The 140,637-nt window shown below is 47.5% G+C and overlaps 6 protein-coding genes across 9 annotated transcripts; 3 read left to right on the top strand and 3 right to left on the bottom strand.

The window, feature by feature from the left end:
* Window positions 1–19,881: 19,881 nt before the first annotated feature.
* Window positions 19,882–43,968, bottom strand: PNP (purine nucleoside phosphorylase). The gene is made up of 6 exons (XM_081885310.1): window positions 43,810–43,968; window positions 26,522–26,691; window positions 26,241–26,344; window positions 25,231–25,406; window positions 24,375–24,565; window positions 19,882–23,401 (listed from the first exon to the last, which is right to left on the bottom strand). Exons 1-6 carry the CDS (start codon window positions 43,830–43,832, stop codon window positions 23,184–23,186), a joined length of 882 nt encoding a protein of 293 aa, XP_081741436.1. The 5' UTR covers window positions 43,833–43,968; the 3' UTR covers window positions 19,882–23,183.
* A 13,167-nt stretch (window positions 43,969–57,135) lies between these two features.
* PIP4P1 (phosphatidylinositol-4,5-bisphosphate 4-phosphatase 1) lies at window positions 57,136–67,851 on the top strand. The gene is made up of 7 exons (XM_081883679.1): window positions 57,136–57,364; window positions 58,141–58,343; window positions 62,881–62,987; window positions 64,129–64,234; window positions 65,017–65,069; window positions 65,607–65,697; window positions 66,640–67,851. The coding sequence occupies exons 1-7, from the start codon at window positions 57,220–57,222 to the stop codon at window positions 66,781–66,783; spliced, it is 849 nt and encodes a 282-aa protein (XP_081739805.1). The 5' UTR covers window positions 57,136–57,219; the 3' UTR covers window positions 66,784–67,851.
* A 2,599-nt stretch (window positions 67,852–70,450) lies between these two features.
* Window positions 70,451–78,130, bottom strand: APEX1 (apurinic/apyrimidinic endodeoxyribonuclease 1). 2 transcript variants are annotated; one of them, XM_081883670.1, is made up of 5 exons: window positions 78,026–78,130; window positions 76,937–77,084; window positions 75,257–75,438; window positions 72,748–72,940; window positions 70,451–71,846 (listed from the first exon to the last, which is right to left on the bottom strand). In XM_081883670.1, exons 2-5 carry the CDS (start codon window positions 76,998–77,000, stop codon window positions 71,332–71,334), a joined length of 954 nt encoding a protein of 317 aa, XP_081739796.1. In that variant the 5' UTR covers window positions 77,001–77,084; window positions 78,026–78,130; the 3' UTR covers window positions 70,451–71,331. The 2 variants fall into 2 exon arrangements, with proteins under 2 accessions (XP_081739796.1, XP_081739795.1); XM_081883669.1 differs by lacking the exon at window positions 78,026–78,130 and adding an exon at window positions 77,685–77,997.
* Window positions 78,131–78,824: 694 nt separating this feature from the next.
* OSGEP (O-sialoglycoprotein endopeptidase) lies at window positions 78,825–89,911 on the top strand. Of its 2 annotated transcripts, none has more exons than XM_081883666.1 (12): window positions 78,825–79,033; window positions 81,281–81,401; window positions 82,050–82,169; window positions 82,579–82,754; window positions 83,516–83,611; window positions 84,705–84,754; window positions 86,115–86,193; window positions 86,423–86,488; window positions 87,500–87,590; window positions 88,691–88,766; window positions 89,326–89,424; window positions 89,714–89,911. In XM_081883666.1, the coding sequence occupies exons 2-12, from the start codon at window positions 81,287–81,289 to the stop codon at window positions 89,751–89,753; spliced, it is 1,008 nt and encodes a 335-aa protein (XP_081739792.1). In that variant the 5' UTR covers window positions 78,825–79,033; window positions 81,281–81,286; the 3' UTR covers window positions 89,754–89,911. The 2 variants fall into 2 exon arrangements, with proteins under 2 accessions (XP_081739792.1, XP_081739791.1); XM_081883665.1 differs by lacking the exon at window positions 78,825–79,033 and adding an exon at window positions 80,239–80,382.
* Window positions 89,912–90,980: 1,069 nt separating this feature from the next.
* On the bottom strand, window positions 90,981–125,313 carry LOC309353958 (solute carrier family 12 member 3-like). Its single transcript, XM_081883603.1, has 27 exons — window positions 125,022–125,313; window positions 117,410–117,720; window positions 116,160–116,261; window positions 115,064–115,139; window positions 110,859–110,954; window positions 109,316–109,455; window positions 108,504–108,614; window positions 108,111–108,222; window positions 107,305–107,435; window positions 106,631–106,715; window positions 105,287–105,450; window positions 105,036–105,143; window positions 103,934–104,057; window positions 102,719–102,820; window positions 101,416–101,571; window positions 100,436–100,535; window positions 99,567–99,678; window positions 99,315–99,443; window positions 97,988–98,094; window positions 97,151–97,233; window positions 96,775–96,828; window positions 96,177–96,281; window positions 95,317–95,428; window positions 95,029–95,115; window positions 93,438–93,573; window positions 93,061–93,128; window positions 90,981–91,439 (listed from the first exon to the last, which is right to left on the bottom strand). Exons 2-27 carry the CDS (start codon window positions 117,692–117,694, stop codon window positions 91,298–91,300), a joined length of 3,027 nt encoding a protein of 1,008 aa, XP_081739729.1. The 5' UTR covers window positions 117,695–117,720; window positions 125,022–125,313; the 3' UTR covers window positions 90,981–91,297.
* Window positions 125,314–132,235: 6,922 nt separating this feature from the next.
* KLHL33 (kelch like family member 33) lies at window positions 132,236–139,833 on the top strand. 2 transcript variants are annotated; one of them, XM_081885184.1, is made up of 5 exons: window positions 132,236–132,259; window positions 135,234–135,782; window positions 135,944–136,892; window positions 137,689–137,859; window positions 138,504–139,833. In XM_081885184.1, the coding sequence occupies exons 2-5, from the start codon at window positions 135,257–135,259 to the stop codon at window positions 139,105–139,107; spliced, it is 2,250 nt and encodes a 749-aa protein (XP_081741310.1). In that variant the 5' UTR covers window positions 132,236–132,259; window positions 135,234–135,256; the 3' UTR covers window positions 139,108–139,833. The 2 variants fall into 2 exon arrangements, with proteins under 2 accessions (XP_081741310.1, XP_081741311.1); XM_081885185.1 differs by lacking the exon at window positions 132,236–132,259 and adding an exon at window positions 134,229–134,323.
* The last annotated feature ends 804 nt before the right edge of the window (window positions 139,834–140,637 follow it).

Here is a 140,637-nt window from a genome sequence, read left to right as displayed (position 1 = left end):
GATAGTACTTCAAAAAAACAGGGCTCGTCCGGGATTTGAACCCGGGACCTCTCGCACCCTAAGCGAGAATCATACCCCTAGACCAACGAGCCGACCACTTGCCGAAAACTCTGAAGGTGTCTTTTTCTGTTTTGGTGCCTCCTAGTGGCAACAGCAGTGTTTTCCTTCCTGCTCTGCGAGTTTGCTGCCAACTTTTTGCTGTCGTCGCTTTTAAAAAGCAACCTATTGCTAGATTAAAAACTTTCTTCCGCTCCGTGATCTGCATGGGCCAAGAGATAATTATTTAGGAATGAGATTGAACTGGATATTCTCCTCCACCGTTGTAGAAAAGCAAGACGCCTATTTTGGGTAGGGGAAATGCAGGAAAAAAATACAATGAACCCTGGGAATCCTGAGTTTAAACTCCCGGGGGTGTTTTGAATCATAACACTGACTCACCCTAGGACTTTTTAAAATAAAAAATGGGTTTTTCTGAACATGTACAGAATGCCTCCCCCACCGCACTAGGAGACCATGAAGAGGTTCCTGCCCCACCTATTCCTTTTATATTTTTAATGGTTTAACGGGGCAAACCTATCCGGCGGTGCATATTTACACGGAAGTAAATCCTTTTAAAGTCCCTCGGACTTCACCAGGGCTTACTCCTGAACTCAGTGATCCTTACTTCTGAGTAAAACATGCATAGGCGTTGCACCGGGTCAAGAGGGCTGACTCTTGAACTCAGCGATCCTCCTTACTTGTGAGTAGACATGCACACTACTTAACACTGTTAGTCGTCCTCCAGTTCCTTTTGCAGAGCACACAGAATTATCAACTTCTCTTGCGTGATATTAGTGCTCAGGATCTAATTTCCCTTCCAAACACACATCCCCAAAATAAAGATGTAGGAGGACTGCGATATAAATCGTGAAAAAAACAAAAACCCAGTCTTACCATCCAGCTGCCTTGTCACAGGACTGTGGGAAATGAAGTTACTATATGCCCTTTTAAAAGACCGTCAGATTAGAGCCCATTTAGCCAGATTCAAAAGACTGGAAGCGACGACGAATATAGCAGCAGCACAACAATTTGGATTATATATAGATATGGCTGGAGACTTTACGAAGTTTATTGCTGGTGCAAGCATAACAAAGGCCCCAGCGAGATTTGAACTCGCGACCCCTGGTTTACAAGACCAGTGCTCTAACCCCTGAGCTATGGAGCCTTGTACACAAAGGCTGTTTAGTCCAATGCTCTTAGAAAGGTTGGAGTCTAGAGGTTTCCGGGTTTTGCGGGACAGAAGGAAGTCTTCCAAATATTTTTCTGGCACATTTTTTTTATCACTTGGATGATAGATCCCGCGACACACAGTTGCTCCCCAGGGAGGCTGGCAATACAACTTTTAAAACCACAACACAAAAATAACTTAATTAAAACTGAGTTAAAACTTATTAGATAAACAGCAGCGCAGAGAGGAGGGGGATTGAATCGGGAAGGGGATGCTAATAAAAACTAATTGGTAAAAGCAAAAACACACCAGAGCCGAGACCCTATCTTCTACAATATCACACACAATTATAATATACTCAGTCATGTATATAAGTATTGCTTAGTACAGAACTTGCCTTAAAAACATGTAAAAATACTCAGATCTGTGGGCTAATATTGCTTTCAGCGCAATTCTATGCAGGCTTACTCGGAAGGAAGTGCCACTTCGTTCAAGAGTTTGCTCCCTTGTACGTGAGTTTAAAATTGCAATTATTTTATTTTTCTTTAAACTCTCTTTCAACTCCATACCCACCTCTGTAGAGAACAGGGAGAAAACACCCATTCTGTTCACCGTCCATAACCAGTGATTTTATACTATTTCCCCCAGCCAGCATGTCAAAGTGATTTGTAAATGTAAGCAAAAAACTTGGGCTCGTCCGGGATTTGAACCCGGGACCTCTCGCACCCAAAGCGAGAATCATACCCCTAGACCAACGAGCCAGCTGACGAGTATGTTCCGCACCCTTTATTTAAAGTTGGAAAATTGGTTGCGTTCCACGTGTACGTTCCTGTTCTTTTGAGAACTGAACTACAACGCCGCCTACTGGTGGGAATTTGGAGCTCAACTAGAAGAGCGGACAGAGAAGAGCTCATTTGAAGAGCTCAATTAGCTCTACCTCTGTAAATCGGCCTGGCATGTAAAGATTGTCCAGCAGAAATCAAACTCATGAGGATGTCTTGCAAAATCAAGACCGTCCTTGGATAAATCTGTAAGATAAAGAGGCAGTGGGGTTGTAGCCAACACTCGTCCTTCTCAGAGTAGAGCCATTGAAAGTCAGGAGTCAACGTTTGCCATGCCCATTAACTTCAGTGGGTCTGCTTTCAGTAGGATTAGCATTGGATATGGCTAATTGATGTATGGAAGTGAGAGCTGGACCATAAGGAAGGCTGATCGCCGAAGAATTGATGCTTTTGAATTATGGTGCTGGAGGAGACTCTTGAGAGTCCCATGGACGGCAAGAAGATCAAACCTATCCATTCTGAAGGAAATCAGCCCTGAGTGCTCACTGGAAGGACAGATCCTGAAGCTGAGGCTCCAATACTTTGGCCACCTCAGGAGAAGAGAAGACTCCCTGGAAAAGACCCTGATGTTGGGAAAGATTGAGGGCACAAAGAGAAGGGGATGACAGAGGATGAGATGGCTGGACGGTGTTCTTGAAGCTACCAGCATGAGTTTGACCAAACTGCGGGAGGCAGTGGAAGACAGAAGTGCCTGGCGTGCTCTGGTCCATGGGGTCACGAAGAGTCGGACACGACTAAATGACTAAACAACAACAACAACAACAACATGGCTAATTGACAAAGAGGGGTCTTGCTTTTTCAGATTTTTACAGATATTTCTTTTCACAGATATATATATTTGTATACACACACACAGTCATACCTCATGTTACGTCTGCTTCATGTTATGTTCTTTCAGGTTACATCCCATGCCAACCCGGAAGTACCGGAAAGGCTTACTTCCAGGTTTCGCCGTTCACGCATGCGCAGAAGCGCAAAATGACATCACCTGCATGCGCAGAAGCAGCAAATCGCAACCCACACATGCACAAACGCACCGCTGCAGGTTGCGCTCTTTTCATGTTGCGAACGGGCCTCCGGAACAGATCCCGTTCGCAACCAGAGGTACCACTGTATACACACATGCACACATCATTCAGCCCTGCACAAATGGAGCAAAAAAATTTGTAGAAATTGGGGTTCATGGAAACCAATCTTCCCATTGGACATGGGATAGTTTGAATTGAATTTCCTATAGATACTAAATGGTACCTGCAATTATCTGTCCGTTCTCCATATCAATGAATGACCCAACTGGCTTCTGGTGCCCTCAGCCAGATATCACTCTGTCTACAAATTCCTGGTGGGTCTTCCACAATATCAGGGGTAGGCAAACTAAGGCCCGGGGGCCGGATCAGGCCCAATCGCCTTCTCAATCCGGCCCACGGACGGCCTGGGAATCAGTGTGTTTTTACATGAGTAGAATGTGTCCTTTTATTTAAAATGCATCTCTGGATTATTTGTGGGGCATATGAATTCATTCATTCCCCCCCCAAAAAAAAATATATAGTCCGGCCGCCCACATGGTCTGAGGGACGGTGGACTGGCCCACGACTGAAAAAGGTTGCTGACCCCTGCTCAATATCCTACACAGCCACACAAATAGTAGCAGCTCACAGCAGCTTACAGAGACAGTTGACATCAGCACATCAGGAGATCACTGTGTTATCAGGTCAGTAACTGTTATGGCTAAAATCTGGGTGCAGGGCTACACTGCCACCCAGCTCGTCAGACTAAGTGTCCGCGGGTCCCTGCGGAAGAAAATGAGCTCAGCCGGACAGGAGCAAAATGCGGAGATCCAAGGTTTATTGCGCAACAGGTTCAAGACGAGATTGAACAGCGAGAAAGGGGTGACATGAACTTTTGAAACTCCCTCCATGTCCCAGAATACAGTGCAAAATACATCCCAGTTACATCATGAATACATTAAGGAAAGGTTGGGTTACACAGATTACATCATGAATACATTAAGGAGAGGTTGGGTTACACCGGATTAACATATGGAGGAGGGAGGGGGGAATATGCAGAGCTGGAGATATGCGCAGATAAGCGCTTCCTGAGTGCCAGTGATGGGAAGACAATGGTCCATGTATTCATAGTCTGTCACCTGGCATTGCCCGGAGGAAAGGTTTGGCAGAGTGATTTTGACAGGATTAGGGTCTTGACACCTTACTTGAGGGATTATGGAGGACAGGGGAGATGTCATGGAGTCCTAGAGAAATTGAGCAAATATATTGTAGCGAAGAAGGTGAAGAAGACATGCCCCCCCTTCCGTAACAGCAACCCATCTGGTTCAGCATCTTGTCTCAGTGGCCAGCCAGAAGTCCACAAGCAGACACTGTTTCCATCAACTGGTATTCTGGGCTATCCTGCGGCAGCCTAATTTAGGTGGGGAAAGTCCGTCTGTTGTGGCCGTTGCTGTTGTTAAGCAAACTGGGAGTCAGAACCCTGTTGTCTTTACTGCAAACCACTAAAAGATCCCGATCTACTTCGTTTCCCCCAACTCAGGCCTGTAAAAGGGTAATTAAGAATTGTGTGTCTGGGGACGTGCAGAGCGCAACTCCCTCACCCATGTGTGAATCACCAGCATGAAGGGTGCCAACTTGAATGAAATATTTCGGGGGCCCAGGTAAGCCCCTCCCACATAACTGATCACATGACATGTGGCACATGCACACTATTTGAATGGCGATGCCCATCAGCTTTAGGGGGGTGGCTGACTCCAACTCCCATCACCCAACATGGTCCATTTTTGATGGGAGTTGTAGTATAAGATGCCATGGGGGTCCTCTGCTCATGATTTACAATATATTATTCCCTGTTGTTGTTAGTGAATCATTTTGAATTGGTGCCGTTTTTTGTCATGTAAACTTTTTTCTGGTGTTGAGCTACTTCTCAGCACAGCTTACCCTGGAAAAGTGATGATGTTCTTGATGATGAAATGCTACACTGTGTGCAGCTGAGTCAGGAATAACCACAGGTCTCCCCACTCCTGAGCAACATTTAGGTTTTCCTTGTAATTGCTAGTGAATCACCTTGAAAAGACGCTGGCTTTTGTTATGTAAACTTCCTGGGATGTTGAGGCATTTATCAACCACAGCTTACCACAGAATTAGCACGAGAATAAACCAATGCTGATGACATGCTATAGGCTGAGTGGTGCCTTAGAATTGTTTTATTATACTCTGTTTCTCAAATTCTGTTTGTTCCCAGATCTGAATATTATAGTCTGATATTCTTTCAATTCAAAATACTTTGGGAAATAAACATTTATCCTTTGTATGCTTATGGATGTGTTTACATGTCATCTGTTTGAACTATATAATAAAAGCCTAGGTGTCGTATTTACGGGGGGGGGGGGGGGAGAGAGAATTGTAGAATTGGAAGGGACCCTGAGGATCAGGAATAAGCAGCTGTCCCGTATGGAGATCGAATCTGCAACCTTGGGGTGTGCATATGCTGATGGTAGAAATGATGTGTCTCTTCCCCCAACTTGTGGTTCTAGGGAAGGGGGACGAAACTCAAAGAATGAAAGCTCTAGCAGTTCACACTAGCAACATTTCAATGAGGCCTCCATAAAGGGGCAAGAGAGGGAATAATGATGTACACAGTGATCAGAGAATTAGGATTATCTCTGATAAATAGGGAGAGTTGGTTATATATGGGCCATTACACAGTTTGGACAGACACATTAAACCAGGGGTTGCCCAGGGACCCACCCCCAAATGATTTTCTATGGATCATTGTAAATTTGGCATTGGCATCCAAACATTTAAAGCACACACACACACACACACAAATAATGCTAGGAACTATTTGCTAAGGGTGCTGGGAATTGTACTTCTGGGGGTGGATGGGAGGAATAAATATACGGTAGTTCACAGGATTCATTGGTGGAAGCCCTGTTATGCTTACATATATGGTGTGGGAGTGTTATGTACTGAGCTTGGATCCTAGAACAATAGACAAGTAGGATCCTAGAAAGCAGCAACTTGATTGGTCTGCAGGAGCTGCCCAATCCGGCTCCAGGAGGAAGTGAATCAGCAACGCAATTGGCCTGCAGGAGCAGCCCAATCAGGCTCCAGGAGGGGAGTTGAATCAGCCAATCACAAGGGACCCATTGTCTAAATAACGTATATATAGCCAGAGGTTTTGGGGGGAAAGGACTCACTGTTTACCATGAGCTGAAATAAAGAACATGAAATCAACACTCAACTCTGAGTATATTTCAGGGAGCGAGATTTCATTAGTTGGGGGAAAGGCTTATTTATATCTGGGCCAGGACCAAGTGATTAGGCTTGTGTTTTCATTGACTAAAATGGGGGGGGGGAGGGTTGGGGGGGGGAATCATTTTCCATCGTGGAAAATTGTCCTGAAATGGTCACTCTGGAACCACTCTGGAATGTGGGTGCAAATCCCACATATTCTCAGCACTGTCTTTTGGTACACATGGACATGACTGGGGTGACCACTCTATCATCGCACTTGTTCATCTACTGTGGCCCTCAGGCTGTAAAGGGTTAGGGAAATCTGCTAATCTGTGGTCCATAGCAGGGCAATGATGCACATACAGAAAACTCCCTTGGTTCAATCTGCAGTGAAAGACTCTAAATAACCCAATCTGGGAATGATATCTCCTTGATGAGATGGATCCAGGGAAACATTTGCATTTAAAACACATTTAAAACACGCTGCTCCCCCTCCCAATCCTGAGAATTGTAGTTTACCCCCTCACAGTGCTACAGTTCCCAACATATTTTACCAAACTAGGGTTCCCAGGATTCTTTGGGGGAAGTCATGTGTGTTAAATGTTTGGGGTGGATGTGACGCAGGTTTGAGAGGGGCCTTTGGCAAAGTGGCCTTGCTCCATCAGCGGATCCCCTCTGCCTTACTTGGAGGTAGATGCATCAGGGTCCAGAAACTACCATTTGCATTTCCCACAATTCCTCCCAGTGTAGCATCACACGGGGGCATTGTGGGCAATTTAAATGGCAGCTCCCAAGCCCAGCCACTTTCCCCACAAGAATTGCCCATGGTTGCTGGGCTGTAGCTCAGCGATAGAGCATCTTGCTTTGCATGCCAGAAGGGTGTCAGGTTCAACCCCTGGCAGGTAGTGCTGGGAGACACACACACACACCCCGGTGTGGATCCCTGAAGAGTTTCTGCCAGTCCGTGCAGGCAGTACAAATGTACATGGACCATATGTCCTTGAGAACCACTGCCCATTGGAGTGGTCAAAGTATTGGTCTAGGCAGGCCAATTCTGTTAAAGTCACCTTTCTATAATCCTATAATGAATGTTCATGGCATCCCAATTCTTGCTTGTAGTTGAGTTGTGTATGTGTGTTTGTTTTAACCTCAGCAGTCAGCTCACACACCTCAAGGGAGGCGCAGTTATGTAGCTAACAATCTAGCCAGTATCCTCCTCAATTCCCCTAATTCCCAATGGAAACAAACAGGCCGCATGGCTTTAATCACACCCCGGAGTGCACCAAGGAGAGATAATTGGTACTCTTGTGAATCGCGTCCCCCCAGGGATACCAGACCCTCAATCATTGTTCCCTCTTCCAAACAGGTGCTTTGATGCCAGCCCAGGGACCTCATTAAATCTTGCAAAAGTTTGTCAGGAAACTTTGTCGCAACTGGGGATATTCTGAGGAGGAGGGGGTGACTTTTGCTCTTTCTCACTGAGCTCTGATCACATGCTCTGGGCTCCAGGGGAAATACTGGCGATGAGCCCAGCTTTAATGACATGTGTGAGATGGGGAAATAAGAATCTATAGTACTGCAAAGGAGGAGGAATTCCTTCGGTCAACTGATTTCTGGGCAGGGTTGCCAACTTTTCTGACCGCTTTCAGTGCCTGTGCCTTTGACAACAACTTGGTCTACGGTCATAAGGTGGTCGTCTCCCTACTCAGAGGAGCCTCATAGGAAGCTGTGGTTAAAGGCACAAGAGCCTGCTCAGCTTTTTATTTTGGAGCTAGCTGGCAATCTTGTTTATGGCTTACCCAAATTAAGAGAGAGTGTGTTGTTTTTTTTTAAAGCCCCTAATGGTATTCTTCAGTTTTCCAGGATGTTCTTAATTTCAGCTGAGGGTGTTCTGCATAAACTTTGTGCAGTGTAATATTTCCAGCAAAAAGTTGTCATGTTAGCCCAAGCGGGGGAAGGGATGCAAAGTCCGTATTAGGACAATATCTTTGTTAAGCTAACAAAAACATCATAAAATACTAGTGTTAAAGCTTTTGTCTTCCCCATAATTCTTCAGCAGGATAGATGACAGACTCTGATGCTTCACCACCCCTTCCCCTCCCTCCCCCCTTCTACTTTTTTGCAATCTATGCTGATGAAGAATTCTGGAAAATTCAAAAGCTTGCACACTGTTTTGTGACATTTTGGCCTCATGAGCCATTGTCCTAATTTAATATAGATTTTGATTCAGCAAAAATAAATTATTATTTATTGAATTAGTTGGTGTTCTTGTTTCTGTTCCAGTAAAGCCATTTCCGTGTTAACCTGGCCAGAAAAAAGGGGGCAGGTGCCAGCTTCAGCCTTCTCTTTATAAGAGATTAGCAGTGCCAGGATTACAGAGTTGGAGGGGAACTCAAAGGTCATCAAGACCAACCCCAACTCCCCAGCCAATGAGGGACATGAAGCCAGTGTGAGAAGATATGTTACTACCCGCAAATGGGCAGCGCATCAAATCGCTTTTAGCCGCATAACATTGTTCAAAACTTTGTTCAAAACATTGTTCAGGGCATTGTTCAAAACTTGGCAACCCTCTGTGCCCTTTGACTACATCTAGAATATCTATAGGCCACTTTTCCTTTAACAATAAACAGCAACAAATGTGGCTTTTAAACCTGCCGAGGCTATCAGTCAGCCTCAGATAAAATCCATTTTTAATAAAAGCCTTTAAAAAAGAAAACAAATTCTTGGTGCAGTTCATCTGTCTTCTAAAGTTTTTGTTTTTCCACTACTGGTCAGGGAAGATTGTCCCAAGGTAACCCGAAATGACTTACAAACAGACAGGCAGACAATAAACCCCACATAGGTACATTAAAACCAAGAGAAAATACATTTTAAAACATCTCACCCACTTCTAAAAGGCCACAGTTAGTTAAAGGCCAAAGGCTTGGTTATAAAGGAAAGTTTTTGCTTGGCACCTAAAGATATGTATAATGGTAGTGCCAGGCAAGCCTCCCCAGGGAGAGCATTCCACAAATGGGAAGCCACCAAAGAAAAGGTCCTGTTCTCATGCTGCCACCCTCCGGACCTCTCGTGGAGTGGGAACACAAATAAGGGTCTCAGAGGGTGATCACAGGATCAAGATCAGTTCATGTGGGGAGAGGCGCTCCCTGAGGTATTGCAGTCCTGAGCAGTTTAAGGCTTTATAGGTGAAAACCAGCATTTTGAATTGGGCCCAGAAACTAATTGGCAGACAGTGCAATCTGTCTATCGAGAATAGATGATAGATAGATAGATGATAGATAGATGGATAGATAGATAGAAAGATAGATAGATAGATAGATAGATAGATGATAGATAGATAGATAGATAGATAGATAGATAGATAGATAGATAGATGATAGATAGATGATAGATAGCTAGATAGCTAGATGATAGATATAGATAGATAGATAGATAGATAGATAGATAGATAGATAGATAGATAGATGATAGATAGATGATAGATAGATAGATAGATAGATAGATAGATAGATAGATAGATAGATAGATAGATAGATGATAGATAGATAGATGATAGATAGATAGATGATAGATAGATGGATAGATAGATGATAGATAGATAGATAGATAGATAGATAGATAGATAGATAGATAGATAGATAGATGATAGATGATAGATAGATAGATAGATAGATAGATAGATAGATAGATAGATAGATAGATGATAGATAGATGATAGATAGATGATAGATAGATGATAGATAGATAGATAGATAGATAGATAGATAGATAGATAGATAGATAGATGATAGATAGATAGATGATAGATAGATGGATAGATAGATAGATGATAGATAGATAGATGATAGATAGATAGATGATAGATAGATAGATATAGATAGATAGATGATAGATAGATAGATAGATGATAGATAGATAGATGATAGATAGATAGATAGATAGATAGATAGATAGATAGATAGATAGATAGATAGATGATAGATAGAGATAGATAGATAGATGATAGATAGATAGATAGATAGATTAGATAGATAGATAGATAGATAGATAGATAGATAGATAGATAGATAGATAGATAGATAGATAGATGATAGATAGATAGATAGATGATAGATAGATAGATATAGATAGATAGATGATAGATAACGATAGATAGATAGATAGATAGATAGATAGATAGATAGATAGATAGATAGATACTCTGCCAGCATGATCAATAGAGACAAGGATGATAAGGGTTGTAGTACCAGAACATCTGGACTGCCAAAGTGCCCCCTTCTGGTTTAAAGGCTTGACATGTGCCAGCAATAACTAGTGAGAATGTTTTGTCAACATGCCCTCAGGTGCTGATTTCTAAGCTGCAGTTAAAAGCACAAGAACAGGCCAGGCTGATTTGTCCTGATAGTATTATTATTATTATTATTATTATTATTATTATTATTATTATTCATATACCACCCTTCATCATAAGATATCAGGGTGGTTCCCAGAATAAAATACAGGATAAAAACAAATACATAATTAAAACAAAAAAGCAGAACAATAATTGCCCCCCCCTTCCCACAGACACATATAAAAGACTGTGGAGTATTAATCAGCCCTGGTTGTAGAGGGACGTTTTCACAAGGTACCTAAAAATATATAATGAAGGCAACTTTGCCCTTGTTTGGCAAAAAATATTTCTAGGTGGTTAAAACGCAGTGCTCCCATCTCACCCACCCAGTCTTGGTTTTTCAGTACTTTTTTTACAGTTGGTTCAGCCAGTTACGGCACATTTGTAAAAAAATCATTTCTTTTCTCTGTTTATATCCCACCAGCAGGGAACTCAAGGTGGGGTGCACACGCTTCTGTCCCTCCCAGTTTTATCCTCACAACAGCCCTAAGAGGTAGGTTAGACTGAGAGCTGCTGGTTAGCGCAAGGTCACTCAGTGAGCTGCCAGTGTGAAGAACTTTTGGCCTTCCAAATGTTGCTGTACTACGACTCCCATCATCCTTGGCCATTGGGTATGTTTGCTGGGGTTGATGGGAGTTGTAGTTCAGGAACATCTGGAGGGCTAGAGGTTCCCTGCAACCCACTCTACACTATAGAGCAGGCATAGGCAAACTCCGGCCCTCCAGATGTTCCTGAACTACAACTCCCATCATCCCTGACCACTGGTCCTGCTAGCTAGGGATGATGGGAATTGTAGTCCCAAACATCTGGAGGGCCGGAGTTTGCCTATGCCTGCTATAGAGTTTGGTCAGCTTTACTGCAGGATTGTATTTTGTTTCATTTCATTTAATTTGTATTATAGCAGTTTAACTATCTGGCCTCCCCACTCCCAAGGAATCCTGGGAATCTTCATAGCCTAGCAAAGGTGGTGAGAATTTCTCTGTTAGAGAGCCTCGAATTTCTCACTGAGCTCCAGTTCCCACGACTCTCTGGGGAGAGGAAGTGAATATGATTACAGACAATTGGGACTGTGTGCTGCAATTGTAGCTGCTCCTGCTGTCGTCTGTTACCTGGATACGAGCTGGAGTGCACCTGGGGCTGGATGATGCTAGCATGACAACAGCGCAAAAACAAAAGAGAAAAGCTGTTTTTTATTTTGTTTTAAATTGTCTGTAAAAACCTCCCTCCCTCCCCCCTGCCTGTCCCTGGTTCAGATGCTTGTTCAGCCTTAAAGTTCTTCTTGGGCTACACAGCTAACTTTCAGCCTGATTCAATCATGGAACTGAAATGTGAATTTCAAAAGTTGATGTCCAATGTTAGCCGCATCCACAGTAGACCCATTGGAAATAATGGACTTTTTTGTCCATTTATTTCAATGTGTCTAATATTAGATAATCCCTCATGTTTGCGGCTCAGAGCAGATCAATACAATCCACTTAAAGCATATTATTTTCACCCAAACAATCCTGGGAACTGTAGTTTGTTAAGGATGCTGGGAATTGAAACTTGTGAGGGGGGAAACTACAGTTCCCATGGTTCTTTAGGAGAAGTCATGTGATTTAAATGAGTGCCAGTTGTCCTTTAAATGTATGGTGCGGACCTTCTGTCGGCTGCAAACATTTCATTTTAGTTTTTATTTATATTTGCAGGAATGCACTGCAAGCCCAAATGCAAGCCACGATCACACATTTTAAAACACTTTTATTGTTTTTATTTGTGGGGGACATGTTCAATGCCCATGACTGAGTAATTGTGATCAGAGCCATGTGTGCCAGCATAGATCAGGCATCCCCAACCTGCTGCCCTCCAGATGTTTTGGCCTACAACTCCCATGATCCCTAGCTAACAGGACCAGTGGTCAGGGATGATGGGAATTGTAGTCCAAAACATCTGGAGGGCCGAGTTTGCCTGTGCCTGGCATAGATGATGCCCTTTCGCACAGACAGAACCAAGGAAGTTTTGCTCAAATTCCTTTCTCATTAACAGAAAGTTGGGGTTAATGAGTTCACTGAACTGACAGTTCGTCTAGCCTGTCTGGCAAGACGAAAACAGCGACATTTCTCCTTCCACCTGCGGCAAAGGAGCTAAATAAAGCCCAGGGGCCGCTAATTGAATGGGCAGGCCTGGGCAAGCAAACTGCAAATGCTCAACAGACATTACCCACAACTGCGGGCCAGTTGTTTAGCGGCAGAGACTGTGGCGCAAGCAGATGGCTCTGCCACTGTGGTTCTGCCCTCTGCCACCTCTCCGTCCCACAGGATCTGTAATTGGGCTAATGGCAGGGCTGAGGAACAATTGAATTGTTCAGCTGGTGGACAGAGAAGGGGAGGAGAAAGTCTCCCCAGGAAACCATGGAAGTCTCCCACAGCAAAAGCCAATCGCAGCACAACAGTGACAACACTACAGCAGCCCCCAGTGGGATTTGAACACATGGCCTCGTGTTTACGAGATTAGTGTGCAAATCCCTTGAGCTGCAGGAAGACATCCTTGCAACAATTTCTAGTTGGTTGTCTTTCAAACAGGATAGCTGGCATTAAAAAAAATAATAATAATCCTAGGCCTTGCAGCTTGGAAATGTAACCTATGAAGCTTTCCTTGCCCTGAAATAAAGTGGTGGTTAAAACATCACCTGGGTAATATCAGGCTGTTGGTCAAGGAGCAGGAACAGAGCCAGTGGAAATTGCATGTCGCTAGACTACAACACCCATCATTCCTGGCCATCAGCTCACACTGGTTGGAAGCTGAAAGTTCAACAACAGCAGAAGGACCACAGGCTGCCCATCCCACACCCTCCAACATGTTGAGTCCAAAAAACAATGTTTTAGGAATTCTAAGGTCTTATATGTAAAAAATAAATGTTCATAAATGTACAAGGCAAACACATACGTGAGTATATAAACCACGTGCCTGAAATAATACAGGAGAACAATCCTGAAGTGATTTTGACTCAAATATTTCTCTGCAAGGAGGAAGGAAATTGGAAAAGCTTTCCAGTTGTCTTTGGGCTGTAGTGGCTTACACTGGGTAAATACAGTCTGGCAAGTATCTATTAAGTCAGGCATGCCCAAAGTCCGTTTTGGGGGCCTAATCTGGTCCACCAGTCGGTTTAATCTGGCCCCTTGGGTAAAATCCTTTAAAAAGTCAAACAACTTTGGTTGGCCTTTCACTTCATAAAATCTGGCCCTCTTTGGAAAAAGTTTGGACACCACTGTAAGCGGAGCACACTATCAATATGAGTAAAAGATTCAGGAACTATATTTACCATCTCGAAGGAATGGCCAGGCTACCCAGAAAAGGCAGGCAGGTAAGGCGTTATCAGGTATCCTGGAAGACAGGAGAGAAGCAACACACTCAATTTTTTGCTGGGGACCACCTCCTTCTGTGATGTATGTATGATGTTTTGGGGGGTGGTCACTGGCTACAGGGCGAGCAACTTCAAAAGTCTATACCAGGGGTCAGCAACCTAAGGCCAATGGGCCACAAGCGGCCCACGGGAGTCATTTAACTGGCCCACAAGCCTCCCACGAACTGAGCCGCCTATTTGGTGAGCCCCCACACAGTGCGGCACGGAGATTCGCTTTTGCGGGGCCAGAAATCGTGTCTGCACATGTGCAGATGCCAAAAGTCGCAGGTGCGCACGCTCATGCGCACACGATCCAGCCCACAGAGGGAGTGAACCGGCCCAGGCGAGGTAAACCTTGCCAACCCTTGGTCTATACAATATAAGGGCTTGCGCACCATTGTTCTGGGTTCCTCTCCTCCCTCCTGCGTGTGGTGAGTGGGGACCCTGTTGCAACAGTTTAGTAAAGATCATGCTTACTAGCTGCTTTGCTTCTTAGTATCCTCTAGTTGGCCTCTGTTATTTTCTCCTACCTACATAAGGACTCTATATGGGCTCTAGGATACCCATAAGGGATAAAGGAGCAGTTTTTTCTTATAACACCAGGACGCATGATTTCCCAGCTGTGTTCCTGCACAAGTCACTTGACCCAGGCGAGATCACAGTGCCCAAAAGACACACTTGGGGGGGGCACACTCTCACACATAAGCACAGCATCTGAAAATGCTTGTTTTGGGGCACCGTGCAAGATCGCGGCACCCCAAAAAGTTTCTTTTCGGGACAAGATCTCAGTGCAAAATCATGTGAAATCACAGTGATCGCTGTGCTCTCGCGTGAGAAAACAGTATGTCCTGGTTTTCCGAGGACATTGGGGGTGGGGAGGTAATGCCATCCCCGCCCCAAGTATTGGTTCATTGGGTGTGGTGTTTAATAAACTGAAGGGGCAATGATCACACTGGGATTTCTCCAGAGGGTGATAATGGAATGGGTTTTAGCCAAGTGGTGCCGGAACTGCACACAAAACGGCTTGATGCCCCAGCTGAGAAGCACCAATAATAGCCTCATGGGTGATCAAAAATATTACAATAAATCATTTCATTTCTCATTTCATTTCCATTATATATCATGAACTGATATATAATGAATGGAAAAAGATGTTCAAAATAACTTTTATAAAAAAACAAAACAAAAATCAGAAGCTTTTCTTTTGGGAATTATAGGGTCAGAGCTACCTAAATTGTATAGAATTTTATTTATGTATGCTACAACAGCAGCAAGAATGGTACTTGCCCCAAAATGGAAAGAAGCAGAAGTCTAAGCAAAGGAAGAATGGATACAAAATCTTATGGAATATGCAGAAATAGTGAAACTTACCGGAAGAATAAGAAATCAATATAGCAAACACTTTATAAAAGAATGGAAATGGCTTATTGAATATTTGCAGATAAATTGTGGACGGATAAAAACATTAGCAGGATTATTGTAATAACCTGCAGTTTTATAAGAGTATATATTTGCAGTCAATAACCAAATGGGTAAATTAAATGAATTTGGATACGCATAAGATATGAAAAAATAAATTTAAGGAACTGGAGAAAGAGGGGAAAGGAAGTCAAATTTTGAAATGTTAAATGGATTGTAAAATTAATTAAATGTATAAATTTGAAAAGTATAAGTAAAAAACTTGATGATAATAATAATAATACAATAAAACTAAAGAATTGACTGCTTGCTGCCTTTGAATGGGATCTTAAACATTGCGTGTTTGCAGGTCACCTCACACAACCTCATGGTAGGACCAGATCTGGTAGAGATGACAGTTCCCACCAGACACACATAGGGCCAGTGGTACCTCAGGTTAAGAACTTAATTTGTTCTGGAGGTCCGTTCTTAACCTGAAACTGTTCTTAACCTGAAGCACCACTTTAGCTAATGGGGGCCTCCTGCTGCCACTGCGCCACCGGAGCATGATTTCTGTTCTCATCCTGAAGCAAAGTTCTTAACCCAAGGTATTATTTCTGGGTTAGTGGAGTCTGTAACCTGAAGCGTATGTAACCTGAGGTACCACTGTACTTAGCTTCCTTTGACGGTTGCCAGGACCCACTGCTGTTGCCCCCCAATCAATTATTTAAATTGGGGGTGCAAGGGAAGGAGAGAGGGTTAAACCATTGAATGGAGAACCTATAGCCCTCTAGAGCAGGGGCCATGGGCCAGATCACTCCCTCAGAGATTGTCTGTGGGCCGGACTGGCGCAGCGCAATGCCAAAAATCGTGTCTGCGCACATCCGTGGCACCAGAAATCACTTCTGCGCATGCCCCTACGCCAAAAATTGCGCCTGCACAGAAGCAATTTTCGGTGTCAGGACATATGCAGACGCGATTTCCGGCGCCACTCAGCTAGTCCCCACGCTGCGCTACTTTAGCGCAGTGCGCAGGGGACTTGCCAAGCGGGTGGCTCGGTTTGCGGACGGCTTGTGGGCCGGTAAAACGGTCTTCGTGGGCCATATCCTGCCAATGGGCCGCACGTTGCCGAATCCCTGCTGTAGAGGTTGCTAGCCTCCAGCTTCCCTGGCTGCGCTAGCTGAGGCTATTGGAAGTTTCAATGGAATGGACTCCCTTGGAAGGTTGTGGAACCTCCTTCCTTGGAGGATTCCAAGCAGAGGTTGGATGGCCATCTGCCATGGATGCTTTAGCTGAGATTCCTGCATTGCAGGGGGTCGGACTAGATGACCCTCGGGTCTCTTCCAGCTCCCCAACTCCAAGATTCTATCTGGGGGGCCAAACACTACTGAGCCCAGAGTTAAACCCTGACACTCACAGTACCGCACCTCCAAGAGGATCAACCTTCTCCTCTTCCACCACAAAAGCATGTCTGGTGTAGGCTAATAATAACAATAATAATAATCAATGTATGAATAGCCACAGGAAGCTCATTTTTAAAAGTCCTTCAGAAAAGGGTCTGCCCACCCTCCCACTCCATAACTGATGTGCAGGAAGGGAGAGGCTTGAAGAAGAGTCATCATGTGTTTGTTATTGCTTAAAAAAAAAGGCTGAGAAATTTGGACTGTCTGAAAATAACGTTTTTAAGGAAATAAAATAAATGCCCAGTGTTTTGTGTGTGTGTGTGTGTTTAGAAGATACATGGTTCTAAATTAATGCCATAATGTATGGATGCCGATTTTAATAACACTTTTAAGAAATGGAGGATTGGTTGAGTTGCAATATATGCAGAATTCTCTGTGTGTTTATTTTTTAATTTTTTTAAAGGGGTCATAACTTCCGATCTTTTCATCCTTGATGTGTTTCACATGGTTGGGTAGGAAAACACTCTGCACATGCTTTGCGGGGTGCTTCTTTTATTATTTTTCACACGCATTGGTGCTGTGTTTAAGAACTGAAAAGCAAGTTGGTGGGCGGTCACAACTCAGGTGGGGATTTTTAATAACAGTTGAAGTCAGGAACATTTTGTTTTATTTTTATTAATGCTGTTAATATGCATTCATTTGTTCCACCCATGATATTCTGAAAACAGCATTCAAGTGCAATCCAGACACATCTATTTAGATGTTCAATGGGACTTGCCACCAGGAAAATGTTACAGAATTACAGAAATTCAGAATACAGACCACAGATTTTTTTTTGCCCAGGATCAATCTTTGTTTTTTAAGGAATTTTCATAGTACGCAACTTTCTTCTTAGGAGAAAAGAGATAAAACCCGACACTATAGGAACGTTCACTCATGGTTTAGTATTGTAATAAATACAGGGCTCGTCCGGGATTTGAACCCGGGACCTCTCGCACCCTAAGCGAGAATCATACCCCTAGACCAACGAGCCAGCTGTGATCATTGGGTGCGTAAAAAGTTTATCTAGCAACCTCTGTCACTATGTGCCACGTGGAATTGTAGGACATTGAGCATCTTGTTGGCTTCTATGACTGATCAGCGCCATCTAGCGGTAGAGGACTATTACTTTCTATATTCGGAATAATTGTTGAATTGTTTTTAAGTACGTTGTACTGTATAAAAAGTGCAGACTATATAGTTCACAACTTTTTCGCCTCAAGCCCGCACCTTTCCCATACATATTGATCCTGCACTTAAGAGAAAGACTTCGTTTTTTCCTGTAATGCTTATTTTATCTTATTTTCTTAATCTAGGAAGACACCAGTACAGTATATAGCTACACTTGGCCAAAGCCTCCACCAACCTCACTTTGTGATTCTTACCGCCCCGATGTGCCTTTTCAAATGAGAAAAGCTACCCTTTGCTTGTGAAAGGTCTCCTTGAAGAGATGCGTGCAGCAAACAGGCTGAAATCCAACCGGTGGTGTTTCCCTCCTAGTAAGCTGGTGCAGCGACAGGATTTGCACCAGGATCAGAGACTGAATGCCCTGGAAATCTAGCTGCTGAGAAATGCAACTGGGGAATGTGCTGTTGCTCTCAGGTCTTGCTTTCAGGTTTGGCCACTTTGAGAAACAGGATGCTGGACTGAATGGGCTTTTACTTTTTTATTCTGAATATTTCATTTCATTTCGAGATTCAAAATTACACTTTGTCACTCAACATTTATAATCCCATATCCAATACACAAAACTTAAAAATGTTTTTAATTGCCTACTCAGCGGTGCACCCAATAGATAAATCTGTTAAGGGCAAAACTGCCATAGTTTCATAGCTGTGAGGTTTGTGGGTGGGGAAGAAATGGAACTTTCAAATTCTGGTATGTTAAGGCTAGACTGAGCATGAAGCTCTTAACCTGTACTTCTCCTGAACCTCACAGACATAGAGAGATGATCTCATATCCACCATAAAGCAGAGGGGAATAAATCTAGGGAGAAAACCTAGAAAACCAAGATCTACCAGGATGAGATGATCCAGTGGATCTCCAGCTGAGCCAAGAGGTTCCTGGCACACAGCTGGGCGTATCCTGGCTGAACTTGGATCCAGCTGGCAGAGCCAAGGCTGGTGGATTTTAAACTGGATGTGGCACGGAGGACTTAGACCAGATCCTACGCCTATTTAGCATGGTCATGTGACTTGTTGCCATGGTGCAAGGTAAGCTGGGAAAAAGGGTGGCCTAACTCAAACTCAGCAGGTGGCGCTGTGGGTTAAACCACAGAGCCTAGGACTTGCCAATCAGAAGGTTGGCGGTTCAAATCCCCACGACTGGGTGAGCTCCCGTCGCTCGGTCCCTGCTCCTGCCAACCTAGCAGTTCGAAAGCACATCAAAGTGCAAATAGATAAATAGGTACTGCTCCGGCGGGAAGGTAAATGGCGTTTCTGTGCGCTGCTCTGGTTCACCAGAAGCGGCTTAGTCATGCTGGCCACATGACCCGGAAGCTGTACGCCGGCTCCCTCGGCCAGTAAAGCGAGATGAGCGCCACAACCCCAGAGTCAGTCACGACAGGACCTAATGGTCAGGGGTCCCTTTACCTTTAACTGAAACTCTTGTTTGCCCTCTGCCAGGCTTAGGCCAGCTCAGCCAGCATTATTATTAATTATTATTATTATTATTATTATTATTATTATTATTATTATTATTAATATACCAACCTAGACCCGGGGGTCTCAGGGCAGTATATAAAACCACAAGATACCTAATAAAAATAAAACAATAGCCCTGTCTCCTGAATGGAGTACTTTACGCCAGCTTCACATTTGGCCAACTTTTTGTGTATAAGATTCCCTATTCCTCAAGGTAGGGGAGTCAATTTGTGAAAACTTGGTGCGAGATTCTCCTTCCGTCCGTCTTACGGGCTGCCCACAGTGAATTGATCCAACAAAAAAAACCCACAAAGCCAAGCACGTCAGATCTGTTCATTCCAGCTTTTATTATTTACTCACGTCGTTTTAATAATTAAAACAGGGAGGCCCATTCATTCATTTAAATAAAACAAAGAAAGTGCAGAATGCTCTACAAAAATATATAGATATATTTATATATCATTTCCAATCCTTCAGAGCCGCTGAACGGATATAAATCATTGTGTCCTTCATACCAGAGTTCCTCTTTGCCTCAACAAGCATCTACAGGGTTTAGGGGGGGCAGTTTTGTGGTCCGTGGACTGATATTGCTAATAAAATAATTAAAAAGAGAGAGACAAGGAAGAGGCCTTTCAAGCAGAAACCAGGGAGGAAGTATTGAGCGCAGTCAGCAAAGCAGGACAGCAGCTGTACCTGAGTTCATGTGTCGCTTTATGTGGAAATCAAGCCCATCTGGGATTGGACAGCTCCCAGATTAACACAGGGCCAGTAAAACCAACTTTCAAAGCAGCCCACATGCAGAGATGTAAGATATCGAAAGCTCATCTGTGCCAGCTTCTGCCCTGCAGGACCGAGAGCTGTGGGCAACTTTTCATCCGGGCCTTAAAACAGGAATTTGACGTGAGATGGGAGGGTTGGGATCTGGCATTAGTCCTACTCAGAGTAGACCCACTGGAAATAAAGGACAGGACAAAGTGAGGCCCGACAAGTCATCCAAACTGGATGACAGGTTTTAAGTTCCATGCTGCAAAAATTCTGTGGTGTCGAGTAAAGCTTACCAAAACCAGGCATATGGGAACCTATGGCCCTCCAGATGTTGTCAAACACCAGTTCCTCCCCACCCAGTCCTGGTTCAAATGGTCAGGGATGATGGGAGTTGTAGTCCAAGAGCATCTGGAGGCCGACAGATTCCCCACACCATGTATGCAAATTTACTTTTTGCAAACTACAAATCCCATCAGCCTACGCTGGCCAGGGATGATGGGAGTTGTAGTCCAAAACATCTGGAGTACACCAGGCTGGTGCAAGCAACACAGGAAAGCAATTGACGTCTGCTACGGAACAACTCTCTCTCAAACCAGAAACAGCAGCTGGGGTGTTCGCTACTGCGCCAAGACAGCAAAGCCATTGCCAAAAGGGCCCTGGGCAAGTCTTGGCAGGGGCGGAAAGAGTAAGTGATTTATTTTGGCCTCTGTGGTGTTAGCACTAAGCCTTTGTTTGTTCGCTCGCTCACACACACCCCTCACGAGGCGCTCTGAGGCCCTCTAGTCATCCGCTCCAGTTTAAAAACTGCTCTGGTGTCACTGAGATGTGAATAACAGCAGGCCCGAAAGGAGGAGCACTCCAGGCAAAAGGAGAGCTAAAGGGATCGCCTTCTCTAACACCAAGCTGCCGCAAATCTGTGTGGCAAGGCACAAGCGAAGCTCTGAATGCAGCCAAATTCAGACTTACTACGGGGCTACAGTATACATTCACAAGTACTCGGATTCCTTAGCATGGAGGCTGCCACCGACCAGGAGGATCCTTGATCCCAGCACCAAAAGAACATGTGCGTGTGTGTGTGTGTGTGTCACATTGTCACCCTCTAGATTAGAAGCTGGTGTGTCTCAAAGGCCAAGATGTCCAGCATTCGGAGACTGGCCTCAGAACCCCATCGCTTGCAGCAGGGTTGCAATGGTCCAACCATGTTCTCCACCACAAAATGATTTTTTTTTTGGGGGGGGGAATATCCATGGGTCAATCCCATGTGTCATGGCAGGAAATCGATCATCCATTCCCACACTACCACTGGCCACTTCCAGTGGAAATCCAGATGGGAATGTCTGTTGGGTTTTGGAGGCCAAAAAAAAGGAGTTGACAGAGAAGCGCATACAATGTTGCTCCTTTGGTTCCTATAGGAGTGGCAACATAAAACCAACTTCATTCACTTAATAATATTTTCGTTTAAATAAGGCTGGAGATGGGCACAGAGACAGCAGGACCTTGGGAGTAATTTGTCACAAAGGGGTAGGGGTGGCAAAGCTGTTTCAGGCTTCCATTGCTGAATGCTTCTCTGTGCAAACAAATAAAAAATATTGTTGCATATAGAAAACTAGCAGGTCAGGATTCTAGGCCAGCTAGCTCCATGATGAGCTAGCTTTCCACATGCAGGGATTGTTTATGCATGGAGGGGCATTCTGTCGTGTCAGCTGCGCACCTGCTGTTTGAAGCTGATCCAAACACAAGCTTGCTACCCCACAATCTGCTGCTCTTTGTGAGATTGAGGCCTTGGTGGTCTATTGTGCGCAGATGAACCCAGATTCTGAGTAATTCATTGGATATTTAGAGTCCAAACGTTAGCCACCTTTGGGGCTGATATGTTGGGGACAGAGCAAGACCCTTAATGTGTTCCAAGTGAACAAAAGTTCCTTACCGTCTCCATCCATAAAGCCCTTCTAGAGGAAGCCGAGAAGAGGCAACTGTTATGGAGAGGCAAAGAGTCTTCAAACAGATGAACAAGGGGACTAAATGAAGACACACACACACAAACACACACACATATCCTGGAAGGAGAAATGGCCATTGCTTGATCTGAGGGGAAGTACTGATCTCTGAGGGGGACAAAGAAGCTATTTCCTAGCAAACTTAAGAGCATAAAAAGAGCCTGCTGGCCCATCAAGTTCAACCAGAGATCCTACAAAGGACGCCTCAAGGCAAAGTGAGCATCCTGACATCCAAGGGACTGAAATCCTGGCCTTCACGATCAAGCGAGCAGCACAGTATTCTACCTGAGGAACCTGCTGACGAGAAAGTGGCCATTTTGAAACAGAAGCTTTCAGGGTTTCAGAAGCCCGCTCTCTGTAGCTCAACCTTTAAAAAACGAAGTGCCATGAAAGAGGTAAATTAGTAAGAGGCCCGTAAGATCGAAGACAACCGGAACTGGCAACCTTATTCCCGCCCTGGCAGGGATTACGAGGAGGGAAACCTAAGAGCTGTACACGAAATCCTGAAATACGAGGGGAGAGACAAGAGAAAGACTCACACGCAAACACACAAAGATGGACCGGCACCATCTCAGAGGCTAGAGATCAGAAACACAAACAGGGGCGCAGCCCTTGGGCGGCCAGAGACGGTCAAGGTACTGCAGCGGAACAACGTTTCCAACTACCGTCTGGACAGTAGAGGACTCAGCAGCAGGATTCGACAAAGGAAGAATATTTCGGGGGGCAGGGAGGACGGGGCAGTCGCCATGCTCTCCCCGCCTGGTCCGCGCACGATCCTCCGTCACAAGACGGCAAGCAGGGTGTGGTCTCCCACTTGGCAAGACGTTGCTGGCGAGAGATCGGCAGGGGGCCGGCACAAACTGTGCCACTAGGCCAAATTGTTGTTGCGCTCGATGCGCTGCACCATCAGGGAGACCAGTTTCTCGAGGGTGCGGGCGCTCTGGCGGCTGGCCTCCAGCACTTCGGCGTGGTTGGCCTTCTCCGTGCTCTCGTAGTCGAGGACGGCCTTGTTCGTGATGAGGGAGAAACCGAAGACGCGCATGCCGGAATGGCGGGCAACGATCACCTCGGGGACGGTGCTCATGCCTGAGGGGAAAATAAAGCGGGGGGTTGAGAAGTTAGAGCAGGGGCAGAAAAAAAAATTCAGCCAGAGGGCCGCAACTGCACCTGGGCAAAGTTCTGAGGGCCACATTGAGAGGCCTGAGGGCCGCGTATGGCTCCCAGGCCTGAGGTTATCCACCCCTGAGTTGGAGCGAAAAAACTCAGGGGTCTTGCATCAGAGGCGGGCACCCAGTGGCCCTCCTGATGTTATTGGATTCCAGCTCCCATCAGCCCCCTGGCAGGTTGGTCAGGGATGATGGGAACTGTAGTCCAACAACACCTGCGGGGATTTAAATATGTGGGTGCATTAGGTCATGCCAGCGCACCCAAACTTGCACTCTGCACAGCCCCACCCTAGAGAGGGCTTTCCCCCACCATTTGCTGCAGCTCCAAGTAAAACTGCACCTGTTTAATTGCTGCCTGTTTCATGGGTAAGGGGGTCATAGAAATGGTTGCCCACGGCAAACACAAGTATAGGCTCTGCTACCCCATGGGACATGGGTGGCGCTGTGGGTTAAACCACAGAGCCTAGGACTTGCCAATCAGAAGGTCAGTGGTTCGAATCCCCACGACGGGGTGAGCTCCTGTTGCTTGGTCCCTGCTCCTGCCAACCTAGCAGTTCGAAAGCACATCAAAGTGCAAGTAGATAAATAGATACCGCTCCGGCAGGAAGGTAAACGGCGTTTCCGTGTGCTGCTCTGGTTTGTCAGAAGTGGCTTAGTCATGCTGTCCACATGACCTGGAAGCTGTACGCCGGCTCCCTCGGCCAATAAAGCGAGATGAGCGCCACAACCCTAGAGTCGGTCACGACTGGACCTAATGGTCAGGAGTCCCTTTACCTTTACCCCATGTTAGAGGCAGCCAACAGCATGGGGTGGCAGAGAATGCCTCCTTTCAAAATGGCACAACGTACCTCTTCCCCCCCCCCCAAGCCCCCTTTGCTCTGCCCCCAACTGACCCACGGCATCAGCACCCAGGCGCTGAAGGAAGCGGCACTCAGCGATGGTCTCGTAGTTGGGACCCCCCAAGGCGCAATAGACTCCCTCGCGCACCGACCCGGAGCAGCCCATCTCCGACGCGACCGTGTGGGCCAATTTCCTCAAGTCTTCGTTGTAGGCATCCGACATGGCCGGGAAACGTACCCCAAACCTGTGGGCGAGGGGAGGGAGGAGAAGGAACATTAACAAAATAACTAGAGCCTGCTGAATCAAGCCAATGGCCCATCTGGTCCACCATCTTGTTGTCACAGCGGCCAACCACTGTGCGCAGCAGCCGGGGACTGAGCCTAGAATCTCCTGCACACAAAGCATGAGCTCTACCCATTGGGCTATGCTACCTCCAAAACAGCCTGACTTGTGAGCGGGAGCAACGCTGGGTGAGTTAAAAGCCCATCCTCTGGGAGGGAAGCTCAAACAGATGGAATTGGAGGACCACCCCCCCCATGTTCCTATAAAGGCAAGGGTGGGCAATCTGCAAGGCTCCAGATATTGCTGGACTTCAGCTCCCATGATCCCTGGCCATGGGCCATGCTGGTTGGAGGCTGCTGGGAGTTGGAGTCCAGCAGCATTGGGAGGCTCTCAAGTTCTCCACAACCACCATAATAGAGGGAAAGGGAGCCTCTAGAGCAGTTTTCCCCAACCTTGGGTCTTTGGAATACAACTCCCATCATCCCTAGCTAGCAAGACCAGTGTCAGGAATGATGGGAATTGTAGTCCGAAATCAGCTGGAGAACCAACGTTGGGAAACACTGCTCTAGAGTCTACTGGGGCCAACCTGTTGCATCTCACGGAGGAAGGACGAGAGCCCCGCCTTACCTGTCATCATTCGGCCCCACCAGGGGGTTCTGCCCAGCAAAGCCCGGCATGTTGATGTGGTCGCGGATCACCATGATGTCCCCCACTTTGTATTCGGGGTTGAGCCCCCCAGCTGCGTTGGTGACAATGAGGGTCTCCACGCCGAGCAGACGGAAGATCCGGACCGGGAAGGTCACCTGGGAGGGAGGGACAGAAGCGGCACTCAGGAGAGGTAGAAGGGCGCTTTGGGACCAGCCATGGTTGGTGCCCATTGGAGCCCATAGAGTAGGTGGAGCTGGAGTCAGTGACGGGTGGGAGCCAACAAATTCTAGCAACTTATGTAGGGACTGCATATAGACACAGACTTTCTTTGGATAAATGTGATATTTGGAACAACCTTACACAGAATATATTAGGTTATTGATAAAGATATTTGTACTAGGATAATTATACATATCTGTATATTAATGTATAGAAATGGTATTGAGCATTTTCCTTTTATTTCTATTTTCATTCACACTTTTCTTTTTTATCATTCTTTCTTTTTATAAATGAAATTCTAATAAAGCATTAAAATATATACACACACAAAAATTATAGCTTCATCCGCATCCTCCAGCCCTCCTGCATTCAATGCAATCCTCACACAACAGCCCTGCAAGGTTGGCTAGGATGAGGCCATCACTGGCTCAAAGTCACCCAGCTGAGCAGGGATTTGAAATCGGACCTCACGCCCAGTCCTAAGCCAAAGCTCTTCCCCTTCAGCTCTCAGGTCCCCCTGCACTCTGCACATGCCCAAGGAACCATGAAACAGGGATTGATAAGGCTAAATTTTGGCTGAATTTTGTGGAACCATCTTCACCCGTCATCCCATTCCCAGATGTGTTAGGCCAGTGAAGATGAAGAGGAACTTTGCATAGGCTCAGAGGCACTATCTTCTTTATCATTGTCTGTTACTATTGACCATCCCACTCCTGGAATTGTAATCAGCTGGACAACTCTTGAGTTTCAAAAGGTTTGGAGCGACTCACCTTCCAGAGCGGGTACCCTTCGTACATGTGGAAGCGGCCTTGCATCACCACGCTTGGAGTTCCACTGAGGCTCCCAAACACCAACCTTCCGGCATGACCGACAACTGGAATGAGGCAAGCAAAGTGTTAAAGGACTCGCTGCTGCCCCCTATTGGCCACTGTGCTGTACAGGAGCACCTCCTCCGGCTGCTGCTTACCAGCACCCCCTAGTGGCTGCCATACAGTACATCTGATCCCATCCCTGGTTCCTCCTGGTTCTGTGGTTTTGTGGCTTTTTTTACCTGTGCTCTCGGGGAAGTTGGGAATTTTGCCATACTCAAAGGCCACTTGGTCCTTCAGGAGGTCAGCCAGCCCTCCGAGGCCCGAACCACAGATGATGGCGACCCTGGGCCGGAGCTTGGTGTGGGACAGCAGCCAGTCGGCCGTCCGCTTGCAGTCTTCGTACGTGTACCTGAGAAAAAGAGATGAACATATACACATGGTTGGCAGGGCTGGGGTTTGCAGGGCAGACTTCGTGCCACTAGGGGGCAGCAACCAAACACACACACCAAGTGAGAAACAGATTAATCCTGAAACTTTGTTAAATACAAACATCAGCCATGCAGCTTGCCGGGTCACCTTGGGCCAGTCACTAACTCTCAGTCTGCCCTACCTTTGCAGGGTTGTTGTGAGGATAAGGTGGAATGGGTCAGGAGGGAAAGGATGTACACGCTGCACTAAGCTCTTGTGGGGAAAGCAGGGCCGGATTTAGGTTTGATGAGGCCCTAAGCTACTGAAGGTAATGGGGCCCTTGATATGTCCAGCTGTCCTTAGCCAACAACAAATTGTCGCTGTTTTTTGTGTTGAATATATGCTATAAGGTAATTTATGGACCTAATAGGTATCTAAAGCCATTTGCACATAACAAAATATGAGCCTACACAACACAAAACACTGTTGCTGTATATAGGTTTTATTTTATTTGTTTTTTACCTTATATTTTGGAAATGTACATCCAGGTTTTTTTCCTTTAATTTTTTTGGGGGGCCCCAGGGGGGTGGTGCCCTAAGTTATAGCCTGTTTAGTTTATACGTAAAGCCAGCACTGGGGGAAAGAGATAAAGTGAAGTAAAATAAATTAACTGGGGCCCCCTTCAAAACTATTCCTTTTCCATGGGAGAAACACAAAACAAACCATTCCTATTGTTAATTATTAATCTGCATTTGCATTAATTCATAATCCATTTGCATACTGCATGCTTGAGGCACCTCGCCTACACATCTCTAGGGATCCTTCCAATAGTAGGTAGAGCAATATTTATCACCACATGCAAAACACCTGGAGGGCACCAAGTTGGGCAGGGCTACAGACCAAATTTTTTTTATGGATTGACATACTATGTTTACATCCCATCCTTCGTCAGAGGAGGACAGAATGACACAACTGGCCAGATAGATAGATAGATAGATCACACACATACTGCACAACAGCCCTATGAGGTAGGCTATGCTGAGAAAATATCAACTCGGGTCTCCCCAGCCCTCCTCATTCAAAAGTCGTAACCACTACATTGTTCCAGCTCTCGTGTTGGTGTGAGATTTGAACTTGAAACACCGTGGCTCCCAGTTCCAGCCACCAGACCACCTTGGCTTTCAAAAATGAAAAACGCTGTTGATCAATTTACTTGCAAGTTTACCTTTTCCTTTCAGATATCCTTTTCACAAAGTTTTCTACGACTGTCCTCCCAAACTCCATTTCAAAAAAACCCCCAAACAACTCTCAAGAATGCCCAGTGCTTCTATCGTTCCTCATGTTCCCATTGTGAATTTGGCGAATTTGGTGGTGCCCTTGGCAATACCCACCAAATAGTCCCCACTTTTTGGAGAATGTACAGTTCCTTCCTCTGATCCAAATGCAGATCTTAGGCTGCCATACCATAATCTAAAGGGAGTTCCATTTTAGCTGGCAGTGCCAGCCTCTTCCAAATATGCCAATGAAACTCCACGCAAATCACATCTTCCTCTGCCGACGCCAACGCCCTTCCCCTCAGGCCATTCCTGCAAATTAAGCCTCGCCATTCCTGCAAATTAAGCCTCGCCACAATAGCTTTGAAAAAATTCCAGTTGGCGAACCGGCCAGGTTGCAATTTCCTTTGTAGCTTTCCATTGCAGGAGACAACCTGCAAACAGAACTCTCCGAAGATAAACCTTCCCTGAATTTTAACCTCCGGGGGAACATTTTGGCTGCATCGGCTAATGTTTCCCAGGGAGAAGTGGGGCTGCGTGCTTGTGACACCCTAATTCTTAGCAGAGACAATGAACCTGCGGCCCTCCCTGCCCGATGGTCAAGCTAGCTGGAGTTGATGGAAGCTGGAGTCTAACAATTTCTGGAGGGCCACAGGTTCAAATCACACAAACAACAGTTTGGGCACTCTCTTCAGAGCAGTTACAGCCTTTTGCAGCAAAAAAAGCACCTTGTGGCACCTAACAGACTAACCATTTTAATTATGGCATAAGATTTCAGGACCACAGTTCTGAACCACTGATTTTCCCTTCTAGGGATCCTGAACATCTGCATATGAAAAAAGGTGATGGAAAAGGTCTGTGGCGGTACATTACTCCCTTCTCCACAACACAGGAAACATACTAGGATTCTCTCTGGGCCCAATCCTGGCAACCTGAGCCTAAGGCCACGGGAAGAGACCTGGGTTTCTACCTCCAGCCCCTGGCAGCAGCTGGGCCAGGAAGCCACTTAAACAGAACCAAAAATGAGGAAAGACCCTCTTGAAACCTACAAGGGACCTAAGAGCTGTATCAAAGGACCAGGGAGCCTGGGCAAAAGGGTTTTCAAAGACATGTGAAAATCCACGTGCCTTGCTCCTTGACGTCACCTCCTAATCTGCTTGCTTAAACCTATTTAAATGCCTTTTTGGTGCTGGCAGGACTTCTCAGCGCCACCCGCCAAGCCTTAGGACAAAGCCACAGCAAGAACACACACAGCTGCTTCAGAAGAATGGTGTCTCCAGGGAAAGATGCCGAGGGGGCAATAACATCCTTGGGCCAGAAAATGCAATAAATAAATAAATATAATACATACCACCTATCAAACTAAAAATGGCAGGTGCCCCGCTCACTTTTCACTATAAGCTTCAACACTCTTTTGGGATCCCTCTTGGCTTGGGAAATCTGCATCCCCAACCCGTAGGATGCCATCTAGCTGCCATTTTAAGGGTTCACCCCCCAATTAAAAACCTTTACTGAGCTAACAGGGTACAACACCGAAGAGAGAGACAGAGAGAGGAGACAAGGTGACTGATTCTTTGAGCATCGTATGAAAGGACTAAGCAAACAAAAAGGTTTCTCTTAACAACTCCCAGCGCCAGACTTGCCCTAGGACGCTGTTACGCCTTTTATACAGTAATATGTTTTTCTGTCTGCTCAGCGGGTTAATACACTATTGGGGCAGAAACACTTTGCAGGTTGGCAAGCCACCTTCCGTGGCTATCCTCTGGCTTCTCCCGAGATCTTGTATAAATCTTTCGCCCTTCGCGGATGCCCAATAAAGTGGGAAGCCTAAGAGATGGCAGAATATCCTTTCTCTGAAGAGGCAGCTTTCCATGGGGCTCCTGCCAAAGACTAACTGCGTCATCATCTACACACACAATGGTGCCGCTCATTTATGAACCAGTTTTGTTTTGTTTGTTTTTAAAGGCACACATTGGCCCCAGTGCAGATCTTGGAAAGACTCTGCTTCTTTCTTCCACCTGTGCATTTACTATGTGACTGAAGTTTTTCCTTCACACCATCCTATGAGGTATCCTCAAGGCAGGCGAGGGGCATCTCACAGCACAGGCAGCCATCCTCCTAAGGGTGCGGGAGGAGAATCCCACAGGCAAGAGAGAGCCTCTGAAATTTGAAAGACCAAAGTCACTTCTCCTAAAAGGACCAGCAAGCTTCGTCTCCTCTTCTCTTCTCCTCAAAGTCTCTCTGCTCTGGGTGGTCACTGCAAGAATGCTGGTCATTAAGAAACAGTGCCTGGAGTTTTGGTTTTTTTCCTTTTTCCTCCCCAACCCTTTCCTTTTTGTGTCAGGTCTCAGGTTGTATCTACAGATAACTCAAGAGCACCACTTCTCTAATGGCTAAACACACTCAAAATATTTTATTTTGTTGCCTCTTATTACCTGCTATATATATATATATATATACACAAACCGCAGCCAAAACCGCAGCCAAAACTTCCCACTGACACTCAGCAAAGAAAAACCAGTACTTGAGGCCTAATGAACCGTAATGATAATTTATTTGTTTTTTTAATTATCTGGGGCCCCATCTGCACTACAGTGGTACCTCAGGCTACATACGCTTCAGGTTACATATGCTTCAGGTTACAGAAATAACTCTTTCTCTAACCCAGAAATAGTACCTCGGGTTAAGAACTTTGCTTTAGGATGAGAACAGAAATCGTGCTCTGGGGGTGCAGCGGCAGCAAGAGGCCCCATTAGCTAAAGTGGTGCTTCAGGTTAAGAACAGTTTCAGGTTAAGAACGGACCGAATTAAGTACTTAACCTGAGGTACCACTGTGCACATTTAAAGTAGCATCGCACCACTTTGCATAATCATGGATCCCACCAAAATAATCCTGGGAACTGTAGTTTGCAAAGGGTGCTGAGAGCTGTTAGAAGATCCCTTGTTCTTCTCAGAGAGAGACAATTCCCAGAGTTCCCTGGGAAGGAGGTTTGGCTGCTAAACCACGCTGGGGAAGGAAGGACCCAGGAATCCTGCCTGCCTGCCTGATCCAAAACTTGGAATCCTCAGCATTCCCAAGGCATCTCAAGGAAGAAGCAGGTTCAGGCTGGGACACAACCCCAAAACAGACAGGAGTGCTCCAAACAAGATTTCATCAGGCAAGGTCAGACACAGGCCACATTCCCGGGCAGATTTCTCAGGAGAACTCTCCTCCCCGGCGTGTTCCTTCTCGTTACTATTAAAGGCACAGAAACCAGACAGAAAAATTGGCAACCCAACAGAACATCCGTGGCAGGGGCTCCTGGAAGCCACACTGAGTGTGTGGTGAAGAGACAATGACTAAGTGTGGGTCAGAGATATTTCCCCCTTCCTTTACAATTTAATAAGAACAATGCGTCCCAGGAGGCCACGATGATGCTCTGCCCGTGGTGGAAAACAGATCTTCTCGCATGTCCCTGCAAAGCCGCATGGGATTTAGGGGCCATCTAAGCTGCTCTGTACACACATATCCATTTCGATGTATTCAAACGGGGTTTAAATTACAAGCCGGCCTTATTGTCCCACTTAGAAAGGCAAGCAACGCAGGAACACCTGCCTCATACAGTGACATTTAGCCCCAAAATAAGCAGAACTGAACCCTGATGATGATAATAATAATAATAATAATAATAATAATAATAATAATAATAATAATAATTTATTATTTATACCCCACCCATCTGGCTGAGTTTCCCCAGCCACTCTGGGTGATCCACACACATGCAGCAAAATAAGACTATTGAGGATGGGCCAAACCATTTTAGGTCACACCGTATATTTCAACCACATTTATAGCAATTTAACAGTCACGGCTTCCCCCAAAGAATCCTGGGAGCTGTAGTTTAACCCCTCACAGAGTTCCAGTTCCCAGCACCCTTAACGAAATACAGTTCCCAGGATCCTTTGAGGGGGAGCTATGACTGTTAAAGTGGTACGATAGTGTTTTAAATGTACGGTGTGGCCTTGGACTGCAGGTGACACCTGATGAGAGGGGCAGAGCTAGACCCTTTATTTGTAGAAAGTGTCCCCCCACCCTTTTAACCTTTCAGGGAACACTTCTGCAATTCCGGGAATGTCCCAGGAAAAGCAGGACCCTTCAGGGGTATGCCATTCTTCCATCTGATTCCCCTGTATTATTTAGATGGGCTCCCTTTCTTCTCCTCTGGAGTTGGCTGGTGGAGTTGCATGAAAGGAGCCCAATCAGAATGGACTCTACATGCAGAAAGTCACGTAGAACCATTGTCAGGGACACCCAAAGGGTGTCATCCAAGTCCAACCCACTGCTGTGGAGGAATCACAGCTAGAGAATCCCTGGCGGGCAGCCACCCAAAAACTTCCAGCGAAGGAAAAGTCCAGCACCTTCAACTCAGCTGACTCATAGGTTTGTACAGTCCAGCACCTTCAACTCAGCTGACTCATAGGTTTGTACAGTAACAACAACAACGACAAGCCCTTCTCGGCAATCAGAAACGGAAAAGTGATTTGCAGCACGGCTTTCATGTAGAAACCTGGGGAAGGAGGAGTGCAACAGGAAGTGATTGCCAACCGCGGGTTACATTTCCCCCCACCGCTCTCATGTCTGTCCCCAACACAGTCATAAACAGTTCTCGAAAAGGATGTCTGCAATGTTTTCACGATACGTCACATGCAGGAGCAGCGCTGGGCTTTTGCAAAAGGAAATCCGGTGGGCCGGGGTGTAAGTTGTGCTCATCATGTCTTGCTACTGACGTCTTCCCCCTGCTAAGGGCAGAACATTTTCCCACCCGTTTAAACAGCTGACACACCACAGAGTATTGGGGGGGGGGGGGAGAGAGAGACTTGTGCCGGGAACCTGTAAAGATCCTGTGTGTCTGTTGGTTCCACCCTCCTTGTCATTTTGACTTACAAACTGACCGGTGGGAGGAGAACAAGAAAGTCTGTACTGTCCTTGTACCTTTCAGGGCAGTTTGATCTGCAGAGAAATCAGCACCGGACATATTTCAGGGCAGGGAGCTAAGTATTATCACCTGCTTAGGATCTGCCACACTGTGCAAAGCAGGAGAGCAGAGGCACTGACTGGGAGAATTTCTCCAACATTTTAGGCAAGGGAATAATTTTCCCATCCTTTTGCAGAAATGAACGGCCCGCTGTCAGCCACCTTGCTGCAGTCAGGTATGCATAAGGACAGCAGGCTCTCGCCGAATAGCCGTGTCCAATCATCACAGCCGTGTAATGAGATCAGGGTAATATAGGGCAGCCTTGAGGATAAAGGCAGATTAAAGCAAACACAGAAAAAGGAAGAAGGATAAATGCTTGATCTGGCCGTGACAGTTTCTAACTCTGGTTTATTGCCTTCCTCATAGGACTGCCAATCTGTTTTATTTTCTGGCAGGGTTTCAGCTAAATAATGGGAAATGGCACAGTCAAACCAAAAAAAGCTTCACCTGCTGAACACCTGCCAGAAACACAGGTGCCCTGCTTGAGGGTAGAGGGAGGAACTGGCCGTCCTTCTTGCTTGAATAAGTAAGCTGGGGGTGGGGAGGGATTTACTTGGCAGCCAGCTTTCCAAATCATACATTTCCTTGGGTTTCTGAGCATGTGCAAAGTGTCTCTGATTAGCAGAGCGACTCCTGCGGGGAGAGAACAGGGCTAGCCTTGCAGAGCAGCAGCACGTAGCAGAGGGATATTCACTGCCATGGGATGTGGCGATGGGCTTAGGGCTGTAGAAAGGGAAAGAGTGGTGGCTCAGTGGTAGAGCATCTGCTCCACATGCATAAGGTCACAGGTTCGATCCCCAGCATCTCCAAGCAGGGATAGGAAAGTCCTTAAGTCTGAAACTCAGCATAGCCCTTGCCAGTCTGTATGTAGACAGTGCAAGATGGACCAATGTTTTGAAGGCAGCTTCCTATGGTCCTAACCTGCTTCAGGCACCACCAAGGGGAAGAGATGAACAAAAGCAGGAGCTGGTGTCCAAATGGACCAGAAGGTTTTTTAAATGTCAACCCTACTTAAGGTATGTTAGTTAATGCCTTGGGCCAGCACTGAAGGGGAGATCTAGGGGGCGATGGGAGTGCTGCCTTTGTCTCCAGGGACTTCTGCATCCACCCTTAGGCGTAGCTGATTCCCCATTGACCTCAGGGCTCGTCCAACACAGAGACCTGCTCATCACTCAACTTCCCTCCCCAGTGTCTTTCCAGATTAATGACTGACAGAAGCTGGCTGCCAGCCGTGACTGATCCGCCCCTTTTGCGCACAAACTTGAAGCCCGGACACTCTGCTCCACACTGCAGGGTCATTGCCTCCTCTTTGGAAGGGAGTCAGAAGCAGGTGACGTGCTGCGTGGCCAGAATGAATCCAAACTACTCCAGAGAGCCTAAAGGGCTCCCCAGAAAACCCCGGGGTCTGTTAGATCTCAAAGTACACAACCAAACGAAAGCACACAAATGTGCATTCCTGGTCATGCAGTGAGGAAGTCAGGTGGACCCACCGAAACATGCTGGAAACACCTGACCCACACGTCCACAGCAACAGTCAATATCCCTTTGTCTCTTACACAATACAGAAAGCTCTCCTTCACCTGCTTGTTTACAACAGCCTGTTCCTGGACTTTGGGGGCAAGGGCAACAGCAAACCAAACAGGCTCTGCACCTTACCAATCAGCTGCAAATCCAGTCAGGAACATTTTATGTCTGATTCTCAGCACATGCTCTATAAACATACGGCCCAGTCTCATCGCGCTGAAGCTAAGTAGGTCTGGGGTCTGGTCAGTACCTGGATGGAAGAGCACGAAGGAGATCCTTTGTGTGCTGCCAATCACAATGGCAGAAAGGAAGGCTGTGTTAGAACAGGGCTCTTGTTCAACCAGAGGGCTGGATTACCTGAGTGGAAAGCTGTCAAGGGCTGCTCACGCACTCTTTCTTTCTTTCTTTCTTTCTTTCTTTCTTTCTTTCTTTCTTTCTTTCTTTCTCAATGTAGCCTACTTTACAGGGTTGTTGTGAGGTTAAAAGAGGAGAGAGAGCCACATAAGGCCCCCCAACCTCTTTGGAGGAAGGGGGGGGCAACCAATAGATTTCTGGTGAGGGAGCGGAAAAGAAGCAAGCATGCTGGGAACATTTTTTCCCCAAAAAGGCATTCCCGAAATCTCTCCACAAAGGCACAGAACCATAGCAAGAGTCAGATCAATGGCCCGTGTAGCTCAGTTTGTTGGCATTGCAAGGCAGAAGGAAGAGAGCATTTCACTGCGGGCAGGTAATACAAAACAGGGGCTGTCTCTATGGAATGGGGGGAAACGGGAATATCCATGCCTGGCTGGTTACAGAACAAGCCTCGAGAGCACTGGAAAGAAAGGAGGCGGCAGTGGGTTCAGACTGAGGGCATCAAAAGGGGGGGGAATGTGGGGTCAGAGAACAAAAAAAGAATTGCAGGAAGTTACAGTATGTCTTCACATCAGGACTCAGTGCCTTTGCATCATCATTTCGCCTTGGAAGGGAGGGGGAGGAAAGGGGTTGCGGCAGTATATCTGGCTTCTGATTGGCCTCTCCGCAGGAGGGGTGTGTGAGCCAGGGAAGCTCCTCGTTGGCCGCCTGCCTGTGATGCAATTGAAAGGGGAGGGGGAAGCCAGAGAGCCCAGCAGGAAATTGTGCCATTGCACAGCAGAGAGAGGATGCGAATGCCCAGATCGGGAAGCTTCCCGTGCTTGCTCAATGGAGCAAAGCAGTCCTTCGCCATGACTGTAACTGCAATGCCACCCTTGCCCAGGACATTCGTCATGCTCCGGTTTCAAGTTGAGCAGGAAGGAGCAGGAACGTGGGGTATTGTTCCTGCTCCAACGGGGCTGGCGTTACACGCTGTATCTCTGCGTCAGCACCACTCCTGCTGCCCTCATTGTCTGCTTTGGATAGTTGGAGGGCAGTGAGAGAATGCTGAGCATGGATGGACCTTTGGTCTAATCCAGCAAGCCTGTTCTTAGCAAGAAGAGATGAACGCCAGGAGGACCCAGTTTATGAGCAAATAATAGCCATTGTTCCCTCCAATAGCAAACCCAGGTCATGGAGAACCCAGAGGGAGGTAGCATCAGCGTGCAAGCCCAAGATATGCAGAAGTGAACAACATGGTTGAGCCACAGAATATTGAATTTGTCATTTGGGAAACAGGAACTGGGGAGGAGGGAAGATTGAAGTGGCCTACTTGGGTGTCTTACAGCTTATGGAATCCTGAGAAGGGAATGGATGGCACCCTGAAGAGTGTTAAGAATGTACTGCAGAATTTTGTTGCAGGTCCCACTGGTAAAGATCGTAAGAGCTAGAGCAAACCAGAGGGGCGTTAGCGTGGCCAATGGTCAGGGGTGATGGGAGGTATTGTTCAATAGCATCTGGAGGGCTTCAGGTTGGGAGAAGGCTGTTCTCCTTTGCCTGCTAATGAAAACACAGTGTTCTTGTGCCCACAGTGGGCAGTGGGCACCCCAGGGAATCATAAGAACACAAGAACTGTTTTGCTGAATCCAGTCAGAACTGCACCTAGCAGGTCACACCCACCCACCAATACGGCTTTTCAGGCCTATGGGCTACACACATGCAACTTCCTACACCATACGTGATTGACTCTGCAATGATGGAGGTGAGGCGGAAGCAAGACTGCAGCTGACGCAATCCACCGGAAAGACTGATGGGCACAAGTTCCAGCTCTTATCAGATGCAATGGAGCCAATCGTTATCTTCAGCCTCTAATTTTACAATGCATAAAATGAGCGTGCAGTAAGAATCTGCTACCGTACAGGGTTACTATGAACGTGGTTGCAATCAGAGCAATGGGTTAGTCAGTCAACAGCTACGAGGAACAAGGAAGTGGCACACTCAAGGTTGAATGTACACGCACCATTTCCTAACTGCAACCTGTCAAACAGAAAGGAATTGGTTCCAGGTGGAGAAGGCTGGAGAAATAATTGTTTTCATTTCTTCTCTCTCTCTCTCTCGGCAAGTTTCTAGTCCTCAAGACTAATTGGCAAGAGAGGTGAAATCTCAGAAGCTGGGAGGGGAAGGTGGACAGGGATCTGAGCAGGATTCTGTGGAAAAGGGAGTGGTGTTTCCATGACCTGCATAATTCTTTGCCCCTCCCATATGACAACAAGAAGTAGCATTTATCATGAGAAGGCAGCAAATATATTCAGAAGCCTTCAAATGTGTAAATGAGTCATATTTCAGAATTCTATATTTGCAGGGACAATGTTACTGCCTTTCAAAATTATCTGGAATATATACATATATAACCTTGCCTGATTTGTGCTGCAGAAGCGCCAGAGAGATAATGAGCAATACATTGCCCACATTGTGTTTACACAGCATTAACAGCTGTCAAAACAGGTTTCCGCTTTAATGACTGTAACAACTACCGCGGGATCTCCCTGCTGAATACTGTGGGGGAAGCCTGTGCCTGCGTAGTTCTCAACAGAGTGCAGTCACCTCCTGGCAGAGTCTACCTACGATGAAGATTTAGAGCTCAGAGGTCCACAGTTGGCAGGATTTTCTCACTGCGTCAGCTGCAGGAGAAATGCCCAGGGGCAGAGGCACCACTTGTGCATCGCTTTTGTGGACCCTGACAAAGGCATTTGACCTCATCAGCCAAAAAGGACCCTTACACTGCTCCACAAGATAGGATGCCCACCGAAGGTCCACAAGAGGATTGCGTCCTTTCAAGAGGACAAGCACAGCACCGTTCGGTATGACTTATGATCCTTAGACGCCTTCCCTATAAACAGCAGCGTTGTGAAACAGGACTGTGTTCTTGCCCCGACTCTCTTTGGCATATTCCTCTCCCCAAGGCCCTCATATGCCTTCAGCTCGACAGAAGATGGTGTGAACATTCATTCAAGGAGCAATGGGGCTCTGTTCAACCAGGCAAGCCTCCAAGATTGAGATCTAATAGGCTTGCATGTTGATCATGTTGCTTTATGGAAGACAGTTGTAAGTAACTTAAAACTGTCAAGGAGCAACACCTCAACGCCCTCCACATGCACCGTGTCAAGATATTCTCCCCCAAGCTCACATTCCCATGTCCACACTCCTATCCAAGTGACAACTATGCTGACTTGGTCATGTCCACAGAATGGAAGATGACAGGATGTGCCCCAAATATGTGCTTTAGTGGGGGCTGGCTTTGGGCACTGGGGCCTATAGGCAGATCAGCTGTGTGTTACAAAGATGTCTGCAAACCAGACGAGAAGGATGGAGATATCAACCTCACCATGTGGGAATCCCTTGCAGACAACCACGGGGCCTGGAGGCAGACAGTCAGATCATGTATCCACAGAGGAAAAATGACTGCTGGGAGCAGCACAGAAAGAAGGATCATCATGGTACATCTGCAGCAACACAACCAGATGCCTTCATCTGCCCCAGCTGCAACAAAACTTGTCTCTCCTGCATTTTTCTCTACAGCTGTAGGCACTGCAACTCTCCAACTGATTTGACTTCACCCACAAAGGCACACTCCTCCGTTGTCTTGCAGACGGATGCCAACCAACAACAACAATTACTGCTGTCGAAACAGGTTTCCACTTTAATGACTACTGCACAGACCTCCTGCACAATCATAAATTCCATTATGCTGTTTCTCAAAAAAATAAGAACTGGTAGAAGCATTTTGAAGAATATACCACAGGAAAGGCTATGGGGAAAGGGCACATCCAGATACTGAGGCCAAATTCTTTTTACTGAACCCCTCTATTTTCCCCATGTGTGCCATCCCTGATCAAGCTTACAATAACATAAACTCTACAAAACATCACCCCTGGAAAGGACTCACACCCCACCTTCCAGTCCCTCAGATCAGCAGTTTCCAGCAGTTTCCATCACCTTCGCCCTACCAAGCAGAGTCCAAAGAAAACTGGTTTCTTATTCAGCGATTATGACTAACAGGGTAGAAAACCTGTTAATCCATAAATAACGGTACATTCACCCAGCACTCCACCCTCACTCACTGAAGACATTCTGGAAGTGAATTGTGCAAAAGAAAAAAGAGGTTTCCTTATTTATTAACAATGACTGGTAGAGAAGAAAACTAAACTTGTTGCCCCAAAGGGTGACAGAGCATCCAATAATCTGTTTCCTTGTAGGACAATAACAGCCCTTATTGATACAGATAGGTAGGCGTGTTGGTCTGCCATAGTCAAAACAAAAAAAATTCCTTCCAGTAGCACCTTAAAGACCAACTAAGTTAGTTCTTGGTATGAGCTTTCGTGTGCATGCGAAAGAAGAAGTGTGCATGCACACGAAAGCTCATACCAAGAACTAACTTAGTTGGTCTTTAAGGTGCTACTGGAAGGAATAGCCCTTATTGAGTCAGCAATATGTTGTTCTCCAATGGAAGAACTTCACATTTATTATTTATCTAATGGTTGCTTGTAAAATATTGCAAGCTTACAGATCATGCAAGACTCTTCAGCCATGGATTATTGGGTTTGTTTCTGGCACAGATTGTTGAACTTAGTATCCCTTCAAATCAGGACTCTTAATCATGACTAGCTTCCTCCACTAATTTCAGTGGAACTGTGTCAGCTCATCTTAAGTAAGCCAGCTTGTGAAATCCAGATAATATTTTACACTGACACTGTACAACTTTCTGTCGCATCCTCTGGCCCCAACACTAAATGACGCAAATTGTACGTTTTGCATACGATCCAGGCAATATTAGTCACACTTTGGTTCCATGCAAATGACAACGTACTTGTCCCCCTGGGACTGAAGTGTGCCTCTCCTCATGGCGCAATTCTATACATGCCTGTAGGGGAGTTCATTTCCCGTCAGTTCAGTGGGGACCAATTCCCAGGTCAATGGGTTCCTAAGGAAATGTCTTAGGAGGAAATTTCCTGGGAGAAAAGGTTGCAGCCTTGGGGGGCTTCTTAGTTTAGAGAAAATGCTAGCAAAAGGCAACATGATACGACGTTTATAAAATTATACGTGGCATGGAGAAAGTGAAAGGAAAAGATGTGTCCTGCCTCTCTCATAACACCAGAACCTGCAATGACGCTGAAGGCTGGAAGATTCAGGACAGATGAAACACAGTGGTACCTCAGGTTACATACGCTTCAGGTTACAGACTCCACTAACCTAGAAATAGTACCTCAGGTTAAGAACTTTGCTTCAGGATGAGAACAGAAATCGTGCTCTGGTGGCGCGGCAGCAGCAGGAGGCCCCATTAGCTAAAGTGGTGCTTCAGGTTAAGAACGGACTTCCGGAACGAATTAAGTACTTAACCTGAGGCACCACTGTAAAGTACTTCTTCACACATTTAAACTATGAAACTCACTTCTAAAAGTGGCAGTGATGGCCACCAATTTGAAAGGCCTTGAAGGAGGATTAGAGCCATGGGGAGGCAAACTAAGGCCCGGGGGGCCGGATCCAGCCCAATCACCTTCGAAATCTGGCCCGCGGGCAGTCCGGGAATCAGTGTGTTTTTACATGAGTAGAATGTGTCCTTTTATTCAAAATGCATCTCTGCATTTGTGGGGCATAGGAATTTGTTCATTTCCCCCCTTCAAAATATAGTCTGGCCCACCACAAAGTCTGAGGGACCTTGGACTGGCCCCCTGCTGAAAAAGTCTGCTGACCTCTGGATTAGACAAATGCATGCATAAGGCTATCGATGGCCACTCAGCTATGATGGCTTTGCTCTGCCTCCATAGTTGGAGACATTAATACTTCTGAAACCAATGGCGGGAGGGAAGGGGGTCCTGCTTGCAGGTTTCCCACTGGGGCATCTGGTTAGCCACTGAGAGAACAGGAAACTGGACTGGATTGGGCCACTGACTTAACCCACCACAGCTGTTCTTACATTCTTAGCGCTGCGGTCTTTATCTAGATCAGTTGGCTGCCCGTCAAACATTCATAGAATCATAGAGTTGGAAGAGACCACAAGGGCCATTGAGTCCAACCCCCCCTGCCAAGCAGGAAACACCATCAGAGCACTCCTGACATATGGTTAAACATTGTTAGGCTACAACTCCCATCAGCCCCAGTCAGTGGCCAGGGGCAATGAGATCTATAGCCCTGGAACATTTGAAGAACCTGTTTCCTCATCCCTGGTTCAAAAGAACAGCTGGAAGCTGAGTTGCCATATTGCAACCCAGATATATCCTCTCCCTCTCTTTAGCAGCTCTGCTACCAAAGAAATGGAGCTGTATCAGCTGTTTCTCCCCCCCCCCCGGTCACACCACCCACCTACCCAAAAAAGAAGTTGCTGTTGCTAGATTTCAGTGGATTTCATCGTAATGAAATGAGAAATGAGAAACGCAATGAGATGTTTCCATACTAAGCAGCATATATACAGTACATAGGGCAGCAGCCAAAGTCTGCACCTGATATTTTTTTTCATGTCTTGCAGCAGGGGTTGCCAAGGTGGTGCCCTCCAGCTGTTTTGGACTACAACCCTTTATCAGCCTCTGCCAGCATGGTCAGTGGTCAGTGATGATGGGTTATTTTTTTTTTGTCTGTGACACATGTTGGCTACCTCTGCCCTAGAGAGTGATCTGAATTAGCCTATTTGTTTTACTTTCATTTGGGTAAACCAAGTTAAACAGTATGGAAACCACCAGGCTTGCCTAATATTGAATTTGCCATTGGTGTACTTTCCTAATGAACTTATGAAACAGAAAATAAATGGTCGTTCTTGACAACCATTCAGTGCATACGTTCTGCTTCTGAAAGAAAAAGTGGAAGGCGTTTAAGGAAACTGGTGTGGCTGCGTAAGGAACTTACAGATGAGCTGAGATGTAAGAGAAATGGAAGTAATGAGAAATCAAGAGGTTGCCAACAGTTGCAGGGAGAAGGTCATATGCCCTAACCCATAATGCCAATTTCTCACCTGCTTCTCTCTCTGAACCTCTGCCCCCACCCCAAGACACCACTGCAAGATTTGTCTTGCAGAGGTTGGGACAACCAGAGTCTGATTTGAATCAAACTTCACCTGGGCTTTGGCTATAAGAATCGGCTTTCCCATAGCAAAGCCCAGCCCTGGAATGTGGGGGAAGCAGTGCTTTAGAGCTCATGCAGAGTGCTGCCCCTCAACCACAAGGGCGAAGGCAGTCTCCACGCTTCTAAACCACAGGGGGTGAGATGAGACAGCATTTGAAGTGCAGGTGGCTGGAGAAACATGAGTCATGACGGAAACTAGGCTGTAAAGTATTTCATCTTCAAGTGGTGTTATGTCTAGGTCTTTCCCAAGTTAGATCTGACGTTTCATAAACCCACACCTGACTTTTACAGATGCAGTGTCTATAAAAAAGCCACTTCCTTTCCTCTTCAGAAAGGCCCTAGTGTTCTTGATCATGACCTGCTCACCCTTCCCTCTAGTTATTAATAGTGTAAAGTACGAAGATGCCGCTCAATCATTCCTGAGCCTTGAAATCAGCGGAATTAAGTAAACTGAGCGCTATCTCAGCCCTTCTTTCCCTCATTCACCAGAAATCTGGAGGGAAATCATTCTAAAGGGTTGTTGTCGAGCATTGGACGCAGACCAGGGACGGCCAGGTTCAAATCCTCCCACTCAGCCACAAAGCTCACAGGTGGGAAGGGTTACCTTGAGCTCAGTCACTATCTCTCAGCCTAACCTACCTGTCAGGGTTGTTGTGAAAACAGAAGTGGGAAGAGGAGACCTACCCGAGAAGCTTGTAGGCTGGGTGGGGCAAAGAGTGTGAATACGTGTGTGAGAGAGAGGGAGTACTTTTTTTGAAGTGAGGGAAAACTGGGCAAATCTCCCTAAGCATTCCTATTAAAACACTATGTAAACTATCAGCTCCCACTTCATCCCATTGCTCAGTACAATCCCCTATTCCAGACCCCCAACTGGACCCTACTCCTCCAGGCTCTCCCTCGTGCATACACAAAAGACCCAATCCCCATCCCCTTCAGCTCTTCTGTCCCAAGAGCTTCAGGCCACAACATCCTTGGGATCCAGGTGTCCCAAATGCCATAACCATAGTCTGTGCTTTGGTCTTCTCCGTAAGACCCCCACCCCACCCTGCCAACTCCTAGGGACCGAGGTCCCTTTGCCCCCCCTAAAATATTTGAGGGGTCCACCCACCCTTCAAGTTGATGGGCACTGCTGCCCTTAAAATGGTGTGTGTGTGTGTGTGTGTGTGTGTGTGTGCTGTGTCTTGTTATTGATTATATGTGGTGGGGCTTGCTTGCCACCCCAAAATTTTCTTCAAGTTGGCACCCCTGCACCCACCACCACAGACAGTGGGGGCATCATAAGAACCCACAACCCTAAATGCCAGGAGAGGAAGGAAAAATCTGGAAAGACCCCCAAAGCGGATTGGGGGGAGTGGAGGGAGAAAGGGGGATGCAACGCAACCTCCAGTTGACCGCTAGGAGACACGAGGCTGGCAGATCAGGGACCCCCCCCCCGCTTCGTCGTTACCCGTCTTGAAAGAGCCCCTCAGCTTATTTCGACAATATGGGACGGGGGGATAACACTAAAACCGCCCTACCTTTCGGGGCCGTCGCTAAGAGATTAGGACCCTGGGGGGGGGGGGGTGAGAGAGAGAGAAAATGAAAAGCCCTACACATAAAGATGCGAGGTAGAAAACGCGGCATAGTATTAAATTTCCGGCTTCAGAGGGGGGCAGGGTGCTGAAAAGATGGGGCATCGCGCCCCACCTCGCCTGACCCTTTGCAAAGCAACCGATCCAAGGAGAGCCACGTGCAGGCGCGATCTCCCCGGTTTTACTCCATAATCCACATATTATATATATTGCAATATATATATGTGTGTGTGTGTGCATATATGTGTATTCAGTAATACACATATAGCGCAACCGGGATCATTCTGACCTTTCATCTCCGCTTCTCTCCATGTCGGATTCTGACTGATGGGGGATTCGGTGCTTTCCTCGTCCGGACCCTCCGCTCTTTCTTCTCCCGGGAGAACTGCGCTTCTCCCTGCAGGAGGCGGCCGTTTTACCGGCCTCCGGGGAGAGCGACGGTGTCGTCACGGGCACGCCGGCCAATGGGACGCCAGCCTCTGCCGAGGGCCCGCCCGCTCGCGCGCCCGCCGGCCGGCCACAAAGGTTGCCCCTGGCAACGCCGGGGCTCCGGCGCCCGTCACGGCCCTGGACCGCTCTCGCCCTGCCCACCCGAGGAGGCAGCATCAGCACCAGCATCCTCCTCCCCGGCCGGCTTCCTCTCCAGGACGGAGGAGGAGGAAGGGGCAGGCGGGGCGAAGGCGGCTCCTGGGGCCCCCGGGGGCATTGGGTGGGGGTGGCGATCGGGAGACCAGGGAGAGGAGGAAGCTGCTTCCACCGACAAAGCTTCTGGTGACACGCGGGTCACGAGGGTGCTGGATGCACACAAAGCAGAAGGAATACACGCGTACACCTGACCCTGAACGTTAGGAGGACTCGTCGCGGGGGAATTCCCCTGGCAACGTGTTTCATTCCCCTTGCTAGGTTGTTGTGGTTGTTAGTACTGTAATTAGCGCTTTCTTCTAAAAAAAATGTTTAGGGGGTCCTCTCAATTTGACTCAAGAAAATCACCATTTTATAGTTCAACTCGGGGAAAATAAATACAGTAAATGGACAAAAGTACAAAGATTCAGAAAATGTTTAGGGGTATGCGTACCCCTGCGTCGTCGTCCCCCAGAAAAAGCACTTATTATTATTCAGCTATCTTTTCTCTTGTTCCATGCTTGGGTCCACCTCAGGTGCCCAAATATCTTGGGCCTGCCCTGCTAGTACCCACTGATAGCTCTCTCCTCCATTTATGCCCCAGCTTTCCTCCAAGAAGATCAAGGTGGCATGCATGGTTCTTCCTCTCTCTCTCTCTCTTTATTATCCTCACGACAATCCTGTGAGGTATGTTAGGCTAACTGACTGTTCCAAGGTCACCCAGTGACCTTCACAGCAGAACAGGAATTTGCATCGTCTCCCAAACTGTGATTTTAGGGGGGGGGGGTGTGAACTTTCTTTTTGCTGTCCAAGTTATTGCGATTGGCTGTGGTTTTTCAGTAATTGTTTGTGTAAAGTGTACAGACAATTTGGTTGGATGTGTGGTATACATATAAGAATATTATTACTATTTATTATACAAACTGGAGGAATAATAGATGTTAACAAGAGTTTGGATCCACCCAGACTTCATATTCCTCAGACTTCAAACAAACTTTCTGTTGCTATTTTCCTCCTGTTTCTCCTCTGTTCTATCACATTCAAACCTTCCATCACTTAAAAATTTCCACTCAGATTTCATTAAGATCAAAAGCGCTGATAATTTGTGTATACAAATATTTTCAAGTCGCCCATGGAGGCTGGAACCTTGGCAAACTTCCAGCCTTGGTTTTCTTGAAACGGATAAATATTTCTCCATCCTCTTAGGAATGTATATTCGGAAAAACCAATTTGTACATGTCCCTTTTCTATTTTGATACTCAAAACTGAAACATTTCTAGTAACCCTCTTTTCATTTGTAACGTGTTCAGCCTAATCACTGAGATGTTTGTGGCTCTTATTCATACATAGTTTCTGTTTCCTGTGGCAGAAAAATAACTGGAGGTTTCTGGACTTGGGGGAAATACAGTTTTATTTACACAAACACACACACATATATACAAGCTGAGCCTAAGCTTGGGGTTCACTAACTTTATATACTACAAATTATAACTAAAACTACAAGTACTGATTAGTTCAACACATTAATGAACATTTCACAATGTTCCCAACAAGATGTGTGGATTTGTATTTACTTGCACTTTATTTACACCAGCATGTGATAAAAACACTCAGTTTTGTAAGACTGTGCCCTCTCTCTTTTGGTCAATTTGACCATGCAAACTATATCCCATGCTATAGTTGGGCAGATGTCCAGTGTTGGAGTCTTTATCTGCCACTCAGTTATAACAAATAGTTATTCGTCAATGAATGTTGAATCATTCCTCTAACATCTGTCAGTAGTACCAAATCTTGAACTGTGGAACAACCTCCACAGAAAAGTTCAGTGTGGTGTAGTGGTTAAGAGCGGTAGACTCGTAATCTGGTGAAACGGGTTCGCGTCTCCGCTCCTCCACATCCACCTGCTGGGTGACCTTGGGCTAGTCACACTTCTTTGAAGTCTCTCAGCCCCACTCATCTCACAGAGTGTTTGTTGTGGGGGAGGAAGGAAAAGGAGATTGTTAGCCACTTTGAGACTCCCTAGGGTAGTGATAAAGTGGGATATCAAATCCAAACTACTACTCTTCTTCTTCTTCTTCTTCTTCTTCTTCTTCTTCTTCTTCTTCTTCTTCTCACGGTGCTGTCTTTATGGTATTTTCAGTGCCAGGCGAAACACTTGATATAGTGCTATCCAGAGCATTATAGAAAATTTAAATGGATGCTCAGAGTCTCGGCTGTCCAATTTGAAAGGCCCAGGGTACTGGGCCTCAGCTGACCTAGGATGCTAGGTGCTTAAAAAATAAAAGTTACAAATAGAGCAGTTAGAGTGAAAGGGTCACCTCTTAGCGCTGCTTTAGGCATGGAGAGTCCAAGATGACTAGAACGATGCATGATCCTATTTTCTCTTTTACCTCTGTATATGTCCAAGAGTATAAGGGACACGGGTGGCACTGTGGTCTAATCCACTGAGCCTCTTGGGCTTGCTGATCAGAAGGTCGGCAATTCGAATCCCCATGACTGGGTGAGCTCCTGTTGCTCGGTCTCATCTCCTGCCAACCTAGCAGTTGGAAAGCATGCCAGTGCAAGTAGATAAATAGGTACTGCTCTGGCAGGAAGGTAAACGGCGTTTCCATGCGCTGCTCTGGTTTTGGTGTTGCATTGCGCTAGAAGCAGCTTAGTCATACTGGCCACATGACCCAGAAAAACTCTGCGGACAGACGCTGGCTCCCTTGGCCTGTAAAGCAAGCTGAGCACCGCAACCCCAAAGTCGTCTGCAACTGGACTTAACTGTCAGGGGTCCTTTACCTTTATGTCCAGAGTAGAGAATTACAGGAGGCAATCCAACAGGCTGTGTGTGTCCCCACCCCCTTCATAACTAGGAACAGTTTCCTGGGAAGCAAATTAGTTTAAATGCATCATGAACCTCCGACAGCTCAATGAAAAGTCAACCCTCCTACTGCCCCGGACAAGGCCTGTTCCACGTGCATTCAGTTTCTGTCTTCCTCTTTGTACTTTGCTGCGTGTAATTAGATGAGAAGATAGCCTGAAGGCTTCAAACAAATTGGTGGCTGATGGGATCATCTGGGCCCATATTAGACCAAAAATTCCCCTCCAAAATCAAAGGCTTGCAGAATCATGTCAGGTGATTCATTCTTGTAATGAGAATTTGTGGTTTCATCAGGTGTTTGGCTCCTGGAATAGACAGGATATTGGAATGGGATGACTGATCCTGCCCAGCATGGATGACAGTGGCTGTTCCTTCCCTCAGAAGCTGTTTGCTAACCTGTGTGCTTGCCACGTCCTTATAGCCCTGCTCAATGAGTCTATACTAAATGCTTTTTTGTCACACTATAGTCTCTGAAGGTCCTCCTTTGATCAGAGATCCTCCAGCCTCTCTACACCATGGGTCAGAGAACTGGGCTTTCCCTTTGGGAAGCTGAGAAACCCACCCAAGATGGCCCTGCTTTGTGTGATATAGAAATGTCTGCTCTCTCCAGACAAGGAGACATAGAGGCGCCTCGAGAAAAAGGTAGGGGGAGGGGCAACAGGAATTGCACAGAAGGCCAAACTGGGGTGAAGAAGGCCTGGGAGAGTGGCATGAAGGGAATGAGAGATGGTGAGAGAGAGAGAAGGCAAATAACATCTTGGGAATGCAAGTCTGTATACACACCATACATTTAAAGCACATGACTTTCTGCAAAGAGTCCTAGGAACTGTGGTTAAGGGTGCTGCTCTGTGTGAGGGTAAACTATTGTTCCCAGGATTATTGGGAAGAGTGAGTCATGTATTTTAAATGTGGTTTAAATGTATAGCGTGTATGCAATCTAAGAGGATTGATGGGTATAGTGGGACATAGCTGGGCAACAGGACTGGGGCCGCTCTACCTCAGGTGGCAGATGCTGTTGGGTGACAAACAGTGGAGAGCTATTGGAGGGCTGATCTGTGTGTGCCACGCAGTCTGCTTGCGTCTCCTTACACTACCCTGATGTGGTGGGGAATGCTGTCCCATTGGCTGTGTTCCAGTGAGGTGCACCTGCCAGTTCTGTTGGCCTCTGTGGGTGGAATGGGTGTGTGTGTGCACCATTTGTCCTTTGCCTCGAGCAGCAAAATATTTTGGGCCTTTTCCTGCACAGGATTGTCCACTCAAACCTTCTTGGGGCTGTTTCTTATTTTAGAGCCAGTTCTCAAACCGTGGGGCACAGTGCCCCCGCATGGTGACTTGAGAAGCTTGGAACCAATGGACATATAGGATCACAGCCATTTTGTCCATCATCACATAGCACCAGATTGAGGGTGGCCAGTTCCCCCCGCACAGGGTGCTGAGCCAAGGGGGCAGAAAATTGAGAAGATCCATAATTGAGAAGATCCAGCAGAGGGAGAGCTGAGGCAAGACAGCCCACTCCACCTGCTCCATTGGTTGAATTGAAAGAGCAGTTCCCATTGGGGTCCTCTCATCTCTGAATTGTCTGTTCATGCTGTTCATTGTGAGAGCATCTATGCTTTGTCATCATCTATGGCCTGGGGATTAATAGCCAATTTTCCTCTCAGTTTCCTCTATCCCTGCTTTACTAAAATCTCTCTGTCGTTTCGAACCACCACTTTCCCCCTCTCGGTGTCTCTCATTTCTGGTTCCCATTTCATGGCTACTGCTGTTGTGCAACAGGCCTTTATTATTGCTCGCGGATTTAAAAGCCCAGAGGGTGTTGCCATTTGTTCCTTTGACTACATGCACATTAGTCAAACATCATTGTTTGGGAAAGGGTTATTGTCAACAGTTCACAGCAGACCTCAGCGTATGAGAAGGCAGGCGCCTGCATGTGCATTACAGACGTAGGAATTTGAAGCCATGATACATTTCCCTCTCCCACTCTCCTCGCTCTGGGATTTAACTTCCTGGACAGCCTGTGAACCCTGAGGAAGGGCAACTCTAGTTCTCCACACTGATAATTTTAACAAGGTTTCCCTTCCAAAATAAAACACCAAAGATGTGTGAGAAAGAGGAGCAATGGAAACTTGGAAAACAGGAACAAATTGTGAAAGTTGGAATATATGGATCACAATATGGCTTTGAAGATGCCCTATGGTTTCTACACAGCTACCCATTTTGGATACACTGCAGATTGCTCCTTTTCATATAAGGAGCAATCTGCTCATTCAGGGGGTGGGGAGAACCTCAGGCCCATAGAAAACATGGACCCTCCAGATGTCTCTGTGTAGCCTTCAGGACTCTCCCTAGATCACAACCCCATCCCATAGTCCACATCCTCCTTGGGTGCTTTAACCCAGCTGGAATGTTTACCTGAACTGTAGTAATGCCTTTTGTTTGCCTGGGAGGAGGAGACAGGTGTGTGCGGAAATCTCTGTCTTTTGCAAGGCAGAAACGTAACCTACTGTACAAAGGTACAGGTCACATCTATTGCTCTGCACACTTTGCCTCTGGCTGGCACACAGCCCCTGGCTGGTTGCTGACACAGGAATGTGGTCCTCAGGCGGCGGCGGGGGGGGGGTTGAGTTTCCTCCAACTGTTTGCTAATTAATGGGCCATGGCAGGTCAATGGGAGACACACTTTGCATGAAGAAGCCTCTCTCCAGCGAAAGATCTTAGAAAGACTTCTCCAGGAGCTTCCGGCTCCAGGCGTGACGAGGCCCTTGGCAAGTTGCCCTCTGGCAGGCTGCTGTGGATGCCGTCCTGTTTCCTTGGAGGCAGGGCCTGATATTTCCCACAATGCTGCTCCCAGAATAGCATAACTCAGAGGCATTCTGGGAAATTTAAATGGCAGATTCTGGACTTTGCTGCTGTGTCAAAGGAAGATGCAGGACAGGCATCAACATAGGTTTTTTTCTATCCATCCTTCTGCCCACCTTTAAACCATCTGCTTTTCTTTTCCAAACTGAATGCAGCACATCAACCCTTCTTACTTGAACAAGCGCTTTTGACAGTGAAGTATAAGCATGCATTCATATTATCAAGGGTCACTTTTACACCATTACACTCCCTACCCTGAGGCACTGTAGTTTAAACCACTGAGCCTCTTGGGCTTGCTGATTGGAAGGTCAGCGGTTGAAATCCCCACGACAGGGTGAGCTCCCATTGCTCTGTCCTAGCTTCTGTCAACCTAGCAGTTCGAAATCATACCAGTGCAAATAGATAAATAGACACCACTGCAGTGGGAAGGTAAATGGCGTTTCCATGCGCTCTGGCACTCGTCACAGTCCTCCGTGCGCCAGTAGCGGTTTAGTCATGCTGGCCACATGACCTGGGAAGCTGTGCGTGGACAAACGCTGGCTCCCTCAGCCTGAAAAGCGAGATAAGCGCCTCACCCCATTGTTGCCTTTGACTGGACTTAACTGTCCAGGGTTTTTTTTACCTTTTTACCTTCACACTTAGGCATTTATTTTTAAAGTCTACTGTCCTATGGGACGTATTTTCCTATCTTACACCACTTGAAAGCCTTCCAAATTAAATCTCAGGTCCTTCTGTACTCTGGTGTAGCAAGATACACAGCTAGGTTTGCAACTTCTCTGTGCCACCAAGACATTTGTTAACTGAAATAGTGCTACTGACCAGGCCAGAATTCAATGTTGCACCTATACCATACCTACATTATGAAGGGGAACCAGGTCGGCCAAAAATTGACCTCACATCTAACTTTTTAATAGAGCTGGAGGTTATGGAAGCAAGATTGGGTGATTATGGGAAGAATGCATATTCCGATTTAGCCAAGAGAAAGTTAAGAAAACATGATCCTAATCTGCATTTTCAGGAAAAGTTCGACGACCCCCTTATCATGCAGCACACTGCCAGCGAGATTGTGCTCTCGTGTTATTTATTCAGCCTTATATAATATCTTGCTTGCTAAACTGAGGAAACCTAAGTCAACAAAGATAGTGGATCACGATATGGGTGGGCAATTTGTTTTACAAAAGAAGACATTAACATTAAAGGGAGGGAAATGCCTTTCACAAGAGCAAACAAAACTGCCCTGTCATTAAATTGCGTCCACAGTGTCCCTGAGCTGGAATTGCAGTGGGACGGAGCCAGTGGTGCCAGATGTGCCAAGCCAATAGCCATGTGCCATGGCGGCCAAAGGGAGGGCAGGCAAGGGGCTGGGCTCAGTGGCATGGATGTGATAGGGCAGCCAGGTGTTAGAAGTGATGTGGGCAAAAGTCCACCTGAGGTCCGGGCACAGCCAAGTCACTTCGTTCCAGCAACGATGAGAGACCAGAAAGCACATCTTTCAAATGGACGTAGAATCAGATTTTAATATCAAGCTGCAGACAAGAAAGATGACAGTGAGACAAGCTATCAGAAAAGCTTGTTCAGAGCTGCATCACAAGTTGGGGTTTTCTGAACCCCTTTTATACAGGCATGTAAACAATAAAATGTTCTCACAATAGCCAACCATTTCCTATAGGTAAAGGGACCCCTGACCATTAGGTCCAGTTGTGGCCGACTCTGGGGTTGCGGCGCTCATCTCGCTTTATTGGCCGAGGGAGCCGGTGTACAGTTTCCGGGTCATGTGGCCAGCATGACTAAGCCACTTCTGACGAACCAGAGCAGCGCACGGAAACACCGTTTACCTTCCCGCCGGAGTGGTACCTATTTATCTACTTGCACTTTGACGTGCTTGTGAACTGCTAGGAGGGCAGGAGCTGGGACCGAGCAACGGGAGCTCACCCCGTGGTGGGGATTCGAACTGCCGACCTTCTGATCGGCAAGTCCTAGGGATTCAAACCGCCGACCTTCTGATCAGCAAGTCCGACGTCCCAGCATAGACTTCTTAATACGTAAATGTATGCTTAACCATCCTATAGAAGCAACAGCATAGCAAAGCAAAGCACCTCTCTTATTGGCTTGCCTGTGGCTCAGAAAGTTTCTAGCAAGCATTGTATAACTTAAATCAAGCAAATCAAAGTGGAGTCAGTCTTGCATCTGTCTACAGTGGTACCTTGGTTCTCAAACTTAATCCATTCCGGAAGTCTGTTCCAAAACCAAAGTGTTCCAAAACTTTCCCATGGAAAGTAATGCAAAATGGATTAATCCGTTCCAGACTTTTAAAAACAACCCTTGAAACAGCAATTTAACATGAATTTTACTATCTAAGAAGACCATTGATCCATAAAATGAAAGCAATAATCAATGTACTGTACTATTAAATAAATAAATCAGTGGTACCTCTGGTTACGCACTTAATTCGTTCCGGAGGTCTGTACTTAACCTGAAACTGTTCTTAACCTGAAGCACCACTTTAGCTAATGGGGCCTCCTGCTGCCGCCGCGCCACCGGAACACGATTTCTGTTCTCATCCTGAAGCAAAGTTCTTAACCTGAGGTACTATTTCTGGGTTAGCGGAGTATGTAACCTGAAGCGTATGTAACCTGAGGTACCACTGTATTTTTTAAAAAATTTTTACCTGCACTGATGATAGTCATTGTTTGGATGGGGGGCTTTTATCCATTTCCGCAGTCACATAGTCAACCAATCAGTAGCTGAACTGGCTTCCACAGAGTCAAGAAAACAAATTAACTGAAAAATCCACAAAAATAAATAGCAAAATAAATAGCAAAAACAAAGGCGCCAAACTTAATCCGTTCCAGAAGTCCGTTTGACTTCTGAAATGTTTGAAAACCCAAGTGCAGCTTCTGATTGGTGCAAGCGCCCCGGAAACAATAGTTGACAGCCGCATTGGACATTCGGCTTCCAAAAAACATTTGAAAACCGGAACACTTACTTCTAGGTTTTTGGCGTTTGGGAACCAAGGCGTTTGAGAACCAAGTTACCACTGTATATGGAAAGGGATCTTGCATTTTCCATCTCAGAAAGAATTATGCTCTGCAAATAGGCTTTAAATTACAGTTGCAAATTTCTTAGTGACCATTTTATTGTTTTATCTTCTGCTTTATATTTTTTGTAAAACACTTTCTGTAAAGAAGTTTTTTTCTACAATCAAGCAGTATATAAATTTCATGAAATAAATAAATAGTATAAAGAGCAAAGCTATCGGTTACAGTAGCTTGTTCAGTTTAAGTTCAGTTGATGGATTTCGTACATATATGGGTGTTTGTTTGTTAACAAAATAGCTCTCCTAAATTAATACAGTACTGTGAACCTGGAACTTCACGTTGAAGAGAATACGTGGTTCCTGGAGTGAAATGTATTGTGGAAAGATGCAATGGAATATGAGGCAGCAGAGAAGTTTAAAACAGACTTAATTTTCCCTTTCAGTGTCTCTACCTTCTTCCTGTACTCAAAGAAAGACAGAAGTTTGAGGAAAGCTAATGGAGGGACACTGAGACAAACATTGTTGTTTTAAGCAACAGCAGAGGTTTGAGTAAAGCAGGCTTGGAACTCACTCAGCTACATTGGCAAAAAAAAGTGCTTTATACAGTATGTGTTGTGTACTGTATTCATTATAACACTGGTGGCACCAGATGCCGCTGTGGAGTTCCATTTTTTCCAACCCGATTATTCATACAAAGTTTACAACGCGTTTAACTGAAACGCTTCTTTGATGTGTTTAGATCCAGCCTTGGAAGGATGGTGAGGTTTTTTTAAAATAAATAAATAAATAAAAAAGCAAACCAATCTCAACAAGGAGAAATAGCGGAGATGTGTGCAGCACAGAAGCTAACACAAAACAAGCTTACACAACAGAGTTTGAAACTGTCTCTTTCCCTCCTCTCTTTCCTTCCTTTGCGCGTCAATCAAACCTCTGTTGTTATTTAAAACCACCGCTTCCCACTGTATCCTTCTGCCACTCTATTTCCTTTATCACGCTGGCCACACACAGTTACTGTGTTGATAGTTCTCCTAAATTTTCATGGAAAAATTCAGACATGGTCTCTGAACAAGAGGCCCTGTTGAAGGTTAGGATGGTTCCATGTGAACTGTACAGTAAGTGATGTGCATGTGTGTGTGAATTGCATTTCCTAATGCTTTAAATTAATTATACCCTGCTGGAATTAAAGCATCCTGTTCCTCTCACGCGACTTATTTTCTGCAGCAATGCTGATAGGCTGATTGCTATCTCCATTTCATCATATGATCACAGGAAGGCTGTGGCATAAGGTCAGCCATGAGTTCGTTTTCCCTTCTTTTTTGATTGGGGAACACAGAGCACTTCCAGACTGTCCCTGTTTTGGGGTGAGATTCCAATTGCATGCCAGGGAATTCTGGTTGCACATTTAACATTTATTTGGCAGTCTTCCATAACAAAGCCTCTGTCCCTTACCCCAATCAACCAGATGGAAATGCTTTGGAAAGTGTGGAGTAACTATTGCTTTGATGCAGAGTCCTGTAACTTCCCCACAAACAAATCAGAAAGGCTGTTCAGTAAGCAGCTGATGTTGACTATCCTCCTGGCAAAAATGGTGTAAATGAATCAGGATGTGTGCTCAATAAAGAGGTCACCTGGAAGCAATCGTAAGACAATTACCGGAAGCTATTAGCTGACATGCCACTGACTGAGATGATACTGGAACTGAACCCAGTGACTTGCACTCTGTGCTCCCCCACACTTAACCTTTTGCCTTGTGCTTTCTAGGCACAGGAGCACGTATAACTACTTGATGCCTGAGTTGTTCTTCTTCTTTGCCCCACCGCTTTCCCCAGGAAAACCCACTCTTTAATGCTGAATCGGAACAAACGGCAATTCAGATTTTTTGCTGATTTCCATTTGCTCCATTTCAGCTGTAAAGAGCAGTTTTTTTGCAGGGAAAGTGCCAGCAAAAAAAAAAAGTGCTCAGACACAGAAGTGGAAAGTCCAGACCTGTGCCTAGAAATGCAGAGCAAAGTTAAGTATGGATGAGCCCTGGTGTATATGGGAGACCAGTGGCGTAGCGTGGGGGGTGCAGGGGGGCCCGGCCGCACCGAGCGCAACATCTGGGGGGGCCGCTCTCGCACTCGCAGCTCTCTGCCCCTACCTGGCTCACTCACTCTCTCTCACGGGTTAGAGGGCGCAAATTACTTGCCTTGCTGGCAACCCACGCTATGCCACTGTGGGAGACACATGGTCAATATGACCTGGGAATTCATGACTGGCCACAGCTTCTTGGGAAACGGCCAGTATATAGATCCATGAACTCATCCTGAAACTTTTGCAGTTATAGTCGTACCTTGGAAGTCTAACAGAATCTGAAACGTTCGACTTCCAAAGCATGGCTTCTGATTGGCTGCAGGAAGCTCCTGGGTGTTTAGGAGCCGATATGTACGAGTTCTGGGGCATTTGAGAACCGAGGTATGACTGTATTTAATGCGTTTGCACCCTGCAGACCCTCTTGGTATTCAGAATGTGGCTGAATGAATGAAATTTGGAAGCACTATTAAAGCCTAGGGGCCCATCCTGTTTCCAGCCAGCATTGCTGTGACATGGAAAGTCGCAAAACTGCTGCTGGAACAACCCCTCTCCAGAAGACTGTGGACTTTTTTTTCAGCCAGAACTCACTGGAACTCAGTTCTGGCACCTCTCAGATGGGTGCCATTGCCATTATAAGAGAACAAGAGAGGTGTTCATTGTGAGTTCTGGCACCTCTTTTTCTGGAAAAATAGCACTGTGGATAAGTATGCCACCATCGATAGCTACACCCTGCCTCACTGTGTCTGGCAAGTATATATAGCCTAGCAAAAGCTATGCAAACAAGATACACAAGTGCAGCGTACACATAATTCAACAAAGATAATATTTAATGCTTAACATTTGGCATCAACAGAACATGGTGATAAGTAGCTTCCTTGTTTCACATCTTAACAAAGTTGCAGTTTCGTTGGTTGGCTTTAGCTCATTGTTTTTTTCTTGTTTAACTCAGATCCACACCTGAAATTTTGGTTACATTTTGATTTGCATAATTAAAATAAATTATGCATTTTAATAGGTAGGGTGTATATTTGGACTTCTGCGTAGCTTTCAGGCTTTCTCCTTTTAGTTTTTAGTAGAACATGAGAAAGGGGGTTGAATTTTTTTAATTGGGTCAGTATCTCTTGGTATTAAAACGTGCAAGATTTTTGATCGCAATGAATTCCTCAATAGGCATTCTGTATAACTCTGCCTTTGCTCCCTACCTTTGCCATGAGAAACTGACCTGAATATAGTATCACCCCGTACCTAATGAACTTCAGAAGGGACTGGCTGGATCATGCCCATCTAGTACAACATCCTGTTCCATAGCAGCCAACCACACGCCTAAGTACAAACCTTTTATTTTTAAACGTAGTACGCATTTATATTTCAATAAAATGTGTTTTGCATTTAAATGAAAATATCCTGATTTAACTTATAATTCTGTAACCTCAGCATCTGCACTACTGGTCCTCCCAGTTTGGACTCCTAGGATGTGTAACAAAGATTTGCATATATTTGCATATATGCAAGTTGACATTTGTGCTCATATGCTTCCGCCGCCCCCCCCCCCCCCGCGCGCTTTCAAATGGCCTGGGACGTCAATCATTGCCTGAGCGGCTTAGCAATACGGAGATACTATAAGAGGCGGGGCAAACTTCAGAGAACATCCTGAGTGAAGGACAGGGGTGAGCTTGAGTCTATCCAATGGGAGAACAGAGTTTTCACCACGTGAAAAATAAGGCCCTGTCTCGGCCAATACACGCAGAGACGTGGGATCATACTATGGAACAGCGACAGGTCTCAGCCAATGAAAACACTCGGCTTGCTTGTCACGTGGGTCAACCGTTCCTCAGTTCGCACCGCTCTGACAGCCGTGTTGTTAATCAGCGGAGCGCCGGGAGGAAATGACTCAGGGGACAAGAGGGAGCGGGCTGCAGGAGCAGCCAATGAAAAGGCCAGAAGAGAGTCACGGGATGAGGGTGACATGAGGGGCAAGTGTATGCTGTGGGCGGGCACGTTTCCTGCCCAATCATGGCGCGCAGGAGCTGCACGGGCTCGGCCACGAGTGCCCAATCAGTAAACGAGTTCCCTAGCTCTCTTCACGTGACGAAGCTCTCTGCAGTCAACAGGAACAGGATGTCTTTCGTCACGTGACTAGGGTAGCGCGGGTGGGGGGGAGAGAGAGCAAGGGGCGGGGTCGCGCGCTACGGAAGCCGAGAGGGACGCAGAGCAGGGCGGTTGCAGGAGCAACAGTAGCAGCGATGGCTGCGGACGGCGAGCGCTCCCCGCTACTACCAGCCGAGCCCGGGGATGGGGGCGGCCTCGGCGCTGGAGGGCTGGTCGGGCCCGCAGGGCTGGTCTCGGCCTCCGCCTCGAACCCGCCGGGGAAGCCGAACCCGCCTCAGGGTGAGCCACGCCCCCTCATTAATATGCATGAGATTCCAATTGAGTGGGGGGGAGCAATGGAGGGGCGTTGGGGGGAGAAGGCGAGGGAAGCCTCCTAAGCAGAAAAAGCGGAGTTAAAGCATCATGGGCGGGGTCTTTAGCTGCGTGGGCGTGGCTACTTCGAATGAGGGCGTGGCCATGTGCTGCAGGGGCTGGGCTGCAGGCAATGGGGTTCTAGGCGCCCCTGCCCAGCAATTAGTGAGGCAGTAAGTGGAGAAGTTCAGGGTTGGTCTGGGAAGGTTTTTTTGTAGGGTGCTGGGGGGCAGGTAGATAAGAAAAAGGGACAGGTGAGGGCATGATTGGCTTCACAGTAGTCTGATGGGCAACATGTTCGAAAGGTGGATCACCCTGTGGAGGGGTTCCCCCAAGGCTGAGTTTGAGCATTTACAGGAGGCAATAATATGTTGGCTGACACTTGGAGATCCGATTGCAAAAATAAACAAATGAATAGCATCTTTGTCTTTTTCTGATCCACCCGGTGGGGCGCAGTGGGTGAAGAGTTAAGCCAAGTGCCTGCAGATATTGGAGTCTCGTGGGATGAATTTGGGCAGAGCCGAGGACAGATTATTATTTTTTTAAAGGGATTGTTGAAGCATTTGTGAAAAGCGATGTGTGTTGTTTTGGGAAAAGGCAGCTGAGATGCAGCTCTGGTTGAAGCAGAGTGAAGAGGGGCTGGGACACTGAAGCAATAGTCCATGCTCCCTTTCCACAGACACTTCTTTCTTTCCTCTTGAAAGGGTTTCCTTCCTTCAGTGGGGTCAACGATGGGGGCCAGGCAGCTGTGCTTCCCGGAGAGGACCCCCCGCCCTACTCGCCTATGGCGTCTCCAGAGAGCGGCAGTGCTCCCATGATCACTTGCCGGGTTTGCCAGAGCCCCATCAATGTTGAGGGCAAGATGCATCAGCATGTCGTGAAATGCAGCGTCTGCAACGAGGCCACGGTGAGCACTGTTGGAAGGGCGGGTGGTGTGATGGCAGTGGGGCTGAGGTAACAGTGAAGAGGAGGAGATGTGTGGCAGGAGATCCTTGGCTCTGATCTTGTCTTATCGAAGCTCTAGGCTTATTTCATCTTTAGCTCAACAGCCATTATTTCTCACCCTCAGCTGCTACCCACAACATCACTTCTAATAGCCAAGTTGTAGCTCAGGTGGCGTATTAGGTACACATAAATATAGTTGTGGGGTCTTTTTTTTCTGTAGCAGGACTGTTTATTTAACCATGAGACTGGAGCTCAGGCAAAAGATGCACAACTGATCTAGCTTGGTGTTAAAATACCTGCATCGCATCCATTCTAAAAGATGTGATGTTCCAACTTTGGCATATCCAGGTGGATCTGGGAAAGGCTTCCAGCCTGAAACTCAGGAGAGCCTCAGCTAGTCGGTGTACTGAGCCAGGTGAACAAGTGGCCTGACGTGGGATACATCAGTTTTGTCTTTAAGCTTTTGGTTTGCCAGGTAACTGTTGAGTCAGCCTTTGGCAAGCTGTTTCCAACTACAGCTGATGGGAGTTGTAATCCAAAACATCTCAGGGCACCAGCTTGCTGGTGGCTGTGCTAGCCTGATGGAAAGCAACCAGCTGACTTCATTTTAACTTGGGACATAAAGAAAAAAGAATAAAATGGGTAGGAACTTTTCTCTCTCCTCTCTCATAATATTAGATCCTAGGGTCACACATTGAAAACCGACTGACATTCAGGATAACCAAGAGGACATACCAGTTCCTGTTCACACCCCTACATAATTAACCATTGACACCAGACAGGGTGTTGGGTCAATAGCTTAGGTAGGTTTAAAAGTTGCTTACGCAGACACATGGAGGAGGAGAGATTTCTAAATTGTCAGTGGTGACTGTGGAATCTCCAGCTACAGAGGCAACGTACCTCTGAATTAAAATCTGCTCAGCAAGGAGAAGGCAGTCACTTGCACTTGGTTAGTAAATGTTGGGGAACAGGCATTTTTGTCTCATCTAGCAGCGTTCATCTTCTTATATGGGAAATGGAGATCTTGGATCCACTCCAGGATCCTTTTGAAGTTTTTTATTTTTAAAAAATATACCCTGCCTTTTGAGGAGCTTCCTCCACAAATGTTGACTTGGATTGAAGAAAGAAGTTAAAAAAAAAAATCAGAATAAAGGTGGCAATGAATTTGGATGAGATGAATCACTTCTTTCTGCAATCCCAGTCAACATTCACCAATCAACCAAACCTCTGATACAGGTATTCCCAACCTCTTTGGAGTTTAGGGATACACCTGGGAATTATAAGAAACGTACTCATTTTACAGATGAAAAGTTGGTGATGGTCAGAAACACACTTAAAAAGCAAGTGAAACTGCAGAAAAACAACCTCAAAATACAGTACAGACCAAAAAAGTGCAACAGCAAACACCCTTCCCAAAAAGAAGGGTATCTCCTCCCAACCTCCCAAATGCCTTACAATAAATAGATATTAGAGGGGAACTTAGGGAGCCCTAGTCCCAACAGTTTTAATGGAAGGAAAATGGAAGGTGAAAGATGTGCATCCTTGACTCAGTCCCTCATCCCTTGTTCCCAATATATAGCACGAGGAAAAACTTATCCTGCACTTATGTTGTTACTGAAGGATTCGGGGATGGTTCCTTTCCACAACAGAATTAGTGGGGATTTCCTTTTTCTTCAAGGACGCCTAGGTCCTTGTAGGTCTGAGCTTCTGGAGGTAATAATACTCTGACTTACTGGGTTCTTGGAAGCACTACTAAGATAATGTGCATGGACCACTTTGAACACACAGGGTGCCTGGCTGGTGCAAAGTCTTGCTATGAGGACAGTTCCGCAGAGCTTCCTTTCTTGGCCTTGCTTCTCCCCATTCTTCCCTTTGCACTGCTGCTTTGTTTAGAATATTCTTTGTTAACTTGAGAGAGAGGGTAATACGCCAAAATTTCACTAAAGCCTAGTCCGGCATACGAACATAAATCTTGAAGCTGAAATTGCAGCTCAGCAGTGGCCTTGATGCTTGGACAAGCAGATTCCACAGAGTTGGTGTGATGTGATGCACTGCTGTCTGGGCACCCTCCAAAGTTTTAAATCAGAGCTACAGATCTCTATTCTGTTGTTTCATGTATTTCCCAGAATAATTACCTGGAGTTAACCTGACTTTTTTTTAATCTCCTGGAGAAACCTGTCTGACCATAGTTAGCTCAGCTTCTCATCCAATAAGTGAAATCTTATTTATGGATGCTGACAAACACAGAAGTGTGGTCCAAGAGGGATAGTCTGTTGGACTTTGGAGCTAGGTTTATACAGGTTTGCTGTGCTGCTGCCACATTCCTGTTGCGCTTTCTGCCTCTGGAATCTCAAATTAACAATAACACAGCATCTGTGGGGTAGAGGTACAGTGCAAAGCTTTTCAGACAGTTATTATATTGAAGAAAGAATTCATGTTTCAAGATCGTGAAATGCACAAGCTTATCTAGTTGTTTTAATATGGTACTTTATCATTAAATGGGAATACACTATAAATACCAGCAGCTTAGGGTCAGCTATAAAGATTAAACAAGTCAGCTTTAAGGAAATAATTGCTCTGTTGAAACCCTTTAGTCAGATTGTCCTTTTGCGCTCTCCAATTAAGCCTTTCCAGCTTAATTGGAGGCCACCACTGGAAGCCTCTTCTATCAGTCCTCTGCTGACCTATTGGCATTCAGATCTATCTTTCTGTGGTTCCCTGGAAGTCTTCTCTCCGGCACTCCTAACCGCCAGCAGAGCTCAACACTCCGAGCTGCTTCTCTCTCCTTCCCTCGGGGCTGCAGGCAGATTCTCCACTTTACTCACTGAGCCAAGTGATTCGGTGATCTTCAACAAAACCAGATCTCTGGCTTCTTGGACTGTCTGTCTTCTTCCCCAGCCTTCCTTTATTTTGCTGTCCATTTCTTCTGACCAACTCCTCCTTCCAGCTCCCAGACCCCTCCTTTTACTGCACACCAGACCATATATATACAGTGGTACCTCACAAGACGAATGCCTCGTATGACGAAAAACTCGCAAGACGAAAGAGTTTTTCGAGTTGCTTCGCAAGACAAATTTCCCTATGTGCTTGCTTCGCAAGACGAAAACGTCTTGCAAGTTTGATTTTCAATGCATTCCTATGGGAATCCGTGCTTCGCAAGACGAAAAATTCGCAAGACGAAAAAACTCGCAGAACAAATTAATTTCGTCTTGCGAGGTACCACTGTACTACTACTAACCCCCACTAGTGCAGCCCCAGCCAATCGCACTGCCCAAATGAAAATTCTAAGCCTCCATACACGAATCAAAATATGCATATCTTCCATCCCTGTTTTGCATACTGTGAATTTCACCACCAGCCCTTCCTCAGAGCTGTCTGTTATCGCCCCAGTGACAATTAAATCACTGAAGCAGAGTGAAGACTTCCAACATAATCATCACATAATCCAATACACATTCAAACCTCATTCACATGTTGATTTCTTCACGTGTTGAAACATTCCTTAATATCGGGCTTCCCCAGCCTGGTGCCCTCCAGATGTTTTGGACTACAACGTCAGCAGGGATAATCAAGAGTTGTAATTTAGCAGCGGAGGGAGGTTTGTGTACCTTAACCCAAAGTGAGGAACTTGCAGTCCTCCAGATGTTCCTGGATTTCAACTCCCATCCTTCCTTGCCATTGTCCATGCCTGTGGCAGGGTTGACAAGAACAACACTGTAAGTCTACAGCCCTCATTCCTCTTCTAACCCTTCACAACAGATTATAGGCATATTCACTGGAGTCCAGTGTGACTTAGTTCATTGTGATTTTCATACATTCTCTTCTGCAGTGTAAGTTGAACTAGTATTCCTTCTGCCCTCCTTTGCACGCTCTGCTTAAATTGGGTGGTGTGGGTATTGTTGCATTCCGTACTAGAGTTTAAAGCACTTCACAATACTTATCTCCACTTCTGCATCGGGAGAAGGGATGTGGCTGCAAGTTTAATGATTTATCTATGACCAGCTACAAAGTCTTATGGCTAAAAGAGACTCCCAGGTCCAGTATACTTGCTCTGAACCCTTGCTTAGCACTGACTGTTGCTTGTCACATAATACACAGTTCAAGATACTTGGGACCAAAAATGGAATAAAAAATTGACCTGGGGTGGAAATCGACCTGCAAATTTCTGTGCCTTTCTCCTCCTTTTGCCTAAAGTCCCATCTCTTCTGCTGCAATGAATACCCCTTTTTCTCAAGCCTTACCTTGCTATTCTGGGTCCTGAGTGAGAATTTCACCTAGCCCCTGCTTCTCACCCTGCTGCCACTGAGCCATCCTCACAGTCCCATCTCTGTGCATTTTCCTTCCGCAGCCCCACCCCATAAATTACAGAAACCCTGCAAGATCTTTCCCTAGCGAAATAGACCTTTCACGTCCCTAACATCATCCTCCCCTCACTCTTTAAACCAGGACGTGTGTTTGCTTCTTACGGATTGTGTCCTTTTGCCTTCTTTCTGCTACAGCCTATCAAAAATGCCCCGCCTGGTAAGAAGTACGTGAGATGTCCCTGCAACTGCCTCCTGATCTGCAAAGTGACATCGCAGCGCATTGCCTGTCCTCGGATATACTGGTAATGGAATGGGCTGGGAGAGGTGCTGAGAAAGGGGCCCGGCGGCTTTGCTGCAATTCCATTGGGGTGTTTTGGGATGGGACCCCCAGTTCTGCAACCCAGATGAAAGAAGTTTGGTTTCTGAACTTGGGATATGCTTGTGGGGGGAAGGGTACCCTAGAAATCCACCCCACTATGCTCCATGGAGTGGTGGCTTACAGGATCTGGCCAGCCAGCCGGGTCCTAAATTTCCCACACATCTGTGGGCCACTGTGACAGTTGGGTAGTCCCTCTCACCTGTCAATCACCTGACACCATTGTTTCAGGTGACTTAACATCAAAGGAAAGAATCGGCCAGAATTTTCTTTTTGTTAAGGCAGTCAGAAACTTTTGCTTATCTATTGCAAGTTTATTGCCAGAGATCTGTTGATCCTGACTTCCCTTTTGCCCTCCTGCACCCCGACCTAGATACCATCAGAGAGCTGTTTACTGACTCCTTTTTCCCAGGGGTATTTCCTTATCTAGGAGGCACCTGTAAATGAGTTGTTATATAAGCTCTGAGTTGGTTAGTTTCTGGTGACTTAGTTCTTTTTTTAAAAAAACTGTTATTATATTGTGTGCACAGTCTTGAGGACCAACCAACTGACTGGATATAAATGGCTTTAATTTCACTTGAAGCCTTAATCTGAAACCCCTCTCACCCCTGAACAGGATGCAGCCAGGAGCCTGGTGCTGTTTGAAATAAAAATTAAGAATCCTTGTATCCTGGGGAGAAAAACGTCTTTACTAGGAAACGTTTGCTGCATTGTGTGATCAGATTGTTGTGTGAGGGAACTGTGAAAACAATGTCACAAAAGCAGGGGGCCATAGATGCTTGTTTTAGGAGGTGAGGAATGGAGAGATGGAGCACTTCTTTTTACTTGCCGTGATCAATCGTTGTATTGCTGGGGGACTGAATTTAGCTGGGCAAGCTGGATCTGTTGGGAGGACAGACCTAGCTGCATGTTGGGACAATATTGGCAACAAGCAGGGAATAAAGGAGTAATGTTGGGATTGGGAAGTGGGTGGTGTGCCATTTTCCAGGCTGTACCACTGGTACAGGCATGGAAAAGCAGAGCAGTCCTCTAATTTAATTCTTCTTCTTTCCCCCCCTTGCTCCCAGTAAAAGGATCATTAACCTGGGCCCAGTGCATCCAGGACCCCTGAGTCCTGAGCCACAGCCGGTCGGTGTGCGCGTCAACTGCGGACATTGCAAAAATAACTTCCTGGTAAGGAGTGCTTGGAAGTGAGGCCAGGGTCATTGGGGGTGTAGCGGGTTGGAAAGAGAGAAGGCTAGGACTTAGGATCTTCCCACTGTCTCCAGCTTTTGGAAATGAAACAGTAGCTTGTTATTTTACCTAAAATACCTCTTCTCCAGAATATTGGTGGGATGAAGCCAGCAACTGAACCAGTGGGGTATGTAATGGACAGAGCGGAGGTTGTCAGCGTGGGGCTTTCCAGTTATGGTCGGACTACAGCTCAGATCAGCCCCAGTGTGGCCAATTGTCAGGGGTGGTGGAAGTTGCAGTCTCAAAACATGTGGAGGGAACTGGGTTGGCTGCCTGTCTTTGGCCTGGGAAGCCCATGATCAAATGTCAGCCTCAAATATCACCTCTGGGTGGCCTCTGGGCATCGGGATCTCTTGGCTGAATGTCCCTTGCAGGAATACACAGAAAAATTGGTGGGGGAGCAACGTCCACTGCTCTGGGCTCCCGGGCAGAAAGGCAGGGTAAAAGTGTAATTCACAAATCAGTGTGCTAACAGTTAAGGAGTGTCTTGTTCTGCTTTTGGGATTTCTTTTGGGATGGGTGGCAAGGGATAATCTTGCCCCCTCTGTTGTGGCACCTTGGCAGACCCGCTTGAATAGCTAGTGCTTGGGAGCTGGGTGAGCAGGTGGTGTGCTTGACAGGTGGGCACCTCTGGAGTTAGAGCAGTCAGTTTTTTCTTCAGATTTGGTTGACTAGCTTTACTTCATGTTTTCTTTTTGTTTGTTTTTTCTTCCTCCCTTCAGTGGACAGAGTTCACGGACCGCACATTAGCACGATGTCCTCACTGCCGTAAAGTGTGAGTTAACTCCACTCTTCCTTAACCCACAAGCCGCACTCACGGGGCAGGGGGAGATTGAGGGAATGTTCTGAATAGCTGCTGTATGCATTTCATAGAATGCATAGATCTGTCGAGTTGGAAGGGACCCTGAGTGTCATCTATAGTCCAGCCTCCTGCAATGCAGGAATCTCAACTAGATCATACATGGCAGGTGGACACCCAACCTCTGCTTAAAAACCTCCAAGGAAGGAGAGCCCATAACCTCTCGAGGGAGACCATTCCACTGATGAACTAGTTGCTGGACTGGGGGAGTGAGGTTGGCACTTCTTTTTCTTAGGCAGGTGAACCTGGAAGTGTGTCATGTATTCTGAGCCAGGCTGCTCAAGAGCACAAGCTTTTTGTTAGTCACCTGTGCAGAGGTTGGCTGCTTGCTCTGGGCCAGCCAGTGTGGCAAGCTCCTCTGACGTGCTTCCCCAAGATCTGAGTGTTCAAATCCCCCCCGAGAACTGAGGCTCCCCAAGCACAGTTTGATGGGCTGCCTATATCTGCCCCCAGATCCTCCATCGGGCGACGCTATCCCCGGAAGAGATGCTTTTGCTGCTTCCTGCTAGGCGTGTTGATGGCTGTGACAGCGACAGGACTTGCGGTGAGTGTGAGCAAGAAGGCACAGTCCCAGTGCGGCCCTTCCTGGCGTTTGCTGTCTGAAACTGAACTAGCCACTGCTGCTCAATTTTCAGTGCAAAATATTAGGAAGTTGCATTAGATCCGGGCCTGGGGCAGCTTTTGTACAGGCTGCTAATTTCTCAGTACAGTCGTATCTTGGAAGTTGTACGGAATCCGTTCCAGAAGTAGTTCAACTTTCAAAAGTTTTGAAAACCAAATTGCAGCTTCTGATTGGCTGCAGGAAGCTACTGCAGCCAATCAGAAGCCCCAGCGGATGTCTGGGTTCCAAAAGAACGCTTACAAACCGGAACACTCACTTCTGGGTTTGTGGCGTTTGGGAGCCAAAACGTCTGAGTTCCAAGGTACGACTGTACGAGCTGGAGCCAGGGCTCACCGAAGCCTTTGGCAAGCTCCCTTCAAGTAGAACATTATGGAATCCTCAATATGCTTCCTTATTTGTGAATGGCTTTGTTGAGGTATCAGAATTACAGGGCATGTACAGAAAATCATAACGCTAAAAAGAGGCAGATGACATTTCAAGGGAAATTCAACAGCGACTCCTGAAAAGTCCCTAGGAAGCAAAACTTGGTGGGTACGTTTTGGAGAGAAACATGAGCACGTTGGACCACTCAGATTGTGATTTCCAGAGTTTGGTCCTAACCTCCCCCACATATTTCAGCACTGCGGTGTGTGTGAAGCAGCAAGTTAGAGCCTCATCCCCTTCTGGCATGGGACTAGCCTATCTGTGCCCCATAGGTGTTTATGCTGCACCCTGTGCAAGGGTGTGCCCTTGGGCTCCTCCCAATACCCTCAGTCCCCTCCCTCTTTCACAGAAAACCTCTTTATCCATTTGACTGGCGGTGAACGTGAGCTTGGCAGCCTCACCATTCGCTGACTCCTCTTTGCCTCTCCTTTTTGTCTCCAGTTTGGTACGTGGAAGCAAGCCAAGATATACGGCGGGATCTACGCCTCTTGGGCCCTGGTCATTCTACTGGCCTTGGTGTGCCTTGGTCGAGCCACATACTGGGCCTGCATGAGGGTCAGCCACCCTGTCCAGAACTTCTCCTGAGCCTTTTCCTCCATTTCCAGCTCCTCCTGCTGCTGCTCCCAGCACATCATCTACTGAGAGCCAGCCCTGTCCGTCCTCATTTATTCCCCCCCTTCCTTCCGCTTTGGGGCTGGGACCTTCCGGGGCCACCCTCCTGCTGTGCCAGCACCCTATTTTTCAGTCATCTCAGCAGCTGCTACAACCCTCACCCAGGAGTCTCTTTCCTGGTCATTCACCCTGGATCTGGTGGTGCCAAAAACAAACGATCTGACCTGAAGAACTTTATTAACCTGCGGAAATCGGAGGGGGGGGGCTACCCCAGCAGCAGCAGAGTTCTCCGGGGGCAACAGAACACTAAATGGGACCAACGTCAAGAGGGGCTTTGCGTGATTAGACATTGTGGGTTCCAAGAAACTGGCACAAATTCCTGAGTGCCTCCCGTGTGTGGGAGACATCAGAGCTACGGTGACTGCGCTGGGACATATGAGCAACAGGGGCCGGAGTGGTCAGATGATTAGATTGAAGCGGTCCAATCCCAGTTGTGACGGGCTCAACCACTTGAGATTAAAAACAAAACAAAACTACAGTAACTCGGCTGGGACATTTTTGGCAGAGCGGTACGTTTTCAGAATCCGTTGGCTTCTCTTTGAGCTGCTTTTGAAACACTTCCCAGGCTGGAAGGAGCTACAAGACATCAGCGCTGCATCCTTGCTCTTTGCTCCGTGACTTTGGGGCAGCTGCGAAGGACAGCTCAGGCTGCGAGAGAGTCGAGGCACCTTGCACTTTCCGTAAACGGTGAGCCTGCGACGAGAGGCGTGGAAGGCGACCAGATCCTCCGCTGCTGGCTTCCCGTGGCGCTTGGGAGAACTCGGTTACTTAATGGCCAGTACCCTGCACCTTGGCGTGGGCGCTCCAGACTCCTTCCAGGCCCTTCTCCTCCCCAGACCCCCCTGTCCCTTAATACCGCCTGGCGTTTGGCTAAATGTCCCCTACCCAGTCAACAGCCCTCTATTCTGTGACCAGCGGCAATCCTGAGATCTGGAAGGCTCATGCTGACAGAATCTCCAGTACCACATTTTGACACTTTTTTTTTTTTAAAAAAGTCCCTTGATCCTACTTCATTTCTCTGCCCCTCTCCGCCCTTTTTTGTTTGCACATTCCATGGTGGAGGAATTTCCCCCTCTTGCCCCTCCAAGAACCAAATCCCTACTTGGGAGGGTGGGGCTGAGGGACCCTCCCCCATCTTACGCATCATGTCACTGATTTGTGCCTGGTTTAACAACCCCCCCTCCCAGCCTAATCATGCACTGCGACTTGTCAAGTTTCACCCTTGGATCCAGGGGAGTGGATTCCCTTTCCCGTATTTACTGCTGGGTGGGACAGCTAAGTCCTTTCCCCTCTTCTATCTGCAATTCCGTCTGCGAGCTTTCCTCCTGGCTTGAAATTCCAACCTCATCTCTTTTGTGTTCCGATCCTGGACATAACCTTTCCGCCCCCACCCCTTCAACTCGCTTTCAAGAACATGCTTTTTTGTTACCCCATTTCGGGTGGTGGTGGTATTCCTTTCCTTAAATCAGGGAACCTTTGGGCCTCTAGATGTTGCTAGACTTGCAACTCCCATCATTCCTTGCTGCTGGACCCTGTTGAAAGTGCAGCAACTGGAGGCCCCAACGTACCCCACTCCCTGGCCTAGGTCATTTGAGGCCTGCGAGAGGCGTTCATGGGAGGGAGGCCAGTCTTGGCCGCGCAACCAGAGGGGAAAGGGTGTCAGTCCTGCTTCCATGCATGTCTTGGCTTTTGTCAATGGGGTGTTTTTAAGTCCCTTCCTCAAATTCCCCCCTTCCTTGTGCCCCCATGGCTTTGAGCTTGTGGCCCCAAAACTTGTTGCCGTTGCAGCTTTGTATATATAAGAATAACTGATGTGTACATAGAGCTATTTAAGATTCGCTCTCCTTCCCGGTGGCTCCCTCGCTCCCTCCCACCTTGTGTGCCTGCACCCTGTCTCTCCTTCAGTCATGCTGAAACTCGCCTCTCGCTCTCCTTTGCCTCCACACAGCCAAAGGAGGAATGCAGATTGGATGGTTGTAAATAAAGTAAAAGATTCCATACGTCTTCTGAGGGGCGGATGCCCTTTGGGTGGTTGTTTTCTTGGGAGTGCGGTTTGGACCATATTTGGATTTTGGAGGGGGGTGCTAATTGGGGACGTTTCCTAATTTCAACTTGGTGCTCTCCAGATGTTTGGGCCCATAACTCCCCGCAAGTGCCCTGCCAACATACAGTGGCCAGGTATGATGGGAGCTGCCCTGTCTTCCTTGTAAGTGGATTTAATTCTGTGCCCTTCAAACAAAAACTCTCCTGGTCTTGATTCCTTGTTTACAGTTGCTAATATGGAGCTGCCCTGAACTTGAGGGAATCTGTAGCCTTGCTGATGGTGTTGGACTATGAATCCCATCAGCCCCAGCTAGCATGGCCACTGTTCAGGGGTGATGGGACTTATAGTCCATCAACACTGGGACGGCTACAGGTCCTCGCCCCCATCCTAGCCCTAAACCATTTTGGGACTGAAATGAGGAATTTTAAATGACAGGTTAAAAACTGGGCTGCTTTTACTGACAGGCATTTAAGGTGGGATGTTCTGCTTGTTGAGAATGTTCCCTTTTAAAATGTGGACACAGTCCACCAGGAAATTCTGTTTGTTGAAAGAGTGCCCTGAATTGCCCCGTAGTCATCCAAATTTCCCCTTTAATCATGCCTCATGGGGATTCCATTCCAAGCCTACAGGGCTGCTACATCACCTCAACAGACGGCATGCTGGCAGTGTGATTTGGGAAGAAATGTGGCATTTTATTAACTGCAAAGGCCCCCGGTCTTGTGTTGCCACCCTCCCAACCCTCCAATGTGTTTAGATAAGCTTTTTAAAAAAATTGATTTCTGCAAAGTACTTGGTGTTGCTTACCTGAAAAGCAGTATATAGCATGGAAAATCAACGAATTCAGCTGCAATAGGCTGTATGCACGCAGAGAAAAAAGGTGACTTGGTAAATAGTAATCTAGAGCCAGAGTTGCTGTCAGACTGAGACTATTACGGGGGTAGCCAATGTGGGACCCTTCACTGTCCACTGCAACTCCCATGAGACCCAGTCAGCATGGCCAAAGGTCAAGGGAGAGGTGGTCCAAGAATATCTGAATTGAGGGTGCCACATTGGCTACCCTTGTGTTAGGGAGAGCTGTATTTAAATATTCATTTGAGTTTGATAGTCATTGGATGACCATGAGTCAGTCATTGCCAGAGCTCTCCCTCACAGGTTTCTTGGAGGATCCAACAGAAGGGGAAAGTAATTACTGTGACTCTGGAAGATGGACAGGATAAAAATGAAGTAAATAGTCATTAGCAGGGTGGAAGACCATCACTCAGACTCCAACCGTAGTGGCTGAAGCCCATTGGAACGGAGGGTGGGAGCCAAACACAGGGTGGGAGCCAAACACTAGGTGGAGCCTGTCCCAATGTCCCCATCCTCTCCCCTATTGACACAAGGGGTAACAGAGACTAAAGCAGAGAAAGCTGACAGGTCAGGTGACCCCTTGGCTGGAAGTGGGAAGGCAGGCTTGAGGGTTGGTGTGTCAGTGCCCATTCGCCTCTGCTGCCCCTCTAGCCTTGAGAATGATGCCGCAAAAAGAACCAGGACAGCTGTAGAAATTCACATTTTATATATATATAAAGGAAAGTTTAATACGCTTTTTCCAGAAGAGTTAAATCTTTTGTCTCGGAGCACCATTGCTGCCTAGAGGAGGGGGGCAGCCTTTTGTAAGGAGAAAACAGGTAGCTGCTAGGTAGAAAAATAAGGGAGGGAGGATGAACAGTTAGAGGCCAAAGGAGTTGGAAAACAGCGTCAGGTTGACGGAGAGAAAACTCCAGCTTTTCCTAAATACCAGAAAAACTTCCACTTTTGAGAACCAAGGGTCGCCAGCTGCTGAACCGGTGATACCAACCTCACATTTAACAGCCCTGAGTCAGAAAGACACCATATGGCTTATCCTGCATCTCCCGCCTCTTCCCTCCCATCTGCTCTAGAGTGGAAAACGGGACCCTGCTGACTTGCAACAGGTGGCGGGAGGGGAGGGAAAGGGTGCATGAACTTCTGCAGCACTGGATTCCCCCAGCACTCTGCACCATTTCACAAGCCCAAAACCATCCTTGGAGAAGAGGCAGAATTGCAAAAGAGGCGGTCTCCCCGATCAGGAGCAGGCAACCCAGTGCAGATACCCTGCTGTGAACAAAGAAATAACAGAGAAATTTGAAGCCCCCACTAGAGAAGAGTGGGCATGAACATAGGCCAGATTTGCCACCATAATGCTCTCTAGATGTTGTGGATTGCACCTCCCAAGAGCAATCCATCTGGATGGCACCATGTTGGCGACCCCTGGCATACTGAAAGAACACGATCTCAAATCCCACAAGCAGGACTTTCAGGTTTTCTAGGGCTGGGTCTCTCTATCCACCTCTCGGCTCAAGCTGCAATTATAAGAGGACCCATGTTAGTAACCTCCCTCCATCCCCTTGGCATCTCCATCACACGGCCAGGTACAGGGTGATGGGGCAGTGGTCGCTCCCCAAGGCCGTGGATCGGATCTTGCTGTCGCAGACGTTCTCCAGCAGGTCTTTGGAGACCACAAAGTAGTCGAGCCGCCAGCCCACGTTCTTGGCCCGGGCGTTCATCATGTAGGTCCAGAAGGTGTAGGCGTAGGGGGTGTCAGGGTAGAGGTGGCGGAACGTGTCAGCAAAGCCGGCCTCCAGCAGCTTGCCGAAACCCTCCCGCTCCTCAGGGGTGAAGCCGGCGTTCTTCTTGTTGCCCTTGGGGTTCTTCAGGTCGATCTCCTGGTGGGCCACGTTGAGGTCCCCGCAGAGGACGAGGGGCTTGCGGGCGGCCAGGCCTTGCAGGTAGGAGCGGAAGGCCACGTCCCAGCGCTGGCGGTACTCCAGTCGCACCAGGCCCCGGCCTGCGTTGGGGACGTAGGCCGTCACCAGGAAATAGGAGGGGAACTCAGCCGTGATCACCCGGCCTTCCTTGTCGTGCTCCTCCTCGCCTGCAGGTGGGGCAGAGAACGGAAACGGTCATTATGGGAGTAGCAGAACGGGCAACTGGATCTGGTGGGGAACCTAGGTCTCCCCCAGGCCTTGCAGGCCGAGTTTGAGTCACAATGTTTGTTTTGATTTATATACCCCTTTTCTTACTCTTACGTACACCAGCGGAGAGACGGTGGCTGGCCCAAGATTACCTAGCGAGCTACAAGGCAGAGTGGGGATTCGAACCCTGCTCTCCCAGGTCATAGCCCAACACTCTAACCATTACGCTGTCACCAGCTGACCTTTTTTCCCTTTGGCTACAGAGCTCTTTTCAAAGTACCTTGCCAGGGACTATGCAAGATCCAACAGTTGACCAATTGTCCCAAACTGATTTACAGCGAAAATTGTAAAAATCCTGATGTTTGGGACTACAATTCCCATGATCCTTGAGCATTGTCCATGCCAGCTGTAAAATAAAAAAGGGCACCATTCAAAAGCAAAAGAAACATAGGACTTGCAGACAAAACAGGATAGATTTGCGGCAGAGGAAAGTGTAGTTTAGGGGTGAGGGGCCTTTATTAGCCCTTGGGCCGCATTTCTGTATGGACAACTTTCCAGGGGCCACATTCTGGTGGTGGGGGAGGCCAGAGGGGAAAGTGGGTGAAGTAACTCATACAAACTTTACATTCACACAGTTTCTACACACGTTCCTCTCTATCCTCCATCTGGACAAGCGAAAGCCATCAGAGTTCAAGGACACATAAAAACACTTGAGGTGTGAAGACAGGGCCAGACAAGAGAGTCAAGACCTGGTGAGAGTTCTGAGGGCCAGACAAGGGGCCTGGAGGGCTACATTCAGCCCCCAGGGCAGAGAGTCCCCACCTCCAGTACAGTTTGTCATGGGGTTTCAGAAGTCCTTACCGATACCGTAGGTGACATCGACAGGCTTGGCCTTGGAGAGGAGGGCCACCCCACTGTAGCCTTCCTTGTCGTCAGAGCAGGCCCAGTACTTGTGGGGATAGTCGGCTAGATCCCGGATCTCGGCTGGCAGCTGTTTTTCCGCGCATTTCGTCTCTTGGAGGCAGAGTATGTCCGGTTTCTCTTCACATATCCACTGTGGGGAGAGATGGCTTTAGGTCAGGTCTCCCATCTTCTCACGATAAATAAAAACGGGATTTAGCAGGGTGGGGAGCAGACAGAGAGGGGACTGGGTTAGCTTGCTGATGAAACTAGCTACATACTGAAGGGATTCCTAGAGTCCTAGAACTGTAGACTTGGAAGGGACTATGAGGGTCATCTAGTCCGACCCCCTGCAATATAGGAATCTTTTGCCCAGTGTGGGGCTTGAACCATGACCTTGAGATTAAAAGCCTCATGCTCTACCGGCTGAGCTTTAGTGTGGTGTAGTAGTACAGTCCTATCTCAGAAGTCGAACAGAATCCATTCCGGAAGTCCCGCTGGACTTTCAAAACATTTGGAAACCAAGATGTGGCTTCCTGCAGCCAATCGGAAGCTGTGTTGGATGTTCGGATTCCAAAGAACGTTTGCAAACCGGACACTCACTTCCGGGTTTGTGGCGTTCGAGAGCCAAAACGTTTGAGTCACAAGGCATTCGTCAACCAAGGTACAATTGTAGTAGTAATAGGGTCAACTCTAGGACCAGAGAGACCTGGGTTCAAATCCCCACCCAGATATGAAGCTTGCTGATTGTGGATTAATTGTTCCGTCTCAGGCAAAACTCCCTCACAGCGGTGCTGTGATGATGTGTATTTATTTACTTATATGCTGTCTTCAACATGCTTCCCCAACATCTCGAAGAATGGCTGGCAGAAGACTCACGTCTGAAACCCGGAAAACCACTGCCAGTCATCACTGACATTATAGACTACAACGGACACATTCCAATAGGCCATCCCAGTTCCCAAATTCCTTGGCTCTTATGTACCAAAAGTGCACCGCACAGAAATGAGAGGAGCATCAAGCAAGATCTGGGGATCCCCAATATTTGCAAATAATCTTTAGGGGAGTAAAAACGTAAGGAGGAAGAACATCCCTTTAAAACAAAACAAAAAACTTAGTCCAATAAAGTCTGAGCATGCAAAGGAATGCTGAGTATTTGAGGGTGGGGGTGGGTGGGTAGATGACAAAGAAAGCCAGATGGGAGAACGGAATGGAGCACCCTGCAACATGGCGTGGCTGGCTGGCACCAAGAATGGGAGCATTCCGTACAGCAACATTTTGTCGCAGCTCTCACTTGCATTCCTACATCGCTACTGAGAAGTCTGTTCTGGGAGGAGAAGACCAAAAAGTTGCTTTAGTCCCAGTCTATCGGCCTGCGATAGAGAAGGCCTAACTGTGGCTCAACTCTTCCCTCAGAGGAAAGGTAGGATACAAATAGATTGCCCTGGTTGTTGGCCTTCACAGGCTCAGTTGCTTGCTTCCTGCAGTCCCGGGGGGATTCCCCGGTTTACCCAGGAGGATGTCTGGTCGCCATACCACTGGCTCCTAATTGCTTCTCTATGAGAGGGTGGGAATGCAACTCTCCCTTGAGGGGCTACATCATCTCCAAGGAAACATTTAACGCGATGGGTAGCCATGGCGAAGCGCAACTCAGGGGAAATGGCTGTAACGAAGGTGGAAGGGGAGCAGGGAAGGACACAAACTGCCAGACAGAGGCTTTCCCCCAAGGTAGCTCAACTGTGGCCCTCCAGGTCTGGGACTCCAATTCCCATCATACCATGCTGGCTGGGGCTGATGGGATTTGGAGTCCAGCAACAACAAGACCACAAGCTCCCCACTGATGAACTACACCACGTGAGGCTTTTTCTACTTTAGATATTGGAGTGGGGGAAATCACCAAAGAGACTCAAGATACGCTTTTTACAAAATTATGCTCAAAATAAAGTCCAGAGAGAGAAGGGAGGCACATGGGAGGGGAATAATCTACGTCCCACACCATTACTTGCATTCAGGAGGAGTCACCCGAATAAATTAATTGGCGTCAAATCCAGGACACGCAAACAGAAGGACTCCTTCATGGAACCCAGAACCAATCTGTGGAATTCACAGACCACGAGATGTGGCGACGACGGCCTCTTTGAAATGGAATCAAAAAAATTCATGGAGGTGGGGCAAGATCTATGAACAGTCATGGGATAAATGGATCCCTGGTCATATTCTGGTAGGGTGGAAGGCAGGGAGCCCATAAAGCAGGGGGATGGCCAGTCAATGAGAGGCCTGGCCAACACAATTCTCATTTTGTCTCCAGGGGGCAAGACTGAGATGGAGGAGGAAGAAGCTGGAAGTACAGGATGCAAGCAGGAAAGCAGGCAGATGGGGCTGTGAGGGCAGACGGGGGTTAACTGGGCAGTGCCCCCCCTTTCCCCTCAGGGGTCAGCCTCTATCGGTTGAGCCTATTCTTATGCCTTACCTCCAGCCCCTTCTTCTTAAACCAGGCTCGGATCCCGTCAACATTCCAGGAGGTGACCTTCAAGGTGTATTTCTTGCCACTGGGAGAGGTGAGTTTGTCAGGGGGGTCTTGGTACAGGATTGGACCATCGGCCTCCTTCTCAGCTTTCGCCCCACCTTTCTTAGCCTTCTTAGGCTCTGGTTCTGGCAAGAATAAAGAGTGAAGAATAAGAAGCAATTCGCTTTTCCATCAGTCACGAGAAACATTGGGGTTCCATGTAAGGTTTGCAAAGACCTACTTGCCTGATTTCATCTAGCAAACAATGTTTTCCTCCAAGCAACTAGGTAAAAGTAAAGGGACCCCTGACCATTAGGTCCAGTCGTGGCCAACTCTGGTGTTGCGGCGCTCATCTCACTTTACTGGCCGAGGGAGCCGGCGTACAGCTTCCGGGTTATGTGGCCACTTCTGGCGAACCAGAGCAGTGCACAGAAACGCTGTTTACCTTCCCGCCAGAGCGGTACCTATTTATCTACTTGCACTTTGACATGCTTTCGAACTGCTAGGTTGGCAGGAGCAGGGACCGAGCAATGGGAGCTCACCCCGTCATGAGAATTCAAACCGCCAACCTTCTATCAGCAAGTCCTAGCCTCTGTGGTTTAACCCACAGCGCCACCTGCGTCCCTAGCAACTAGATAGTGGTGGTTTATAAGCACCAGTTTTTCTTTTGTCCATATATGAATATTGTCAGTGTTGGCATGTAGCCTAGTGGTTTGGGCGGTGAGGCAGGCTGGTTAGTTCTGTGGATTTATTTGCAAGACTGGATCCAAGCACATGTGTGTCATTCATTCATTCACACAAAACACACACACATATAAAGATGCCACACAGGAACCAAGACTGGGGCAGAGAAACACCTCCACCAGAGAAGCGGTTTTAGGTAACTCCAGGGCTAGCAACGTAGGATTACGAGCCAGTGTGTTGGTTAGAGGGTTGAGCTAGGACCTAGGAGACCAGGGTTCAAATTCCTACTCAGCTACAAAGCAGTATACAACCCGCTGGGCATGCAATATTATTTATTACATTTATAAATAATAAAATAGATTGCTTGCTTCATTAATACATTTCCTTCACAGAGTTCAAGGCAGTGTACAAAGTTCTCTTTCTCCCCATCCCAATATTTTATATTCACAGTAACACTGTGGGGAAGGCTAGTTACATTGAAAGATAGTGACATCTCATTGAAAGATGGGCCCACAGCACTAAAATCGAAGGTAAACCTGCCTGCTCTTTGAGGCTTGCAACTGTCAATCACCTGGTGCCATAATGACATCAGGAAATCCACCCACCTATCAAAAATGTCTCACAGAGTTTGGGTAAGTTCTGGATCCAGCCCTCCAAGTTCACTCAATTCCCCACCTTCTGGTAGGTTTGAGAGAAAGACTACGACACACAAAACATCTGAAAGATTACTCTTAGTAGTAGTAGTAGTAGTAGTAGTAATAAAAATAACAATTTAATTTCTTATATATCCCTCACAAAAATAGTACCAAAGCAAGTTACAGCATTACATATATATATATATATATAAAACAAATTAAAGCCACAAGAACAGGGTGAGTCCTAAAAATATCTATCTCAAGTGTCATATAAGCCCCATCCACATTCAAATCCATCTTTATTGCCAAGACTGAAGACACTGACCTGCCACTTCCTCCTTCTCCTCGGGAAGGGCTTCCCCTTCCTTCTTCTTGCCCCGTTTTGGCATCTTAGGTGCCCAGCTGGATCCTACCCTAGGCAGCTGGCAGCACAACCTCGCCTGCAGCAGGCTACTGAACAGCGACGTTGTCTCCTGGGGAGGAAGGATCATGATGGTAAACACTCCCAAATGTCCTCCAAACAGGCACCTTCAGTGCCATAAGCCCCATTGACTTTGGTGGCTTTAAAAGATTAGGCAAATTCACAGTGGATAAAGATGAGAAGGCTGTGTTCCGCCTCTGAATACCATCTGCTGGAAATCACAAGTGGGGAGAGACTGCTGTTGGCATTCAAGTCTTGCTTGTGGGCTTCCCATACATCTCTGGCTGGCTACTATGAGAACAGGATAATGGATGGGCCTTTGGCCTGATCCGGCAGGCTCTTCTTAACACGAATCTCATTATTATTATTATTTATAATAATAATTAGTCCCCTAATAATGCTAACCTGAAAACACTGCATGGGCAACTTTTCACCCAGCAAGGTGTATTTTTGCTCCACAAATATCTGCTCATTCTTAGCCAATTCCCCCAGATCAAATGACAGTGCCCTGACAAGACCTCACCACTCTCTAGTATAGCTGCCCAGAGCACAGAAATATATAAGGCATAGACACTAGACTGGATTAAGCTTCTAGCCAATTCCAGTCTTAGCAAGATGCAGTAGTGGGGGCCTGAACCAGTTCGATTTTTACCTGTCATGCAACCACGATGAATTCTGCACCAACTGGATTTTTACCTGCTATGCAACTACGATTACCTATGCACCACTTGGTTGCAGGGTCCGGTCCCCCCATGCAACTATAATGAATTCTGCACCAGCTGAGATTTCACCTGCCGCACAACTTTTAAGGGCACCTTTAAAGGCCTTCCAGGGAGAAGAGGGAACAAAAAGCGGGGAGGAGATATTACCTTATCAATACACCCTTCCTCTGCAAAGACAGAAGACCAGCTTCCCCCTTCGTTTCTGTATAAATAATACAATTAATAAAATAAAATAATTATTATTTCCAATTATTTCTCCTCCTGCTCTTACCGCACCAGGATTCCTCCGCTCCCCAGAGACAAAGGCGGAGACTGCAGAGCTCGCACGCGCGCCAGGAGAATGGAGAGCCCGGGAGAGCAGCACGTGGAGTGGATTTGTATCACGTGACACAGGCTACTGAAAAGGGCCTGAGAGGGCGGGGCTCTAATTATGAAAGCGAGAGGGGAGATTGCCTTGGTTTTGGTGGAGGAAAGTGTATGGACAGTAGTGACGTGAAGGGGTTAAAGAATCATAGAGGGTGTCACGTGGAGAGGGAGAAGAAGAAGTTCGGTGACTGATGACGTAGCGGGATTCTCTCCGGGCAGCCTCCGCCCCAAAGGGGAGTCACAAGTTTTACTGGAGTTATACCAACACCTTAGGTTCTCAGTTGAACTGTTGGGGGGGGGGCAAAGCGAAATAAAATAAATCAGGCGTGGCGGAAGAGTTTGCACAGGATTAAAAAAAAAGAAGATGATAATGTTCCACTGCCGGAGGCAGCAGCGCTCTGACTGCCAGTGAGTGGCTAGAACTCGCAGGTGGGGAGAGCCATGAGTTCATGCCAGGGGTTGGTATCTCGCTGCCTTCTGCGATGATAAGAAGGGGGTCTAATCCAGCAAGGCTCTTAAAGAGAAGCAATGTTTTTTTAAAAAAATTGTTATTAAAATGCCTATGCTTGCGTTCCCTCCGCATATGGAGGTGGCCGAATGAAAACCAGAAGTCGAGGGCTGAATGACTTTTTTCTATCTCTATATTCTCTGCCTCCTTTTCGTTGCCTATATAATCAAAGAGGAAGCGGCGCTGCAGTTTAAATTTCTCCCGAGTTCCCCCCCCCGCCTTTCCCCCTCCAATCCCCGCCCCCGGTTCTTCCTCTCATCATCATCATCATCATCATCATCATCATCTCGCAGTCTTGAGTTTCTGCAGCTGCAAACTTGGATCAGGGCAAAGACACGGAAGCGGGGAGACAGAGAACCCACGTGGAGCCCATCGCCACCCTCTGAACTGGGGGGGGAAGAGATTGTAAGCCCGCCTCTGGCTATTTCCTTTGCTCCTCTTCTTTGCAGCTCCCAGTGCGCTACGCTAAGCAAATGCTCCGCGACGCTAGGAGGAAGAGGCAGGGCCCCCGGAGGTCCCCGATTCACACGTGCAATAACTCTCTCCCGCAGATGGGAGACGAGATCAAGGCGAGAACCCTTCATTTCAGGTCCTTGAAAGGGGTTAATCCAACAGGGCACAGTCTTGTTGTTGTTGTTTAGTCGTGTCCGACTCTTCGTGACCCCATGGACCAGAGCACGCCAGGCACTTCTGTCTTCCACTGCCTCCCGCAGTTTGGTCAGAAGGGCACAGCCTATTGGACTCCAACTCCCATCAGCCCTAACCAGTGCAGCCAGCGGTGAGGGGATGATGGAAGTTGTAGTCCACAACCACCTGCAGAGGCAACCTGCTTCACCGTAAAAGAGCCCTTACAGTTAATAAGTGTCCCATAAAAATTTGGCCCAAATCTCTGCGATTTCTACCTATTTATTCTAGTTCTGACCGCTAGAGCAACAGAGAACAAGTCTGTTCCATCTTCAAAGTAACTGATGTTTGGAGGCAGCTGCCAACATCTCTTAATTTTCTCCAGGCTAAACTGGCTCAGCCCTTTCAACCTGGTCTGAGTTTGCAAAACCTACACCATCCTGAATACCCTCTTTTTTTGTCAACGACCTTATTAAAACCTGGTAGCCAGAGCTGGAACTGCCCTTTTTTCTCTCCCACTGGAACTAAAGCCTGAGCTAAATCTTGGATAGAAAAAGAAAAATCTCAGGTCAGACAAATGTCAAGCACGTGCTCTTTAGCCACCTTCTTTCACATGTCCACCAGGGTGGCAAAAAAGTGGACAGGCATCTGTCAACTGCATGGCTATTACTGCATGCTTATTATAACAGCATGGAGAGCCAGTGTGATGTGTTGTTTAGAGTGTCAGGTGAGGACCTGAAGATCAGGGTTCTGCCATGAAGCTCACTGTATGACCTTGAGTCTGTCACCACCTCTCAGCCTGGCCTACCTCACAGGGTTACTGTGAGGATTAAATGAGGAGCAGGAGAATCAGGCACACCTCCTTGAGCTCCTTGCAGATGGGACATACACTCTTGTGTAAATTAATTGAAACAAAGCATGTTTTCTGTCTTACTCGTAATCCTGTACTCAAAACAAACACGGAAAGTCAGTTGGTCGTTATGGTGTCAGAAGCCTGCAGCCAATAGAAGAGAGTTATTACAGAGTTGGAGAAGAGGTATCCTGACGGTACTGGGATATTGCAGCAGGACCTAGCCCCCTGTCACACATCGAAAGTGGTGAAGAAATTCATGACAGAGCAGCAAAAACAGGTACATACAGTGGTACCTCGGGTTAAGTACTTAATTCGTTCCGGAGGTCTGTTCTTAACCTGAAACTGTTCTTAACCTGAAGCACCACTTTAGCTAATGGGGCCTCCCACTGCTGCCACGCTGCCAGAGCACGATTTCTGTTCTCACCCTGAAGCAAAGTTCTTAACCCGAGGTACTATTCCTGGGTTAGTGGAGTTTGTAACCTGAAGTGTATGTAACCCGAGGTACCACTGTACTTGGTTGGCCAGGGAATTGCCTGGACGTAAATCCAATTGAGAATTTGTGGGCTATATGCAAAAGTCGCCTCTGTGCTGTAGACTGTATGACTATGGAGAAGCTCATTCAGGCGCTGATTCAAGTGTGGTACAGGGATCCAAAAAATAAACAGTGACGGTTTGAAGCTAGTAGACGCCATGCCAAACCGTGTTCAAATGCTGCTTAAAAATGGCAGAGGTCAAATCCATTACTAATGTACGTATATGTGAGTTTTGTACAATAAATTACATTGTTTGTTTCAATTAATTTGCACAAGGGTGTAAATGCAATAAATAAATAAATTACCAGGTAGGGCAGGGAAGGGAGAAGTGGGAAACGGGGGGCAAGGGATGGTGGTGGTTCTGATATGTATTTGTGATTGTACTCTGTTTTCTTCATAGTGGCAGACTTAGGCTCTCAAATTTCTATGGCGCCCTGTGCAACATTAAAATTCGGCGCATGCCTCTTGTGCTCAGTTCTACAGCATCGTTGTGGTGCCCCGTGCAGTGCGCTGCCCAGTGCAGCCAAACTGGTCATGCTACCCTAAAACTGGTGGGTTGGAAGCAACATGGTGCCTCTTTGCAACAAAGTAAAAAATTCTCTCTCTCTCTTTCTCTCTCTCTGTCTCTCTCTGTCTTTCCAGGATGCTATGCCTGTGGTGATAGGCTTTGAGGGCAGTGCCAACAAGATTGGAGTGGGGATCGTGCGGGATGGAGAGGTGCTGAGCAACCCTCGGCGGACATATGTCACCCCTCCGGGGCAGGGTGAGTGTAGCCGTTCTACCACGTGATTCCTCCGCTCTGTGTTCCCTGCACACATGTACCCTGCACTGAAGGAATGTCCTATTTTGTGCTTCGTCCAAATCCTACACCGAGCCAGAACCCATGCATGAGATGGGAATTGAACAACTTTGAATAAGTTGCTCTCTCTCTTTTTTTCTGGAATTATATTTTGCATAATTCCAGCATTTTTTTAGCATTATTAATTCATGTTTTGCTAGTTAAGGGCAGGGTACTATCTGACTGTCTCTCTGGCTTCTGAGACCTTGCCAATGCACTTTCAAAGCATAGCTTCTCCATCGTAAGGTTTAGGAACATGGCTGCTGTTGTTGTTTTTTTAAAAAGCTGCAATCTTCAGGATTTGAATTATCTGCTGCAGCAGAATCTTAGCGTACACAGAGACAGCCCTCAGTATGCTTCTTCCTCGCCATTCTAAGTTCTACAAACATTTGTGTAGTGCTTTCTCTTGATACACAATTTGGGCTTTCGTTAGGTGTGCAGAGGAGCGTGGACAGAGGGGGGTGCAAGATACACTGAATTTACACAGCCCTCCTCCTTAAGAGATCTGCTTTCAGCTTTTAACCTTTCCATGTCTCCCTGTCCTGATGCCTTTTTTCTTCCTCCACATTCCAGGTTTCTTGCCAAGTGACACTGCGTGCCACCACCGGGCTTGTATCCTTGACGTGCTGCAGGAGGCCCTGCAGGAGGCTAGGCTGAAGCCGCAGGACATTGATGCTGTGGCTTTCACCAAGGGTGAGTCCCTCACTAAATTCTTGCTGGGCAGCCACCAAGGAGACTTACCAGAGGGGTGACCTTGAAGACCAGGTCGGAGGTTCCTTCAAATGCATCTCTCTGCATTCAGGAAAAAAGAGGCAGCATTACCACAGTTCAAGGAAACATTTCAGCCAGGCGCAAGCACGGCCAGTGAGGGGGCAGGGCCTGAGCAGAGGTCTGAGGGCCAGAAATAGAAGCCAGGAGGGCCACATATCCCACCTTGATATTTTATGATAAGGTAGCAGTTTTATGATAATAACACTAATAGTTCTTGGGTGGAAACAATGAAGAGAGTATTGAGGAAAACACAGTCATTATTAGGATGTGAGAAAGGCAAATTCCATCTGATCCTGTTGGCCTTAAACATCTTTTCCCCTCCCTTATCCAGGTCCAGGCATGGGTGCCCCATTGGTGACTGTAGCAGTTGTGGCACGGACGGTGGCCCAGCTGTGGGGGAAGCCTCTGCTGGGGGTGAATCACTGCGTGGGGCACATCGAGATGGGGCGGCTGATAACTGGTGCCCAGAACCCGACCGTGTTGTACGTCAGCGGTGGAAACACACAGGTAAGATCTTGTTCTCAGATGCCTCTGGGAGGTCCACAAGGAAGACCCAAACACAACAGCAACTCTCCCCAGGTGGGATTCCCAGCAGCTGGTATTCAGAGTTTTGTACCTGGGTGCTCCTCGGTGAACCCTTTAGCCCTTTTGGGGGGTGAAATATATATTTCCTGCCCTTTCCACAATTCTCCGTCCTGAGTCTTGCTGTGTTTTGAACGCTGCAGCAAGGAGAGGGCAACCTGTGGCCTTCCAGATGTTGTTGACGTTCTCCAGTTTCCATCAGCCAGCATGGCCCGTGGTCATGGATGATGGGAGTCGTAGTCCAACAAAGCTACTAACTCAGATGGCTTTGCTCTACTGACATTGTAGGAGGCAGTATCTTTCTGGAAACTGCAGGCAGGGAGAGGGCTCTTGGGCTCAGGTCTGGCTTGGGGGTTCCCCATCATGGGCATCTGTTTAGCCACTGTGAGAAGAGGGTGCTGGGAGATGAGCACTTGGCCTGATCCAGAAAGGCTCTTCATAAGTTCTCTCTCCTCTGACAGTGGAGGGAAAATATAGGTCTCTTCCCCCCCTCTCCCAAGCTCTTCCCCCTCTTAATTTATTTCATCTTTTGTATTGGCTGGCTCCTCCCCGTCCCACTGCTTGGAGATTTCAACCCTAGTTCAGCGCTTAAGGTGTTACGCCTCACTCTCTCTGAGTGTGCTTTAGACGTATGGTCTGGAGGTGTCCTGAGCGTCATCTCTTTCACCTCTCCACCCCACACTCAGGTTATTGCGTATTCTGAGCACCGATATCGTATATTTGGAGAAACCATCGACATCGCCGTAGGGAACTGCCTGGACCGCTTTGCTCGGGTGTTGAAGGTGAGCAATTGAAAGGAGAGACAACTAGGACCGGGCGATACCTGGTTTTTGACATCGCGATATGTCACCAGCTAAACACCGTGGTATCCTGACACATCACCACGTCTGAAATGAGGATGAAGCTACATAGAGGCACTGACTAGCTTCCCGGTTTTTGCCGCATCGTGATTTTTGCACAGCACACACATATGATTTGCAATATATCGCCAGGTCAAAAATTATGAAACCAATATCACTATATGGTCTTCAAGCCGGTTTTGAACGATATATTGATATACCGCCCAGCCCTAGAGACAACTACAGATAAAATGGGGAAGAGGAGAAACTTGTTCACCACCAGTGTGGTGTAGTGGTTAAGAGCGGTGGACTCGTAATCTGGTGAACTGGGTTCGCTTCCCCCTCCTCCACATGCAGCTGCTGGGTGACCTTGGGCTAATCACACTTCTCTGAAGTCTCTCAGCCCCACTCACCTCACAGAGTGTTTGTTGTGGGGGAGGAAGGGAAAAGGAGAATGTTAGCCGCTTTGAGACTCCTCAGGGTAGTGATAAAGTGGGATATCAAATCCAAACTCCTCTTCTTCTTCAAGGAAAAAGTGGTATATAAATGTAATAAATAATCAAGAGCAGGCCAGCCACCCCTCCAGGCCCATAACCTTACCTGCCTGAGACTGAGAGGGGTGGGGATAGAAGCGACACACAAAGCGATGGAGAAATAATTGGCTGCTCCTCTCCTCCTGTTTACTTTCTCCTTCTCTATCTCTCCTTCACCTTGGGGACTGATTTTCCTTATGACTTGGAAGGGGGCGGAGAAGGGAACATTAGCTGCCAGAGATGCAGAAAATGGAAGGCAAGAGCCAAGTGATAGCTTCCCTGTTTCTCCTCGTGTGCAATTTCTATCCCTCTCCACCTTTCTCTGACTGTCGCTCAACAGGTGAAACTCTCATTTGGTAGGGCTCCTCTCAAGGGATGAGTAACGTACATAGCCAGATGGCTCCCCAATGGTCGATCTGGCTGGTTCTGTGTGATGGGAAGGGTGATGGTGCCTTACGAGGCCGTATAGAGTTCTGACAGCTGTGTTGCCTCTCTTGACTTAGATCTCAAACGACCCCAGCCCGGGCTACAACATTGAACAGATGGCCAAGAAGTGAGTAATGTAAAAAGAAAAAAAAATACACACATTTTGTGCAAACGTGTTAAATTTTTCACTAGCTGCATGAGTTGCACTGGGTTTTCTGTTTCATTCTCAACCCCACCCCGGCTTCGGAGAAAGTTGTTCAGTAATAGTTTGATCTACACCCAGAATTCGGGAGAAGAAAAAGGACTAGGACTTGCCAATAAATTCAAAAGGAAAAGTGTCCTGTTTGGGGCACATCCCAAATTGGGATTGAGCCCCAATTGCTAAAAGTCCGTCCTAACAGGGTTTTGGGGGGCTTCCTGAGCTTTCCACAAATGCTATATTCCTCATTTTCAGCCTTTTGTATGCAATATGCGAAATTTATATATATAATTAATTTTACTAAGCAAAGCTGAGATTACAGATTGCAGGGCAGGGACCTAGACCCTGTTCTGCTGGGGATCGGGGCCCCCACAGGGGAAGTAGTCACAATTACTAGCACCTCTTCCAGTCTCTTCAAGTCTAGGCAAGTCAGGTCAAGGCCCAGCAGATCAGGACCCTGGACAGCTCCCAGTGAGCCTTGTTGGCTTAGGTATGGAAGATGCTCTCCCAGCAAAGGTCCTAAGTTACCCTGAGGCTGGCAGAGTCTTCTCTTCCGGTGGTTCTACGTCCCTGGGGAGGACTGCCTGCAACCCTTCAAGGGCCCTGTGGCCAGTTCTGCAGTCTCGTGCACCTGCGTGGCTGCAGAGTAGCAGACGCTACATAGGGAGTCATTCCCAGAGTCTGAGGATGACAGGAGAACCACGTCCTCCCTTGGGAGGGGGGGGACACTGCAGAAGAGGATGCTGAAAGTCCTCCGAGTGTGGCAGCTGACGAGACCCTGAAATGGGGGACATGACTCTTGTGCCTTGTTACGGCATCAAGGAAAGTGTGACGATTATAAGAACGATATACTTAAAAAGCAAAATAATGAATAACAACGATTTAACATAATATAAAATTTATTGTACAGGTAAATAATAATAATAACAAATGTGAGTTCACAATATTATTTGTGGCAGGAAAATCCTGATGATACCCCCACTGTGTATATTTCTCATCAACAAGGTTTTTGGTTGCCCAATGCCTAGCTATATCCTTGGGAAGACTCGTTTTATGTATTAAAAATATAACACACACACCACTTCTTTCCTGTCACAGACAATTGTATAAATTTGTCCCAAGGTGCACGTATTGGATGCCTTTCCCCACAATTTTAATGAGGCCTAGTGCGTTGTGGTGTATTTTAAAAAAATGGACACAAACAAACTGGATTCTAAGGGGACTGGACACCTATAAAACATCCTTGGGTTGTGAGAGGGGGACTTAACACATTCTGCTTCCTACACAGGGGCCAAAAGCTGGTTGAACTCCCTTATACAGTGAAAGGCATGGATGTGTCATTCTCTGGGATCTTATCCCATATAGAGGTAAGGTTAAATCTTGTTATCTTCCATGTCAGCTTTCTCTCTTGTGTGTCGGGGTTTCTTCTGCCCTTGAATGCTGGATGACAGACATGGGACTTCTTTCAAACTATAGTCTGACTATAAGCAGGAGAATGGGTCGAGCTTGTGCCAGCTTGTAGCTGCACAGCAGCCTTGCCAGCAAAAATGGTGGCAACCCTTCTTAATTCCCCCTTCTTTTCCTCCCTCTGTGCAGGAAGTGGCTCATAGGATGCTAGCTGCAAAAGAATGTACTCCGGAGGACCTCTGCTTCTCCCTACAGGTGAGGAACTAACCAGACCAAGGCCTAGGATGGAGCTGATATGCCGCCTCTAGGGTTGTCATATGAACATAGGAAGTTGCTTGAGACAGACCATTGGTGCATCTAGGTCAACTGCCTCGGCCCAGTATACCTGAAGGAGCATCTCCACCCCCATCATTCTGCCCGGACACTGAGGTCCAGCGCCAAGAGCCTTCTGGCGGTTCCCTCACTGCGAGAAGCCAAGTTACAGGGAACAAGGCAGAGGGCCTTCTCGGTGGTGGCACCCACCCTGTGGAACGCCCTTCCACCAGATGTCAAAGAGAGACACTACTACCAGATTTTTAGAAGACATCTATATGCAGCCCTGTTTAGGGAAGCTTTTAATGTTTCATAGGTTATTGTATTTTAGTGTTCTGTTGGAAGCCGCCCAGAGCAGCTGGGGAAACCAGCCAGATGGGCGGGAGTATAAATAATAAATTTATTATTATTATTTACAAGGACAGGTATTAATGCTCTCCAGGGTTTCGCGTAGGAGATCTCTGTCTGGAGATTATGGGAACTGAATCTGGGATGTTCTGATGCTCTACCGCTGAGCTTGTGGCCCTTTCAAGGCCACCCACTGTTGGGCAAAAGCATTTCTGGTCCATCCTCCTGAGCGGCTGCTTTTCAGTCCTATTTGAGGAGGAACGAGCAACAATGGTGCTTTCTAGACCAACTTAGTGTATCAGCTTTTCCAGGTCAACCAAGAAAGAGGCAGCAGGCCTCTTTAGAGGTTGCTTAGCAACTATGAAGGGCCTGGTCCCTCTCCTTACCCATCAGGGCAGGCAGGAGAGGGTGACGCACTTTGTGCCCAGAGATGGAAGAGGGTGGGACCAGTGTGTAGGCAAGGGCACCCAGTGTGGCAGTGGGCCCCTAATTATGATGCCCACATAAAAACAGGGCCCGGGGCTCAACCTGTGGCCTACACGCGAGACTCAAAAATGGATGCCTTCATAATTGTTTTGTCTGTTTTGGTTTCTCTCTGCCCACCAGGAGACTCTGTTCGCTATGCTGGTGGAGATAACGGAACGGGCCATGGCGCACACAGGCTCTCGTGAGGCACTGATCGTGGGTGGCGTTGGCTGTAGGTGTCACCAAGCAAGTGTGGTGTGAATGGCTGAAGCCGCTTCCCCGTTCGCGTTTTGAATTCTCCTCCCATCTCTCCTTCCCCAAACAAGTCCTCAGAGCAATTTGACCTACACAGTGGCTCCATCTGCGTCGCTCCACCTCCCCAGTGCTTACTCATTGCTCCCAGTATGTTCTCAAAACTGGGCTGGGACCCTCTGTTTTCAGCCTTTGTTGAACAGTGTCACATCTAAGTGGTTCCCCACCGTTTCTGTCTTCAAAATCCTTAATTTTCTCACCTGTGTTTCATCCAGCAACAAATGCTTCTTTAAAAACTCTGATTTGATACTTTCTAATTTGGAGATTTTCACATATGTATTTCAACTCAAGTTACCATTTCTGATCCAAGATGGTCGCCAACTTGGATGCCTTTAAAAAGAGGATTAGGCAAATTCACAGAGGATAAGGCTACTAGATACTGGACACTAGACACAATAATTTTGTTCTTTCTCCACAGCCAGAGGCAGTATATGACTCTAAATACCAGTTGCTAGGAATTACAGGTGGGGAGAAGGCTGTTGGCCTGGTCAGTAGACTCTTCTTATGTTCCTCACTTTATACCCACAACTGTTCTGTGGAAACAAAATCCAAACTACTTGTGTCCACCAGGGCAGTGGTCTTTAACCTTGGGTCCACAGATCTTAGTGGACTACAACTCCCATCATCCTTGACCATTGGCTAAACTGGCTGTGGATGATGGGAGTTGTAGTCCAACAAGAAGAACACTATCCTGATATTGAAGAAGGCTAGGATTGCTATAGACAGCCAAGACTGAGACCCACCCACCCACCTGTTAGGTCAGGCAAAGGCAAACTCAGTCCTCCAGATGTTTTGGGACTACAGCTCCCATCATCCCTAGCTAACAGGACCAATGGTCAGGGATGATGGGAATTGTAGTCTCAAAACATCTGGAGGGCCGAGTTTGCCTATGCGTGAGTTAGGTTCTTCCCTCGTTGGAGGTGGGCAGGTGCCGAACATACAAAGGTGCTTTTTCTGGCATGTTGTCTGTTTGCCCTCACTGAATGCACAGCATACATTCCCTGTGTTCTTCCTCTCCAGGTAATGAGAGGCTGCAGGAGATGATGGGAATCATGTGCAAGGAAAGAGGAGCAAAACTCTTTGCTACGGATGAAAGGTAAGCTTCCACCTGCCTGCTTCCATTCCAAGACCCTCCCAGATTTGGGCTCTCATGAATCTGCGGCAGAATGGTTTTCCAAAGCTGTTTTTTTCAGATTCATAAACATGGTTAACGCAGAGGGGTAGCTGCGCCCTTTTGTTAAAAAGTATTTTGCAGCAAAAGCAACCAAGAATCTTGTGGCATCTTCAAGCCTTATTTTTAGAAGCTTTTGTGGGCCCACATTGTCAGATAGGCAAATTATAGGCTGAGCAAGTTTGATTCTATTCACCTGGGCCTTGATCAAGACAAGAGTTTGCCCTCCCACTGCAGATGTTAAATTCGTACCGCAAGATAAGGGGACTTGCATTGTGAATGATACTGCATTGAGCTTTACTTAGAAGCACCTAAATGTCATCTTTGCATTTTGTGGACGTGCGGCCCACCCCACAGCTTACTGTTTTATTAATCCAGTGGCAGTAAAACTCCAAACTAGGAGTGAGCCCAGAAGTCCCAGCATCGCCGACACCACCTCAACACCCCTTTAACTGTTATTCTTCTCTGCCCGTTTTCTGTCCAGGTTCTGCATTGACAACGGGGCCATGATTGCACAAGCTGGCTGGGAGATGTTCCGATCCGGGCAAATCACTGCGCTTCAGGATTCGTGGATTACACAGAGGTGACTGTGCCTTGTTTTGTGAGGTGGGGGAGGGTATCTTGAGTGCAGATCTCAGGCAAGGCCTACTGCAAGCCCAGGCTCAGGCTGTACTGCAGGAGAGCAGTGCTCCAATGTTGCTTCAGCAGCTATCAAACGGAGATGCTGGAACCTTATTTTTGATGCTAGCCCTGACCTCAATGGTAGGGAACCATAACATGAATTTGTTTTACAGGTAAGGGAAAGTTGGGAAGACAGAACAAAGCGCTGCCTGAATGCAGCCTCAATCTGGCCTTTTCCCACCTTTCCGCAGGTATCGTACGGACGAAGTGGAGGTGACTTGGCGTGACTGACCACCCCTTCTCTCTGCATGGAAGCCATGTCTCCTGAAGGCAATAAACAGCTGGATGCATAGACATTGTGGGCAGGAATACCGGGCCTGCTTGAATCTCTATGGACATTTGATGGGAAGAATTCGAACCAGAATAAACGCTTTGGCTTTTGTTTAGAAGCTCCTGTGGTGTTTTCTGTCCTAGGCCGCAGAAGCTGTTGTGTGAATAGAAAAAGGGGGGTGCAATGTACCTTCTTCCTTTCGAAAAACTAAGGTGTGATTTGTGGATGGGCTTACTTGAGCAACCCAAGACCTAACCAAGAGGGACCATGGAGGTCAGAGATGGGGAATCTTCCCGCCCCCCGCAGCCTGAGGGCCATCTTTTTTGCTGGGGGGGCCACACATGCAATTGTTACCTTTTGTGCAGTCTGCTAGCTTGTACACCACACACCTCTCCATCGTCACCCAGGCCAGCAAGAGGCATTCTCAGGGTTCAAGAACACATTCCTGCGAGGCAGAAATACTCAGGAGGATGTGAAGCAGAATTGTTGAGGGATGTGCCCTTGGAAGACAGTGTGGTGGTGGCTAGGAAAGGGGTGCTGTCTGGGGAGAATCTAGAGGGCCAGATAAACATAAGATGAGCCTTGAAAGCCAGCGTGGTGTAGTGGTTAAGAGCGGTAGACTCGTAATCTGGTGAACCGGGTTTGATTCCCTGTTCCTCCACATGCAGCTGCTGGGTGACCTTGGGCCAGTCACACTTCTTTGAAGTCTCTCAGCCCCACTCACCTCACAGAGTGTTTGTTGTGGGGGAGGAAGGGAAAGGAGATTGTTAGCCGCTTTGAGACTCCTTCGGGTAGTGATAAAGCGGGATATCAAATCCAAACTCTCTCTCTTGAAGGGATTCATTTGGCCCCAGGGCCTGTGTTCCCCACACTCCGGTGTAGGTAGAGAGGATCAGACTCTCATTGGCATTAGATAATTTGCCAGATCTCAGTTTGCCATTCTCTAAAATGGGAATAATACTCCTTTCTAGAATTCCTCTGCTAAACTCACCTTTCTCTCCCGCTTTGCTACATTCTCAGAACCCTCTTTCCCCCGCCTGGGATTTCTGCATCAACATCAAGCATCTAGTCCCTGATGTTAAAACCTGTTCTGGCATTGCACTCTCCAGCGACTCCCTTTGTGTGATTTTGGCAGCTTTCCTTGAAAAAGCCAAGAGCAACTCACAGGACAGGAGCCCTAGACGTCGTTAACCAACAATATTTAAAACGTATTTAATATTTACAGATGCTCCCAGGCTTCTAAGCACAGAACCCCCAGGAAATCGATACTTTAGAGCTTTCAAGTCCATCAGGTACAATCCTGGAAAATGGAAATGGAGAAGCTTAACGTTCGGTTGCAGAATCCCCACACAACACGTCCCTGCTTTTTGAAGACACAGAAACCAGTCCTTTGGCTTATTTTTGCAGGTGTCTCTGGAGTCTGTGTTAGCAATGAGGCTGCAGTGTCACAATTAGGGCTTCAAATAGTCTCTCGCACGGCACTCCCTTGATACAGCGCTGCCTCCTACTGGCAGTAGAGGGTGAGAGCATCCTCCTGGTTGCCTCGGATGAAGACGACCGGCGGGTGGAGGCCCTTGGAGACCATCTCGAGCCAGGCCATGTAGAGGGCGCTTGGGCAGGCCCCTTTCCGTACCACCGGGAGGCTCCTAGAAAAACAGAGGGAGGGTAGGGAGAATGTTAAGAGCGCTTAACTAGGACGCGGGAGAAGGGGGTTCAAATCCCCAATGGGCCAGTCGCTCACTCTCGGCCTAATCCTACCTCACAGGGTTGTTCTGAGGATAATGTGGGAAGGAAGAGGAGAACTACCTATGTATGCCTACTTGGAGGAAAGGTGGGATAAATAAATAAAACGGGAAGGCACGTGAGAGAGGGTGGGCTGCTTGCAACATCTGAAGGCAGCCCTCTTTAGGGAAGTTTTTAATATTGAATGCTGTATTGTTTTTAATTCTTGATTGGGAGCCGCCCAGAGTAGCTGGGGAAACTTGGCCAGATGGGTGGGGTATAAATAATAAATTATTATTATTGTTGTTGTTGTTGTTATTGCAAGTAAGAAATCCATTAAAAATGTTTTCTTTAGAAACAGGCCCTCAATGCCTGTTTTGGCCTATGGCAGCCAACGTTCTGCCCTGAGAGAAAGAGAAAGGGGCTACTGCTGTAAGATACTGATGCTTGTCCCACTCTTCTGGAACCAATTATTCCAGGGAAGAGCTATACAGTCATACCTCAGAAGTAGAACAGAATCCGTTCCGGAAGTCTGTTCGACTTCTGAAACATTCAACTTCCAAAGCACGGCTTCTGATTGGCTGCAGGGGCTTCCTGTAGCTAATCGGAAGCCCCCTCAGACGTTCAACTTCCAAAACAACGTTTGAAAACCAGAACAATCACTTCCGGTTTTTGATCGTTCAGGAGCCGGGACGTTCGACTCCCAAGGCGTTCAGGAGCAGAGGTACGACTGTAACTTAGTGGTAGATTATCCTCTTTCCACGTAGCAGGTCCCAGGTCCAATGCCTCGCATCTCCCGGTAGGGCTGGTAACGCTCCTTGAGAGCTGCTGCTGGCCAGTGTGAACTATACTGAACTAGATGAACCCAATGTTTAGTATCAAGGTAGTTTTGTGTGCACCCAGTGTCGAATTCTCTTCATGGGCAGAATTGGAATATATGTGGCCCTTACTATCACCACCACAACATGGGGGACGATGACTGTTGTTTCACCCACCCTTCAGAGAAATGGGGATCAGCAGCTGGTTGCTTGGGGTCACCCTGGGCCCTGAGAGAGTTTGCCACCAGGCCTACAAGCCCCTAGAGCAGGGTTTCCGAAACACTGGTCTCCAGCTGTTTCTGTACTACAATTCCCATCGTTCCTGACCACTGGTCCTGCTAGCTAGGGATGATGGGAGTTGTAGTCTAAAAAATAAATAAATCTGGAGACCTAAGCTTGGGAAACCTGCCCCAGAGCAGGGATGGGGAACCTGTGGCCTTCCAGATGTCATTGACTATGGTTTGCATCAGCCCCAGGCAGCATAGCCAATGGTCAGGGATAATGGGAGTTGTAGTCCAACAAAATCTAGAGGGCCACAAGTTCCCCATTCCTATGAAGGCTGTATCTGTTATGTCTCAACCACCTGGTGTGGCTCTTCTGTCAGAAATCAGAAGGAACCCAATGGGGTGTGTGCACAAGAATCATGGGACAAGGGCAAAAAGGGGCAAAACCACCCCATTCAGGGATCTCAACGTTTGAGGCAGAAGAAAGTAGGGAAGTGACTCACATGACAATGAGGGCTGCATTCCTAGAGTGGTCTTGAAGTATCTCATGTAGACGCATGTGCTGTTCAGACTGAAGACGCCATGTTGGAAAAGGAGGAGGAGAGACATGTTAAAAGTGAATTTTGGTCACCCCTTCCCCCTTTCATGCTCCTTTAAACCCCAGTAGACTCTTTCACCCTATTGGAACCAGAATGAGAAGCTACCGGCATCCAGAAGACTCCCACCACTTTGGATTACGAAGGACGGCTCTCTGTTTTGGATCGCACATTGTTTTAGGAAGCGCGAATTAGGTAGGTTCGATTTTTAATACAAACTGAATTAAGGCACTCCCTTGCCACGACCCTCAAACACTGGGGACAGAATCCATTAAAAAACCCACCTTTTTCTTGTAGACTCGGAGGTCTTCGTCTGTGACCTTCCATGGTGCATCCTTTTGCATCTCTTCCACGGTTTCCTGGCCTTTCTGGCCTTCGTTGAGCCGGAAGGGAGCTATGATGTCCTCAAATTCTTTGCGACTGCCATGGTAGGAAGGTGGTGGGGGGGAAGGGGAAGTCAAGCCAACGTTAGGAAGACAGAGCAGAGCAAAATGGATAAACGGGAGGAAGGGCCCAAACCACGTGAAGGAACTGTATTCTTAAGTGGAAACAACAATCAAGGCCTATGGAACAATTTGGGGTTGGAACCTCGAGACTTTTTGCACAGACTCCCAAGTGGGGGAAGCAGGGAGGCACCAAACCTATGGCTTTCAAAATGTATGAATGTACAGAGGTCAGCTTTAAATATATATAGATATACAAGTGGTCTAGACATCTGTTTTCCAGTCTGCCTTTGCTTGCTTGTAGTGTTTCACCAAAGCAGTACTGTCAAGAGGCATAGGAAAGTCAAGGGCTGAATTTGTGAGAGTCTTTTTTTAAAAAAATGGCAAAAAGTCATAAAGACCCTGAAATGTCCCAACCCAACTAGGGACAGTAGTAAGAAAAAGGTTCTTTCTCACTGCAAAGCTAAGGGCTGCTGGTGACGTCAGATGTAGACAATGACTAATCCTCTCGCTCTGCCCTATTTCTCTCCTGGGTGAAAATTCCAAGCTCAAAATGGCAACTTGAGTAACAGCTGTGTACATCCTCACCCATTTTGTGGAGCGCTCATCATTCACAAAATACACAACCTTGCTAGACTGTCACTGGGGAGCAAGAATTGTAACAAGAGGAACTCGCACTAAATGCCCCTCCAGGCAAGCCTCCTTTTTTATTGCACTTTCGCAATGATTTGTACTCATTATGTTGTTGGGGCAGTTACACATGATCCCACTTTCAATACTGTTTGCGCCTGCAGAGGTTTCCATGCAGACATCTTGCTTCGTTTCCAATCTGTGCATACCCTGTAACTTCCTGTAGCTTTTTTATACAGTGGTACCGCCATGACTGGACCTAATGGTCAGGGGTCCCTTTACCTTTACCTTTACCTTGGGTTAAGAACTTAATTCGTTCGGGAGGTCTGTTCTTAACCTGAAACTGTTCTTAACCTTGGGTACCACTTTAGTTAATGGAGCCTCCCACTGCCGCCGCAGCGCAATTTCTATTCTCATCCTGAAGCAAAGTTCTTAACCCGAGGTACTATTTCTGGGTTAGCGGAGTCTGTAACCTGAAGTGTCTGTAACCCAGGGTACCACTTTACTGCAAATGTTCTGGGATTTCTTCTTCTCCTGTCTGCTGGCTACAGTGCAAGGGAGGTGCCCCTCCAGCAACAGCATTGGGGAAGCTTTGCAGAATGATGTGTGGATGGGTATGAATCCACCACTATTATTGCATCAGTTGCAGAAAAAGCCTGCCCACCCCCCCAAAAAAATGCGACTAGCTTTGAGGGCTACTGAGTTAGAACAGGAGTGTCTGTTTGAGGCTGGGGCAGAGGGATTGTGGGACAAAGACAAGACCTCAGGGAGCAGAGAACGAGGGGGGACCCAGGGCATTTACCTTGTTTCTTCGGGCCTCCACATTATTTCAGGCAGCACCACGACCTCGGTGAATCCCAGGCGGAATTTGGTCAACAAAAGATCGATCCTGCAAATCAGGATGAGAAAGACAGAAATTGTAGTGCCTGGGACAATCCGGCACCAAAGGGCAAACTATCTTCCAGTGGACCTTGCCTGAGGTTCTGGAGCAGCCCCCCAGTTATGAGAAGCTCACCAGCTCCTCCTCCTTTACAGCAGAAACATTTTTATTTGGTTTTCATTATTCCAGCCCCCAATCCCAGCCTCTTACTCTTCTCTGTGCTCTTCAGCATTCGCAATCTGCCCACTGATGAAGACCCGGACTTTGCAATGACTCCAACGTTTCCGGCGGGTGAGGAGGTAGGGAATGAGGAGGGTGAGCCCTGTGGAAGCAGGAAGCAGGAGGCAGAAAGTCATAAGGATGTAAGTAAAGCCCCAGGGAATCAGGCCAAAGGCCCATCTGGTCCAAAACCCTCTTCTCCCAGCGGCCAACCAGATGGAAGTCCACTAGTAGCACCCAACTTGCAACGGCAGTGCTCTCCACCTTGTTGAGTCTCAGACCACGCAACTCTCCCTTTCTGTTCACAGCTCCTCCACCCACAAAGATGGATTCCGAATTTAGGAAGAGAAGCAATGGCCGTGTGCCCCCTGTAGCCTTTTCTTGGTGCTCAAATCTCTGCCCCCAGAAGGAAATGGGGTGCAAGGCCTCCGCTCCTCTAGAAAGGGAGCACACTGCACCGTTTGGGCTCTCCTTGTGAGACGGTCAGCGAGGGGGGAATTACGTTGCTAGGAAACTGGAGTTGGGGCGGGCTCAGATGTATGTTGTTGTTTGTTGTTTAGTTGTTTAGTCGTGTCCGACTCTTCGTGACCCCATGGACCAGAGCACACCAGGCACTCCTGTCTTCCACTGCCTCCCGCAGCTTGGTCAAACTCATGATGGATCGCATGTTATTAATTAAACAATCGTTCTAGGACCTTTTAAACTATGCATGGGGGCTGTTGCTTTGGTTGTTAGTATGCTATGTGTTTTTAATATTGTACACCACTCTGTGATCTTTGGAAGAAGGGTGGTATAGAAATGATGATGATGATGATAGGTGCAAACTTAAACTGGGAAGGAACCATACGTACCTCCATCATCGAAGAGCCAATAGATGTCAATGTTTTTCTTCTTCTGGTTGCCCTGGAAATAGGTTTCCAGGTGTGAGTCAGCACCGACTACTTTGTAGCTGTCACCTGCAGAGAAGAGTAAATGAATGGGGGGAGCCTTTGCAGCAATTCCCCTCTATCACTCCCACATTATTAGTTGATTAACTAATCTAAGGCTTGGTGCCAAAATTGGCTTCTTAGTGGTTTCCTAGCATAAAGGTCAATTGCACAATCGTTAACATATGAACATCCATAATTAAGATAGCAACAATTCAAATATGCGCTGCGTGATTAAAACACACAGTAAAGAAACAAAAACCCACTAAAGCATAAAAATATCAGAAACCCAAATTAAAATTTACAGTTAAACAGTATGTTTTAAGCTTCTAGCCCTCATTTTTGAAGCTCCTTAGTTTTGGGCCTGGAACACCTTCATTCAAACCCCTATTCAGCCCAAGTAGGGATATACCCAGAGCACCCCTGCCAGGGAAGGCTTTGTCTACTCAAGAGTCCTTTAGCTCATTCTACTAAACCACATTTTTTCTTTTTAGAGCAGCCTCACTCAAGGCGTCCAACTTACACTTCCGCTTCTCTTTGCCCAGCGCTGCTTCCGAGTCATCAAAGCCCATGTTCACTGTTGGGGAGAGAGATGAAGAGAGGATTAGTCGAGGCTGTGTGGTTGGTTTTTTTTAAGAAGCCAACAACACCAGAACGAATGATGCAAATTAAGATATTTCATCCACTCTTTCTCTCTTTAGACATAGCATTTACTGCTCTGCCAAATCTGTTTTGCTTCTGCTAGCCTTGGAGAAGAATGAAGAAACCACAAGAGCCACTGAGCGTTTTGCCACCAAGGACAGCTCCATCTTTCAAGCACCCTCTTCTTCCAGAACTAGATGGAGGCTTTGCAGCCTCCAGCACTTTCAGGCCCCGCCCCCTTTCCTGGACACACCCACCTTGCGCTTTCACCTTCCGCGACACATCCAGTCCATCGCGCATCCGGACTAGGCACACTCCGGCGCTGAAATCGAAAGTGTCGCTGCAGCCGGGGAAAGGGGGAGAAGAGAGAGCCGTGGAGATCAACATGCAGCGTCCGTCCAAACAGAACCTGAAATCCTCAACAGCACGTGGCTGTCACTGTGTTCTTTCCCTACTTTATGAGGTTATCTTGTGAAGAGAGCGCCTCTGAACATGTGCCAAGTTGTATTCCGCCCAATTAGTCCTTTCAAGAAAGCAGGGCCTCTGGGCCAAGGAAAAGCATTGCCAGACATTTTGTATACACTTCGGCCTACCCAACTAAGACTCTTTGCTGCTGCTGGAATTGGTTGAAACCAGGAGTGGAGAAGCCTTTTCATCCCGAGGGCCGCACTGCCTCATGGGCAACCTTCCAGGGGCCAGATATGAGTGGTGGGGCAAGGGCTGGGGGCAAAATAGGTGCCTCCATTCCAGCCACTCAATAGCCAGAGGTTTTGACACACATTACCTCCCTCCCTCCAGGCAAGCCAAGGCATGATGTGGAACAGGTGACCCTTCCACATTGGCCATGCTGGCTGGGGGCTGATGGACTGAGTCCAAAAACAACTAGAAGCTTAGAGCATCCCCAACCCTGCTATAAAGGGGAGGAAACATTATCTTGCAGAGGTCTTTCCATCTGGCATCCATGGGCCATACAGCCCACTGGCTTTGCAAACTCACATTCCTCTAAGCACCGGGTACGTCTTGTTGAAACCCGTTTGAGCCCAGTCTCCTAAACCCTCCGCTGCTTCCCCTTCCCGTTGCCTCCATGCCCTTACTGTATTATGCCCACGTAGTTCTCCAGGTTCTGTGGACTGTCGGTCTGCCAATCCTGCTTGAAGCCCAGGACCATGGTGTTGGGTTTGAGTCGCCCGAGACCTGAGACCTAGAGAGAGAGAGAGAGCACAGCAGCTGCCATTAACTTGTAGCCGTATAAAGGACAGAAATCGAGTAGGGTACATGTCCTTATGCTTGGCAACTGCTCTTCAATGTCCCAAGCAGAGGCCTTTCTTCCTGCCCCTTCTTAACCTTTTCAGAGGGCATCATGAGCTGATCTCCGAGGTGAGCCGAGAACCAGGAGTGAGGCCAATATTCGGAACCAGAGAGAAGGCGAAGACAAAGGGAAACCCCTGGGACCAGGGTTGAGAAAGGAGGCAGAATTCAGGACCAGAAGCCAAGCCAGATGGCACAATAGGTGTCAGGAAGACCTTGCTTCTTGAGAAAGACTGAACTCGAGCAGGGAACCTTCTTATGGTCCAGGAGGACCCAAGGATCAGTCTTGGTGGTGGGCAAGGCCTGTCCAGGGGCCTGCAGACACTGAATTGCAGGGGGCAGATGTTCCAATGTTCAGTTCTGTAGCTCACCACACAGGGGAAGCATCACGTAGGTCTGAAGGTTCCTCGTTTGAGTCACAGATTGGACCTGGGGCTTTTGGTTCATTCTCACCCATCTTAGATGAGGGGCAGGAATTGGAAGGACAGGAAGGTGAACTCCCTGGCCCCTCTTGCTGCACGAGGGAGCACCCTAGTATCCACATGTGTACAGAGGAATTAAGAGCTCCTCTCTCAAACTATGCACATCAATGTCCTCCATCCCTTCATGCTTTTTAGCATCTCTGGACAGATTGTGCCATACACTTAAAGCACATCTGATGCACATTTTAAGCAAATGCCTCCCCCCCTAAGAATCTGTAGTTTTCCCCTCCCACAACTACAATTCCCAGCACCCTTAACATACAGTGGTACCTCTGATTACGAACTTAATTTGTTCTGGGGGTCCATTCTTTCTTAACCTGAAACCATTCTTAACCTGAGGTACCACCTTAGCTAATGGAGCCTCTTGCTGCCGCTGCACTGCCGGCGCATGATTTCTGTTCTCATCCTGGGACAAAGTTCTTAACCTGAGGTACTGTTTCCAGGTTAGAAGAGTCTGTAACCCGAGGTGTTTGTAACCCGAGATACCACTGTACTGCAATTCCCAGGATTCTCTGGAGGAAGTAATGTACTTCAGATGCGCTGTAAATCTATGGTGTGGACCTGCCTCTGCCTTTGTTGCCCCACTCCCAATGTTAAAATGACCCCTTTAGGTCAAGACACACCCACACACCTGCATGAGGCTCCTGGCTCCAGCTCTCAGGTCCCCTGTTGTGATGAAGTTATAAAACGAGCGGATCTTGCGTGTGCTGAGCCACTGGAGTTGTTCGTTGTAGTTTTCGAAGCATGAGGAGTCTCCCAGCTGACCGTGCAATAAAAAGATTGATAGTCTGTTAAAAATGGCAGCATCCCAGCTCGTCAGATTTCCCCGGGCTCTTTTCTTTCCATCAACCCCACAAGGCCCTCTCAGGGCAGGTAAACTCACCTCAGCCACGTTCCCACATATCATGAGGCTCACTTTCTTGGTGAAGGCGTTGACAAAGTCCACCAGGGCTGGGCGGAAGCTGGGTGGGCCCGAGAGGACCAAACACTGAGGCCTAGGAAAGTGAAAGAGCTGTAACTAGGGGCCACTTAGTTGGTTATTGGGATTTGTAATTCTGTGAGGGGTGTGTGTGCCTACTAACAACTCTGAGTAACCTTAGCAAACTGAAGTTCCCAGGATTTGATTTGATTATTGAATGTATATACTGCCCTATACCTGGGGGTCTCAGGTGGGTTCACAGAATAAAATCAAGATATTTAAAACCACAAAATACATAATAAAAATAACAACCCAATAGCCCCCACCCACCAAAAAAACACAACATTTTAAAAGGGCATAGGATGTAAATCAGATCAACCAAAGGCCTGGTTAAAAAGGAACATTTTTGCCTGGTGCCTAAAGGTGTATAATGAAGGTGCCAGGTGAACTTCCCTGGGGAGAGCATTCCACAGATGGGGAGCCACTGCAGAAAAGGCCCGTTTTTGTGTTGCCACCCTCTGCACCTCTCGAGGAGGAGGCTACTCTGGGGAAAGCCATGGCTGTTTAAAATTGTATAAGCGTGCTTTAAATGGATGGCGTGGGTGTGACCATTTTTAACCCAGAGTTTACGCTGAAGGCTGCAATCCTAAAATGCAAGCTCCAGTGAGAACAGTACGAGTTACTTCCGAGTAAACACGATGCACGGGATTGTGCTGTGCCTCCCCAGTCTTTGACCCCCCCACCCCACCCACCCCAGAAAAGGGAACAGCACCAAGGAAATCTGGCTCACAGGCCTTCTGTTCTTCACTTGATAAACTAAAGTAGCTCCCTACCGAAAATTCTTGACGTGGTCCTCTACGTCATTCAGGTTCACAGCATTTGACAAGGCCATATTGTAGGTGCCAGCCTGCACTGAGGAACCCCAGTTTACCTCTGTGAGCAGCGGAGAGAAATGAAGAAGAGCTTTAGTCCATATCTACTTTCTGCGATGGATTCAGGCACTGGAAGGACCTGGAGGGGTATCCCACACTGAAGGATCTGCGTCAGGACACAGGGAGATGATCTTGCCTGGCGTAAGGCTATTTGCCCTCCTTGCCCAGGCTTCCCAACCCTCCAGATGTTTCAGACTACAATTCCCATCAGCCCTCACCAGCACACTGCTTGAAAGGAGCTGCACATGGTGCTATTCAAGCCCTGGCCATCAGCTGATTGGGCCCCAGCTGCATGATACATCTAAAGCCAAAGGGAAGTGTTGTCAAGGGTGATGAGAGTTGTTAGGAAACCCCTATCTTTCTCTCACAGAACTACAGTTCCCAGAGTTCCCAGGGAAGAGGGATTGATTGTTAAATTTAATTTCATTGTACACAGGTTGTACATTGACAATAAAGGTATTTTTATTAAATTACTCTGGGAACGGTAGCTCTGAGAGAGTTCCCTTAGCAACTCTAGGCACCCTTAAGAAACTATCTGGGGTGGGGGTGGGGAGTCATGGCTGTTTAATGTGGTGTGATACTTTGGGATTCGGTGAATTGGTTTAAGAAATAAAATCTCCTCCAGCTGATAAGGTTCCAGTGGTTGGCGCTGGCGAGGCACATGCTGCCTTAAGTGGGAGAGGCATAGCACCCGCAACATGGTATAGTCCTCACAACGATGAAGAATTCGTAAATAAGCCTTGACCAGAATTCCTTGACATTTGGACCTGAAGCTCACAGCTCTTTCTATAAGCTAAGCTGGGAAGAAGGTGTGGAGATCTGGGGCGTTCTACCCCCACCCCACCCTTTGCTTCTCAGATCCAACGCCAGGCTCCCCTCACCTGGTTTCTTGTAGGTGGTGTAGGCCAAGCTGATGACGATGATCCCGATGACAATGAGGGCCGACCACCAATTCAGCAGGAACATGATGACCACGGAGACAATGGCGCCAAACAGGGCTGTCCATTTGCTGAAGTAGCGGAAAGAGGGCCTCCAGCCTGGAAGATGGTGGTGATGGGGGAACACAGGTGAGATCAAAAGGCATTGCACGCAGAGAGGGACCTAACACAACTCTACACACAAGCATGTGGCCCCCCAAAAGTATTTGAGGCTACCGATTTCCCTCCAAATGTCTGCTGGTTGGCTATGCAGGTCCAGAATCTTGTGTGGAACTCAGAAGACACTCAAATCTCCACTCAGCCATGAAGTTCACTGGGTTAAATTTGGCCCCCCCCTCTCTCTCTCTACCTAACCTACCTCAAAAGGGTTGTTGTTGTGAGGATAAAATGGATAAGACAGAAGAGAATATGGAGAGGAGATCTTTGCTAATGGTTAAATTTACTCTGGGAAAAGTGGACAGGGACTGAATATCCCTGCGAGAACCAGGGAACCAGGCAGAGGGCCTTGTTGGTGCCCGCCCTGTGGAACGCCCTCCCACCAGATGTCAAGGAAATAAAAAACTATCTGACTTTTAGAAGACATCTGAAGGCAGCCCTGTTTAGGGAAGTTTTTAATGGTTGATGTTTTATTGTGTTTTTAATATCCTGTTGGGAGCCACCCTGAATGGCTGGGGAGGCCTGGCCAGATGCGCGGGGTATAAGTAATAAATTATTATTATTATTACTATCATTATTATTAAGGCTAAAAACACACATACCTTACACACTTCTACACACTTTTACACACACACACACACACACACACACACACACACACACCTCTTACCCTTGCATACACAAACCACTTTTCCAGCTTGCTTTCCTCACTCTGAAGAAAGGGGAGCACAGGAAGGAAATGCAGCAAGCTGTTTAAGCAGGAAGATTCAGATGGGAAGGGGAAGGGGAGGCAGTGTGGCCTAAGGAGAGTGCCGTGGCCCAAATCAGGACCTTCCTCTGCCCCTTTCACTTCTCACCCCAGCCTTCCTGGCAGTGGCTCATCTGACAAAAGCTCGCTGTGAACGCAATGCAGACCAACCCGTTCCTGCCTGGCACAAGTTGCCCAGCCTGTCGGCTCATTCGTCTTTCCCAGCAGGACATGTTTGCTCTTTCCCGCCTTGTTAACCACACACACACACACACACACACACACACACACACACACCATTTCTACTTCCCACACGGCCCACCTGTCCACCACCCACCTTACCTGGGGAGTTGGTGATGGTGGCATGGAAGCAGCTGAAGTTGATGAGGGCATAAGAGCACAAGAAGAAATTGGAGATGACGGGGGCGATGGTGTTCAGATCCGCTGCAGGGGCAAAGAAAGGAAAGGTAAACAAGGAGGCACTGTATTCTGTCACAGAACAGGGGATGGGATGGGGGGGGAGTGCTCTTGTATGCTCTACTCAAGCAGCTAGCCCTCAACGCTGCTAATTTCATAGAATCATAGCATTGTGAGGGGCCCTGAGGGTCATTCCCACAATGCAGGAATCTCAGCTAAAGCAGCCATGACAGATGACCATCCAACCTCTGCTTAAAAACCCCCCAAAGAAGGAGAGTCCACAACCTCCAGGGGGAGACCGTTCATGTCTGTGCTATTTGTTTGTTTATTATTATTTTATTTATTACAATGGTACCTCCGGTTAAGTACTTAATTCGTTCCAGAGGTCCGTTCTTAACCTGAAACTGTTCTTAACCTGAAGCACCACTTTAGCTAATAGGGGCCTCCTGATGCTGCTGCGCTGCTGGAGCACAATTTCTGTTCTCATCCTGAAGCAAAGTTCTTAACCGAGGTACTATTTCTGGGTTAGCAGAGTCTGTAACCTGAAGCGTATGTAACCTGAAGCGTATGTAACCTGAGGTACCACCGTACACCCATTTATTCCTTAACCCCAAACACACAAAAAAGTCACAAAGTGACTGACAAAAGCAGCATGGCCCCCATAAGGGGGGAAAAATCAAGTATTTAAGAAAAACGATGGAGCAAAATCCCTAAAATTATAAAAAGGATTGTTGTACCCCCGCCCTACTAAAAAATGAACACCACGAGACATGCCAGAAAGCATGCAACAGTTTGGGTACTATGCTAGTTTTAGTTAGTGTGGACCTATTTAAATTAAGACACATGGCTGAGTGAGGTCCATTAATTTCAAGAGCTCCACTCTGCATAAAACTCAACATAGCTGAATACCACCCTATGATCTCAACGAATGACCCAAAGCCTGGGAAAATTGGAATGCCTTGGCCTGACACCCAAATGCCAGTGTGGTGTCCTGGCTAGAATATTGTACAATGACCTGGGAGACCAGGGTTAGAATCTCCACTCAGCCCTGAAGCTCACTGTGTCAATCACAAAATGATAGCTTTCGGGGGTGGAAATTGCGGCTCTGATAAATAAGGGAGGGGAGGTGGTCTCGCTTACCAATGAGGATGAAGGCAACAGCTATGAGGAAGGTCAGAGCGTAGGCCCTCAGCGGCTCATTGTTCTTTCCATATCCTTTTGCGAAGAAGCCAATGAGGGGGTAGAGATTGTCCTCGCAAAGGCACTGGGGGGCGGGGAGAGGAGCACAAATGAGAAGGGAGAAGAGGAAAAAGAGTTTGGATTTGATATCCCGCTTTATCGCTACCCTAAGGAGTCTCAAAGTGGCTAACAATCTCCTTTCCCTTCCTCCCCCACAACAAACACTCTGTGAGGTAAGTGGGGCTGAGAAACTTCAGAGAAGTGTGACTAGCCCAAGGTCACCCAGCAGCTGGATGTGGAGGAGCGGAGATGCGAACCCGGTTCACCAGATTACAAGTCCACCGCTCTCAACCACTACACCACACTGGAGGGAGATGTCCAATGGGAGAGATCTTCACAGTTATATCAAACTCCCGTCAACAGTGGGTAGTGCCCATTGAGACCGGTAGGCTCATGCTATCATAGAACTGTAAAACTGGAAGGGTACTCTGAGGGTCTTCTAGTCCAAAGCCTATTGAGATTAAAGCATGGACCTCCACAGCTCCCTATTCGGCATCTGCTAAAAACATTCTTGTTGAGACTAGCCTAAAGGTAAAGGTAAAGGGATGACAGGCAGGGTCAATTACAGGAAAACACCCCTCCCCCCATTTTTAAGTGGAGTTTATGTTCTGAGGCACTACAAATGCTGGCAAAATGCCATCAAGAAAGCCTGCAAACTGCCCGTTTTTGCTCCTGCCACTTTCGGTGAGGTTTGCGGGTCACATCCGGGTTCAGCGCAATGTGCATGTGCGCAGTCGCTCGAAAAGTGTGTAAATGCGGGGGTTTCCTGTAATTTGAGTTCTGTGGAGTTTAGAAGGAAGTTGATTGCCAAGGTCACCTCTGGGGTAGTTGTAAGCAAAAACGATGGGCAAGGCAGGTATGGGCAGACAAGTTGATGGGGCAGTGCCCCATGGGGCCAAGTGGGTCAGCCTCCACAGCCTTCCTTACATCTTGAACTCCAAGTAGAGCTTGGGTATAACACACACACACACACACAGACACACACACGGTTTCCCCAAATTACCTGGAAGACCTTGGGGGCAGAGACGAGGCAGGCCAAAGCTGAGGAGAGGGTGGCGGCAAAGATCCCAGCTGTGATGAGGGGGCTGAACGCAGACACCAAGCTCATGGTCTAAGAGACAAGTGAGGCAACGACAAAACCGTATTATGGGAGGGGGAGGAGAACCCCAGTAAACCCAAGACGCAGCTACAAGGCCTCAATCCAGTCCCACAGAGAGCCAAGGGAGGAGAGGCAGGCACACTGGCTTCCCCTACCTGGTAGTCATTGGCCAAGCCATATTCACAGGTCCCAGCCACGGAGCACTCAGTGAAATTCCACCCAAATTCGCAGGCGCGGCCAACGCAGTCCCCGCTGGTGAAGTTGGCGGACGCCAGGGTGTCGTTCAGGTTGCCGGAGGCGTCGCGGACCATACAGGTGCCTGGCAAGAGGAAAGGCCGCCATTATTTATTGATTTTAAGGTGAAGGGCTTCTTGTGGCCATGAGAGCCCCATGGGCTGGGCAGGGGAGGGGCAAAGCGAGGAGGTCGAGCAGCTGCTATGGGGCAGGTGGCAGGGAGCAGACCAAGCCGTGCGGCATGCTGCCAGCCCTCTATGAGATCCCGCTGCCTTCAGGTGCCGTGGGAGACACTATTGCCCTGCCCGTGTCAAAGGACGATTCACCTGCACCTCTGATCCACTTTAATACATGGAATGGAGGCAGGGAGGCACCAGGTAAAAACATTCCACCTCAGACTATGGCTCCATGCACATGATGCATATGAAGCATGTTCCCTCTACCCCAAAGAATTCTGGGAATTGTAGTTTGTTAAGGGCGCTGGGTCTGTGAAGGGTAAACAATAGTTCCCAGGGTGTTGTGTGGTTTAAATATATGGTGTACGCCAGGAGGCAGCAACATTTTCCAGCCATGGGCCAGTTCACAATCCCTCAGACCATGTGGGGGGGGCCGGACTATATTTTTTTGGGGGGGGGGATGAACAAATTCCTATGCCCCACAAATAACCCATAGATGCATTTTAAATAAAAGCTCACATTCTGCTCATGTAAAAACACGCTGATTCCTGGACTGTCCATGGGCTGGACTGAGAAGGTGATTGGGCCACATCCAGCCCACGGTCCTTAGGTTGCCTACCCCTGGTGTATGCAGTGCTATTCTTCTAGAAAAAAGAGGTGCTGGAACTCACCATGAACCCCTCCCTTGTTCTCTTATAATGGCAATGGCACCCACCTGAGAGGTGCCAGAACTGAGTTCCGGCAAGTTCCGGCTGAAAAAAAGCCCCTGGTGTATGTAGTCTTAGATAATTACGTTGCTGTGAAATGTACCACCTGAGATTCCTGTGGCAGTGAGTTACTAAAGCACCCTGCTCCATCCCTGAGGGCAGGGAAGAGGTTTGTTTTGAATATATTTCTAATGAATGATGTGCGTTTTCGTAGGAACAAGTCAGCATTGTAAGGTGTTCACGTTTTAAAATAAGTCGCTGGAAGACCAGGCAGCAAACACGGTCTAAATCCATTGTTGTCTTCTGGCTAGGCCCCTCAGGGTCAGCCGAAGTGTCTTGGCCCAGCCATGGCATGCGCCATTCTTGTACACAAGCTCTTTACCTATGGTGGCAGCAATAGCCAGGTACGTCAAGGTTGTCAGGAAGATAGCCATGAGTGTTCCCTGGGGGATGGCCACCGCCGGGTCCTGCCGAGGAAACAGCACAATGAGCAATTGTTTAGCAGGGTTTAGGGTGCGACTGGCCAAGGGCATTTCCACCTCACTGCTCTTCGGAGTCAGAGGTGAGGCAGCAAGGCCTTCTTCACCTGGTTGCCCTTTGGTCCCTCCTCTCCCAGAACTGTTCACACCAGCCACCATTCCACCAGGTCAGACAGCTGAGAACTACTAGGTGTTTGACAACACATCCCTTCGCCCCCTTCAACTGCTGAAACTCCAGTTTCGGAGGGAAAGGCAGAGCAAGCGAAAATACATGCAAACAATTCCTGGGGCCCAGCAGACCTGGTGAGGGCCCACGGTTACGCATAGCAACCACCTCACAGGGCAAAACTGTCAACTTTTCCCTTTTCTTGCGAGGAATCCTATTCGGAATAAGGGGATTTCCCTTAAAAAAAGGAAAACGTTGACAGCTATGTCACAGGGTTGTTGTGACGATGAAATGGGGAGGGGGAGAACCAACGTTAGCCCCTTGAGCTGCCCGGATGAGAGGTGGGATATAAATGCAATTCATTGTTGACTAAATTAAGCAGAAGCAAAACACAGACCCAGAACAATTTACCTTAAGGTCTCCCGAGATATTGGCACCAGCCAGGATCCCCGTAGCCGAAGGGAAGAAGATGGAGAACATGCCGAAAAAGCTGCCAGATTCGCCTCGCCATTCAGGGCCGATATTGTCCAAGAAGTTATTGGCTTTGGAAAAGGAGGAGAGAAAAGGAAAGGTGATTTTCTCAAATGCAATGGGGGGGGGGGGGAAGCAGAATGTTCTAGGTTTTTAAAGAGAGAATCAAGTCAAACCAAATTTCTGAATTAAAGGTAGTGGTGGTGATGGTGGTGGTGATGATGATGATGATGACAATAATAATAATAATAATAATAATAATAATAATAATAATAATACCACGCCCATCTGGCTGGGTTTCCCCAGCCACTCTGGGCAGCTTCCAACAAACAATTAAAAATAAATTAAAACATCAATCATTAAAAACTTCCCTAAACAGGGCTGCTTTCAGATGTCTTCTAAATGTCAGATAGTTGTTTATTTCTTTGACATCTGATGGGAGGGCGTTCCACAGGGTGGGCGCCACTACCGAGAGGAACGTTTAGCCCAGCAGGCTTCTCCATTTGACCTGCAAGGCTGTTTTGGCCAAGCCAAGGCACACACCTGATGTCAGGTGTGGGGGGAGTCAGATAAAGATACAGCTGGGCTGAAAGCAAGGGGAAGCAAGCCCCAGAAGTCAGCTGATCCCCTGTTTTAGGTAGGCTGGGATTGTTTTGTCCCAGCAGGGCAGATCTTACAGGGTGAATGGTTCTGGGAGGAAGCTGGTTGCCTGGGGCGCAACAGATTGTGGAGGACGTGGCCCTTACTTCGATAGCTGAAGTACCCCTTAGACATTTTCTCTGGAGTGGCTGGGATGAAGGTGCCCACAAAATAATTGATGAAGGAGATCATGATGACGAAGAAGAAGACAACTTGAGCCTGGAAAGAGAGGGATTATTAAATGCAGCCATGCTTCCTAGCAAACTTTTTCTTCACCCAACTGGAAGCCAGCCCTATCTGGTCCTGATTCTCAGGGTCTCTTCTTGATTGACACTCTCTCTTCTCTTATCCACAGGACAAGAATTCTTCTTCTGCTCTTTCTAAAATCAAAGCTGGTGCACACACCCAACCGCCACAGCCCCAGGACTCCTGGCTTCCTGAAACTCTGTTTTAACTGCACCCCGTTACCCAAATCCAAATATGCCTTCCTTTCCAGTTACCTTGGCCTCCCATTCCATGCCAGCCAGGGCGATGCCCAGGAGAACAGTGATGGTGATCACACCCACGATGCGGATGTCGTTTGTTGGGTCGCTCATCACCCCGTCGAACTCCTGTCGAAGGAGAGTGAAGGTGAGATAGGCCTCAAAGGAAGGTCTGACCTGCTCCCCTGGGATTGCCTTCTCCTCTTTGGGTCCTTGGTTCGTGTCCATCGCTGAGAGCACAGGGGAACAGAGCTGCCAGCTCAGGGGCTGAGTGGTGCCCTCTGCCATTGTGCAACCCAGGGTTTCAGGCAAGGGTTAGGGTTAGGGTTAGGGCTCCTCTTCCCAGCATAAGCGTCTCCACTAGAATATTCTAATGAACATCTGCAAATTGGGGGAGGAGACTGCTGCCATGTGACGTCACTTTTCTTCCCCATTTTTGCCCCATCCAGGAAATAAACATCTATCTGAGTGTTAGAATACATCTGAAGGCAGCCCTGTACAGGGAGGTTTTTAAAAAAATGTTTGAAGGTTTTTGTGTTTTGATATTATGTTGGAAGCCACCCAGAGTGCTGGGGCAATCCAGTCAGATGGGCGGCATATAAATTAAAAATAAATATTGTCTTTACTTTTGTTGCTGTTGCCGTTGTCTAAGAAGGGCCTATGCAGTGTTGCCAGTTTGGCCAGAAAAAACACACCACAACCAACACTAGAATAGCCTAGAGCTCAACAGGGCCACCCGATAATTTCTGCAGGTCAAACTGTTGCTAAAGAAATGGGTGTGGGGGCCAATACATGGGGCGGGATGGCATGGGAGCGCGTGCCACACGTACCACAAGGAGGTCCTTGACAGTTTCGGAGAAGCCCACCACGTGCATGCCCACAGCGACGGCGTTGGCAAAGGAGAAGAGAAGGCCGATGGAGCCTCCCAGCTCTGGGCCCAAGCTGCGGGAGATGAGAAAGTAGGTACCCCCTGTGCCAGGAGACAATTCAGATGTTATTTACTCCTCAGGGCTGGCTCTGAAGATGTGCAGCTAGTGTCAAGCAACTGATTGATGCTGGGAACGCACCTTCAAAGGGGCCAGCTATAACCACCGACCAGCCGATTGGCCGCTACATGGAGTCCCTTAGTAGCCCATTTAGAGCAGAGTTTCCCAAACTTGAGTGTCCAGCTGTTTTTGGACTACAACTCCCATCATCCATAGCTGGCAGGGGTCAGGGTTGATGGGAGTTGTAGTCCAAAAACAGCTGGAGACCCAAGTTTGGGAAACCTTGATTCAGAGGAAGCAATTCGAATTCAAGCCAGTTTCTCCAAAGGAAGCATTTCCCCCAGCAAAGTTGTGTAGCTTAGCGTGGGCCCCATATTTTGAGAGACACTAGAGGAAGATACCCACATTGGGGCTCCTTTCCTGGGTGGACCCCACCCCCACCCCAGCCCTCATTTGCTTGCCCCCAACCCTGGATTCAAAGTGCATCTCTTCCTGGAAGGAAAGAGAAATGCATTTGGAAACTGCTGAGCCTTCTCCTCACTCTTGGAAGCATTCATACATTCGGAGAGGTCAGGGGAACAGGCAGTAGGGCTGGCAGTGGGCCCCACAGCAAGGCAGGAGTCTGCGAACGCTGACTCCTGACTCCAGCTTTGTTGCAGCTCTCTGTGGCAACACCACAGCAACCCACTTTCAGCATGTTCAAATTTTGTTCCCACACACTTACCAATTATTGCTCATTCCACCTTTATCAATGGCCACATTTGCTCCATACACGTAAAGCTCCATTTTAAACAATTGTAGGTTTCCTCAAAGAATTCTGGGAGCTGTAGGCTGTTAAGGGTGCTGGCAGTCGTCAGGAGACCCTTATCCCCACCCCCTGAGCTACAGTTCCCAAGTTGCCGGTGAAGAAGGATTAACTGCTAAACCACTCTGGGAATTGTAGCTCTGTGAGGGGAATAGGGGGTCTTCTATTGACTCACAATATCCTTAACAAAGAATACTTTGGGGGAAGTCACAGCTGCTGAAAGGGGCCTCAAGGTGCTTTAAACCAGGGATCTGCAAACTTTTTAAGCAGGGGGGGCGGTCCACTGTCCCTCAGACCTTGTGGGGGGCCGGACTATATTTTGAAGAAAATATATGAACGAACTCCTATGCCCCACAAATAACCCAGGGATGCATTTTAAATAAAAGGACACATTCTACTCATGTAAAAACACACTGATTCCCGGACCATCCACGGACCGGATTTAGAAGGCGATTGGGCCGGATCCGGTCCCCAGGCCTTAGTTTGCCTACTCCTGCTTTAAAGGTATGGCGCGAATGTGGCCGTTGCCTAGCAAGGGGCAAAAAGATTGGCTTCCATTTGGCGAAGAGGAAGATGGCTTACCTGCTTTGACCTTGCCGTTGGTGGAGATGGCGGAGATGGAGAGTCCCGTGATGCTGGTCACCACAGAAGACATTAAAATGATCAGCCAGGTTAACCCTGGGGAGGGGGAGGAAAAGAGGTAACTGAGTGAGTTAGCAATCCTGTCAGCATCACCAACAGACCTCACCAACACCCACTTTCTGAACCTAATGGTTCAGGCCAGTGGTTTTCAACCAGTGGCGTAGCGTGGGTTGTCAGCACCCGGGGCAAGGCAAGTAATTTGCACCCCTAACCCGTGGATTTGCGCCCCCCCCAACCTGTGGATTTGCGCCCTCTAACCCTAACCCCCAGATGTTGCGCCCGGTGCGGCCAGCCCCCCCTGCACCCCCCACGCTACGCCACTGTTTTCAACCAGTGTGCCGTGGCACCCTGGGGTGCCTTGATTGATGGTCAAGGGTGCTGCAGGTAACACTGGCCTCTGTCCCTCTTTCCTCCCCTCCCTCCCCTGATGCCTTCTCACGTCTCTGTCTCCCAAAGGCTTGTGCGGCTGTTCGTTGCAGCTGAGCTGGCTACAAAGCTCCCCAGGCTAATTGTGCTTCTGGGCCTGGTCAGGGAGGAGGCACCTCTCTTTGGGGCAGGGAGTGGGGGGCAGCTCAAAGGACTCCCAAGGAGAAGGGAGAGGAGCCTGAGTGAATACACTCCACAAGGGAGGGTGCTCAAAAAAGGGTGAGAGGCTGCCATCTCTGCAGGCAAGGGGTGACACAACTGGGCTCTTGAGCCCCACAGGGGTGTGGTAGAAAGAAGGCAGGTGGTCAAGGGAGCCGAGGACTCAAATACGTTGAAAACCTGTTAGGCACCCCTCAAAAAAGTCCCACAGGCAGTGGGGTGTCGAAGGGACCAGCCGGGTGTGAAGAGGCTCGCTGCGATCACCGGAGCCCCGCCACTGCATCAGCAGCGAGTGGGGTGTGTGTGTGAGAGAGACAGTGGCCTGAGCCTGCCCGTGGCTGCAGCGCAGCTCAGAAACCTGAAACCACGAATTGCCTCCTGAAGCAGCATACTTTCAAAGGAAAAAAGGTATTGTCAACAACAATGGACTTTTCAAAATAAAAAGAACTGGATTTAATTTAGATTTGGCAAAGACGGAATCTAAAAAGGAAGTCAACTTCTGTCTTTTGAAGGGAAGAGTTTGCAGTACAGTGGTACCTCGGGTTAAGTACTTAATTCGTTCCGGAGGTCCGTTCTTAACCTGAAACCGTTCTTAACCTGAAGCACCACTTTAGCTAATGGGGCCTCCTGCTGCTGCTGCGCCGCTGGAGCACAATTTCTGTTCTCATCCTGAAGCAAAGTTCTTAACCCGAGGTACAATTTCTGGGTTAGCAGAGTCTGTAACCTGAAGCATATGTAACCTGAGGTACCACTGTACAGACTTGTGAATGGGAAAAAAAACTTTGGAGACACATCAGTCTTTAGATACTTTTTAAACTGCACTTTTGTTACTTTGTTACTTAATAACACTATATATTTTGGATACAAGAAGAAACTATTGCTTTTGGTTCTTTGATTTCTTAAAAGGAAGATACAGGAAGTGATTGGATTACTCTCAGTTTTTATGAATGGGCATGCAGACTTTATGAATGAAAGTACTGAAAAGCTTCGACAAATGGCAATTAAAAAAAAAAATTCTAAACAGGACCCTGGATCTTGCCACATCCTACCAAAGCTTGGCAGGAGGTAATCCCAGCCAGGGGAAGTGCCTGGTAAGAGGTGGAGTAGGAGAAAGGGGAGGGGGGAGAGGATTCCTTTTTAAAGAGCAGGGCCTGTATTGGAATAAAAACTAAATAAAAACTGCGAGAAGCAACAGATATTGGATTACAAATATCATTTGGATTATAAATACATGTGGGAAATTTTTGGAGTCACAGTGGAAATATTTTGGATTACAAGACATTTTGTGGATTATAATATAACTAGAAGTTTAGCAAGTGCTAACTCATCATCAAGGAGACAACAGTGAGTTTGAACAGTGGTAACTATTAGACTTCTATTGTGGTCTGCTTTTTTTATTTCTTCTTCTGTAGATTGTATATAAAGGTGATCTTGCCCTCTTTTCTCTTTTTATTTTTTGGATATTGTGGAACTTTTATAATTTTCTGTTAATCTGAAAGTGTTGTTATAGTTTGGTTTAAAAGGATGTGGAAATTGGATTGGTGGGAGAACTGTTGTATACAAGACAGGAGTGAGAAGAAGACAGAAGGGCTGAAGTGTCCTTGAGAGAGAAGTGTTTGGGAACAGTTTGGTTTGAGAACTGACATGGCAGAGAAATCTAAACAAGAGCCAGTAAAACAGAGAGTGTCTGAAAGAAGGAGAGGCTCAGCACAGGAAGATATAGAAAGAAGGCAGTTGGTCAAGGGAGCCGTGGACTCAGAAACGTTGAAAACCTCTGGTTTAGGCTACTCCTGGTTTCCCCTTCCAAAGTCTCCCAATTGTTTTCACCCAAATGTTCCTTATTTGCTAGATAAGGTTGAAATTCTGGACTGGTTTACACAAACACACACACACACACACGGAAGGCAGATGTGCACAATTTTTGTTCTAAAAATAATCAAAGTCATAATGGAAAAATTCAGAAGAGGAACAAGGGCTGGAATGCAAACAAGAGATCATATCTGACTAAGTGGCCCTGTTGATATTAGGTAAAGGTAAAGGAACCCCTGACCATTAGGTCCAGTCGTGTCCGACTCTGGGGTTGCGGCGCTCATCTCGCTTTATTGGCCGAGGGAGCCGGTGTACAGCTTCCGGGTCATGTGGCCAGCATGGCTAAGCGGCTTCTGGCGAACGAGAGCAGCACACAGAAACGCCGTTTACCTTCCCGCTGGAGTGGTACCTATTTATCTACTTGCACTTTGACATGCTTGTGAACTGCTAGGAGGGCAGGAGCTGGGACCGAGCAACGGGAGCTCACCCCGTGGTGGGGATTCGAACTGCCGACCTTCTGATCGGCAAGTCCTAGGCTCTGTGGTTTAACCCACAGCACCACCCACGTCCCTTCCTGTTGATATTAATGAGGCTAAAAAGCCCAATCTGCACTATATATTTAAAACGGTGTCATGCCACTTTAATCAGCCACGGCTTTCCCCAATGTGCACTGGGAACTATGGTTTGTTAAAGGTACTGATGGTTGTGAGGAGAGTCCCAGTTCCTTGCACAGAGCTACAATTCCAAGTGGTTTAACAGTCTGTCTTCACAGAGAAGTGTGGAAATGTAGCTCTGGGAAGCTATGAATGTTTAAAGGTAAGCTACTGCTGTAGATGTATAGAGCAGATGGGGGCCTTAGTTATGTTAATTAACTTCCGTGGGTCTACTCTGAGTAGCACCGGCTACAACTCAATATTTCACACAAATATTTGAAAATGGTTTCATAAAAATCAGATTCTAAATAGTTGAAACCCACTTTCATTAATTACTGGTGGTTATCCTGGTTGACGGCGCAGGTGGCGCTGTGGGTTAAACCACAGAGCCTAGGACTTGCCGATCCGAAGGTCGGCAGTTCGAATCCCCGCGATGGGGTGAGCTCCCATCCTGCTCCTGCCAACCTAGCAGTTCGAAAGCACGTCAAAGTGCAAGTAGATAAATAGGTACCACTCTGGGGGGGAGGTAAATGGCATTTCCATGCGCTACTCTGGTTCGCCAGAAGCGGCTTAGTCATGCTGGCCACATGACCCAGAAGCTGTATGCTGGCTCCCTCGGCCAATAAAGTGAGATGAGCGCCACAACCCCAGAGTCGGTCACAACTGGACCTAATGGTGAGGGGTCCTTTTACCTTTATCCTGGCTGACAGAACAACCTGACAACCTCAACACATTTATATCTCTTATTTCACATATGGTAGCTCAGCTGGTAGAGCACGAGACTCTTCATCTCAGGGTCATGAGTTTGCGTCCCGTTTTGGGCAAAAGATTCCTGCATTGCAGCGGGTTGTGTTAGATAACCTCTCATAGTCTCCAGCAACTCTACAATTCTATGGTTCTTCCCTCTTCTCTCCCCCTACCCACCTTATGCATACATGATGTAAATGTATTTTCAAACATGTACAGGTGTCCACATCAGGAATGAAGGTTCAAGCACGAAAGGGCTGTGCGAAACAGTTCACACAAAAACACACCACAAAAAGAGGACAGCCTCTTTTCCTTTTAGTCCCAGCTGTCCATGGGTAAAATGACTCTCACCTATCCCGGCTTGTGCTGTTATCCATGGCAAACGAAGGTAAAGGATCACACCCCAGATGTTCAGCATGCACCGGATCTTCGGAAATAGAAGAAGAAGAAGAAAAAAGCTGAGAACCTAACAGCACACCGACACTAGGGATGGAGGAGAAACTCGGTTCCGTATGAATGTGAGCAAATTCTCAGCATCCGGAACAAGATGCGAACCAACACCCCACTATCTTTCAAAATTCGCACTCATCCGAATTTTGCTATGCTGTTCTCCAACCCAACGGTGTTTGCACAACTGGGTGCAAAGTCTGCATTAAAAGTGAAGACGTTGGTGACAATAAAATGCAGAGGTGGATTTATATTGGGGGAAACTGCTTGCATACATTAGTCCAAACTGCACATCTTAAAGGGGTTGGTTAGGACATTCACACTAAAATGCTGGTGAATTTTCATGAAGGGTTAAAATAAATAAATCACAAGTTGCTGCAAAATGTGGAGAACTGAATTTAAGATTTGAAAAGTTAGAAACTGAGAGTTCTGGTGCCTCCAGATGTTCTGGACTACAAACTACAATTCCCATCAGCACCAGCCAGCACTGATGCCCTGGCTGAGTCTGAGGGGACCTGTAATTCCAAAACATCTGGGGGGGGCACCAGAACAGCAAAGGTTGAATCTATGTTGTATGTCTTACTGGTTGCCTTTTATGTACAATGGTACCTCGGTTTAAGAACAGCCCTGTTTATAAACTATTCGGTATAGGAACTCTGCAAAACACCTACTACTCGTCTCCCGTGATTTTCATTCCTACAACGTAGTGTCCTGGTTACCGAACTTTACCTCAGTCTATGAATGGAAGGGCACCAGCAGTGGGAGGCCTCATTAGGGAAAACGTGCCTCGGTTTAAGAATGGCTTTGGTTTAAGAACCGACTTCCGGAACGGATTAAGTTCGTAAACCGAGGTACCACTATATATATAATTCAGGACCAATTCATTGGCTGCTGCTGCTTCTCTTGCATCTTCCCAACATTATTTTATACTCCTGGGACTAGATGGGCACCCTTCTCCTTTCCCTGCAATCCAATCAATCCACTCATTTTTTGACTTTACCATGACACCGGTCACCCAGCCAAAGCGGACTGGTTCCGCTTCTGGTTCGTCGGCTTCCACATCTTTCTCCTCTGCCTCCGTAGCACTGGGATCTCCTTTTGTCTGTGAAAAACAATGCAAGGGAATGGGATGAGGGAGTTAACAAGCACACATTGGAATTTAGGGGCAGAATAAAACATCTCAAGTTTGAGAGGATGCCAGCGTTCTGTTAATTTTGCATTCGCTTCTTGTGAAGTCTTGCTTGGTGCAATAATAATATTATAATAATTTATTATTTATACCCCGCCCATCTGGCTGGGCTTCCCCAGCCACTCTGGGCGGCTTCCAAAAAAATATTAAAATACATCAAATATTAAAATACATCAAATATTAAAAGCTTCCCTAAACAGGGCTGCCTTCAGATGTCTTCTAAAAGTCTGGTAGTTGTTGTTCTCTTTGACATCTGGCGGGAGGGCATTCCACAGGGAGGGTGCCACTACCGAGAAGGCCCTCTGCCTGGTTCTCTGTAACTTGGCCAGAATGGACAGAAGGAAAAGAGGAGAACTTGGGTAGGTCAGGAGGATGATATTTTAATTGCCCAAGTGGTCTTCTGTAGAAATAGAAACCTTTGTCTCCAAGTGAAGAGGCCCATCCTATTGAGTTACACCAAGGGTGAGGAACCTCTGGCATCAGAGCCGGCTCAAAACATTTTAGCACCTGAGGCAGACCGCAAAATGGCACACAGCCATGCCTTGCCAGAGAATAAGGGTGTGTGAAGATCTACACCAGCAACACGAGTGGAATAAAGATCTGCATGGGGACCAAGGGTGGGAAGAAACCAGCAGGGCCTCCATTTTGCCAAGAGGCCACTGTAGAGGTGGCTTAAGGGGAAGGCTGCTGAGGAGGAGAGAGATCTGGCCTCCAATGCATCCCTTGCAGGCCGGATCTGCTGTCCTGTGGATCCTGCTGCCCAAGGTGGTTGCCTCACCTTGCCTCATGAGTGGGCCGGCCCCGTGTGGCCCTCCAGAAGCTGATGGACTCCAACTCCCATCAGCCCCAGCCAGCTTGGCCAATGGCCAGGGGTGATGGGAGTTGTAGTCCAGAAAAATCTGCAGGGCCACAGGTTCCCTTCCTCCATTTAACATGCAGCGAAAGGTCCTTCCTTGCCAGCTGTTTTCAAAAGTGTGCTATTGCACCCAGTGATGTACGTTTTCTGGAAAACTCTGGCAGACGCCACCTTTGGCAGAAAAGCGTCCTCTAACGGGTCTCACCAGATCTGCGTTTCTGAGCATGTCCAGCGACGGGCGGACCTTCCGCCGCCCAGGAGGCGCTGAAAGGGCGTAGAATTCATAGCGAGGGCAGGCGTCTATCGTGGTCTCGTAATCCGGAGGGTCTGAAAGAGATCCGTTTTCCTCCATCTGCGAAGGTGGCGGGAGCTCCGCAGGGCATTTGGGGGCACTCTTGGCTTGGTCCGAGGGGGGTCCATTCTGCTGCTTGCGGATCTTAAACCGCCCCAGGGAAAAGATGGTTTTATATGATGAGTCCTCCTCCTCCATCGTCTAAGCGGGGTTGTTCTTTTCAGCTGTCAGACGAGAAGCATGGGGAAGAAGCAGCAGAGATGACAGAGTTAAAACATGGCACTTAATTGTATACCTCAAACCATTCTTGGGCTCTGAAACATTCTTTTTCATTCACAGGACTCAGCCCAACAGTATATGAATTTGCAATAAAGACATGAGTGTCCCTAAGGATATACAGAGTGCTAAAAAAACACCCATCTAAACCAGACATCTAAATATGAGAAAGGGACTTGGGGGGACACAAGATTTGGTGGCAGGGTGTTAATTGCACTAAATAGGGTCTGTAATTTTGCACCTGAGGAATCAGCTGGACACCACAACCTGTACGAATGAATAAAGCGAAGGCAAATGCATGTGCAATTTTGGTCCTGCTGCTCTTGGAGTGTGAGCGCTATGCAGGATAACGAAGACTCTGACCCCTTGGCTGCTTAAAATGCAACTCAGCAGTCTCTCTCTCTCCCCCTTGATTCTCACACACACACCGGCTGGAGGAGATGAAGAAAGGAAAGGTGTTAAGACAGGGTAAATGGTAACATGGGGAGCAGAGAGAGAAACCGCACAGGAGAGATGGACAGACAGAGATGCAGGGACAGGTATGTCGATGTCTCCGCTCCCTTTTTTACCTGCTCCTCCGATGTGTCTCTCCACTCAGCCAGCCTTTGGCAACTTATCTCTCTCCAGGCAGCAGGTTCAACTCCTGTCCCCCTTTGCCTTATAAAGGTCCCGGATAATGCCAGGCCTAGCTTTCCCAAAACTGGACCCAACAGCTCCTGGCTGCCCTGATCCCTCCCATATATCCACCCCTTCTCCAAACAGACAAACTTTCCGAGTGCACAGCAGTGCGGTGGGGGTTGGAGAGGGAGATGATTGAAGGCACATCCTGTCCACTCCTTGCACATCGACGCATGACTTATAAATCCTATTTGCACTGCCTTATCTGTTCCCCTACCACGTTCTTTCCACTGCGGCCGGTTTGCACAGGGCAATGGAAACTTGAAAAAAGACAATGGGCGACAGGGAGACTGGAGCCACAGGGATCAGCCTGGCTGGGCGCACGCCGGGCCCATGCGCCAGGGGACCCTGCCAATGGGGTCGAGAACACACGTGTCCCAGGTGAGGCGATCAATGTGGCAGGCAGGTTTAATGGGCTGCTCAGGGCTGGGAGGGGGGTTCTGTTCCATGCTGCGACTGAGCCGCCTGGGTCATGGGTCACTGACGCAACGGTGCAGTCGTTTTCAAACTGCATTCTGGGAAGCCACGAAACGAGCAAGGGGTTGTTACTCCATTAGGAGATCCATCAGGGCAGACAAACTTTTGCAAAAGGCAGCTTCCTCGGCACCCCAGCTGACCTGAGCTGACCTTACAATGCGCTGCCACAAAACAGTCCTGGGTGTCATGATCTGGGTAAGATGTGGGAACTTGTGGGAGCTACTTCCTTGTTTGGTGGAACCCTGAGGCCCACCAACCAGCTGAAAAATAATGTTGAGGGAAGCCGGGGGGGGGGCATAGCGAGATGCAAAATGGTGCCCATTTACCTCCTGCACCCCATGAGCCACACATACTGGTATGACTCATATGTACAGTGGTACCTCGGGTTACAGACGCTTCAGGTTACAGACTCCGCTAACCCAGAAATAGTACCTCGGGTTAAGAACTTTGCTTCAGGATGAGAACAGAAATCGTGCTCTGGTGGCGCGGCAGCAGCAGGAGGCCCCGTTAGCTAAAGTGGTACCTCAGTTTAAGAACAGTTTCAGGTTAAGAACGGACCTCTGGAACGAATTCAGTTCTTAACCCGAGGTACCGCTGTACAAGGTGCTATATATCTGGATTTAATTAGAAGGATTTCTGTACTGATTAATATACCATATATATATATATATATATATATATATATATATATATATATATATGCAGTATATAATTATGCATCACCGGGGTTGGCGTAGATAACCCTCCCAACTCTACATTTCTATGATTCTATGAACGTAAAAGCATTAAAGCAGAGAGACTTTTTTTTAAAAAACAACAACAACCAAGCAGTAAAAACAGTATTATAAAGACAGTGATTCAGCGGTAAGAGAGTCCGATCTCATGCCGCAGGCAAAAGGGATACTGTACAACAAGACACCTGAAGCAATTGATGCATAAATGCTTTGTGTATGACTGACTACCTGCCAGCAACAGGAGAGATTTTTATTGCTGCCTCTGCAAACCGGCAATCTCGTTGATTCTTATCTAGGGTGCACCATCAGTTCACGCAGGGCGACAGCGGGGCCTAGCCGGCCTAGCCAACCCTGTGTGAGAACTCCTTGTGCACCCAAAATATTTCACGTGGATTTCACCAAGGCACACAAACACACACACACAGAGAGAGAAACAACAACAACAACAACAACAACAACAGCCTGGCCTCCTCCTCATGCCTTTAGCAGCAGTTTGGTATGGAAAAATAATCAAGTGAGGCTTTCCATGGAGATCATCTGCAGAGGAAGCTATTTTGTTAAGAAAATAGAGCAGGGGGATAGTGAATATATTATATTATTATTATTATTATTATTATTATTATTATTATTATTATTATTATTATTATTAACTCTGGGGTGGGGTGGAGCTAAAAGCACCATGTCACACCTTAAGTCAAAAGAGCAAAAACTAACCTCAGCAGGTGACCTGATATTTTTCATTTAAAGATGTTTAAAGTAATAAGCTTGTTTGTTTGTTTGTTTGCTTGCTTGTTTTATACCCTGCCTGCCCTTCCCAAAGAAGCCCAGGGTGGCAAACAAGTGATAAAGTGATAAAACAATGAAATGTATTAAAAGCAACTTATAAAGGGCTTCTTGAAAGAGGAAGGTCTTCAACAGGCTCCAAAAAAACCCCCCCAAAACAGAATTTTAACAAAATGTGCCCAAGCACCTGTCAATAAACCCAGCTTCTTTGCACTCATTGCCCAGAACCCTAGGGAAGGCCGAAACAGTCGTACTTCTTACTGAGCAGTTGAGAATAATGTAAACCCCATTTTCCTCCATATATCCCTGTAAGTAAGCTGGGCTATAGCCTAATTCTATCTGTATCTGTATCTGTATCTGTAATCTATCTATCATCTATCTATCTATCATCTATCATCTATCTATCTATCATCTATCTATCTATCTATCATCTATCTATCTATCTAATCTATCTATCATCTATCTATATCTATCTATCATCTATATCTATCTATCTATCTATCTATCTATCATCTATCTATCTATCATCTATCTATCTATCTATCTATCTATCTATCTAGCTAGCTATCTAGCTATCTAGCTATCTAGCTATCTATCTATCATCTATCTATCTATCATCTATCTATCTATCTATCTATCTATCATCTATCTATCTATCTATCTATCTATCTATCATCTATCTATCTATCTATTTATTTATCTATCTATCTATCTATCTATCTATCTATCTATCTATCTATCATCTATCTATCATCTATCAATCATCTATCTATCTTTCTATCTAGCTATCTAGCTATCTAGTAGTGTTAAAATGTAGAGTAGGAGTCTGAAATTACTTCTGGAAGGGGCCCAATTCCTGCAGTGATCTAGTTATCCTCTCAAATATTTGTGTGGCTCTAGTTATCTTCTCAAATATTTGTGTGGGGGAAAGAATGTGGCATGGGGCATCATCCGGGGAGCCAATGCCCCCCAAATTTTAAAGGAGGGGTGCTACACGAAGTACAATCATAGGGCAAGTTGTCTCCATATTCTTTTCAGGCTTGGGGGGACAGCTGGGGAAGTTCTTAGAGGTGTACCAATGTCTGTCACTATCACCCCTGCCCATTGGCTCATCCTCTCCTCCGAAGCTCAGTCCACACCAAAGAAATGTTTGGAGCTCAGTGGTTCCCACGCAAGAGGTCCCAGGTTCAATTCCCGGCATCCCCAGAAAGGTCTGGGAATGTCCCCTGAAACCAAGTACACAGGGCATTAGCCGCAATCCGTACCTGCCCTGTAGTTTCTTGAGAGATAAATTGCTGCTGCACATGTTTCTCCTCGAATCAGCGTCTACCTGATTGGAAAACTTAAGCCAGGCTCATTTAGCAGTTAAGCTGAGGGATGCACATTCAAGGCAGTCTTTGCATGCGTGCAGAGGATTGCTTCATGAACAGGAGTTGGTGGGGTGGGTTGCAGGCAAATCTGACTTGATAAAGGGGGGGGGGGACAATGACACATGACCTGGCCATATTTTTCAGCCTCTACTGTGTACATACCAGGCCAGTTGAAAGCAATATTTTCAGCAAAACAAGGCAACTCGTTAATCTGAGAGCATTCTCCAGAAGTTATTAATACGTAAAGGATTTGTTTTAGCTCTTGTTTGTATGTTTAAATGAGAACAACAACAACAACAAAGCCCCTAGAGAGCTCGTGTTTTATGTCTCTGTAGACATGTTTTCACCCACACTGTTTGCAATGGCCTGCGGCGACTAGCAATGCCTATTTACCCGTTGAAATAAAATAATATGCGTGCCCTTTTTGGCCTCAAAACTCTTGCTGCTGTTGTGTATCGTAGGCAGCCAGCCAGCCGTCCGACGTGGTCATTTGTTAAGGATGGTCCTTGGGATTCATCTCCCATAAAGTTATACAAGGCAGACGGTGGTGTCAGAAAATAGTTTTTATGAGTTGCTCGGCTCTATTATTTGAGCAGCTCTCGGATGCCTGAAAAGGTCACAGGTGGTTCCACGTGCCTTGCCTTTCTTTCTTGGTTTACGGCTGCCAGTCACCTTATTTTCTGGCAATGCTCCTATAGCATTTGTGTTAGAAAACCAACAGGTGAAGCACCCCACTCCTTTGGAGCGAACGGTGTCAAGGAGCCCTCCTGATGGAAACAGTCAGGGATGATGGGATTTGTAGTCCACCATCAATCCTCCCCATATCTAGGTTAAAAGAGTTTAGCGGTGAAGCTCATTCGCGGACTTTGGCCCAGCTGCTCGCTCTCTGTCTTGGCCTAGCCTACCTCACAGGGTTGTTGTGAAAATAACCTGAGGCTGAGGGAAGACAACAGCCCACCACCTTGAGCTCATTGGAGGGAGGGCAGTATAATCATGTCGCACATAATAAACAGATTGCTCTGTTAAAACTCAATCCATATTCCTTTAATCGAGTGACAGCCCATTCGGGTGGCCATGCCTATGGACTGTATTTTAGGTTTTCCACACTCTCAGGGGAGCTACGTTTTCTAACTTGGCACCAGTTTGGTGGAGGCACGCCTCCCTTTTTTTACATTTGGACTTCATAATGAAATAATTATCAGCTTTGCAGGGGGGGTGGGGTTATCCTCCGCTCACCTCTGCAGAACAAATTCCTGGTTAAAGGCAAAGGTTAGCAACGCAGCATAAAGCCAAACGTTACATAATATGCAAAGCGGCAATTAGATGACTCTCGTTTTGGAAGATGTACTAGGGGAGATAGTGATGTAATTAAAAGCAGCACTTACACACATAACTACTACCTTACAGGGTGGCATGTTTATTTCTTATCACTCATGTGTTTGCTATGCTGGGCTGCTTTGAGAGGAAGGGCTGAGTATTGATATAAAAGATAAATGAACAATAAAACATTAAAAAAATAAATAAATCTCCAGGCTCTGAAAAAAACATTAAGGCACAGGTGACCAATTATTTTCTCACCAATTGGCAGCTTCACACAGCAGCAGTGATGCAGGCTGGGATTTTTGTGTGCGTGGTTCTTTCTATTTCTGCAGAGAATTTTACGTTTCGTAAGTTCATTAGTAGCAACAAATGGGTGCCCAATACAAATGCAAATAAGAGTTTACCCAATGCTAGTGCTACTCTGAGTAGGCCCATGGAAGTTAATGGAAATGGCTCTCTATGACTAACATGAATAACTTAGGTTCCTTATTTTCAGTGGGTCTACTCTATAGCCCAATATTAGAGAATCATAGCAGTCTCAAAGCTTTTAGCTTTGTTTACTACATTTGAGGAGAATAGCTTAGTTGGATCAGTGCTTCATTGGTCTTCAGTGGATGGGTTGAGGACCCACTATTTCAGCCAAATCTGAGGTGGGTCGCTGTAACAGCAGCACTACCACCGAACAAATCTATGGTTTAAAAGAAAGACAGACAAGAAATGGGTAAAAATATATATGCATGTTTGGGTTAAGTGGGTCTGAAAAGGTTGCAGACAGCTGCTCTAGAGCACCAGAAATTATTCTGAAGCAAATTTCCCTATGTAAGTCCCCTTAATTACCTAGCCACAGGTCAACAATCGAAAAGGAAGGGAAATGATAATGGGTCTGAAAGTATTGCAGGTGCGTAACAGGGACCAGGAACAGGTGGGCCTCTAGATTTGATGGACTGCACACACATCCCTCTCATCCCTGACCATCAGCTATGCTGGCTGGGACTGATGGGAGATGGAGGTTCAGAGAAGGAGTTGGAATCCAACATCTGGAGGGCTACAGGTTCCCCACCTCTGGAACACACAGGAAGAACAGAACACATGACTCACGCCAAGACACACACACAGTCAATGCTCCCAGGACCTCAGCGATGGGTGACCAGATGTGCGCACGCACGCACACAAAGTATTGCAGCTGCGCCTTTAATAGTTGTGTGAAAGAGGGAATTTCAGCAGGTGAAGCTTTCACAACAACCTACACCTGCTTAGGGAGGGGGTAGTTCACGTTCAGCTCACATTTAAAAGTGAACCGACCTATTTCTGAAGCAATGCAAGAAAAGAAAACGATTGGTAGCTGTTCTGATTCAGCAGGTTTTCCCTGCGAAAATTTGGACTAGCCGTATATTTCGAAAGGTGCAATTCTCTGAATTTTGCAATGCAGTTCTCCAACCAAGTAAATGTGTGCAATATGTCAGGGTTAAAAGTGTGCCTCAAAAGGCATGCATTAGGTGAAAATGACCTTTAAAAATGTGTTATATATGGGGACATTGGTTTGCAGATGTGTGTATATTAGGGAAAACGGCGTGCAATAGTGTCTGTTAGGAGAAATTCATACTAAAATGACTTTTTGTTGTTGTTTGTTAAGCAAACTTATGTGGTGAAGTGAAGACTGGAAAAATGAGAAACTGAAAGAAACCAAAATAGACAGCTTTGCCCCTTCCTATGCGACCTACTGAAATTCCCTCTTTTAAAGGGGCAGGTGCCCTGCGGGTTTCTGTTTTCCATTGGGCCATGTTGCCTCAGGATTGCCATGTATTCATTGTCAGGTGCCTCCATGACAGGAATACATTCAGCACAAGAATGCAATGGCATGGGAACGAAGAAATAAATAAGGCTCACCTGTTAAATTTCTGCCTGCTGCACAGCATTAAAGTCGAACTCTCAAAGCACTCTTGTAGGTAGAACTGCATCAGTTGCAGGTGGGCGAAAAAAGTGGCACCTGGAGAGCTTTTCTCCACAGCTGCAAGGCACAGGGACAGGCCTCGGTGACACACCAACTGGGAGGTCAACCCCAAAACCACTCTTCTACTCACTCAAAAGACGCCGCACAGACCACACACTTGATGGCGGTTCACCTCCCTGCAGCGCTGCACGCCAACTCGCAAGTGCAAAGAGGAACGCGCTCCCGACTGATGTGATTCACATCTGATAAACCCACAGGATGAGGCCTAATCCTTGGGGCAGAATCCATGTCCCCGCCCCCTTGCCATGCTCTTGCACACATGCAGCATGTACAAGCCCACGCACCAGCACCGAAACTCCCGCCCCGCCTGAGGCTCTCCTCTTACAACACCCCTTCAGGTTGTCTAGGCCGGAGGAAGCTTGCAGAAGGCTCAGAGCTTTTTGGCAAGCCGCGTAGGGAGCAACCTGTAAACTGAGTGACTCCACACACCCTGGAGGCGGAAAGCATGTTACCGGCACTTGCTTTGTGGTAATAACCACACACATATTTTGATGAAATAATGAGTCTCACACTCTCCCTGGCACCCCTTCGGCTGAAACTGGTTAGGTGCAAAAGGCGAAATCTCTGCCTTAGAGGGTTGTTGAGTGTTGAGGAAGCTGTAAAAACATTTCTCTGTGAGGGCAGCCAAAACAAAAGGGGAGCTCCCCGAGAGTATACAGTGGTACCTCGGGTTAAGTACTTAATTCGTTCCGGAGGTCTGTTCTTAACCTGAAACTGTTCTTAACCTGAAGCACCACTTAAGCTAATGGGGCCTTCTGCTGCCGCCGTGCCGCCGGAGCACAATTTCTGTTCTCATCCTGAAGTAAAGTTCTTAATCTGAAGCACTATTTCTGGGTTAGTGGAGTCTGTAACCTGAAGTGTATGTAACCTGAAGTGTATGTAACCTGAGGTACCACTGTATATATAAACAAAGGTCACAGGGATCTTTCCTCTCCCCAAAGGGTGCTGGATCAGGCCAATGGCCCATCTAGTCCAGCATCCTTTTTTCACAGTGGCCAAACAGAGGCTCATGGGAAACCTGCAAGCAGGATTTGAACACAAGACCACTCCCCCCTCCTGTGGTTTCCAGCAACTGGTATTCAAAAGCACTGCTGCCTCCAGCTGTGGCAAAAGAGCACAGCCTGGCTTATGGCCATCAATAGCCCTCTCCTCTGTGAGTTTGTCTAATCATCTTTCAAAGACCAATGCGATTGGTACAAAAGGTGATTAATTCACCTGTAAAACGGAGATGAGAGAGAACCATTGGCTGCATTAAAACAATAAAAATTTCGCTTCAAACTGTTCAGATGAGATCTGGGTTGCATCCTATTTCGTACTTCCATAAACTTCCATAAACGTACTTCCATAAACAAAAGAAAAAGGGAAATTCCTCTTGGAGTCCAAGGCAGAACATTCAATATTTGGCAGAGGCACCCTCAGATTTAGGGGAGCTCCTATGTAAGATGTCTTCATTAGGGCTTCCTCCCTTCCTTGCAGCAGACCCCGATCGTGCTACTACACCCAATTTATACCACTGGTCCAGAATAAGAGAAGATGTGGGGGCTGCTGTTTCTTTCCTCTTGCAGGGTGGACACAGGAAACAGGCCTTGTACTGAGTCAGGGCATTGGTCCATGTAGCTCAGCATTACCTAAACTGACTGGTAGCAGCTCTCCAGAGCTTTTCAGGCAGGCGATGTTCCCAGCCATGTCTTGAGATGCCAGGGATTGAACCAGCGACCTTCTACATCAAGAATGGGCTGGTGCAGGAGCCATATACAATTTTACCCCCCTCTGGCCTCTCTGTCTAGCCCTCAGAAATCTCTCTAGACCTCCTATCCTGAGTAGTTTCACCTAGCTGGAATGTGTCCTTAAACTGTTGCAGATCTGTGTAGAAATTTAGGACCAGTTTGCCAGCGAGATTGCCTTACCACCACACGTGTCCTCTCTCGACTGCTTCGGTTGATGGAATTGGCACTCCTTCGGGTTCCACATTTGTAAGGCCTCTGGCAGGCAGGATAGGCTGAGGTCACCCAGTGAGCTTCGTGGCTGTGTTGGCATTTGAATTTAATTATATAATAATAATTTATTATTTATACCCCGCCCATCTGGCTGGGTTTTCCCAGCCACTCTGGGCGGCTTCCAACAAAAGATTAAAAATACATTAAAACATCAGACCACATTTGAACTGTGGTCTTCCAGGTCCCCATATCCAGCACTATATATATATATATTTAAAGTAATATTTATTGAAGTTTTAAAGGTTACAAAAAGAAAAGGAAAGAAGAAAAAACACCAAATTAAACAAAAACAAGGCAACACATCACAATAAAAAAACAGAAAAATAGAAACAATTAAAAAACAAATCGAACCTTCCCATAACTTATCTTTCATTTGCCTGTTTCCTTGACCTCCTCACACCTCCCTTTTTTGTATTCTAGTTCAGTTAGCTATTTCAGCAAATCCTTTCCATCTTTCCCAATTTTTGCTCTATAATTTATCTTAATATGATGTAACTTTACATTCTCTCCTTTCGCCAATTACCAATCTATTTTTACTTAATCCTTTATAACATTTCCGCTAAAACCACATAATTTCATCCCAGCATCCTTCTAACATTCCTTAATTTTACAATGTTTCTGTAAATAAACTTTAAATTTCTTCCAATCTTCTTCCACCGACTCTTCTCCCTGGTCTCAGATTCTGCCAGTCATTTCCGCCACCCATATCCAGCACTATAAGCCCTGCACCACACTGGCTCCTCACAGCACGGCCAGCGATTAGGGATGATGGGAACTGTAGTCCAACAACATCTTGAGGGGAACATTTTAGTCCACCTGCAAAATAGGGAGTACAGGATACTGTTAAATTTATGGGTCGGCAATCTAAAGTCCACGGGCCAGATCAGGCCCAATTGCCTTCCAGATCCGGTCAGTGGATGGTCCGGGAATCCAGGCAGCCGGCATAGTGCGCGCGCACACAATGGTTTTTGTGACTCAGCCAGGCTTGGGGGTCAAAAGTGAGGTTGACCGCTGCTCAAGACAAGCCCCTTCTCCGTCTGTTGTGCACAGCAATCTTTTCTTCCAGGGTGGGGGGTGGGGAAGAGGGAAAAGGAGCCACAGTTCGGATTTCCACCATGGAGCTTCGGATTTCCACCACAGTTCGGATTTTCAAGAGGAAGCGGGGAGCGCCTAGGCGGCTGCACTCCAAAACAGTTCTGCACTCTGCTGCGGAGGCCACTTGTTAGCTCTCTCGACTGCTTCCCCCAAACCATGGAAAGGTAAATAGCCGCTGCTGCCTCACGCAGGGAAAAGAACATTTTTGCTTGAGCGGCGCTGGCCTGACTTAGCATGGCCAACGGCTTTTCCCTTCACCCACACATGCACACACACTCTCCAGGGCTGACAGGAATGGCGCACTTACCTCAGCCCCCACCCTGCCTTACAAGAGAAACAATAACTTTCAATGCGCAAAACGCAAAGGAAGTAGTGTGGGTGTATGAGGGAACACCCCCCAAAAATCACATTTGGGCAACATTGGGGTTGGTCCCAATAAGGGTTTTTTGCCAAAAATGCGGGTCATAATCATGGCAACATATAGTCCGGCCCCCCACAACGTCTGAAGGACAGTGGACCGGCCCCCTGCTGAAAAAGTTTGCTGACCCCTGGTTTAATTCTTTGTTGTATGTCAGAGAGTTTAAAACCCACAGTGCTGTTTCAGGAGGCGGTATAGCCAACAATAAAAGGCTACATACATTTAAGGAACCCCCTAGAATCCTGGGAATTGTAGTTTAACCCTGGCAGAGCTACATTTCCCTTCACCTTTAGCAACCCACAGGCTTCTTTGGGGGAAACCCTGTTCATGTATGCAGGGGAAATGCTGAAAGCTAGTGTTACAGAAGAAAAGTGCTGAAACCCAGTGGCGTAGCGTGGGTTGTCAGCACCCGGGGCAAGGCAAGTAATTTGCACCCCCTAACCCGTGGATTTGCGCCCCCTAACCCTAACCCCCAGATGTTGCGCCCACTGCGGCCGGCCCCCCCTGCACCCCCCACGCTACACCACTGCTGAAACCTCACATATCTTCTACTCCTTCTGTGCTCTGAGAAAACTGCACCAAATGTGCATGTTAATGGGTAAACAGTTCTGCCCTGAGAACAGCTCTGCTTTCAAGCTATGCCACAGAGCAGGTATAAACCTGACAATGCCCACCTCCTCCTTAGAAACGCCACTTTCCCCCTCTGCCCCACATTTTGTGTGTGTGTGGTAATGAGTCACCGGAATGTTGAAGGAGCCGAGTTTTAATTCTGACCCACGTGGCTGTAGCATTGGAGAGAAGAAAACGAGGCCATCTGCAAAGAACAAACTGTCCTGCGGCCCGTCTGCAGTGCAATGTTTTAAGAAATGCTGATGGACTTGTCCCTTCGCTAGTGTGCCAACTGTGTGTCGCAAGGAAGTATTGGGCAAGGTATTGTACGGGACATCCAAATTATTTTGGAACGCAGATGATGTCCTCAACCCAAATTGTTTTCATTAACATACTTGAGAGACGCTGTTCCAAAAGATGAAAGAGAAATCATTATTGCGTATGGTTTGTAGCAACAAGGATACTTTACACCAAGTACTGGCGGGGTGGGAGGAGAAAGAAAGGGCACCCTCAATTAGGAGAGGGTTATATAAAGTATATGGGAGTCTGTAACTCCAAGCAGGATACTTTGGGATAATGTAAGAGGGAAAAGAATGAGCCCTGTTTAATAATAATAATAATAATAATAATAATAATAATAATAATAATAACACCCCGCCCATCTGGCTGAGTTTCTGGGCACCTTCCAGCACAAATAAAAACATAATGCCAAACATTAAAAACTTCCCAATATGGGGCTGCCTTCAGATGTCTTCTAAAAGTTTTGTAGTTCTTTACCTCCTTAAAATATGCTAGTGCCAACCCTTTTCCAGTTTTGCAAAGCCTGTAATTCACCAGAACGTAGACTGGTTCCTGTTTTTATTTTGCATTGATATGTGTTTTACCCCAGGCAATTCTCTCCCCCTTACTAATTTTATCAGAAGTATAAACTTACACCTACACCCACGTGTGTGTTTGTGTGTGTGCATGCACACATAAGAACATAAGAACTTAAGAAAAGCATGCAGGATCAGGCCAATGGTCCATCTAGTCCAGCATTGTGTTCTTACTGCAGCCAGCCAGATACAGAGGGCAACTGCAGAGGGCAGAACATGGCTATCATAGCTAGTAATCACTGATAACCGTCTCCTCCACGAATTTATCCAATCCTCTTTTAAAGCCATCCAAGTTGGTGGCCCTGACTTGCCTCCTGGGGGAGCAAGTTCCATATACAGTGGTACCTCGGGTTACATTCGCTTCAGGTTACAGACACTTCAGGTTACAGACTCCGCTAACCCAGAAATAGTACCTCGGGTTAAGAACTTTGCTTCAGGATGAGAACAGAAATCGTGCTCTGGCGGTGCGGCGGCAGCGGGAGGCCCCATTAGCTAAAGTGGTGCTTCAGGTTAAAAACAGTTTCAGGTTAAGAACGGACCTCCAGAACGAATTAAGTTCTTAACCTGAGGTACTGCTTTATACATAAATATCTTTGGTAACTTATTTGTTAACTTTATTTGAAAGCAATAAAAAAAGAAGTGCTCCTCTTTCCACCTGCCTTCTCTCTCCTCACTCATCTCAGTTCCTCTCTGTGTTTATGCTCCAGGTCAGGGGTCAGCAAACTTTTTCAGCAGCGGGCCGGTCGACTGTCCCTCAGACCTTGTGGGGGGCTGGACTATATTTTGGGGAAATAAATGAACGAATTCCTGTGCCCCACAAATAACCCAGAGATGCATTTTAAATAAAAGGACACATTCTACTCATGTAAAAACACGCTGATTCCCGGGCCGTCTGTGGGACGGATTGAGAAGGCGATTGGGCCGGATTCGGCCCCCGGGCCTTAGTTTGCCTACTCCTGCTCCAGGTGTTTCTGCCCCCACCCGCATGCAAATCCCCTTGTTCTCTTTATGGCCCATTGGAAAAACCAGTCCGGACAAAAAGTTTTCCGAGACTGTTGAGGGAATTCCCCTATGATGCAAATGAAGAGGAGATTAAAGAGCCCTTTTCCAGAGGTGTAGCCCTGTCCTAAAGAGGGCACGCCCATACTTATTTCTCATTCCGTTCTCAGATCTCAGGCCAGAACCTGGGCACATTTCTGTCCCCAGCTCAGCCGCCTCCATTGCACTCTGCTCCTTCCTCACATTTTCCAGAGGCTCAGCTCTCCAGTCACAGAATCATAGAACTTGAAGAGACCCCAAGGATCACTGCCCCTGTCACCTTACTTAGAATTCCATAAGCTCTGAATATAAGAGGAAAGGAGGATATTATTTGTGGCTACATGCCCACCAGACTGTGGAAGAGCATTCAAAGCATAGCCACACACACCCCCGCAAAAAAAACACACAAAAAAAAACAGTGGTACCTCGGGTTAAGTACTTAATTCGTTCCAGAGGTCCGTACTTAACCTGAAACTGTTCTTAACCTGAAGCACCACTTTAGCTAATGGGGCCTCCTGCTGCTGCCGCGCCGCCAGAGCATGATTTCTGTTCTCATCCTGAAGCAAAGTTCTTAACCCGAGGTAATATTTCTGGGTTAGCGGAATCTGTAACCTGAAGCGTATGTAACCTCAGGTACCACTGTAGTTTATTCTTCACAGACCTATAATTCCCATCACCCTTAACAAACTACAGTCCCCAGGTTTCTTTGTAGGGGACAAAGATATGCTTTAAAGGTCAGCCTCTGACCACGGAAAAATGCCACATATAAAAAGCTTCCTGTCTTTTCCAGCCCCACATTCCATAATCTCTAGCTTTTTAGCGACGTAAACATTCCCAGCAATGTTCAAGGTGCTGTAAAAGGGGGGGGGGGACTTGAATGATTCAGCCTGAATTTTTCGGTTCCTTGGACCAGTTACATCTGGCTTTGACCTCTGCCTGCTCTCTCCTCCTTCAATAGCTCAGGCCGGGCTATAATTAACCTCACCAGTTTCCACGTGGGCCAAATTCCCCAGAGGTCAACACTCCAGCTACGGGTTCTTCATAGGCTAAGGAAACCCCCCCTGCCTGGACAGGCCCAACAGGTGAGAGACTTGAGTTTGGGACCCCCCAGGATGGTTCTGAGCAGCTCAGCAATGCCAGGAGTATTTAGAAAGAGCTTTATTGTGGGGCAAGGGGGAGGGTTAGCTGTGGGGGGGGTGGACTGTCCTGTGGGGTTTGGATATATGCACGCTGCCTTTTCCCCAATTAAGCTCTCAAGAAAGGCAGGTGTCTTAACCGCATCTCAGCCTAAGGTTTTGCAACTTAAGCGCCTACGGCAGTTTTCTAAGAATGTACCAGGTGCGAAAGCACAACACAAACGGACATCCAGCCCTCCTCCTAAACTGAGTCATACAACACAATCATGCATGCACAACACATTACAGCGACACAGGTATGTCCCTGAGGAGACACCACAAAAATGCAGCACTGGCTAGAACATTGTGATCACTCTGGTTTCCAAGAAATTTGCACACAGCTTCACCGCATGTTCTCCGATTCGGATCACACACACATCACGCAAAAGCAACATGCACACTCTTTGCAGCTGTAATTAAAGCACACATGCTTTTTATGCATCATCTACATAACACCCACCCACACCGCCAAAGGTTTTCCAATGTTAACTGCAGGGAAAATGAGGGTGCTAGAAGGCAGGCTGGCAGCAGGGCTAGTTTCCCCTCCCTTTCTCCTTTTCCAGCCATTCATCTCATTTGGGAGAGAGAGACATGGTGATTGAGAGAAGTGGATGATCCTGCCATGTTACCGGTGTCAAAATAGATTCAGTTTTCCACTGAGGAAGCTTTGGTCCACAACACTGTGTTGGGAGGCAACCACCTCAGGTTCAAGGATGTGTTTGAGGGGGCTCAGCATAATAATAATAATAATAATAATAATAATAATAATAATAATAATAATAATAATAATAATTTATTTATACCCTGCCCATCTGGCTGGGTTTCCCCAGCCACTCTGGGCAGCTTCCAACAGAACACTAAAGTACAATAACCTATTAAACATTGAAAGCTTCCCTAAACAGGGCTGCCTTCAGATGTCTTCTAAAAGTCTGGTACTGTAGTTGTTTTTCTCTTGGACATCTGGTGGGAGGGCATTCCACAGGGCGGGTGCCACTACCAAGACGGCCCTCTGCCTGTTTCCCTGTAACTTGGCTTCTCGCAGTGAGGGAACTGCCAGAAGGCCCTCGGCGCTGGATCTCAGTGTTCAGGCTGAACAATGGGGGTGGAGACGCTCCTTCAGGTATACAGGACCGAGGTTGTTTAGGGCTTTAAAGGCTCCTGGCTGTAGTTTTCTATTAGAGAACAAAGCTGTGAGGCCTGGCCTCCTTCTGCATTAGTAGCTTGTTGCCTCAGGTGCAGTGGAGAATACCGGTTTTGCCAATATTCAAATAGTAGTCCGTTGTGCCAGTTCAATTAGATTCTCCACATGGAACAGTACAGACGCCATTTTATCCTTCGCCTCAGGCAGCAAAATGTCTTAGTGAGGAGACACGGGACACATTCACACCATAGATATAAAGCAGGGGTGCCATTTACAGGGGCAGTGGGTCTCCTCCCAATATATTTAAGAGGATTTGGGATCCGTCCCCCCAAATCCCATGGAAGATGCTTGGCCCTGTCGCGTCCTTTTGAGGATCGTCAAAGGGACGCATGGGGCTAAGCATCTATGTTCTGCACGTTCCTTTCACAAAGCTAAGGCAGCTGGTGGTGGGTCGGTGAGGGATGGCGGGCTGATTTGGCCTTTGCCAGGTTGGGGGGGTGCCACACGTGTGACGTCATGCATGTGCAACGGGCCCCCACAATGTTGGGTGCAACTTGGCGCCTATGATATAAAGCACAACGGCATCACTTTAGACAGTCATGGCTTCCCTGTCATCGTCCCCACAGAATCCTGGGAGATGTGGCTTGTTAAGTGTGTTGAGAGTTTGTTAGGAGAGCCCTATACGCTTCCCAGAGCCACAATTCCCAGAGTGCTTTAACAATCAGTACAGGGAACTATGGAGCCTGCCCGCTGATTTTCCTGCAGAGCCCAGAGCCTCCATGGAGGTAGGGAAGGGCTTGAAGAAGCCAAGTGGGGAGATGGAACCAGAGGTGAGAGTGACTGAATGGGAGGGTTTGGTTTTGCTACCTAAAAACCAGGCGCTGCCTTTGCAAATGGGATCCGACTCACCCACCCGGAGTGTGCGTTTGCAACCCCGACCTTGCCGCAACATGATTGAGTCTCGCAAGTGAGCATGCTGCACCTCTTCTTTAAAAGCTTAGTGGGTGGAGCATGGAGAATAGTTTCCGTCCATTTCTGAACTTCTTGCTTGCTCTTGAACTCCTGAACCATGACTCCCGAGTCTAGTGTCTGCTGCTATTATTTCTCTGAACTTATAGACAAGTAAGAGCCTCTGTTTGGGGGCAGGACCCAGGACAGTTAAGGGCACTGGGAACTGTAGCTCTGTGAGGGGGTAAACTACAATTCCCAGGATTCTTTTGCGAGGAATGTTTTTTTAATGCATGGTGTGTACACAGCCGTAGACAACTATTTTAGAATATTTTACACTGGAAATCTGTATTATTTTTTGGTGTGAAATATTATCATGGTCGCAGCTGTCGGGAAAAGAAGCTCTGTCACCACACAAGCAATTGTGGTGTGGACTGTGGTAGTGTTTTAAATTTGGGTTACTTGAGGGCGTGTTTTGGGATGCAGCTGTGCATCTCCGTCTCCAGTTCTTCGGCATTCCTTCACCTTCAGAAAGTTCTTCCTGGTGTTTAGTTGGAATCTCCTTTCTTGCAACACGAAGCCCATGGTTTGGGTCGGACTCCCTCAGAAGGTGGTGTGGTGGACTCTCCTTCATTGGAGGTTGGATGGCCACCTGTCATGGATACTCTAGCTGAGATCCCTGCATTGCAGGGGGCTGGGCTGGATGACCCTCGAGGGTCCCTTCCCCTCTGCAGTTCTATGATTCACCGGTGCTGCATTGCCTTATGCTTTCCATTCCTTCTCTTCCCCCAGGTCAGTCTTCTTTTCAAGAGGCGATGTCATGCACTGACAGCCCCTCAGAGGGCACTGTGGGGCAGCAGCTGGAGCTGCGGAATGAGGGCCACGCCGATGGGTTCTTTGCTGTGGCTCAGCAGCTGAGAGAACAGCGCCATCTCGTGGACGTGGTTGTCACCCTGGGCCTAAGGGACTATGATGCCCACAGCGCTATCCTTGCTGCAGTGAGCTCAGTCTTCCGGCAACGCTTGGAATGTGGGGAGCACGGCACGGTGGAGTTGGATGGCGTGACCACGCCATGCGGCTGGGAGGCCATCTTGAATTTTGCCTACACTGGGGAGCTGGAGGCCACACCGGAGAAGGCTGGGGAGATCTTGGATGCCGCGGAGGCCCTGGGCGTCCCTCGCGTGGCCGAGATTTGCAAGGCAGTGTTGATTGGGATAGAGACAGAGGACAGGCTGAGTCCAGAGGATGAGAAATGGGAGACACTGCGGGGCCTGGAAGAGCTTTATGAGAAAGGCATCGGCTGGGACCTGGAGCTTAAAGCTGAGGAAGATATCTATCAAGGTGAACAAGGCAGAGCTTGAGGGGAAGCCCCACATACTGATAGGAAAGGGATCTGTGAGGTGGGATGGAATGGGAAGGCTAGATGTTTTGGGTTGGGGACTATAGGTTCCTAACTGAGATATGGCTGTTGGGTCCCCTGATCTCATCTTCTCTCCTTCCAGTTCACCGACTAGCCTTGGCCTGCGGCTGCGAGTTCTTCCATGGCATGTTCACCAGCGGCATGAAGGAATCCCGCCAGGCGGACGCCCCTCTCTGCACACGCTTCACCTCAACTGATCTGGGCCTGGTCATCTCCTTCGTCTACTCGGGAACACTGGCAGGCGGGTGGGACAACCTCTTTGATGCTGCCCAGGCTGCCCTCCAGTATCAGGTCTCCGGCATCTTGGAACTCTGCCTGGATTTTTTCCGCCACAAGCTGACTCCCGAATCCAGCTTGGATGTCCTCTCTTTCGCACGTGCCTACGGCCTTCATGATCTGGAAAGCGCCGCCGAGAACTTTGTGCTGAGGAACTTTGCTCACGTCACGAGGACGCCCAAGTTCCTGGACCTTCCAGCCAGCCAGCTTGTGCACTTCCTCAGCTCTGATGCCCTCTATATCCTCAATGAATTGGAGGCCTTCCAAGGAGCCGTCCGATGGCTGGAAGCTGACTGGGAAGGACGGATGGACCGTGCAGAGCAAGTCCTACGTTGCATCAGGTTCCCTCTGATGTCCACCCGGGAGCTCAAACAGGTTCGCGCGGTAGAAATGATGGCCTCCCCAGGCAAGCTCTATAGCCTCATGGTTGAGTCCTTAGCTAGCATCCCGCCAGGCCCTTCCAAGCTGGAGCAACTCCCTTGCCGGGTGAGGTACCCAGAGAAGGTGATTGCCATCAGCGGAGGAGATACGCTGGCAAAGAATATGGCCACTCGCAGCCCTAGCCGGGACTTATGGTTCGCCCACCGGTTCATTAGCAGCATCGGATTGGTCAAGCAGGTTGAGTGGCGTCGTCTTGGGGAGCTCCCAGAGGGGGCACGCTTCCGGCATGCTGTGGCAGTCAAGGACAACGTGATGTACATCTTTGGTGGAAAGGACTACTATGGGACCAGGGACACCATGTGCTCAGTGTTCAAGTGAGACAAGGATTCTTGCCTTTGGAATTAGAGTGGGTGAGAGGGAAAGAACCAGGTTGCAAGTTCCGCGATGTGAGAAGAGTTGTGGGTGGGGCATGGGAAGGATAAACAGGTCTTCAGAATCAGTATTTCAGGTGGGAGATCATCAGTACAGTTGCGTAGGCCAGAGTGGAGGTGGATGTTTGGAAAAGTAGTCTATTGAACAGGGTGATAAGGGGGTGAAAGAGGGGTGGGGGCAAAAGCAGGTGTCAGAGAAGGCGTGCAGCAGTCAGAATGTCCATAGCTGGTGCTGGCCTGACCTGCAGAGTTTTATAGGGCTCTCTAGCCAATCAGGGCTGGGAGCCAATCAAAGCCTGGTACACAGGCAGTGAGAAAGATTAGAAGATCCCCTTGCGTCTCAGTCCTGATTGGCTGCAGCTTCCACCACCACCAGCAGCCCCGTTAGGTTTTGGCCCATCCCTAGGTTCCAGTAACATACGCCCTGGATGTTAGTGATTGACTGGCTCAAGAGAATGGAAAATAGATTGTTGATGTGCTGCCCTTCTAGCAATCCATTGCTCTCTGATCAGGTTCCTCAAACAGGAAGGGACATGTTGCCTTTGGCAGCATTTGGCTGTCCAGAAATTTGACATGAATGTTCTAAAGCCACTGTGGAAAAGGTGGAAAGATGTGAAGGACAGACAACATAATGAGGGATGCTTCTGAACCTTTTAATTTTAGGAACAGATTCAGAGTTGCGGGGATGTGGGGTTGCTTCCAAGCACCATCTTTGTTCCCTGACACTCCCCTCTTGCAGGTTCGACCCTCTCTGTGGGAGTTGGGAGCGGTTGGCCGACATGACAAGTCACCGGAGCTATTTCCAGGTGCTCTACCAGGATGGCTTTTTCTATGCCCTGGGAGGCAGCTCCAACGATGCCTACTGCCTGGATACAGTGGAGTGCTATGACCCCCAGACCAATGCCTGGAGGTGAGGAATTGTGCATTGGGGGGGGGCCTTTGTCAAACCTCACCTGGAGTCCAGTACCGGGTGCAGCATTTTCATCTGCATATAGACACATGGAATGGGTTCAGAGGAAGGTAACCATCAGGAAAACAAGTCCAAGAGTGAAGGAACTGGATAAATTTTAACCCGGGGAGTAAAAGACTGAGGTGCGACCCAGGTAACAAATGATTTTGGGTGTGTGTGAGAGAGAGAGTGACAAAGTAAAATATTGAAACGAGGAACACAAGTTTCTCAGGAGCACAAAAAATGACAACAATAGTGCCTGTACATTTTGCCTTAATTTTCAGGTTGTACAGATGCTAGAAACTTAGGATACACTTTTAAAGTGGCATCACATCACTTTACACAGTTGTGGCTTACCCTAAGAAACTCTGGGAATTGTAGTTTCCTAGAGAAGTTAGACTGGCTCCCTCCTTGTGTTCTTCCGCCAGCCGATGAAGACCTTCATATTCCAACACGCTTTGGGGACCTGACTGTTTCTGAGGAAAGGGCTGGCAAACTCCTATTGTTGCTGTGGTCGGGGGACCATCTCTTGCCATTATGAATGCCATGGTTTAACTATGTGTTGTGTGAATAATATACATTTCCTCCCTGTTCCTTCCCACTAGGCCATGTGAACCTCTGCCCGCTCCGCTCTGTGGCCATGCAGCCTGCATCCTGGACGGAGTCATCTACGTCTCTGGGGGCAGTGACGGCTCGTGCCGCTGCCAGTCCTCCCTGATCCAGTACCGTCCGGGCACAGCACCCATCCCGCTGGCCATGATGCGAGAGGAGCGCGCAGGCCACAACATGGAAGCTATGGGTGGGCACCTCTACGTGGCGGGAGGCCTGCGATGGCGGGATGGACACGGGGGCTACGCCGACCAGCTGGCCTGCGAAGTGTACAGCCCGGGCCTGGACGTGTGGGCCGCTCTTGCCCCTCTGCCACAGGCCCACGTCATCGCCGCCTCCGCCGTCTTGGACGGAGAGCTCTACATCATGGGAGGCTACAGCCACAACACCTATCGCGACACCCACCTGATCCACTGCTACAACCCGACCCATGACCGCTGGGTCAGCGTCGGGACGCTGCCTCAGGCTTACGCAGACCTCAGGGCCTGCATCTTAGAAGTTCCTCCTTCTCTGAGGAGCAAACAGCCCTCGCCCTTAGATACGGCTAGTGTGGAGATCCCTGCTGATTCTTCGACAGAGTTGCCATATCAGTACTCCTGAGACGCCTCCCCAATTTTCTGTGGAATCAGCTGCACAGCTTTAATAGGGGCAGAAACTCTAGGAATGGTTCGCACATGCGTGCGTGATTTCTCTGTGCTTGTGCAGCAGGGACAGGGGGAGCTAGCAGTCCTTTGCACATTAACTGGACTCCGGCTCCCATTAACAGTAGCCAGCATGGCCGGCTGTTGAGGATTATAAGAGCCGTAGCCTAAAAGGACCGCTAATGGGTGCCAGGGTACCCACCTTCTATAGGTGGGTCCCAGTGATTATCCCCTCAAAAAACAAAAAACAAAAAAAAACACCCCAAAAGGCACAACAGAAAGTTCTGTCTCCCTGCTCAACTTGTGGCTGAGCTTCTCTTACATTAAACGCACCCCTTAAATGTGCTCACATTTCATTGGATGCTGAGACTTGACACCCAACCTCTGTTCTGAACTGAGCGGTGCAAAGAGCTTCCCTCTCAGAGTGACTGTGATGGTGGCTGGGGTAGGTGATGTGGCAGCCATTTTGGGTCATCTCACCTGCCTCATAGCCCCAAAGAGGTTGGCAATACCTCGTTCCCACACCCCGGTTGTATACTTCAGGGACTAGAGGACCCTCAAGGTCCCTTCCAACTCTACAGTGGTACCTCGGGTTACAGATGCTTCAGGTTACAGATGCTTCAGGTTACAGACTCTGCTAACCCAGAAATAGTACCTCGGGTTAAGAACTTTGCTTCAGGATGAGAACAGAAATTGTGCTCTGGTGGTGCAGTGGCAGCGGGAGGCCCCATTAGCTTAAAGTGGTGTTTCAGGCTAACAGTTTCAGGTTAAGAACGGACCTCCAGAACGAATTAAGTTCTTAACCTGAGGTACCACTGTACTGTCCTATGATTCAATGCGATACACATGGCTCACTTGAAAAAACATTGCAAGGGAGGCAATGTGAGAATTCTGCCTGAGGTGTTAATACCGTTTGATGCTGCAGTTACCAAGAAATAACCGTGACTTGTGTGAACCAGCTTGGTGCTTCTAATGGAACCACACCAAGCACAAACCAAAGGGCAGCAGTGTTGATTTTAAACCACTGCTGTATTTCCACTATGCTTTGTTAAAGCTGCATCTGTTGAATTTCTGCCTGTTGTGCAGCTGTTAAAAAGGCAAGCACTTCTGTGAGGAACAAGCAGAGGCGCAAAATGCTGTGGGCGAGGGTGGGGTTTCCCCCACTTCCTTCAATGTGATGAAGTTATCAGAAGGAAGAGTTGAATTCTTCAGTTTTGATTGGGGTGGAATCTTTTTGACTGGCAGGCCTTGAACTCTGTTAACACCCCTTGCTTGACAGCCTGGAGGAGAAAGAGGGTAACATTTAGATTCAATGCTGCATCGACTTAGGCTCTGCCTACTGTTGCCCCCTCAGAAGCGAATGCAGCCCACCCTCTGAGAAAAGCTCACCACCCCGTGCTAGAAAGGGTTCCATGCAAGAGCTTCTCTATTAAGTGATGAGTTACAAAATGATGTTTTACATAACAATTAAGCTGCCCACTATTTAGCT

Source organism: Podarcis melisellensis (genome assembly GCF_964234715.1).
Source record: "Podarcis melisellensis genome assembly, chromosome: 13".
NCBI classification, from domain to species: Eukaryota; Metazoa; Chordata; class Lepidosauria; order Squamata; family Lacertidae; genus Podarcis; species Podarcis melisellensis.
Note: the sequence above shows the minus strand (reverse complement) of the source record. Positions and strands in the feature narration are given on the sequence as shown.

Excerpts from the sequence above, each read along its gene's own strand:
- KLHL33 (XM_081885184.1), top strand. The coding sequence starts at position 135,257 with ATGTCATGCACTGACAGCCCCTCAGAGGGCACTGTGGGGCAGCAGCTG. Across the intron at positions 135,783-135,943 it reads TGAGGAAGATATCTATCAAG|TTCACCGACTAGCCTTGGCC; the intron begins GTGAACAAGGCA and ends CTCTCCTTCCAG. Across the intron at positions 137,860-138,503 it reads CCCCAGACCAATGCCTGGAG|GCCATGTGAACCTCTGCCCG; the intron begins GTGAGGAATTGT and ends CCTTCCCACTAG.
- PNP (XM_081885310.1), bottom strand. The coding sequence starts at position 43,832 with ATGGAGAGAAGCGGAGATGAAAG. Across the intron at positions 26,692-43,809 it reads GAGAGAAGCGGAGATGAAAG|GTACACGTACGAAGACTGCA; the intron begins GTCAGAATGATC and ends TCTTTTTCTCAG. Across the intron at positions 25,407-26,240 it reads AAGGGTACCCGCTCTGGAAG|GTGACCTTCCCGGTCCGGAT; the intron begins GTGAGTCGCTCC and ends CCTCCCTCCCAG.
- PIP4P1 (XM_081883679.1), top strand. The coding sequence starts at position 57,220 with ATGGCTGCGGACGGCGAGCGCTCCCCGCTACTACCAGCCGAGCCCGGG. Across the intron at positions 58,344-62,880 it reads GCGTCTGCAACGAGGCCACG|CCTATCAAAAATGCCCCGCC; the intron begins GTGAGCACTGTT and ends TTTCTGCTACAG. Across the intron at positions 64,235-65,016 it reads ATTGCAAAAATAACTTCCTG|TGGACAGAGTTCACGGACCG; the intron begins GTAAGGAGTGCT and ends TCCTCCCTTCAG.
- APEX1 (XM_081883670.1), bottom strand. The coding sequence starts at position 77,000 with ATGCCAAAACGGGGCAAGAAGAAGGAAGGGGAAGCCCTTCCCGAGGAG. Across the intron at positions 75,439-76,936 it reads GGAGAAGGAGGAAGTGGCAG|AACCAGAGCCTAAGAAGGCT; the intron begins GTCAGTGTCTTC and ends TATTCTTGCCAG. Across the intron at positions 72,941-75,256 it reads TTAAGAAGAAGGGGCTGGAG|TGGATATGTGAAGAGAAACC; the intron begins GTAAGGCATAAG and ends CTCTCCCCACAG.
- OSGEP (XM_081883665.1), top strand. The coding sequence starts at position 80,362 with ATGACAGAGCAGCAAAAACAG. Across the intron at positions 80,383-81,280 it reads TGACAGAGCAGCAAAAACAG|GATGCTATGCCTGTGGTGAT; the intron begins GTACATACAGTG and ends CTGTCTTTCCAG. Across the intron at positions 86,489-87,499 it reads ACCTCTGCTTCTCCCTACAG|GAGACTCTGTTCGCTATGCT; the intron begins GTGAGGAACTAA and ends TCTGCCCACCAG.
- LOC309353958 (XM_081883603.1), bottom strand. The coding sequence starts at position 117,694 with ATGGAGGAGGAGGACTCATCATATAAAACCATCTTTTCCCTGGGGCGG. Across the intron at positions 102,821-103,933 it reads TGTTGCCTTCATCCTCATTG|CGGATCTGAACACCATCGCC; the intron begins GTAAGCGAGACC and ends TTGCCCCTGCAG. Across the intron at positions 91,440-93,060 it reads AATGCAGCCCTCATTGTCAT|GAGCCTCCCGGTGGTACGGA; the intron begins GTGAGTCACTTC and ends CTGTTTTTCTAG.